Raw genomic sequence first — 144,179 nt, 5'->3', positions numbered from 1 at the left:
AGCCTGCTTCCCCGCTCTCTCTGTGCCTGCCTCTCTGCCTACTTGTGATCACTCTCTGTCAAATAAATAAATAAAATCTTTATTAAAAAAATGAAGTAGGCAAAAATGGCCTCAAAGCAACTAAAGCAGATGACAAAAATCTGAGCACACAGGTGCTTTTAAGATAGTCCATTGGGCTCTCAAAAGTACCTACTTCTTATTAAAAACACACTGACAAAACAAAAATAAAGCTAAGCATGGTTATTTTTATCCCAATTGACAATACACTAGAGACATAAATTAGTGGAAATTTGGCTTCTAGAAGTAGCACAGTGATAGCATCTAGAAATAACTGAGAGTCCATGCAGAAGTGGCAATTAAAGTAACTAGAGAAAGTAGAAACAAAACTTAAAAACAGGGGCACTTGGCTAGTTCAGTCAGTAAAGCATGTGACTTTTGATCTTCAGGTTGTTAATTTAAGCCCCAAGTTGGGTATAGAGATTACTTAAAGAAAAAAAAACAAAAACAAGAACAAAAAAACAAAACAAAAAAAAAGTAGAACAAACTTGTATGGGATCCTCTGGTTCAGGAACAGATATTTCTGTTCAACTCAACTCAAGTATCACCACAATATAGCAAATTATAATAAATTCATAAAAAATAGCCCTCACTTTTAAAACATATAAATAATGCTCAGCACCTAGTATTTTAAGACAGAAAACAAGTTACCAAGAAATAATTAAATTTTTAATATTCTGCCTAATTAGATATAAGTATTAGTTGACTCATAATTTTACTTATAACAAATACTTCATCTTGAATCAACTTTTTAATAAAAAATAATTGTTACTGGGGCACCTGGCTGGCTCAGTCAGTCAAGCAGCTGCCTTTGGCTCCCGTCACGATTCCAGACTGGGATGGAGCCTCATATCAGGCTCCCTGCTCAATGAGGAGTCTACTTCTCCCTTTCCCTCTGCTCCTTCTCACCACTCGTGCTCTCTCTCTCACTTGCTCTAAGTAAATAAATAAAAAGTTTTTAAAAATTGTTACTACAGTCATATTTCGCCAGATGACAAAAGCTCAAATTTCTAATTAAAACTCACAAAATATCTTCTGTTTTCTACCTACCATTTACATACATTATATCTTCCTTATAAAGCTATCCTCTTTTTAAATATTCACCTTAACAGAAGAAACAAATATGAATGGACAAGTGATTCATGGAACAGATTCTCAGTCCTTGCTGCACAAATCTAAGCAGGTAGTCTCAAAAGTACACTTTGGTAAATGAAGTTAAAGTATTACTGTTCTTTCTCTAACACTGCAGGCCTTAAAAAAAAAAAAAAATGTGCTGCATGTTAAGAGTTTAATTTTATCTCATAGTAATATTCAGGCCAAAGAATCCTTGTGGAAAAGAGACTGTAAAGTTAAAGGGCTGCGAGAGCATTTCTTTTTTAAAGATTTTATTTATTTAACAGACACAGAGAGAGAGAGAGAGGGAACACAAGCAAGGAGAGTGGGAGAGGGAGAAGCAGGCTTCCTACTACCCAGGGAGCAGGATGCCGGGCTCAATCCTAGGACCCTGGAGTCATGACCTCAGCCAAAGGCAGATGCTTAAGGACTGAGCCACCCAGGCACCTCTTGGCGCATTTTATCCCCCTTCTTCGCTAGTCTAAAACTTGGTGTAAGTCCAAAACTCCCTAGCCAAAATCACTGGGGCCTATGTTTTGGGAATTCAGAACTTTTCAGATTTTAGAAAGGTATTAGAGTATATGCAACATATACTGAATAATTATCCCAGGAGGGACGGGGCAGCAACTTATAAACAAAAACAAAAATAGTCCTGTAGTGAAACATGTGAATATTCATACTAAATGAGTCTGTGCTAAACTCAGGGGGGAAATATTCATTTTTCAGAGTTTTCAGATTTTGGAATTAGGAATAGAGGATTATAAGTATTATTTGCCAAGGCATAATCCTGCTATGTTAAGGAAAACATGTGTTTCTCTTTTTTTTCCCAAAATGAAACCACAAAGTTAAAAATAAGTACTTTCTCTCTGTCTTCCTCTTTTTGGAGAATTGCAGGAACTGTCTCTCACTTGTAATTAAAATTATCTGTATCATTCTTTTTGCTAATTTTTTTAAGATCATTAATCTGCTTCAAAAGAGCCATGAAGGATACCAAAACTCAGGTGGATTTGATTTGTTTAGCCAACTAAAACGCTAACAATTCAACTTGGAAAAAGGAAGAATAGGAGAATCCATAAATCTGATTAAAGGGTTCTAATGCATCCTAGGGCTCCTGGATTTGAACAGTCCCAGAACTCTGGCTCAGCTTCCCATTGTCTCAGATGTAACTCATGGTTCATTCTTCTCTTTTCCAAAAGTAACACACACCATCATTAAGGAAAATATGTAATAACCCAAGGCCAGTACAACAGAAGCAAAGTTTTGCAATCTCAATCTATTTTGCAAAATGCCTGAGTATATTACAAAATCATATATATCTATATATATATATATCTATCTATATATATATATATATATATATAATATGTAAGTAACACACACACACATATAACTGAGATACACAAAACAGTAATACTCAAACTCAGGAGGTAAATTTTTTCCAGAAACTGGCAGTTTGTTTTTCTTTAACTGCAGTAAAATGTATGTAACGTAAAACTTACCATATTAACCATGTTTACAAGTAGAATCCAGTGACATTAATTATATTTACAACATTGTGCAACTGTCACCACTAACTGTTTCCAAACTTTTCTAGGACCTCAAACAGAAACTCTAACCATTAAACAATAATGCCCCATTCTCCCCTTCTCCTAACCTCTGGTTACTCTGTCTCTATCACCTTACTTATTCTAGATATTTTATGTAAATGGAATCACACAATAGCTGCTCTTTTGTGTCTGGCTTATTTCATTTAGCATAGTATTTTCAAGGTTTATCCATATTGCAGCACATATCAAAACTTTGTTTATGGCTAAATAATATTCCATTGTGTGTATTTATTATACTCTGCTTTTCTATTCATTTGTTGATGGATATTTGGGTCATTTCTACCTTCTGGCCATTGTGAAAAATGCTGCCACAAATATGGGCATACAAGTATGTGTTATCCTGTCTTCAATTTTTTTTTTTTTGGTACATATTTAGGAGCTGATTGTTAGGTCATACGGTAATTGTCTTTAGCTTTTTGACAAACTGCCTAACTTTACAAACTGAGTTCTAAAAGCCATTTTAAACAACAAATTTAAAATTAAACCCAATTTTAAACAAAATGTACACTATGAAAACTGTTATACCATCAGCTTCACAGAAGTTGTCTGAGGAATCATCATGCTTGGTCCACTGAAGAACAGCCTTCTGTGTTTCCTCACTTCAAATAAAGAAAACAGGTACTGTTACCCTTTTCTTAAAGTTACCATTTCACGAGGAAAAAAAAAAAAAACTACCAAAAAAAAGAAAAAAATCAAACCTCAGAGATTCATCCACCGCTCCAAGTCGTTCAGCTTGTTCACATTCTTCAATGAGGTTATTGGCTTCCTCAGAATACTAAAAGGAAAAGGAGAATAAACAGATGTCCACTTATTGCATTTTAAAAGAATATCAAAATTATCTGAAGTTCCTTCATACCTAGCCCAATTTCCTTGGCTTCAAAACTTAAAAAAAAATTAAGCCCTCACATCTACCCTGAAGCTTAAAAAACAAACAAACAAACATAAAAGGCTTTGCCCCTTGTTTTTGTCGGTGAACACATTTACTATATGGTCACAAAACAGAGAATGTAGTTCTGATAAGCCATTACCAAGCTGTTCGCTAAGAAAATCTCTAAGGTTTTAGGAACATTAGGCAAGGGATCATGAGGTAATGTCCCACTTTTTTTTTGCTTTTTTCCTTAAAGTAGGCTCCATGCCCAGTGTGGAGCCCAACACAGGCTCTGAACTCATGATCCTGAGATCAAGGCCTGAGCTGAGATCAAGAGTCTGACACTTAACTGACTGAGCCATCCAGGCACCCTGGTGTCCCACTTTTTCAATGGCCTAATTGTAAGCATCAGTTTTCTCTTCCATAGATAAGTGGTTGGACCAGAAGATGTGTGTCTAGGTCAATCTCGTCTCCAAATGCCATGATTCTAAATATGCCCTGGGGCACACCAAGTCTTACAAAAAGTATTCTGACATCTTTAGGTGCTTAAAATATATTCTTTAGGGGCACCTGGGTGGCTCAGTGGGTTAAGACTCTGCTTTCTGCTCAGGTTGTGGTCTCAGGTTCCTGGGATCGAGCCCCGCATCTGGCTCTCTCTTGGTGGGGAGCCTGCTTCTCCTTCTTCCTCTGCCTGCCTCTCTGCCTACTTGTGATATCTCTCTCACTCTGTCAAATAAATAAATAAAATGGTTTAAAAAATAAACAACCACATTTCTTCTCAACATCTAAGCCTCACACACACACACACACACGTTATTCTGATAGGCAGGTATTTGGCACAGAGGAAGTGAATGTAGATCATATGATTTCACACACACTGGCCATCACCACCACAGAGCTGAAAGGTAACACTGGAAACAAAAGGCACAAACTCAATCACTCAACAAATATTTACTGAGTGTCCTTTTTGTTAGACTGACCATACTAATAATGACTGTCTAGCCTATGACACTTCTGAGGATAAAAGGGAACACTAAGATAACCGAAATGATACACTTTTTTGAAATACTTATTTACTGAATAACAGCTTTGTTTCATTACAATGGTTGACCTGTAAGACAGCTCAATTCCAACACTATTTTCAAAACTAAAATTCTCAGGGCGCCTGGGTGGCTCAGTGGTTTAAAGCATCTGCCTTCGCCTCAGGTCCCAGGGTCCTGGGATCGAGCCCCACATCAGCCTCTCTTCTCTGCAGGGAGCCTGCTTCCTCCTCTCTCTCTGCCTGTCTCTCTGCCTCCTTGTGATCTCTGTCAAATAAATAAATAAAATCTTTAAAAAAAAAAACAAACTAGGGGCGCCTGGGTGGCTCAGTGGGTTAAAGCCTCTGCCTTCGGCTCAGGTCATGATCCCAGGGTCCTGGGATCGAGCCCCGCATCGGGCTCTCTGCTCAGCAGGGAGCCTGCTTCTCCCTCTCTCTCTGCCTGCTTCTCTGCCTACTTGTGATCTCTGTCTGTCAAATTAATAAAAAAAAAAAAAAAAAAAAAAAAACAAACTAAAATTCTTTCTACATAATTAACTATTAAAGGGATATGATACATTCAACCTACTCTCAAGTGGTCTGAAAATAAGAATATGTATATACAAAATAAGAATATGTATATATACATATAGAATATGTATATGTATATACATATAGAATATGTATATAGAAAAATGAGGCAAAATATTAAAAATTAGTGAATCTGTAGAGTACACACAGTGTCTTTATACTAATCTTGCAACTCTTCTATAAACAATTAGCTTAAACTAAAAAGTCAAAAATACATATCAAAAAATGAACAGAATTTGTTCAAAAAATGATATACCTATGTACATTAAAACAAAAAATTTTTAAAACCTTATCATTATAATTATCTGAATATTAAAACATAAGTTAAACAAAACATTCTTCAGGTTCTTTTTTTATTCTTTGTTTCTATTTAAAACTTTAATTGACTTTGTTAAGTCAATATCTTAATTTTTTATCATTGGCATTTTTCTGAAGAAAAATTTTTTTCAATTTATCATTTTTAATTTTTCATAATACTGCCCATAATCTCCTTCAAAGTTAATTTTTATGCCTAGTCAATTTGAAATCATCACTACCTTCAATTAACTCTTCCCTGCATTTATACTTTTTAATTGAGAAAAATATTCTAACAGGTAAATATGTGAAAATATTTTAAACCAAATTATTTCCACAAGGTCTATTTTTTTGCCTTCAAAGAATGTTTCTTCACTAAATATTTTAAGACAAAATCCATCAAATAATTTTTTTATTATTTTAAATATTTTGCCAAATGTAGATGCTACAAAATTGTAATCCTTCTTCATTTCATTTTAGATGAGAATATAAATTTATCCAATTAAAAACAAAAGTTTCGGGGCACCTGGGTGGCTCAGTGGGTTAAAGCCTCTGCCTTCGGCTCGGGTCATGATCTCAGGGTCCTGGATTGAGCCCGCACTGGGCTCTCTGCTCAGCAGGGAGCCTGCTTCCTCCTCTCTCTCTGCCTGCCTCTCTGCCTACTTGTGATCTCTGTCAAATAAATAAATAAAATTAAAAAAAAAAAAAAACACAAGAGTTTCATCATGAAGAGACTCTTCCCACAAGAGGAGATACTCCAAAGCACAATTATAAAATTTCAGAATTAAACCTTAGAGCACCATCTGACCTTTCCCCACATTAGTATGTTTAATCCCTCCCTAGCTTTTATAGAAATAAATTTTGTTTTTGTTTACAAGCTTTGTTATAATAACTGCAATTTGATAAACCTTCAAAAGCTAAGAATTTTTCCTTTAAGCATTCCATTCATTGATACTTTGAATAATTGTTCACTGATTTTAAACATATAGCTACCAACATTTAGAGATCTCATTTATTAAAAACTGGTTAATACCACTGAAGGACTCTTGGGTTGTTTTACAAAATAGTCCTCAAAGGCTCAAACATTTATTTCTTATTTTTTATTGTTTTTTAAAGATTTTATTTATTTATTTGTTTGTTTGTTTATTTGAAAGACAGAGATTACAAGTAGGCAGAGAGGCAGGCGGAAAGAGAGTGGGGGAAACAGGCTCCCTGCCGAGCAGAGAGCCTGATGTGGGGCTCGATCCCAGGACCCTGAGATCATGACCCAAGCTGAAGGCAGAGGCTCAACCCACTGAGCCACCCAGGCTCCCAAAGGCTCAAACATTTATAAAACTGATTGATGATGGACAGCAAAGAAAGTACCCCTGTCCATGCCAAAGTAATATTTTCTTCTGTATTAGCTTTACCTCAAAAATTTTATGGCCATTAAGTGTATATATAAATACAAAAACCTGTGTGTTTTGACAATTACCACTTCTATCTTAATTGGTAAAATATCACAGCATATTTGGATGCAATTATGAATTATGCATGTATCTTATTTTTCAAGATTTTATTTTTAGGTCATCTCTACACCCAATGTGGGGCTTGAACTCACAACCCTGAGATCAAGAGTCATATGTTCTAGGGGCGCTTGGGTGGCTCAGTGGGTTAAGCCTCTGCCTTCGGCTCAGGTCATGATGTCAGGGTCCTGGGATCGAGCCCCACACTGGGCTCTCTACTTGGCAGGGAGCCTGCTTCCCTGCTCTCTCTCTGCCTGCCTCTCTGCCTACTTGTGATCTCTGTCTGTTAAATAAATAAATAAAATCTTATTGACTGAGCCAGCCAGGCGCCCCTGAATTATGTGTATATCTTAATCAACTACAAATTCATTTCTGCTCCACAGATTTATTTAGTCAGAATTGTTTTTATCAGAATTTGTATATTATTACCACAAAACAAAGTATTTTGTCCTCAGTTTTTAGCTTAAAATGAATTTATACTGGCATTAGATGTTTTCCCTCAACAGTATAAACTTTCGAAAGTTTTAATGATGTTGGCATCATTTAACTATGCTCAAAGTTCTGCTACTGGAGCCAACACATTTATAGCTATGACTTTACTCTTTGTACGTGAACAACAAAATACGGAATCAAAAAGGAGCAAAATTACTTTAGAATCTATGGTGGAAAAAGTGAACAGTGGTTGCCCCTGGGAGAAAAAGTAGAAATTGGGACAGGGTATCAAGCGACTTTCTAGGGTAATAGTAATGTTCCCTATTGTAATCGAAGCATAGATTACATAGGTACCTGCATTTAGCACAGGCACAGCTAAGTTGTGCGTCTCACTGTGTGTTAACTTTATAAAAAATACGTAGAAGCAAATATTGGACTCTGTTTAATGATATACTTCTAGTTGTGTGTGTGTGTGTGTGTGTGTGTATCTAGTTGATGATACGTTTAGGGCAATGCGTACTGATGCTTGCAATCTACTTTGAAATATATCCAGAAAATAACATCTTTTAATGGATAACTAGAAAGATAGACAGATACATATGAGATAATGTAAGTTTACAAAATGTTAATGGTAGAATCCATTACTGGGATCATCTTAAAAGGCCATCGTCACTAACTTGAAGGAGCTCCTAGGAGCCAAAGACAGAACAACTCAAACATCAAAAGGAATCGTAAGAAATGAGTACAACAGAATCTAACACATAAAATATGTCAAAATTCCTAAGTTCAAAATAACACCTAAAAATAAAAACTTTATTGTGCATCTTCAGAGGTGTTAGGGGACCAGACTCATAATTATTCTGAAAACTAGTAAAGAGAGGAAAAGAATGAAGCATTGATCCTGTCTGTCCTGTATAAACTGTATTTCAGGGCATCCAAATAGTTGACAAGAAAAGATCTTTATAGAATAATAACAGATAATAAGTATAGAAAGAACGATATAATTAGGGTATCAGCATTTTCAAAACCCTAATGAAAGAATGCAACTACGTAATAATCATCAAAGCTGCTACAACTTTCACAGAAAAAGCTAGTAGGGAACTTTATATCAGATGTATAACGAACCTAATGATCAATCTAAGAAAAAAAGAAAACCAGACATGACATGTCTTCTGATATGATGTAATAGGAAGTATACAGCAACTTACAATACATACCAGGAAATGAATCTGAAAAGCTGTAACACATAACTGTCAGTTTATAAAAAATAATGTGTTGAATGATGTAACAGGGATACAATCAACTAAAACACAATGTGAAAAATTCTTTTTTTTTTTTTTAAGATTTTATTTATTTATTTGACAGAGCGAGAGAACACAAGCATGGGGAACAGCAGAGGGAGACGGAGGAGCAGGCTCCCGGCTGAGCAGGAGCCTGATGTGGGGCTCGATCCCAGAACCCTGGGATCATGACCTGAGCTGAAGGCAGACATTTAACAACTGAGCCACCCAGGCACCCAGAATGTGGAAAATTCTATAGGATAAGGATTCATTTCCTCAACATATAAGTTTGCAAAGAAGAAAAAAGAAAAGGGAATGGAAATGGATTAAAAGAGACTGAAGAGACAGAAATATACCAGTAGTGCCAGAAACTAAGAAAGTATTGAAGAAAGAGAAAAACCACAATGATGAGAGTAGATCAAAGGGACACAGGAACAACTGAAACAGCTCCCAGTGGCCAAATTAGAATGATCTGAACAGTAAAATGAAATCACAGTAAATTATAATTCTAAGTAGAAAATAAATATCCATAAAGACTTATCTGAGAATGACTTTAAAATAATTGGGAAAGTGGAGCACAAGGTACAGACGAAACAAAATTGACCACAGACTAATAATTGCTGAAGCTGGGTGATGGGTTTTTTCTTTTATTAGTAAGTACCTATACATACCTTATAGCTTGCAGATTTAATTCCATCAGGAACTTCATCCTGAAAAAGAAAAAAAAATGCTTTTATCAGAAATTTATTCTACCTTCTGAAAAAAATTTAAGTTTCTATACTTTATGAGATTATTTTTATTTTTTTAAAGTTTATTTTATTTATTTAAGTAATCTCTACCCCGTCATGGTGCTCGAACTCATGATCGCAAGATCAAGAGTCACATGCTCTTCCAAATGAGTCAATCAGGAACCTTTATGAGATTATTTTTATTTTTTATTTTTTGAGATTATTTTTATTTTTTTTATTTATTTATTTTTTTTTTGACAGAGATCACAAGTAGGCAGAGAGGCAGGCAGAGAGAGAGGAAGGGAAGCAGGCCCCCTGCTGAGCAGAGAGCCCGATGCAGGACTCGATCCCAGGACCCTGAGATCATGACCCGAGCCGAAGGCAGCGGCTTAACCCACTGAGCCACCCAGGCGCCCTTGAGATTATTTTTAAACTGACAATAGTTAAGCAGTTTTTATATCACTCTCCTTTTTTTAAGATTTTATTTATTTATTTAACAGAGAGAGAGAGCACAAGTAGGCAGAGCAGCAGGCAGAGGAAGAGGGAGAAGCAGGCTTCCTGCCAAGCAAGGAGCCCAATGTGGGGCTCAATCCCAGGACTCTGGGATCATGACCCGAACTAAAGGCAGATGCTTAACAACTAACTGAGCCACCCAGGTGTCCCTTTATATCACCTCTTTTTTTTTTTTTTTTTGGCAGACAGATATCAAGTAGGCAGAGAGGCAGGTGGGTTGGGGGATAAGGAGGCTCCCTTAGAGCCAGATGTGGGGTCAATCCCAGGACCCTGGAGATCATGACCTGAACCAAAGGCAGAGGCTTAACCCACTGAGCCACCCAGGTGCCCCCCCCTTTATATCACTTTTTGAAAGTACACAAAAACCCAACAAATTATCATATAGGCTGCTGGTCATGTATTTTATTACTTAACAGCATGGAAATGTAAAAACAGCCATTCCTTTTGACGCCCAAATTGTCCCACACTGGCAACCAGGGGACCCACAAAGTGCTGACTTGACATCTGAATCCCTATTGATATGACCCTAGTAATCTTTAGCAACACCCTTTGTTTTCTGTTATGACAAGATACTCCAGGCTCACCTTATATATATATATATATATATATTTTTTTTTTTTAAAGATTTTATTTATTTATTTATTTATTTGAGAGATAGCATGAGTTGCAGGGAGGGGCAAAGGGAGAAGCAGATTCCCCATTGAGCAGGGAGCCAGAAGTGGGGCTCGATCCCAGACCTGGGATCATGATCTGACCTGAATGAAGATGCTTCCCCGACTGAGCCACCCAGGTGGCCCACCATGTATATTTCTTGTTCCAATCTTGGAATCAAGTATTTTTTAAGAAGCCCTAGTTCTTTTCAGAGGAGATTGGCACTGGTCTTTAGTCACATGTTGGCCACTTACCAACTATAGGACCTGTCTGTCTATCCTCAAAGTGATGCTGTGAATAGACATAATGATGCATGTACTCTGAAACTGCAGGGCCCTATTCCAGTGCTAAGTATATTTCTGAAATAGACTATACCTGCCAAAAGGGAAGGACCCACATAGAGACAATCACTTTATTATGTAACTTTCCAGATTTTGAACTAGCTCAACGTACAATTCTCTTCTTAAGACCAGATATTTAGATGGTCTCTAATTTTTTCATATCTTGCCAAATTCATAAACTAATTTTAGCAGAATTGATATCTTTACAATATTTATTACTGCTTTATGGTCATCTTTGAACATCTGTCCAATTATTTTAGTAAGTCAAAATCTTGGTGGAATTGCTAAACCAAAAGACATGTACCTTTTTTATGTTGTTGATACATTTGCTGAACTGATCTCCAAAAAGATTTAACCAGCAGAGTGCTCATTTCTTATTCACAGACTAACACTAGATTTTGTTACTCATTTTCACATTGGTCATTTAAGAATGGAGGGGAAAGAAGGTTGCTTTGACCCATTGTAAAGGTAATAAATAATTGGACTGTCAGTTTATAGAGAGATTCCAGGTTGCAAGTTCAAGCCCCACATTGGGTGTAGAGATTACTTGAAAGAAAATGTTTAGGGATGCCTGAATTTCTCAGTCAGTTAAGCACATATGACTCAGCTCAGCTCAGGTCTTGATTTCAGGGTCACGAATTCAAGCCCCGAAAAAAAATTTTTTTTTTAATTGCTTAAAAAAAAAAAAAGATGAGGGGCGCCTGGGTAACTCACTCAGTTAAGTATCTGCCTCCGGCTCTGGTTATGATCTCAGGGTTCTGGGATCAAGCCCTGCATCGTGCTCCCTGCTCAGCTCAGCAGAGAATCTGCTTCTCCTTCTCCCTCTTCCCTTATTCCCTGCTTGTGCACACTCTCTCTCTCTCTTTCTCTCTCTCTTGCTTGCTCTCTCTCTCTCAAATAAATAAAATCTTAAAAGAAAAGAAACATTTTTTTTAAAAAAGATGAGATCCAAATTTTCAATACCTGTAAAACCACTTGCCTGTTTGTTTGTTTGTTTTTTTAAGATTTTATTTATTTATTTGACAGACAGAGATCACAAGTAGGCAGAGAAGCAGGCAGAGAGAAGGAGGAAGCAGGCTCCCTGCCAAGCAGAGCCCAATGCGGGGCTCGATCCTAGGACTCTGAGATCATGACCCTAGCCAAAGGCGGAGGCTTCAACCAACTGAGCCACCCAGGAGCCCCCCACTGTTTTGACCAATATTAATAATGGCCCATTTAATGCATAAGTGCAATTAAATGCCTTTATTAAGTATGTACCATATTTTCAGCATTTTTTTTTTAAGATTTTATTCATTCACTTGACAGAGAGAGACACAGTAAGAGAGGGAACACAAATCAGGAGAGTTAGAGAGGGAGAAGCAGGCTCCCTGCTAAGCAGGGAACCTGATGCAGGGCTCGATCCCCAGACTCTGGGATCATGACCTGAGCCAAAGACAGATGCTCAGTGTCTGAGCTACCCAGCCACTCTTATTTTCATCATATTTAATATGTCATACATAAGTTATTAAACTTGAATTTCCCCAGCTAATGTTTCTGATTACTAAATATAAATGCCAGAACTCAGGAAATAAAATGAAACATTTAAACTGATGACATCACTTTAATGATATTTTCATAATAGAGGTTGTTTCACAAGCTAATTCTTGAATTTTCAAAAAGTTTATCTGTAAAGATGAGTATAACTAAACACCTGATTCTCAGGTATCTAATGACAAAATGCCCATAAATAAAATTTTTATATTTTCTTTAATTCCATACGCTAGATAGGTCTATATAGCAATATTTACACTTATAAAAATAAACCACTCAATAGTGAGCCTGACAATTCACAGACCTGTACCCCTGGGGCAAATAATACATTTTATGTTAATAAAAAAATTAAATAAAAAAAAAGAAATACAGCAACAGAATATTAAAAAATAAAATAAACCACTCAAAATTATAGCACCACTTCATACCCCTTAGGATGGCTATTATCCAGAAAACAGAAAAGAGTGAGTGTTGGTGAGGATACAGAGAATTTGGAAACATTGTACACTGCTGGTGGGAATGTAAAATGATGCAGCTACTGTGAAGACAGTATGATGTTCCCCCCCAAAATTAAAGCGAGAACTACCATATGATACAGTAATTCTAATTCTAGGTGTATACCCCAAAGAACGGAAATTAGGGACGCAAGCATATACTTCTGCACCCATATCCAGGGCAGCATTATGCACAATGGCCAAAAGATGGGAATAACCCAAAACCCAAGCAATGGGAGAATGGATAAATGAAAAGCAGATACACATACAATGCAATATTCCTCAGCCTTAAAATGAAATAAAATTCAAATATATGTTACTATGGATAAACGTTGAAATCATGTTAAGTGAAACAGGCCAGACACAAAAGGACAAATTTTGTAATAATCCCCCTTATACGAGGTACCCAGAATAATCAAATTCATAGAGACAGAAAGCAGAATAGTGGTTGCCAAGGGTAAGAGGGAGGGTGGAATAGGGAGTTACTGTTTAATCAACGTGTGGTTTCAGTTTGTGATCAGGAAGAAGTATTCTAACTGGATGGTGACTGTACTTAATGAACTTAATGAACGTGACTGTACTTGATGCCAATAAACTGTACACTTAAAAATGGTTAAAATGGTAAATTTTCTGTTATGCATATTTTATCATAATAAAGAAGAAAAATAGAAATATATGCTTTAAAGGGAAAAAAGGCTTTGTTGAAAGTGTAAAATTCTGTTTTCAGAGTAAAATGCTTTAAATTTTAATGTTCTGAGAATTCTTTTTATTTATTTATTTTTCTATTTATTTGTCAGAGAGAGAAAGAGAGCACAATCAGGAGGAGCAGTGGACAGAAGGAGAAGAGATAGGTAGAAGGAGAAGCAGGTTCCCTGCTGAGCAAGAGCCCAATATGGGACTCGATCCAGGACCCCAGATCATGATCCAAGCCAAAGGCAGACACCCAATCAACTGAGCCACTCAGGCCTCCCTGCTCTGAGAATTCTTAAGCAAAACCAGGTGTTCTGTCCAACCTCTCCCCATCCAAAGGAAACAATACACCCATGAAAAAAGGGATATTGTTTATACTTCAATTTCATTATACTATAAACACAACTTTGGGTAAGATGTAAGAAAAACAAACATCAAGCCAAAAGAACTACTAATCTCACTAGTAAATCAAAGGATTATATTTATCACAAAATTTAATTCTATTATTATGAAAGCAAAATAATTCAAAATAGGTTTTATCATTAGTAAGTTTAGGTTTTGGGTTTTGTGGGGTTTTTTGTTTTTCAAGATTTTATTTATTAGAGAGAGAGCAAAGCATATGCAGGGGGAGCAGCAGACAGAGGGAGAGAGAGAAGCAGGCTCCCTGCTGAGCAAGGAAGCCCAATATGAGACTCAATCCTAGGATCCCGGGATCATGACCTGAGCCAAAGGCAGATGCTTAACCCACTGAGCCACCCAGATGCCCGTGGTTTTTGTTTTTTCTTTTTTAAGACTGATTTATTTATTTGATGGGGGAGGGAGTTAAGGTAGAAGTAGAGAGAAAATCTCCAGTAGATCCCCTGCTGAGCATGGAGCCTGACACAGGGCTGATCCCAGCATCCTGAGATCAAGACTGAGCAAAAACCAAGAGTTTTGATGCTTAACCGACTGAGCCACCCAGGCACCCAAGTTTAGGTTTCTAATCTATAAATATTAAACAACATTATTTTTAACCTAAGGACTGAAATGTTATTTTAGTTGCATTGCGCCCTTTTTAAAAATTGCAATTATTTGAAAAACGATGTAACGGGTTTTAAAATATATGTATGGTTCTTACCGACTGACAAGGCTTGACAGCACAGTCTCTTCGCCCACACTGGTTGATATCATTCCAGAAAGGACATGGCCTCTTCAGGTTTACCTATAGGATAACAGAAAAGGTTATAAAAATAAGAACCGTGATATTATTATTGACAAGCATTGAATTAAGATGCCAGAACCTGGTCACGCTATTAGCTTCAGTTTTTCTTTTTCTTCTAGGTCCCCGTTGCCAAGTTCCAGCGATTATATCAATGTGTAACTTGGGTAAGCAAATTGGTAGATTTGATTAGAAAGATAGACCACTACTACACAAACCCTGAACAGACGGTGACTAGGAGCCAAAGTAGCTCATACCATCACCACTCAAATGATACTGTTTTTTAAGCAAGTACCAGGCCTTTGTGAACTCAGATGAGGACTACATACTCCAATGAACAGATTTTCTAAACTCTTTCTGTAGATATCTCAAGTGACTAGTTAAAATAATACAGGTCAGAATAAAGTCATGCTTCTCAAAAAAAAAACCTAATGATTTTAATTAAGTGGAGTCAATACAGTATTTTAGAAAAGTACGAATTAGCAATTTTGGTAACAGTGTAATAGTTTCTGTTCTGACTTCAATTTAACCAACAAGTTTCTAACTCCAGAGTGCAAAACTGAGTTGTTGAAATTAAAAGTATCCAATGGATGGTTTCAGAACCACATTGTTCACTCTTGTGAAATGAATTTTAAATAATGGCCACAATTTTGAAGTTCAGAAATTCCTAAGAAAATACAGCTATATATTTAAACTCTAAATATTCTTGTACAAAAAAAATAAAAATAAAAATACCTTGTAATATCTAAAGTAGTCACTTTCAAGAAGTTTTTGTAGTCTCGGGAAAAGCCTGTAGTTATTAAATTTATCGATGGTTTCAACATCACAGGTACAATCATCCAAGTAACCACTAACCTGTTACAAAGAAAATGAAATAATACATAAAAATACTTTAGGTATAACAGGGTTCTTTTTCCTCACAGGCTATGATTCAAACAACTCTTATCATCCCTCCTCCTCCTAATTGTCAGAGATGGGGTATGACAGTAATTTAATGATGCTATTGCTCTTACAAAACAATAATGCAGATTTTTACCTGAGTGATGACATTTGGGTGATGACAGATAACACGTCGGAGGATGACAGCAATATCTGAGAGCTAAGATTTTATACCAATTTACCTAGTCTCATTTGTTTTGGACTTGTTTTGGACTAATTTGGGTACTAGAAATCTCATCTACATATTTTGTTACTGCAATAACTACTTTCACTTCATATGCAAATTTGTCCTTGTTTCCTGCTAAAAATTCTCTGAGTATATAATCTTCAGTTCCTAATTTGGGGTAGTAACAAAACAAAAGTGCTTCTAACCTAGATGATTTGACTTTTCACACCTCTTTCTTTCAAGCATTAAAAGCAAAACTTCTAAGGACATAAAATAGCTACTGTTTTCCCCCTTAGATATAAATTATTACACAAAGAAATAACAGGTAGTAAGACTGCAAAGGTCAAAGTGACACATGCCAAGTAGAGACATTAGGTCACAAAAAGAAACAAGCACAAACACACACACACACACACACACACACACGAACAAGAGAAAGGGTCTGAAACTTATTTTTCCCCCTAATTCAGTTCTTTTAAATGTGTCCACTTTTTCTTTATTAAAGATTTTATTTGGGACGCCTGGGTGGCTCAGTTGGTTAAGCAGTTGCCTTTGGCTTGGGTCATGATCCCAGCGTCCTGGGATCGAGTCCCCCGTCGGGCTCCTTGCTTAGTGGGGAGCCTGCTTCTCCTTCTGCCTCTGCCTGCCTCTCTGACTGCCTGTGCTCACTCTCTCTGACAAATAAATAAATAAAATCTTTACCAAAAAAAAAAAAAAAAAAAAAAGATGTTATTTATTTATTTGTTTGTTTATTTGTTTATTTATTTATTTATTTATTTTAGAGAGAGAACACAGAGGGAGAGGGAAAAGCAGACTCCCCACTGAGCAGAGAGCCCGATGTGGGACTCCATCCCAGTACCCTAAGATCATGACCTGAGCTGAAGGCAGACACCTAAACAATAGAGCCACCGAGGTGCCCCTTAAGTAATTCATTTTTAAGGTAAAAGTCTATCTTTGAAATTCAAGTTCAAGCTACCCTCAGGGTCCCACTCAATCCCTACTGGCTTATCTGCCCCTCCTATGTGTATCCAGGACACTTCACATACTCACTACATACAAATTACCTCGCTATATTGGACTTACATATTTCACTTCCTCCCCATAGAGTTTAAACTCCTTGAAAGCAAAATCATGTTTTGTATTCCCAGTCCTTAGCACTGTACTTCTAGAAAGCATACAGAGGATGCTCAATATTTATCTGTGGAGTGGATGTATGAATGAATGTTTTGGTGAATATTGTCCACGCTCACTCTCACTCACTGGACACCGGCCCCACAATCTAATTAGGACTATGTACTATCATGTCACCTACGGTAGCTCAGTGCTACTTATGGTATTCAGTGCTCCAGACCACATAAGCCTGAGTGGCAGGAATGCACTCAGAACAAGGAAGGCAAGCGCAGAGGTAAATAACCTACTGTAAGCAACATCTTATCAATCTATACCTTAACCACAAAGGAAGCTAGAAGAAGCCCCAAACCATAAAGGAATGCAAGATGCATTCAGAGGAGAAATGGCTTATAGCCCGGAGACCTCAAAGAGAGAAGACAGGACAATGGTAGATTTAAAAATCCTCGGACCTTTACCTTAGAAATTGAGTAGGAGGCATTTCCAACTACTACAAAAGGTAGCAAGGCAGCTAAGGAGGTAGAACAAGGGTGGGGAAGTTTCCATAGATGGAGAGGCCCCAGCAAAAGAGAGACAGGAAGATACTCAGAAATTCAAGCCATGTGACTGTTCAGAGAAGCCTCCCAACAGGCAAAACCCAATCCCTTCAAAGAAGTCCGGCAGGTGTGACGCCAGGCCCAGTTCTACAAACTAGAGAACCAGGCATGTTACCAGAAAAGAGTATCTGGGAAAGACAAAGGAAGAAATCCAGTGAACAGAATCTTGGAAACAAAGCAATGTCCTAGTACCTAAACTAAGACCCGAAGTTGGGTGCTGACTTGGAACAAGGATGACCTGACATTGATGCAGCTCTGGGATGTGCAAAGGCTACTTAAATAATGGCCACACTATCTCCTAAACTCCAAGGGAATTCTGACCTGACTCTACCATAGGAACCTGAATGTGTTTAATGCCCCCTCCCCAGCTCCCTGCCACACACACAGAAAAAGTGACTGATGCATGCTAAAATTTGAGATTTTCCGCTCTAGGCCTCAGGTGGCAATCAGCTTTGAGTAGGGAACCAGATTAACAGGTCACAATTAGAAGGCCCTTGCTGAGGTATGGCAGATATAAGGACTAGGGTAGACCTAACATAACATCATCCAGTTTAAAGTCCTAGCCTCTAAAGAGCTGAAAAGCATTTGAGGGCCTTTGACGGCAACCTCCCAAGCACACAGCAATGCCCTCCTACACACTCTGAAGGAGGCAGTGTGTGACAATGGATAGCACGAAGGCCAAGGGGTCAGGCCTTCTTGGGGTTGAATCCCATCTCTGTTACTTATTAGTTACTGATCTTAACCAAGTTTTTTTTTTTTTAACCTCTCTAAGCTTCAGTTTGCTCTCTCAACACAAAATGGCAATACTAATAGTTCCCTTCTGTAAGAGTTAATATCAAGATGAAATTACAAAATAAATGGCCAGTAAGTGTTAGTATTATCACCCTACTGCTGCCTAAATCCTTCTAGGGAAAGGGATGTTACTATTCCCCAAAGCAACCCACATTTTTTTTTTTTTTTTTTGAAAGAGAGAGACAAAGAACATGCATGCATTCTAACCCATGAGTCCAGGGTGGTGGGCTGGCGGGGGGCAGATGGGTGGCACAAAGGGAGAGAGAATCTTAAGCAGGCTCTAAGCCTGGTGCAGAGCCTGATGTGGGGCTTGATCCTACGACCCTGAGATCATGACAAAAGCTGAAATCAAGAGTCAGACACCTAACCAACTAAGCGATCCAGGCACCCCTACATTTTTTTTTTTAATAAGAAAAAAAAAAAAAAAAAGGGCCCAGTTTGCAGCTAAAATTTTCCCAAAATTTTACATCTGTAGCCCCAATGGAACATAGAACTGGATAGTCAACATTTGGAGGTAGTCTCAAACAGTTTCTCCACAGACGGACTGGTTTGGACCAAATACCAAATACAAAAGGCAAGCGAAAAGAAAATAACACGGGCCTGCTTGTTCTCTATTTTCTTTGTTCACTATTTAATTTACAATGAAAGGCAAAACAAAAAACACTTTCTAAATAGTCTCCTTATGAGCAAACAACTTCTAGTCCTACCATAGACTATCATTTTTTTCCAAAGCACTGTGAAAATATATTCTTCATACTTGTATGAAATATGAAATACCTTTCAAAAGTGTTCAAAGGGGGGACACCTGGGTGGCTCAGTTGGTTAAGCACCCAACTCTTGATTTCAGTTCAGGTCATGATCTCAGGGTCCTGAGATCAAGCTCCACATCAGGCTCTGCACTCAGCTGGGAGTCTGCTTGAAGATTCTCACTCTCCCTCTCTCTCTGCCCCTCCCCTGCCTGCACATTTGCAAGTTCTCTCTCTCTGTCAAATAAATCGTTTTTTTTTTTAAGTGTTCAAAGTGTTCTTTTTTTTTTTTTTTTTTAGGAATTTTTAGTTGTATTTAATTTTATAGTGGTTTGTGACCATCAAAAAGAACATGAAAACTATTTATTGGAAGAGTTGACTGAGACACCTCTGTTACTGAAAGCACGGAAACACCAAACATTCTATACTCAGTAGTTGGCACCATTCTAAGGACATGGAAAGCTACAAGCTATTTCTGCCTTGAAGCCTTAGTCTTTAGAACTTTAAATTGTTGTTGTGACCCAAAGTGTAGCAACCAATGTGAAACGTGCTTTCCTCCACATTCTTTGTTCAAAGAGTAAGTACTCACAGTCAGTGGACATCTCTGCAGGATAACCTGTTTCAAAGAGTCCTCTGACTAAGTTTTAATCCCAGGAATATTTCCACCTACCAGGCAACATATTATGGAGTATCTCTTCCATGGCCCAGCCACTCTAACAAATAAAAACTGTTTTTTAAATTGACCTGAACAGGGCGGGTGGCTCAGAGCCTGGGTGGCTCTGTTGGTTAAATGCCTGATTCTTGGGACGCCTGGGTGGCTCAGTTGGTTGGACGACTGCCTTCGGCTCAGGTCATGATCCTGGAGTCCCCGGATCGAGTCCCGCATCGGGCTCCCAGCTCCATGGGGAGTCTGCTTCTCTCTCTGACCTTCTCCTCATTCATGCTCTCTCTCACTGTCTCTCTCTCAAGTAAATAAATAAAATCTTTAAAAAAAAAAAAAAAAAAAAAAATGCCTGATTCTTGATTTCAGCTCAGATCATTATCTCACAGTCTTGGGATTGAGCCTTAAGTTAGGCTCTGCGCTCAGTGCGGAATCTGCTTGAGATTCTCTCTCTCCCTCTTCTTCCCCTCCTGCCCTTTCCCCTCCTTCTCACTTGTGCTCGCTCTCGCTCTCTCTCTCAAATAAATAAATAAAATATTAAATAAATAAAAGAGATCTAAACAAGCCACTGGACAGGTAAATCTGTCAAAATACATGTATGAAGAGTGCATCTACAATGCACTCCAAACAAAAATGATTGATTTTAAAATAGACATTTTGAATTATCTGACCTACTTTCCTTTCATTAGCCTGATATTTACTGCACTGAAGTAAGTGGATCTGAGTGTTATCAGCACTAGCCATATTAAGATTAATAAAACATTCTGACTACATGGGAGTTTACAGACTTGTTTCTAATTAATTTAAATGAAAAACCTGTCCATACTGCCTGCATATCTAGGCTTCAATATTTCTCCTGGGGTTATTTCTATAAAATGCATCCTGGGATTCCAAGAACTGGACCTAAAGTTCTGTTACATTCCTTCTCTCTAATGGTACATAATGGGGAAAAGGAAATTTGAAACCCTGTCAAAAGCAAAACGAAAAACAGAAAAGAAAACAAGAAAGTCTGAAGAGTCTCCATTTACTTCAAGCCCATACTATTACAACAAAAAAATACAATTATTTTTGTGGTTGAAAGAAAGGGCAGGTCATGATCATAGGGTTCTTTATACAAACCACACTGACCTACACACCAAGTGTACATTTTTAAAAATTTTTAAGTAGAATGATTTAAAAAATGGGGCACTATATTTAAGGAAGACTTGTAAGTCCCAGGCAATTTATCACTTATTTGCAGCAACTAACACTGAAGCATCGTTACCGAAATAATTGACAACATACAGTGGAAATGGTTTTACTAAGACCTGATGTCAACAGACATATGCAGTAATTGACTAACTTTAAAGATTGATTTGGAGCCATCAACCCATCTGAAAGATCAATTCCAGAAAAACATGCAAATGGCTCGCTAAGCAGAGTAACTGAAAGAATATACTCCTGCTAGCACAGTGCTCACATCCTGTTTTGTAACTTCCCTAATATTCGCTGAGTACCAACTATGTACCAGGCTCAGTACCCTGGAGTATCAAGAAATAAACTAAATTTTAAAATTTTTTGTTTAGGGGCACCTGGGTGGTTCAGTGGGTTAAAGCCTCTGCCTTTGGCCCAGATCATGAACCCATGGTCATGGGATTGATCCCCGCATCGCATCAGGTTCTCTGCTTAGCAGGGAGCCTGTTTCCCTTCCTCTCTCTGTGTGCCTCTCTGCCTACCTGTGATCTCTGTCTACCAAATAAATAAATAAAATCTTTTAAAAAAATAAAATTTTGGGGGCGCCTGGGTGGCTCAGTGGATTAAGCTGCTGGCTTCGGCTCAGGTCATGATCTCAGTGTCCTGGGACCTCTGCTCAGCGGGGAGCCTGCTTCCCGCTCTGTCTCTGCCTGCCTCTCTGCCTACTTGTGATCTCTCTCTCTGTCAAATAAAATAAATAAAATCTTAAAAAAAAATAAAATAAAATTTTTAGTTTATTTCTTGATTTCTCAAAACTTATTCACAACTGGCCTCAATAAATGCTTACTGAATTTAATCTGTTTATTTGTAGAGCTTTGTACATTTTACTTCAATCACTTTGTAAGGCCAAATAACTACATGCTACTTTGGCTCCATTTAAAGTGGTATTCTGTTAACCGAACCCCTATTACCAGGCACCCATGTGATGAGGGGTGATGATGTGGTAATTCAAGGCACAAGCCGATAAGAGAGAGATTGGCAGTAGGAAGGGAGAGGACTATTAGCAAAGCAGACTCCACAGAACTTTGCTGATAATTTGGTATTGCAAAGAGAGTAAGAGATTTTAACTTTTTGTTCTAAACTTTAAGTCAAAAGTTAGTCTTTAATTTAGTGTCTAGCATTATTTACTAACTTTTTAAAAAGATTTTCTTTTTTAAGTAATCTCTGCACCCAACATAGGGTTCGAACTTACATCCCCAAGATCAAGAGTATCATCCCCTACTGCCTGAGCCAACCAGGTGTCCCTACTAACTTGCTTTTTTAAGATGTTTAAGATCTGGGCATCCCGGGGTCCTGGGGTGGACCCCCAAATTGCAGGGAGCCTGCTTCTCCCTTTCCCTCTGGCACTCCCCCTCCTTGTGCTCTTACTCTGTCCAAAAAATAAATAAAATCTTTAAAATAAAGTGCTTAGGATCTCTGCCTCTACCCAAGCTCTAAAGGACTTTATTCATTAAATTCTAAGTTCTTAAGGGCAAGGATCACACCATAGTTATTTCTGTATTCCAAACACTCAGGTCATTGTACACAGTGTTTATAAATGTTTATTGAATGAATAATTTCCACCATTCATCTCCTCTAATCTTTTCTTCCACCATCCTTTTATGTGTGTCTTTCTCGTTTCTGTACATGTCTATATCTATATGCTTGTCTCCAATTTTCTCTTCATGTCTATTCATCATTTGTCCCTTCTCCTCTTTACCCTCATCTCTTCTGTTACTGACCATAACAGAACTAAAATGTATTTTTGTTTCAATCTATTGAATCAAAACTGATGGTATCTGTTCTTAAACTGATTAAATAGACCATTTTATATTTTTCTTAAAAGTGTTTTTTAGGGGACCTGGGTGGCTCAGTTGGTTAAGCAACTTCCTTTGTCTCAGGTCATGATCCTGGAGTCCTGGGATCAAGTCCCACATTGGGCTCCCTGCTCCACGGAGAGTCTGCTTCTCCCTCTGACTTTCTCCCTTCTCATGCTCTAAAATCTTAAAAAAAAAAAAAAAAAAAAGAAACTTTTTTACCATGTGACCCTCAATTTATTATTTGGTAAAAGTTGATTCTGAAAAGATAAACAGCCACTCTTGTTCTAAAACAAAAAGAAAGGGATCTAATGGATGTCTGTGTTGGGGGAATATTCATATCTTGAAAATATTGTAAGGGTGGGGGAGCTTAAATACTAATTAGAAGAAAAAATATTAAAAAATTAAAAATTCCCCAACTTTAATCAGATATCTAAAAAGGTTATGGGGGGGTAGTGAAAGTTGAAAAGCTCAACATGTACTATTATTTCATTATCTAAAAATCTAAAATGTAGTTGAAAATGTTATATTGCACATCTTGTTTCAACACTAACTTATTTTATTTTATTTTTTAAAGACTTTATTTATTTGAGAAAGAGAGAGTGAGAGAGATCATGAGAATAGAGAAGGTCAGAGGGAGAAGCAGACTCCCCATGCAGCTGGGAGCCCAATGTGGGACTCGATCCCAGAACTTCGGGATCATGACCTGAGCCAAAAGAAGTTGCTTAACCAACTGAGCCACTCAGGTCCCCTAAAAAGCACTTTTAAGAAAAATTCCGGGATCATGACCTGAGCCAAGGGCAGTCGTTTAACCAACTGCGCCACCCAGGCGCCCCAACACTAACTTATTTTAAAATATTTTACCTTAATATTACTTATTTGTAAAAGTTGACACTTTGTGTTATGTTGTATTTGTAATATGAAGAAAAATTACCCTTCTTCCTTTTAAGTACTTGATTGTGTGTAGTTTGCAACCCCTGAAAGTAAAGGAGCTTTTCAGTCTTAGTAGTAAAGGAGCAATTTCCTTTTAACTTGTCCTACTCATGCTTGGATAACACCTCAACTCCCAAATCACTCCACAAATAGACAAAATGCAAGAATATAAAGCAGTGAAAAAGACAGTTCTTCTCCCCATAATACTGATTTATTTTTTCCTTCCATAAGATTTAAGGTTGTTTCTTTACTCTGTGAAATAGTAGCATTGCACTTACACACATAAAATGTCATTTCTGATAATAGTACAATCCACTTAAAAGGAAAAATGTGGATGCCTACCCTCAATTTTCTATAAAATGTAATTTTTATCAACATATGCCAACCAAAACGTGAATTTAAGAGTAATGATATTAAAACACAGAATACTGTAGATCCAAAAACCTCTAAATTTCTTTGAAAATTTTTCTCAAGGAACCCACATCTCTTACTAAAAAGGGAAAATGATCATAATAAGCATGTAATTAAACTTGTGCACTGAGGAGTAAGGCTCATTCTCCCGGTTCAGACCAGCCAAATGGGCGTCACGTTAAGAAAATCTCATCACATTTAGGAAAAAGAAAGGACACACAGTGCGAGGGGCCACAGGGCAAGCCGCAGCCCCAAAGACACAAGGCAGTGAGGCTTAGACACAGAAAAGCCACACCAAGTCCTTCTCCCGCCTGACAACGCGATCTGAGAGTAGCCACCCTACAAAAGCGTGTCCTGCCCAGGAAGCAGAGCGAAGGCACCCAACATAGGCACAACGTACACAGTTCCAGGTCAAGTTAGAAGTTAGGAAGACCCAGGTTTCTGCTAAAATAACAAATAGTGAGTATGCGTGCACAGTGTCCACGCCCTTCCCGGGAAGGGAAGACCAACAAAGATGCATAAACCAACTCGGTAGAAACACAACAGCGTGCACCCACACCTCTCACCCAACACCGGATCCGAAGGGCGGCTGCGTTGGGACACCGGTCCACACCAAGCCAGGCGAGCTGCAGAGGACTCAGCCCCGCAAGAGGGGACTCGTCCGGAAGGGTGGAAACTCAGGAGTCCTCCTAGCCCCTCACCTGCCGGGCTGCCCCGGACGGAGCGCAGGGGAGAGGCGGGAAGCACGGGAGCGGCCGCACGGCCGCGCACAGCCCTCACCTGGCAGAAGCACCTCTGCGCCGCCGTCTCAGGGGCCTGCTGCCCACCGTGACCCGAGCCGAGCAGCCACATGGCCCCCAGGAGGCCGATCAGGAAAGCCCAGCGGCACCCCATAGCCGCTCTGGCCGATCGCCGCCCGGCGCCTCGCGGTCCCAGCACTGGGGCGCAGGCCGCGCGTCCGCAGATGAAGCCCGAGCGGGCCGGCCCCCGGTAGCGCCCCACCTCCGGGCCGCCTCCCAGGCCCGCCCTCGACTCTCCCGCCTCTCAGCGGCAGCCACCTCCCGGCAGAGCCTGCGGACGTGCCTAGGCGCCCGCAGCGGGCCGCCCAGGGCCTCGGGTCGGCTTCCTTCCACGCGCGTGAGGCTGACGCACGAACCAGCTTCCCGGTGCGGCCCCGCCCGGCTCGCAGCGCCCGGCCCCGGCCCCGGCCCCCCGACGCCCCGCGCCTGGTGCCTCGCTTGCGGGCGGCCGCCCCAACCCCCGCGTTGGAGTCGGGGTCTTTCCCGCTGTGAGAGCGAGAGCGAGACCGAAGGGGTCTGGGTCTCCCCACAGGGCCCCGCCCCACCCCACCCCACCCCGCGCACTCCCGGCCAATCCTTCGGTATCTCAAAGCGTGGAAAGCAAACCGTATCAATTGCGCGTCCACAGTGTCCCTGGCAGTCTTAAAGCTGAAAGGGACATGAGTGGTCATGAAGACCAGGGCTGCAAAGGTAACTTACAGTTTCTAGTAGTTACATCGAAAGAGCAATAAGAAACAGGTGAAATTAATTTTAGTAATTTATTTTATTCAGCCCAATATATGTGGAACATTTCAAAATTTACTCAATAGTAAATGATTCATTAAATATTTTACATGTTGTTTTTAAGTCTAATCTGGTGTGCATTTTATGCAAACTAGCCATATTTCATAGTCAAATGTAGCGAGAGAGTGGCTACAATTGTATCCGGCAGCACAGGTGTAAACTACCCTAGCATTTCATCTCCCAACTCAAGGGAGATGACGTGAGGAAAAGGCAACCGGTCCTTTAGATTCGGAGCCATGGGTCTATTCTAAAAGCTTTTTATTTTTTTTTTTTTTTTCAAGGAGAAATTTTCAAGATGAAACTGGAAAGCTTCCCAACATCTTCCACATTAACATTTCAAATATTTCAAATTATCTTTTTTTTTTTTTTTGGTATGCCATTTTTTAAGGAACTGTCATTTAATGAAGTAGCTTGGGATATGGTACGCCCCAATTAGGTATTACTTCTGTTTTCCAGCTGAGAAAAATAAGCATAGAAAGTTTATACACCTTATTCAAAGTCACATGATATGCTAGAGGTGAGACTCAAACTCAGATATTACTTCAATGCCCATAACCGATGCTCTCCCCATCACCTGCCAAGTGGACTGACACATCATAAAATGTCATCAGCCATGATGTCACATGATATGCTAGAGGTGAGACTCAAACTCAGATATTACTCAGATATTACTTCAAATATTACTTCAATGCCCATAACCTATGCTCTCCCCATCACTCGCCAAGTGGACTGTAAAATATAAATGTAAAATGCCATCAACCATCTGAGATCCTTGTCATCAACCATCTGAAATCCTGGTGGGCCTGAGAAGCTCAGATTCTATTATCTACAACATGCCACATTTACATGTTAATCCAATCTCCCTCTTTGCCTAGGAAGTTCTTTTTCATCATGCCTGTGTACTGATCCTACTTCTCTCTCCAAGGCCAGACTCAGCTCATTCCTTCTCTCTTCTACATGGTCTTTCTGGTTTCCACTTCACCCATTTCCAGTCTCTAAATGAATTTCAAGCCAATAACTTACTCTATACCAGACTGAGCTTGATACTAGAGATAAAAAGACAAAAAGTCCCTGCATGTAGAGCGACACCCCACAAAACTTCGCATGTGATCCTTTATGACATTTCTACTTCATGTTTCTACCACTGAACTGTAATCTCTTTCAACTGTTTAAGTAGGAATTACGCCTCAAACATACCTGTGACTCGCAGTATCTTAACAAGTCTTCTCTTTGCCTGTGTTTGTAAAATGAGTATTTTTTCATATACAGCATTAATACCTAAAGAATACACTATCAAAATTGAGAGATACGAAAATGGAGAAACTAAATGAATAAAGCCTAAAGTTGCAGAAGGAAGCAATCTGAATATGAATCAGCTCTGGATTTCACCCTGATGCAATAAACCTGTAATTTGGGGGAGTTTGAAAGTATGAATGTTCCCAGGACAAAAGCTCCATTCCTCAGATTTGAATTCTTGCCCACAACAAATTTCTAGCAAACCTGTAATCAGAAACCATCACCATATAAGACAATTTAGTTTTTACTTCACTGCTTTATCAGCTTTATTGAAGTTTAATCAACTACTAAAACTGTAAGATATTTAAAGTGTGTGTCATGATGATCTGATACACAGATGCATTGTCAAAGGACCCCACCACCACCACCACTGAGTTCATTAACACATCTATCATCTCATGTATTTACCCTTTCTTCCTCTTCAGTGAGAACATTTAAATTCAACTCTCTTAGCAAATTTCAATTATACAAATAGTTACCAACTACAATCACCATATTAGACATTAGATCCTAAGAGCTTATTCATCTTATGTTTGAAGGTTTGTACCCTTTTACCAGTTTCTCCTATTCCTCCCCCAACCCCAGCCCCTGCCAACCACTCTTCTACCCTCTTTGTTTCTATAAGTTTGACTTTTTGTTTTAATTTCACATATAAGTGATACCATGCAGTATTTGCCTTTCTCTGTCTGGCTTATTTCACTAGGCATGATGCTCTCAAGGCCTATCCATGTTGTAACAAACAGCAGGACTTCCTTCTTTCTCATAACTGAATAGTAGTCCATTGTATATGTATACCATATCCCCTTTATCCCATCTATCCACTGAAGTACACTTAGGTTGTTTCCATACTTTGGCAATTGGGAATATGCTGCAATGAACATGGGAGTGCAGATATCTCTTTGAGACAATGGTTTCATATGCACCCAGAAGTGGGGTTGCTGGATCTTACTTTATTGTCTTGAGAATTATAATTTTTCCTTTCAGCTTTGTAAGGTATTTCAGAATGTGTAAAATACAGTTTTATAACACATGGCATAATACCACTGACATTTATTTCCCTGAGAATCCTTCAAGTCGGTCCTTTTTGTGGGAGTTTACTTTTCCCACCCTGCCTGCCCTGGCAATCATCTCACCTGTGTTAGGGCTTATGAAATACCTGATTAGTCATTCAGTAACTATTAAGGAGCACCCACAGGGCACACAGTTCAATCCTTGCTCTCCAAAAGTCCAGCCTCCCTTCTATTATACCTTAGCTAAACAACATTAAATTTTTTAGAGATGAACAAGGTCACAACCTTGTTATTCTAATACTAGTGATTATAACAATAACATAACTTAATTTAGTATACACAGCATTTCTTGATGGAATTCTGATTACCTGTGCAAACAACAGCTATTATTATTTTTTTTTAATGACCAAAGCAGGAAATGGCTTGTGCCCAATTTCCCAAAATGAGACATGGAGATTTCTGTAGGAAGCTTCTCAGTACCTAAACACTTTCTGGCACTGAATAGGTTGGAAGGAGATAATTTAAAGGGAAAAAAATTGCTCAAGGAAAAGGAGTTATTATGACACTCAAGAGGAAGAAAGGCTAAGTAAAAATCTAAAGGTTTGGTAGTTGGTTAGATCTATTTATCTAATTAGTATTTATTAAATGTAAATATGCATGTAATACATTGCTAGAATTTTCTCTCAAGACACTTGAGGTTATTTGAGAAAGGGAAGAAATGCCACCTAAGTGCTATCTTCACCTCTTTTCCCTCATATTCCTAGAAGAACAAGCTTCATGTAGTAGCAACTGACATATTAACTTCCCCTTAATCCCACTGTGCAGTCGGGTATCCAACTCTACCGTCCTACTCCTCTATACCTGGCCATCTTATGGTCAAATCTAATTACCACTTTCATGAGATCATGAAATCTCTGCTGCATTTTGACAATGCTTATTCCATCCTCCTTCAATTCAGTTTCCTAAATTGAAACACTCCAGATTCTCCTTACACTTCTCTAATATTATTTAACTGTCTCCTTCATCGGCTTTCCCCCAGCCTACCTCTATGATGTGGATGTTCCCCAGGATTCTATCCTCTGTCCAGTACTCTTCTTCTGTATTTGCCCCTGAAGAAAGTTGCCCAGTCTCATGATTTTAAGTACCTCCTTCCTGCCGATGACTCCTAAATCTATTTTTCTACTTCAGATCTCTCCTTCAATCTTCAAAATCCAACTGCCTATTAGACACAACTATCTGCTTTCCTTAGAACTGTTTGATCACACCACTATCCATATCTAAACACCGAGAAAGCAGGAATCCACCCTCAGTTTCTCCCTCTTTTCCTCCAGTCTATAGATTGGTTAATCTATTAGTTAACCACGTCCCACCAGTTCTTTCTTCAATTTACTCCCTTCTCTCCATCTTTATGACCTAGGACTTAGTTTCAGCGCTTACTGTCACTCACCCGATTTATTGTCACACTTTCTTTTCTTTTTTTTTTTTTTTTAAGATTTTATTTATTTACTTGACAGACAGAGATCACAAGTAGGCAGAGAGGTAGGCAGAGAGAGAGAGGAGGAAGCAGGCTCCCTGCGGAGCAGAGAGCCCGATGCAGGGCTCGATCCCAGGACCCTGACATCATGACCTGAGCCGAAGGCAGAGGCTTTAACCCACTGAGCCACCCAGGTGACCCTTGTCACATTTTCTTAAATGATCACTCAGCCTCTAGGCTTGTACCCATCAAAAAACAGCCTCCATGCTACCCTGATTTCTCAAAAATATAAATCTGACCACATCACACCTCTGTTTAAAATCTCCAATGGTCACCACTATCTGAGGAATCAAATTCAAGATTCTCAGCACAACATTCAAGGTCCCCATGATCTGGTCCAACCTATTTTTCCAGTTATGTCTCTAATACCTCTCTGCCTTATAGTCACTGAACTATTAGCAATTCCCCATATTGACCTTGTTTCCTCCCTCCATGTCTTTACAAAGTTTCCACTCCTGAAATGTTTTCTGCCCTGTCCCAAGTGGGCCGTCCTCAATTCATCCGGCTAACTCCTTTAAGATTAAGCTCAAGCAACTGCTATCTCCATGAAGTCTTCTCTAACTCCTCTGTGGTTGGATTAGGTTTCTCCTTTTTCGTTCCATAAGCTCATATAATTGTGCTTAGTACATGGAATCAAATATGAATTTATGTATTCTCCTCATTCAACAGAGGGGTAGGGAACTCACGTTAGTAGTCTCAGCTTCCTCAGCACTTAGTGTGTGAGTTTCACAAGACAACTTTTAAGTGAATTAATGAACGTGCACATAAATTAAATAATGAACTTGAAAAGATAACAGCCTGAGATGTCACAGGGCAACATGTGATTATGTTTCAAACAAAAATTATAAGCTTAAAGGCAAAGCAACCATTTTAGGCAGAAGTAAATTTGGATGGGGCAGAGGACAGAAGAGAATTGGAATTGACAAGAGAAAATTCACAAAAGATATGGATGTGGGAAAACTGATGATAAAGTAGGGGCTCAACGACCAGTTGATGGATTAGAAAAAAATAAAAGAAACTTAGCTAAATTCATTTAGAACACATTTCCAGATCAAAGTTTCCAGTCAAGAAAGAAGAGTGGCTACAAACTCAGGGACATGGCACATTTGGACAGAGCTGGAAGACATTTCCAAAATGAGGAAAAAAAAAAAAAAAGTAGATTAAGTCAAGCCCCTCCCTGTTGAATGTTAAATGCCTCCCTGATCGCTGGCAGACCACCTGTAATACTCAATTGCAAAACTGAAGACCTTATGCATACCTGCTTTCTAGTCACCACCTCATGCCTGATCCCTTCCTCTCCCATTCTACAAGGGAGTAGAGAATTATTCCAGGAATAAACAAAAGCATCAAAAACACCAGAACCGTTAGTGCCCCCCACTCATACACTCAGAATTCTTCTGCCTTTTATTTAATGACTCAGTTTATGATCAGAATACTCAGGTTAACAAGTTTGTTAAGGAAAACCTCCAACATGAAACAGACCAAAACAAACAAGAAAATAGAACTTTGAGGACACAAAGAGGGAAAAAAGGAAGACAAACAAACAGCTATAATCAATATCATCAAACACATAAGAACAGGAATCTATAAAAAGGAAAAACTAGAGAACAAGAAAGAGATCTTGGAAACTAAACATATGATACCCAAAATAAAAAGTTTTGACTGAAATATTAGAGGAAACATTGAGGAAATCTCCTAGATAGTGATATAAAAAAACAAAGAGGTAGAAATAAATGAGAGGAAATGGAAAAAATAGAGGGTTAATTCAAGTAGAGAGTCTGACTAATAAGAGCACCAGGAAGGAGAATATGAAAATAGAGAGGAAATCATCTTAGGGGTTATTCAAGAAAATGGCCAAAACTGAAGGATAGCTACTTAAATTGATAGGGAACATTGAGTGCCCAGTCTACTGGATGAAAAATGTCCCTAACAGAGGTAAAATTTTCAGAAAGAAAAACAAAATACCCGGTACTCTACAAAGAATTAAGAATCAGCAGGGTACTACAGAAGCACTGGAAGCCCTAGGATAATGGAGGAAGGCTCTCAAAATTCTGAGAATTCTTTAGCCAGCCAAGCTATTAATCAAGTCTGAGAATAGAATTAAGGTATTTTTATATATGAAGAATAATGTACATCTTTAAATCCTTTTTCAGACAATTTATGGGAGGATATGATCCAACAAAAGGAATAAACCGGAAATGAGGAGCCATGGGTATTCAGAAAGAAAAGATAGCACCAAGAGAGGAGTTAGAGAAGTTCTGAGAAGACAGGCATGCAACGTCCCTATGGCCCAGATTACAGATAGCAGAGAGGCCTAAGGAGGAGTATCACTAGGTGACCTGGAGGGATATCTGATGCAAATGACTTTATGGAAAATACTATTCAGGGGAACTTAACAATTTTATTATAAAGTTGGGGGGAAGTCATTTAAAAAAACACACACACCAAAGAACATTTTAAAAACGAGTCAACTTTTAATTCTAGGAAGTTCAAACATTTTTACAATAAAATGTACCTGTTGTAGGGTTGCCTGGGTGGTTCATTTGGTTAAGCGACTGCCTTCAGCACAGGTCACGATCCTGGGGTCCCAGGATTGAGCCCCGCATTGGGCTTCCCGCTCAGCGGGAGGCCTGCTTCTTCCTCTCCCTCTGCTGCTTCCACTGCTTGTGCTCTCTTGCTTTCTCTCCGTTAAAAATAAATAAATACATACATACATAAATAAAATCTAAAAAAAAAAAAAAAAAAAGAATTGAGGAGCAGGACCCAGGAGCAGAATAGGGTAGGGACTCCTCTTTTTCAATCTAAGTGTTGTGGTACTTTTAAAAAGAAGTCTTTACGTATTACTTTATTAAAGAAGAGTATTTCCTAGAAGCATAGGATTCTAACTTCTATCCCTATCTCAATATCTTACTTCTAAGCCGTGAATACATTCAATTATATGCATTTTGGTCGACATTTGGGGTGACAAATTTCCAAAATCTTGAGCGTTGTGGATGATGTGGGAGCAAAAATAGTTGCTACTTGCCTATCTGGTAGTTTCCCAAATTCTCTCTAGAAAAATATCAGCTCCTGTCCTATGAGCTATCTATCACTGCGTAACAGATTACCATAAAACTTAATGGCTTAAAACAGTGAACACTGATCCTTTCACAGATTTTGTGGACTAGCAATTCTGGAGCAGTTGAACTGGGTGTGTGACTCAGTCTCGCACTGTGTTGCAATCAAGACTAGGGTTTCAGTCATCTGAAGGCTTCCCTAGGGCTGGAGGCTCTCCTTCCAAGATGGCTCACTCAGACTGCTGCTGGCAGGAAGCCTTTCAGTCTCTGATAGAGAGGAGTGCAGTCTTATGGGTGCATGTAAAAAGGACACAGGGGGCTCCTGGGTGTGGGTGGCTCAGGCAGTTAAGCGTCCAACTCTTGGTCTTCGGCTCAGGTCATGATCTCATGGGTCATAGGATCCAGCCCAGAGTTGGGCTCTGCACTCAGTGGGGAGTCTGCTTGAAAGTTCTCTAGCTCTGTCCCTTCTCCATCTGTCTATGCGGGCTCTCTTCAAATAAATAAATAAATCTTAAAAAAAGAAAAAGAAAATGAAAAAGGAACAGGGCTGTTCTAGAGCAGCCATGTGAAAGATAGGAGGGTCATCTGAAGTTGGACTTTTACCAGATGGGTGACAGAAAAATAACAAGGGTCAAGGGAGTTTAAAATATTGGTGTGTTATGTGGAAACAACACACCAGTATGTGCTCATAAATATTTATTAAAATGAACCAAACCAAGCTGTCCTTTTTCTCTGCCTCATCCTCTCTACTTCTTAATGTCAGAGGTGATATATTTTGGTATCCTTGGACTAGTTTGGCCAGAATAGTTACAGCTGAGAAGGGACTGTCCCTGCTCAGTCCATCTTCCTTGTTTATTAGCTACTACAATTTTCAATTATATTTAGAAAAACATATATTTTTTTAAGAAAACAGAATATGATAGTCATGCAGTACCCATAAGATTTTTTTCCAAAGAAATTTGAAGACCTCTTTTATGTGACTTTTGGGAACTTAATTCACATAAATTTGCACTTTATCTGTATATGTAGAAATACCTATTTAAACTCAATTATCCAGGGCCACTGTATAAGATCAGATCAAATGGAATCTGTTTGGGGCCTTTGACTTAGTCTATTGGAACAACAATAAATTATACCCAGGAACAATGCTGGTAAGAGGTACAGCAATGGGGATCTGTTCTGCAAAAATCGAGGTTATTACTACCCTTAAAATAAATAATTTAAAATCAATATTTAAAACACTATTGAGTGCTTACTATGTGCCAGACATTGTGTTAATAGCTATAGGCACATATCATATTTAATACTATGATGTCCCTATCAGATAGGTACAATTATTATGCATTTTACAGAGATTTTGAGAGATTAAATAATTTGTCTGAAGCACAGAAATCTAAAAGTTCTGTCAGACTTCAAGTTCCTGACTCAATCTACCTGATCGCCTTTATCTTGTACCCCATATCTCTAGAACCCATCCTCTTCCAGTCTCATTGGCCTCCTTCTGTTCCTAGAAATGAGCCAAGCTCTTTTTCACCTCAACATCTTCGCACTTGCTCTTTCCTCTGTCTAGAAGGTTTTTCTTCACTTTGTTGCTTGGCTGGCCCCTTTGTCAGATGCCCTTCTAAATTAGTTCTCCTTACCTTACTCTATAACATCACCATGTTTTATCTCCATTACAGTATTACACTCTGAAATTATTTTTTAATCTCCCCACCAGATCATATCCTTAGTACCTCACTCACTGAATAAGTGAATAAAATAGCCTACTCCCGTTCCTGAAGGTCCTTGATAACACTATGTTATACCGATAGGCTGTGTTATCCCGATAGTTCCCTGGAACTATTTAGAGAGACTGCGCATTGCCTACTTCACTGCCATGTCAGTCAGCCGTGGTTTCTCGGGACAGCGGTGATTTAACAATATCGAGACCTCTCTGTGGACGACAGGGACAACAGCCCTCTGCTCTACCAAGTATGACCTGCAGGGGACGGTGTAGGTGGAGGCCTCCTTCGGTGCACTACGGCGCCCTAGATGAAAGGAGACACAGAGGGGGAAGAGTGGAGTGCAGAGGCGGAGCCAACCGGAAGGGGCGGGGCCGTTCACGAATCCGCGCCCCTTGGGAGGCTTTCCTCCCTCGCCCCGCCCCTTCCCCCGCCCGGGCGGCCATGGCCATTCCCGGCATCCCCTATGAGCGACGGCTTCTCATCATGGCGGACCCTAGAGATAAGGCGCTTCAGGACTACCGCAAGAAGCTACTGGAGCACAAGGAGATCGACGGCCGTCTCAAGGAGTGTGAGTGCACCTTTCTTCCCACAGAGTCCTATGCCTGGACATGCTTCTGTCTCTAACAAAGCAGAGGCCCTTAGCCGAGCCCGGCAGCCGAGCCCCAGGGATAGGGAGGCCTCGGTCCAGGGACAAGGCGCTTTGTCATCCGGCCCTGAGCTTGGGAAACACCACCTCTTCGGGCGTAGAAATGGCCCAGTCTGGTCCAGGTGACAGAGAGAACATCCCCAGATCGGAGATGGAAGTGGAAGAGGACTGGAGGAGGAGTGAGGAAGAAGTGGGCCAGGGATGTTTGCCAGACTGGGGTGCAAAGAGGGCGGCATAGTGAGTCCCGGGACCCAGAGAGGAGAGGAGACTTGGGTCAAGGAAGCTCAAGCAAGAGATGAGACTCGAGGTGCTGGCTTGTTATTGCGGTGGAGAGCCAGAGCGGAGCTTGAGAGAGGAGTCCATCGGTGGATCATAATAACCTTCGTCGTCTTTCCTCCTATTTTGAGTTGTACTCCACCAGGCATACAAGTTTCTCTCACCTCCTGAACTAAAAGGGCGCTTACATTTTTTCGTAGTGCACCTTCACTGAACAACCTGAGTGGTTTGATTTAATGGAGAAAGAACCACCTATTTCTGTAGATCACTGCTCTTGTTGACCTTATTTAGGGTGGAAAGCCATAGAGTAATAATACATGCGGGTAGCTGAAGAGGTGAGGAAGGGTCTCTTTTATCATTCGGATTTGTAGTCTCAAAGAGTGTCAATATCTGTTATTAATGTGCTTGAACAAGTATTGCCAATCAAGAAAATAAAAATTAGGTGCTTTTCCTGTAACATTTCACTTTTAAGCATGTCCCCTACAAGCGGATTATTTCTTCTTTGTGATTTCATACAGTGGATATAAAATATATGTAAAGTAAAAGAGACTGAAATAAACTTAAGTAAAGTGATGCTTAGTTACTTAAACTCACTAAGATTATTGTTTAATTAAAAATGTTCAAATTATATTATTTCAGTAAGGGAACAATTAAAAGAACTTACCAAGCAGTATGAAAAATCTGAAAATGATCTGAAGGCCTTACAAAGTGTTGGGCAGGTAGGTAATGGAGTTTGGGGTATAGGGAGTGTTGGCAATTTGGTTTTTAGTTATTGGCAAAAAATAATGCTTTTTTTTTTTCATTTCCCAGATTGTGGGTGAAGTACTTAAGCAACTAACTGAGGAAAAATGTAAGTGGATGGACTGTTAACTAGTAAAGGAAAAAAAGAGTGGATTCCCCTTCCTCCCACCATGAACTTTTGAAATGCTTATTAGTTTAATGATAATAATGAAGGTAGATGATATTCTTGGATAGACTGAGTTTTCTTTCACTTACTATCTTCTTGGAGGACAGAAATAAACCATCAATGTGGATATATATATATTTATTTTTCACTTTCTATGTTTCAATTTGTTCTTTCATTTTCTTCCTCTAGTCATTGTTAAAGCTACAAATGGACCAAGATATGTTGTGGGTTGTCGTCGACAGGTAACACTCTATCTCTGTACAATGCTTTATAATTGGTAAAAGTGCTTTCATATATGTTATTTCATTCTTGAGGTAAGCAGGTCAAGCATTATACTCATAACTCCTAAAGGTGATTTGTTCAGGTATAACACAAAACTTGAACTCAAACCATGGGCATTGACCTGGTATTCTCTATTTTCTGTACTTTTATCACATTTTCTACATACTTAGAAATCTAAGATTTTAGAACTGGAAAATATCTCAGATCATTTTATTTTATTGTCTTTTTTGAAGAGACTTAGACCTTATCAATTACTTATGTTTTATATTTAAACATTCAGAAATGTTACTCAAAGACTTTTCTGTACCTGAGTTGATTTTGTATGAGTTCATTTAGATGAGGATAGGCAAATTGAAATAACTGTAGATTTCATTTTGCTGTCCTAAAAAATGTCAACAAATGGCTTTAAGTAATTTTAGGAGGCTCAAAGTCAGTTCATGTACTATCCTATTCTTCAGGAAGTATCCTTAGAACTTTCTTATAGATTCATTGGAAGAACTTTTTCTGAGTGTTTGTCATATCATGGGTTCATGTTTGAAAACATTGATACAACATGGCCGTGGAGTGGAATTTAACCCAGGGACTAAATCTTATCCTAGTATTTTGCCTAGCATATAAGTGGGAAGACATTTTCTAAATCAAAATATTAAATGTCTAGCCTGACAAAGGAGTTCTGTGTCCTTTACAGGGCCTTCTGGATTCCAAAAGTTGGTATTTCTAAGGTACTTCATAATTGTATGAGGGCAAGAGAGTATTTGAAAAATGGAAAAGATAAGAAAAGCTAGGGTATATATTTTCTATACATGAAAATGTTGAAATAGCTTTACATTGATTTTTGTGTAGCTCTTTTCAAGTACTTCACATATTAGCAATTTTTTAAAGTTTAATCCATTATATTAAAGCTAGTATTTTTGCTTATCTCCACTTCATTTTCATTGGCACTAAATCCTAAATTTACAAAATCCTGTGAAAACTAGTAATTTGTATGATTCTGAAATTGTATTGGCAAGTAGTTTTTTAAACTCTCAAAAATAACTTAATTTTAGAAAAGTAACATCTTGAATATGAGGTGAATCTATTGGTTAGATTCTTACTCTATCCAAGTAAGTTACCCTGCCTAAATTTGCCAGTAAGTTGTTCAGTATGATTCAGTCTAATATATAATGTATTTAGCATAATATATGACACGTAGCAAAAAGCATGACTGATGATTGCTGGGTTTTTTTTTAGTTTTGGTTTTAGTATTTGATATTTTATTTTTTTAGGATTTTATTTATTTATTTGACAAAGAGATCACAAGTAGGTAGAGAGGCAGGTAAAGAGAGAGGGGGAAGCAGGCTGTCTGCTGAGCAGAGAGCCCAATGCGTGGCTCGATCCCAAGACCCTGAGATGATGACCTGAGCTGAAGGCAGAGGCTTAACCCACTGAGCCACTCAGGCACCCCCTTTTTAGCATTTTAATAAAAACCTCTAAGGGGATACAGAATGAGTGCATTTCTCCCTTATTTCCTGTAGTCAAGTAACATGTTCTTCCCCAAAGTTAGAGTTTTTAAAGTAAATCTAAAGGGCATATTACCAAAGTAACACTGTGCACCTTAAACTTAACATGATGTTATGTGCCAAATTTATTTAATAAAAAATAAATAAAAAGACTTTAAAAGAAAAATAAATAAAAGGCATACCTTTAAAATGCTTCCCTTTCCTTCCCCCAAAATGTTCACGTAGAGATTTCTGTATAAATACTTTGGTACTAATTGCCAGTCATTATATTATAGTGCCTAAATCAAAATAATGAGCAAAACTGTATCAAATAGTGAGCCTTTGAAAGTAAAATACTAATACTCATTTCTTTCTTTAAAAATAAGGCCTTTTCCACCACAAACTTTATATATTGGTGGTTTTACATTTCACACTGAGTTGCATAGTGGGCATTCTTTTGAGGGAAATGACTTTGAATTAATTACCTTTATAAGCCTTTCTGTTGGCATGTGTTTATAATCTGATATTAGTGTTCTCTCTGAAGAATGAAAATGATTATTTGGCTTCTAAATATTATGCTCTTGTTAAAGTATTTCCCCTTTTAAGTGTTATGTAACACTTTGTTTTGAAAAATTAGCTTGACAAAAGTAAGCTGAAGCCAGGAACAAGAGTTGCTTTGGATATGACTACACTAACAATCATGAGGTAGGTTTATTAGTCTATTTATTTTACTTTTATTTTCATAGAGGGAAGATTTTAGCCAAAATACATGCTTCTTGGGGGTTTGGGAGATGGGGTAACTGAGTGATGGGTATTAAGGAGGACATGTGTGGCCATGAGCACTGGGTGGTATATGCAGCGAATGATTTGTTGAACACTTCATCAAAAACTAATGATGTACTGTATGCTGGCTAATTAAACATAATAATTAAAAAAAAACACAAAATATATGCTGCTTTTTTAAAGGATTTTATTTATTTGAGAGAGAGAATGGGGGGGATGGTGAGGGCCCAGGGAGAGGGAGAAGCAGACTCCCTGCTGAGCAGGGAGGCGGAAGTAGGGCTTGATCTCAGGACTCAGATGTGACCTGAGCCAAAGGCAGGTGCTTAACTGACTGAGGCACTCAGGTGCCCCCCACCAAATATATGCTTCTTGAAATCAATGAGTATCTTGCCACTTTTTCCCTTTTACTAATTTCTAATTAATGTAAATACATTTTTATGAGATCATCTGAAGATGCTTACATAAGCAAGTCATTTATACTCTGTCTATAGGCTGAGAGAAAATACATCTTATAAAAGAAAAATACATATCTTGTCATTATAGATATTTGCCAAGAGAGGTGGATCCATTGGTCTACAACATGTCTCATGAGGACCCTGGGAATGTTTCTTATTCTGAAATTGGAGGACTATCAGAACAGATTCGGGAATTAAGAGAGGTTGGTAGTATATGCTTTGTGCTCTGATCCTTATAATAAATAGTACTGGTTTTAAGATACCCAAAGGGAAAAAGAGAATGAAAGATTACTTTGTCCAAATAGTAATTACTAAATATTATACATTTAATGTTCTCATTGAGAGATAAATAGCACTGAATTTCTAGCTATGAAAATTATAGGTATTGTTAATTTGGAGATAACTTGGTGTTGGAAAAACCCTGCTCTTTTTGTGACAAAAAGGAAAAGAAAAAGCTAATAATTGATAAAAATCTAATGCCCATGCCATTTGTGGTTTTGATTATAGGTTACTGGAGTCAGAGCTCTTTTGGGTCATGCGTAATATAGTTTTTCCCATAACCTTTTAATGTTAGCTTCCCGTCCTTAAAGTAAGTCACCTGTACCTTAACATTTTTTTTAAGATTTAAAAAAATTTTTTTTAAAGTAATTTCCACATCCAGTGTGGAACTCAAATTCACAACCCCAAGACTAAGAGTCTCATGCTGCATGGACTAAGCCAGCCAGGTGCCCCTGAACCTTAAATATTTTATTTGATAAATAAAATAATATTTGCTGCCAATCAAGAAAAATACTGGCTTAAACATTTTAAACTCTTAGGTGAAGAATCAAATGAGAATTTCTTTGCTTTCCTTGGTTCATAACACAGATGGCTTTTTAACAATTTTTTTTTTAGGTTTTTTTTTTTTTTAATTTTTTTGAGCGAGAGAGAGAGCGCACAAGCAGAGGGGAGAGGCAGAGAGAGAGGGAGAAGCAGACTCCCCACTGAGGAGGGAACCTGATCCCAGGCTCGATCCCAGGAGCTGGAGATTATAACCTGAGCCAGAGGCAGACAGTTAACCATCTGAGCCACCCAGATGTCCCAACCATTCTCTTTAAAGCAGATTTAAAGCATTTTCTTATTGGTTTCATCCTAATAGAGGATGGAAATATTTAGGAATGGATGAGAACAGTTATCATGGCTTATATCATCTGATTTAAGCACCAAGCCAGTAATTTTCAGACATTAGCATATTAAGTTTTCCAGAACTCTTATTAAAGATATAGATTCCTAGGCCCTCTGCATGATTTTGATGCAGTAGATTTGGGGTCAGGACATAGAAGTTAGCATTTAAACAAGCATTCCAGGTGATTATGGAACCAAATTGTGTTTTGTTTTGGTTTTTTTAAGATTTTATTTATTTATTTGACAGACAGAGACCACAAGTAGGCAGAGAGGCAGGCGGAGAGAGAGGGGGAAGCAGGCTGTCTGCTAAGCAGAGAGCCTGATGCGGGGCTCAATCCCAGGACCCTGAGATCATGACCCAAGCCGAAGGCAGAGGCCCAACCCACTGAGCCACTCAAGCACCCCCAAATAGTTTTTGACAGTAGTTAAGGAAGCACTAGCATCATTACAAGTAAAAGTCTATTCTTTTTTTTTTTTAAAGATTTTATTTATTTATTTGACAGACAGAGGTCACAAGTAGGAAGAGAGTCAGGCAGAAAGAGAGGAGGAAGCAGGCTCCTGGCTGAGCAGGGAGCCCAATGCGGGACTCGATCCTAGCACCTGGGATCATGACCTGAGTCGAAGGCAGAGGCTTAACCCACTGAGCCACCCAGGCGCCCCGTAAAAGTCTATTCTTACTTTGTAGTTAATGAAAGGGCAGCAGAAGAAGAACAAGTGCTTCATGAAGCTGTGAGATCTTGTCTACAGTGATTTGCTGTATCAGCCATAGCAGAAAGTCTCTGTCTCTCTTACTGTACACACACCCCCCCCCCCAAACCCACAAAACATGCACATGTACTCCTTTCTATCTGCAGACACTAAGAATATTGATTTCTTATACTTTTTGTTTATTTTAATCACACCTTATACTTTTTGTTTATTTTATTTTAATGACAGAACTGTTCAATAGAAGCTCATTTCTCAAAGTTACTGATACTAAAAAGAGTTAAATTTGGGTAGTCAAACCTTCAATTTTTCTATTCTCCAGCTTTCTTTGCTTGAATCAATCTTAGTAGGAGATTGAGAGCAGAATATATGGTTCTTTTTTTTTTTTTTTTTTAAGTTTATTTTTCTTTCATAATCTACTGTGGGCTTGAACTCACACCACCAAGATTGAGGGTCACCTGCTGTACCAACTGAGCCAGCCAGGTGCCCTGAAATATGATTCTTTTAAGGCTGCTCCAACAAAATGACAATATGAAAATTTTATATGCCTTTTCTCCTAATGGCAGTTCTAACTTACTCACTTCCCCCGTTTTATAATTATTTTGTGTTGTCCCAAATGCAAAATAATATAGGCCATTTTTGTTTTTTCTTTTTTGCTTTTTTGTTTATAGTGTGGTTTTTCATTGAGGCATAATTTACATTCAGTAAAATGCACAGATAATAAATGTACAATTCACATATGTCTTGACAAATTATATGCTTATGTAACCATCACTTCATTCAAGTGTATAGTTAGTTAAAATAGCTACAGACTTTTAAATTAGTTTTTACCTAATTAAAAAAAATGTTTTAAATCTACCTGAAGAATAACCTCTAATATAAATGGCTTTATATTATATGTACTATATATATAGCATGGAATTCTAGATCTATTATGAATTATAACATGTATATCTAACTATGCTGATACTACACTTAACGTATTTTAAAGTTTATTAAAATCTTTACCGACATTTTAAAGATTTTATTTATTTATTTGTAAGAGAGAGAGAGTGAGAGCGAGCACAGGCAGACAGAGTGGAAGGCAGAGTCAGAGGGAGAAGCAGGCTCCCTGCGGAGCAGGGAGCCCGATGTGGGACTCGATCCCAGGACGCTGGGATCATGACCTGAGCCGAAGGCAGCTGCTTAACCAACTGAGCCACCCAGGCGTCCCCTTTACCGACATTTTAAACAGTCAACTTCTTTTCTAGGTGATAGAATTGCCTCTTACAAACCCAGAATTATTCCAGCGTGTAGGAATAATACCTCCAAAAGGCTGTTTGTTATATGGACCACCAGGTTAGTGTTGAATTATGTCTGACATACTAATAAATGAATGAAGGAATGTTTTGAAAAAGTAAGGTGAAAATTTAATGTGGGCTATTCCAGCCTCCACTCTCTTCAGAGTAAGAAAGGAATACATGATGTCTGTCTGCTATTCTCTCAGGTATGCTTAGTCCTCTTTGCTTCATAGGATGTGCATCTTAACATGCTGTATGATTCTGGTGCATTGGTCCTGTGTGGTTCACAAACCTCTGGCTCTGGCCGTTTCTGAGACCCTTTCAGGGAGTCTGCAAGGTCAGACCTTACTTTGATAATACTTAGGATGTTAGTTACCATTTTCACTCTGTTGACTTCTGATGGTGCAAAAGCAGTATGGGTAAAACTTTTCATGCTATAGCACGAGTCTGTTACGTCAGTGGCATGAAATGGTACAAGTAGTCATCGTGTTATTGACTGTTCATACTTGCAGTATTTAAAAAAAAATTTGAGTTTCACTTTTAGATGTTCTTGTTGAAGCCGTAAAAATTATTTTTATTAAGTCCTGATTTTTGAATAACGTTTTATATTCTATGTGATGAGATGGAAAATACATGTAAAATACTTCTCTTTCATCCTGAATAGGATAGTTATCTCTAAGAGAAGCACTTGTACCTTGAGTTGTCAGCTGAAATTAGCTGCTTTTCATAGGATATTATTTTTACTTGAAAACATAATTTATAGACATTCTGTCATTGTCAGACTGGTTTTTGATTATTCAGATTGATTAGTCTTACCTGGCAAACATTTTTTCAAAAATGAATGTAGTTAGCCTATTATGTTAAAAACAACTGACACCATCTGTAGTCAGTGATAAAATTCGAGCTTTCAAGTGAAAATTAGGTTTTCAAAACTTATATCTGACAGCTTTTAAAAATTGTTTTGGAGAGAAAGTGCGCATGTGTAGTGAGTGGGAGGAAGGGCAGAAGGGAGGGAGAAAGAGAATCTTAAGCAGGCTTCACACTCAGCAGGGAACCTGACACTGGGCTCCAGCTCACAACCCTTAGATCATGACCTGAGCTGAAATCAAGAGTTGGACCTTAACCAACTGAGCAAGGCACCCCCATCTGAGAGCTTTCTGATGTTAATACTTTAAAGAAGAGATTGGTAATATTAATAAATGTGGCTTTTAAATATTATATAATGAAAAATGCCAACATTTGGAAGATGAACCAGTAGTTTTCCAAATAACCAATAGTTGATGTTATAATATCATGCATAGGTAAAAGATGCATTCATGACACAGGAGAGACCAGTGGATTATAATGTAACAGACTTCTGTAGTGTCTGTAAATTGGGTTTGATATATTTTTGAAGGTACGTATTCAGCATGTTTAGAATTACAAGGGATATTTTGAATAAAATTTAAAATTTTAATACTGAAAGTTGAAATGCTTTAGAATTTTAAATGGGAAAAAAAAGAATTTTAAATGGAAAGTCTCTCTAGGATTTAGCTTTCATTTTATAAAATTTACTGGCTGGAGGATAACATAAAAGGCTTTTGAAAATTTGTTTTGCTTTCCATTTAATTAGGACTTCTTTTGTCATTTTAGGCACAGGAAAAACACTCTTGGCACGAGCTGTTGCTAGCCAGCTGGATTGCAATTTCTTAAAGGTAAAGGGAAGATTCTTTTTGTAGCTGTTGAAATTAAATTTTATTTGAACTGTCTTATATTTACCTTAATGTTTTTCCTTTAATCAGGTTGTATCTAGTTCTATTGTAGACAAGTACATTGGTGAAAGTGCTCGTTTGATCAGAGAAATGTTTAATTATGCCAGGGATCATCAACCATGCATTATTTTTATGGATGAAATAGATGCCATTGGTAAGAATAACACCTTTTAAAGTTTATTTTGAACTTTTTTTGAAAGTGTTAAGAAATTTCTTAAAAATCTAAAGGAACCCCCCCTTCATCTCTAACTGCAAATTGTGTGAAATAGAAAAATGAATTGAAGGTTACTTTAAAAAAAATTCTTAAGAAAGTTTAACCAGTTTTAATTTGACTGACAAAATAAGAAATGGCATATCAAAATCAACTCTAACTTCATCAGTATAATTCTTACTATTTAATTTTTATTTTAATGTTTTTAACTCCAGATACTGTTATTCTGTAATCTTAAATGATGGTTGTAGAGGAAAAGAGTAACGCATTTGAGTTTCCATATCATTATTTTAGGTGGTCGTCGGTTTTCTGAGGGTACTTCAGCTGATAGAGAGATTCAGAGAACTTTGATGGAGGTAATATTTGGTAAAGAGGGTTTAAAAAGAAGCCACTGTGTATTAAATGAAAACACTGAATATTTGAAGGTCAAAATGTGGTTTTAGGTTTACATGAAGAACACACTTAAGGGTGCTGTGTGGCTCAGCTGGGTGAGCGTCCAACTCTTGATTTCAGCTCAAGTCATGATTTCAGGATTATGGGATCAAGGCATAAGTTGGGCTCTGTGCTCAGCGCGGAGTCTGCTTGAGATTCTTTCCCTCTGCCCTTCCCCATGCTCACATGCTTTCTCTCAAATAAATGAATAAGTCTTTAAAAAAAAAACACACTTAAGTATAAAATTTGAAAATATTGTCAGGAATAAACACATTTCTGTACCACAATCTCTAGTAAGAAAATGTCTGTTGGAAAGTAATAGGAGTAGTTATAAAATTCTATATGATATATAGGTATACTACTCCATGTATTTTGAGCACACCAGCCATTCAGATATTTAAATTGTATATTCTTCTGATCACATTCTGTGAACATGGTTTTGCACTTGTTTCATTAAAACATTTTATAAGTGGGACGCCTGGGTGGCTCAGTGGTTAAGCCTCTGCTTTCGGCTCAGGTCATGATCCCAGGGTCCTGGTATCGAGTCCTGCATCGGGCTCTCTGCTCAGCAGGGAAGCCTGCTCCCCCCTCTCTCCCTACCTGCCTCTCTGCCTACTTGTGATCTCTGTCAAATAAATAAATAAATAAAATCTTAAAAAAAAAAAAAACATTTTATAAGTTACCAACATACTAAAACTAGTGACAGTAAGTGATTTATAATTATGAATGAAGCTGCTCTAAAAATCGCTAACACTTTTCCTGAGAATAAGAGGAAACTAAATTAGTTCTGATAATTGAAGAAGATGGATGTTGTAATATTAGAATGTACATAAAGCGTTTCCCCACTCCAAATTCTATGAAAGTGATGGCAAGATCCCAAACATACTTTTCATCTTCTACAAAGCTAGGTAGCGTAAGTAATAGTGTCAAATTCCATCTCAGTAGGGGTAGTTGAAAAGGACTTTTCATAAAATATAATGATCTGCTGAGAGTATATACAGCATTTTCAAATTCTATACTCCTGGAAACCTTAAATTGAGATATTTTGAAACAACGGATGCTAGTTTTGTTGTTGTTTTTAAAGATTTTATTGTTTGTCAGAGAAAGAGAGGGAAAGAGTACAAGCAGGGGGAGCAGCAGGCAGAGAAGCAGGCTCCCCACTGAGCAAGGAGTCCAGTGCGGGGCTTGATCCTAGGACCCTGGGATGGAGTCCAGTGTGGGACTTGATCCCAGGACCCTGGGATCATGACCTTAGTCAAAGGCCCATACTTAACCGGCTGAGTCACCCAGGCAGCCCACACTGATGATAGATTTATACACATAACTGATACATTGTTAGCTCTCAGATATTTTGGAAAAGAGATAGACATATTGCTAAGCTAGGTATGTTTTAAAGAGTTTGTTGAATGCAATTAGGTTTTTAAATATTCAAGAAAACTTTAGTAATTGAAGGAAATATGCTTAGTGTTTCAGTATTTCTTTGTGTAGTGGAATTTGAAAAGATATGTAATAGATTTATTATCAGATTTGTGGAAATGTCATTGTATCTGGTTTTCTGAATGTAAATTTTATGTTTGGCATACCATAGTACTGTATATATTAGATTTTATTAGTAATGCTTTTAAAAGTAGCTATGAAAAAAAATTTGAACATTGGAAATCAGATCCAAATAGTTTAATTTTATAACACTTGACTAGATGGAAACCTTCCAATTTATTAAAACTTTTTGATATCTATAACAAGGTACATAGTTCAGTAATGTATCTTGGACTTCCAAGGTTGAAAAACCTCTACCTTTATATTAGAGAAGGAAGAGATAGTCCATCAAATGGTCATTCTGGAGATGGCATGCTCTCTGTAGACAGTATATTTCATAGTATTAGAAATATAGAAGTTGTATACTCTCTATTTTTTAATGGGATGTTTTGTAAAAATCTGTCAATGATTTTTATTTATAAATATATTAGTTACTGAATCAAATGGATGGATTTGATACTCTACATAGAGTTAAAATGATCATGGCTACAAACAGACCAGATACACTGGATCCTGCTTTGCTTCGTCCTGGAAGATTAGACAGAAAAATACGTGAGTTGAAGTTCTTCACCTGCTGTGTATTTTCTTAGTCTGTGTCCACTTCTCTTTCCCTGTCTCTTCCTTACCCCCTACTTTGTTTAAAATCAAAAAACCTGGGCGCCTGGGTGGCTCAGTGGGTTAAAGCCTCTGCCTTTGGCTCAGGTCATGATCCCAGGGTCCTGGGATGGAGCCCCGCATCAGGCTCTCTGCTCAGCAAGGAGCCTGCCTCCTCCTCTTTCTCTGCCTGCCTCTCTACTTGTGATCTCTGTCTGTCAAATAAATAAATAAAATCTTTAAAAACAAAACAAAACCAAAACCTGGCTGCAAAAGAATTTCTTAAAATTTTTTATTTTCAGATATTGACTTACCAAATGAACAAGCAAGATTAGACATATTGAAAATCCATGCAGGTCCCATTACAAAGCATGGTGAAATAGGTAAGGAAATAACCATTTTATGTATATTTACATTTCGTAAATGAAGCAGAATGCTAATAGATATCACTGATAGTCTACCAAATCTGGTTTCAAATTCAGCAAACATGGAGATCTTAAATTAGCTTATATTTATTGAGTATCTTTTGTATGTAAGGAATTCTTCAAGTGCTGGGGATATAGCAATGAACAAAACAGACAAATGCCTGCCTTACAAAACTTACATTCTTGTCAGAAAAGACAGACAAGGTCAGTAAAATGTTTAGTATATTAGATGGTGATATGTGCTATGGAAAAAAATAAAGCAAGAAAAGAGAAATAGATAATGCCAGGAGCCAGAATGAATGGATACATTTTTAAATGGAGGTGAGGCACGGGGAGCAGAAGGAAGACTTACCAAGAAGATAATTTTTAAGCAGTGACCTGAAAAGGTGAAGGAACTAGGTGTAGATAATTTGGGGGACAATGATACAGAGGGAATAGCAAGAGAAAGACTTTGAAGTAGGTGTATGGCTGGAACATTCCAGGAGTAGCAAAGATGCCAAGGTGTGTATGGCAGAGTAAATGGGACAGTGGTAGCAAGAGAAATCATAGAAGTGATGGGAATCAGATTGGATATAGCCATATTGAGGTCATTATGTAGGAACTTCTGCTTTTATTTTTTTATTTTTGTCATTGAAGGATTGTGAGCAGAGCAATGATAAAGTCTTACCTTTTGTTATTTTTAACTTTGTAGTGTCGAAAATTTTAAATGCATACAGATTGAGATAAGAGTATAACAAACTTCTAACCCTAGGTTACTCATCCCCTACCCAGCTTTAATAATTATTAACTCTTGGCCAATCTTGTTTCAACTGTAATCTCTTTCACCTCTTATCTTCCTTCTGGATTTCTAAAAAGCAAATCCCAGGCATTGTATTTTTTCATCTATAAATATTTTGAAACTGATGTTAAATAAGATCATTCTGGTTGCATCTAGGGGGCGAGGATAGAAATGAGGATTAGTTAGGATATTTTAATAATCCAGACATAAGATGGTGGTGTGGTGCAAGGCAGTACCAGAGTCTTAAAATAATGACATTCTGGACATATTTTGAAAATAGAGATGACAGGGCTTGTTAATGAATCAGATGTGGGGTTTGAGCTAAAGTGAAGAACCACGGAAGACTTAGATTTTTGAGTCATGCTAATGGAAAGATGGGGTTGTCATCGATTACAGTGGGGGAAGACTGGAAAGATTTGGTTTTAAACAGAGAATAAGGAGTTTGATTTTGAATATATTAAAGCTAAGATGTCAATTCAGTACCAAGTAAAGATGTTGATTAGTTAATCTATATGCATCAATAATTTATTTGGGGGGGTCTATTGCTGGTGATGTAATTATGGATAATAATAGCATAAAAATTTTTTTAAAGTCTTAAGATTAGGGTTGCCTGGATGGCTCAGCTGGTTACGCAGCTGCCTTCAGCTCAGGTCTTGATTCCATGGTGCTGGGATGGAGTCCTGCATCAGGCTCCCTGCTCATTGGGGAGCCTGCTTCTCCTTTCTCCGCTCTCTGTTCTTCCTGCTTGTGTGCACGCTCTCTCTGTCAAATAAATAAAATCGTTAAAAAAAAATTAAGTCTTGAGATTAGATGAGATTTCCGAGAAAGTAAATATGGATAGAGAAGAGGTTCAGCAAGTGAGCTGGGATAATTCCAATATTAAGAAGTTGAGATGAACAATCAGAGACTGAGAAGGTATAGTCACACAGTGGGGAATTAAACCAGGAGGTGGTGATGTCCTAGGTCACACAGTGGGGAATTAAACCAGGAGGTGGTGATGTCCTAGAAGGTAAATGAAGGAATTATTACAAAGAGGGGGTAATTCCCTGTTAGATGCTGACAGTGGGTCAGATAAAAAGACTTATGAGAATGGACCTTTGAATTTGCTGTGTGGAGATTATTGGTAGCCTTATCAAAGCATTTTCTTTCTTCAGATGGGTTTCAAGGAGATTGTAGGGAGAGGCTTTGAGTTCAAACATTTTTTTCAAGGAGTTTGCAGCAAAGGGAGAAGAGAAAAAAACTAGCTATAGTGGAAATGGAGATAAAGATTTGGAGGAGCTTTCTTTAAGGTGGAAGAATTTATAACTTTTTTTAATGCTAATGTGAGTGATCTAGAAGAGAGAGAGAAATTGGTGATGCACTTTCCTTGAAGAAAGGTTGGCCCTGTATATGAGCATGGACTTTGCATTTATGAGAATAGGAGGAAAGGCAGAATAAATAGTTGCTAATGATGACAGTATCTCATATATGGCAAAAACTTGTAGAATTTTTCTTCTGAATACGTTTATTTTCTCAGTGAAGTAGGAAGCAAGTTCAGAGTGAAGATGGGGAATTATTGTTAGACATTTGAGGACAGGGGAGAAATGATAAAATCGTTATCTCCAGAAGTGAGAGAGTCAGTCTAGGATAGAGGTCAGCAAACGATTGCTGTAGGCCAAATTCTATCTGCTTTCTGTTTTTGTAAGTAATGTTTTATTTTAACAGCCATTGCAAGGTGTTTATATATTGTCTGTGACTGGTTTCCCACTACAAGAGCAGAAAGTAATAGTTTTGACAGAGACCAAATGGCCTGCCTAAAATATTTACTGTTCAGCCCATTACAGAAAATTTGCTGACTCCTTGACTATGGGTCATTATACTGTTCTAGTATAATTGCCAGGCAGCTTTACAAACCCTTAGAGGCTAATGGTCCAAAAATGATTAAAATTGTTGGTTATTGCCTCTCACTAATTTCCTCATTGCTTATATGAAAATAGTTTTGAGCTGGAAAGACTAAGCTAAGCTAGGGATGCCAATTTGTAGATTTTTTCCAATACTGAGTTCTTGCTAGATACCAAATACTTTGCTAACCTTGGGAATCCCTGCTGTCAGGATGCTTACATGAACTTGAATGAAAATTAATGAATGAGTATCTGTCTAATTTCAAATACAGATTGACATACTGCAGATGGCTTGACAAAGGTGTCTCATCAGAATTACACTGTAGTAGCCCATGCTGTCTCTTATTTCTCTCCTTATTCTATATCAAGTCCATAACTGCTATTCCAAACCAATAGCTCTTTATTTCAGTTCTGTCATGTGGATAAAAAAGTCATATAACCATTACTGTTAACATAGATCTGGTACCTCACCACTTGGAGCTTGCATAGGAACCAGAAAAGCTAGCCATTTAAAATAGTTGTTTGCATAAACAATGAATCTTGAAACACTAAAAAAAAAAAAAAAATTAAATTAAGAAAAATAATTGTTGGGGTGCCTGGGTGGCACAGTAGGTACAAGCCTCTGCCTTCGGCTCAGGTTATGATCCTGGGGTTCTGGGATCGATCCCCACATCCGGCTCTCTGCTCAGCAGGGAGACTGCTTCCCTTCCTCTCTCTCTGCCTGCCTCTCTGCCTACTTGTGATCTCTGTCTGTCAAATAAATAAATAAAATCTTTAAAAAAAAGAAAAAAAATAATTGTTTAAAATATATGATTAAAATATGATGAAAAATATTTCTGATCAGTTTTGGTGTATTTTAGATTAATGCATTAAATTTGATTTTGGTTAATAGCTGGTTCTGAATATTCTAGGTTTATTCAAATCAAAGATTTGGTTACAGTTTTTATGAGTCATGGCTTCACAGATAACTCAAGTTCACATATCCATAACTGTTTCAATACATAGAAACAGGTTAAGATGCTTTCAGGTATTGATGGTATTTCTTGGTTTTAAAGTTTCAGAAGTTAAGTATTTCTGTTTAGTACTGGCTTAACAAAAGCATGGTTTTGGTTGTTAATATTATGGAGAACTTGCTAAATATTATGGAGGAATGTTAACAGATAGATACCTAGCTGATCAAATTCAGAGCAAGCTCTGCAGTTAAGTTTTCCATATGGGCATAAATCAAGAAAAGATCTATTTATTTATATATTTATTTGATTTATTTCTAATTTTTAGTATTTTTTCCTAAACAGATTATGAAGCAATTGTGAAGCTTTCAGATGGCTTTAATGGCGCAGACCTGAGAAATGTTTGTACTGAAGCAGGTATGAGTTCAAAGTGTAGTGATTTTGATTTGTTTAATTTGCTAAAAATGTGTTTGGGTTTATTCAGTAGCAGAACCTGGGCTTTGCAAGGGTATGGGTGTTTGGATTTCTGAGAATTGATTCCAAGAAGCAGGAGAGAACAGGCAAGTGAGTTGGAAAGAAGCAAAGCTATAATAAGGGTGCACTACTGAGGTAGATGCTGTAGACGGGGGGATTTGATTTGGTGAGACCTCAGAGAAACTGAATGCCTTCCAGGATTACTTGGCTGAAGTATGGAGACTGGAGCATTTATTTACCAGCTCTCATCCCCCATGAGAATTTGCCCTTGGGGATGTTAACTCCTTTATACTTACGGATGCCTTAGAGCAGAATGTGGAAAGACCTGCAGGTGATAGCATGCTGGTCCCCTGAAGTAAGTCTGGGACTGTACAGAACACTGCCATACCTCTGGCTGAAATCAGACTGGGCCAGCACCAGAAGTAATCTGCAAAATGGATAACATGTTTTCTCATACTAGTCTGTTAATAATCTTTGCAAGATTGATTTATGAATTTTCTGATCATGTAACTTGTACAAAATATAATTTTTTTTTTAAAGATTTTATTTACTTATTTGAAAAAGAGAGAGAGAGAGAGAACAGGCAGGGGAAGGGCAGAGGGAGAGGCGGGCTGAGAAAGGAGACTGACCTGGGGTTTGATCCCAAGACCCTGCGATCATGACCTGAGCCGAAGACAGACATTTAACCTACTGAGCCATCCAGGCACCTCAGATGTTACTGTTTTTTAATATATTTTCTCTGGATTGTGTGATTCTGTTTTTATTTTATTTCTGGTACCAGGTGGCTTTAAAACCATAGATTCCTTTAGTCTTTGACTTCCATACAGAATTTTAGAATTAAAAAAATTAGGGGTGCCTGTGTGGCTCATTTGGTTAAGTGACTGACTCTTGAGCTTAGCTCAGGTCCTGATCTCAAGGTTGTGAATTTATTATTGTAATAATTAAAAAATAATTTTTGTAGTAGTTTTTATAGTTACTGACTGTCATATGTTGTGGGTGAATAGTTTTTAAGTATACAGATGAGATTTCCTCTTGTTTTTATATCACCTAGAGCCTTATTTTAACATTTCTTATAAATTAGTGTTTTATTTTTTTCAGTGTTCCAAGATTCATTGTTTATGCACCACACGCAGTGCTCCATGTAATACGCGCCCTCCTTAATACCCACCACCAGGTTCACCCATCCTCCCACCCCCTTCCCCTCTAATAGATTAGTGTTTAAAGGTGTTGCTCAGACAGGCTTCTCTGTAAGAGTATCTTCCTGGGTATACTGTGACTGAGTATCTGGATCAAAAATCTGCAGGTCTAGGAACTCCCTCCATACACATCAGAAAAATCAGAATCACAAAGACTAGGCTAGGGGCACCTGGGTGGCTCGACGGGTTCAAGCCTCTGCCTTCAGCTCAGATCATGATCCCACAGTCCTGGGATCGAGCCCCACATAGGGCTTTCTGCTCAGCAAGGAGCCTGCTTCCTCCTCTCTCTCTGCCTGCCTCTCCTGCCTCACTTGTGATCTCTGTCAAATAAATAAATAAAATCTTTGAACAAAGACTAGTATACAGAAAATGTTGTGTGGTAAACTTGCATGTGGCTTTAACTACTTGGAATAACTTAGGACATTCTCTTTCCAAAATCTATACTGGACCAAATTATTATTAGAGTACTGTTTTGGTAAATTGGAATCCAAACCGAAGCAATGTCATAATCCTAAAGGTTGATATCATCAGATTATGATACTTGCTTTTTTCACTTTTTCAGTTTTATTTATTTTTATTATTTTTTAAAGATTTCATTCATTTGAGAGAGAGAGCGAGAGGGAGAGAGACAGAGCACAAGAAAGGGGAGGAAGCAAAGGCAGATGGAGAAAGAGAAGCCCACTCCCTACTGAGCTGGGAGTCCAACATGGGGCTTGATTCCCAGGATCTGAAGATGTGACCTGAGCCGAAGGCAGATGCTTAACCATCTGAACCAGACGCCCCTTTTTTCAGTTTTATTGAGAAGTAATTAACATATATGACCTCATAAGTCTGTGTACAGCATGATGCTTTGATTTACATATATTGTGTAATGATTACCACAAGAGCTCAGCTAACATTTATCTTCTCATAGAGATAGAATTAGAAAAAAGGAAAAATAGTTTCTCTTTATAATAAGAACTCTTAAGATTTACTGTTTTTCCTATATATCATATAGCAATATTAGCAGTAGTCATGTTGTACATTACATCCCTGGTACTTATTTATAACTAGAAGTTTATATCTCACATATTTTTTAAAAAGTTATTTTTATGGGGTGCCTGGCTGGCTCAGTAGGTAGAGCATGGCAACTTTTTGTCTCTAAATTGTGAGTTCAAGTCCCATGTTGCATGTTGAGCTTACACTTAACCCCCCCAAATATATATATAATTATATATAATAATATATATAATAAACATATATATAAATAAAAGAATGTGGTATTTCTAGTAAAGAGCTGTAACTTCTGTGTGGATTATCATTTTAGCTTTCTAAATTGCCTGGGACGTTCATATTTGTAGACACTGAAATTCTTTGTTTTTCTTTTTATTAGACTTTATTAGACTTCAAGCCTTTTTTGCTGACATATCTTTCTATAATTGAAAATAAACTTGATTCAGTTATAGTTGTCTTTTCCATTCAAATCCTAATATTATTGTCCTTTTTGGATTAGAATGTATCTCAGATTCAATCATTCATTAAACAATGATTTGGAAATAGTCTATGCACAGAGTTTGGAAAAATAACTTTCCTACTTTAGTTGTGGCCTTCAAAATAGGTTTTGTAACTTTACTATTAAAAGACTAGAAATTTCTATTTACCTGATTTCTGAGTACAACATAGAGTGACTATTTCAAAGATGAGTACAACATAGAGTGACTATTTCAAAATTTCTGTTTCTTAATAGAAATTTTTTTTTTAAAGATTTTATTTATTTATTTGACAGACAGAGATCACAAGTAGGCAGAGAGGCAGGCAGAGAGAGGATGGGAAGCAGGCTCCCTGCTGAGCAGAGAGCCCGATGTGGAGCTCGATCCCAGGACCTGGGATCATGACCTGATCCGAAGGCAGAGACTTAACCCCACCACATTCTTAATAGAAATTTTAAGAGGAAAGATAGAAAGTAACCTTTGAAATTTTCTATTCCACTGATGGTAAGTGAAAGTCAATATAAGCAGATCTTCAATGAAAATATTAGTAGGATTCATTTAATTAGCAGATAATGAAAACTTACTAGCTTTAGCTTATCATGAAATTAGGATTGTCACAAAATCTTGAGCCCATATCCATGATATACCTAATGTTTTAGAATACACACACACACACACACACACACACACAACTTCAGTCCTTTGTCAAGTAGTATTAGACAAGTAAATTGTCAATAGCTTGAGTTTTCCAAGTTTGTGATACTTGAATATCAAAGTCATAGAAAAATACCAGTTTGTACATTAGTCATATAAGAATATCAGTTTGTAGATAAATAAGGTAAATTTTAATATGTGAATAGTGGCATTGGTTTTTGATACAAAGCCCAGTGTTGACTTTCTTTAATTCCTATAATTCCTATTCTCTAAGCTTTTGACTTTTAATAAGGAAAGACCATCAAAATTACTGGAGGTGTTTTGTGTTTTTCCAAACCATACTTGTGTTCCCTCCTTCTAGGTAGTTGTTGTCTGTTAAGAAGCTACGGCTTAAAAATGTGTTTTGTTGATAGTTTTACTTTTGCTTTTTCAGAATGTCATTGGATACAGGGACTGTGTGGGCTAGATTTTTAATATCCAGATAGTTGTCTCGTTGATGTCTAGCTTTTGGTTTGGAAAATAATGCTCGCTGTAGTTAAGGAAATTAATTGAACAATGATGGTTGTTTTTAACAACTTAGAGCTACTGGCTCAGAAGTTGTAAATTTAGGCTTCTTCACATTTACTTTGTGGAATTACTTAGTTTTCATAAAAACACTTCTTTTTTTGGATATATAATTGAACAAATAGCATTATGTTAATTTCAGGTGTACAGCATTATTTGATACTTGTTTTTATTGTGAAATGACCACTATAATAAATCTAGTTAACATCCATCACCACATGTAGTTAAGAAGATAATTTTTTCTGGTACTGAGAACTTTTAAGATCAACTTCCAGCAATTTTCAAATATATAGTACAGGGTTTTTTTTTTTATGATTTTATTTACTTATTTGTCAGAGAGAGAGGGCACAAGCAGGGGGAGCAGCAAGCAGATGGAGAAGCAGGCTTCTTGCTCAAATCCCAGGATCAAATGAAGACTAGATCCCCAGGACCTTAGGATCATGACCTGAGCTGAAGGCAGATGCTTAACTAATGAGCCACCCAGGCATCCCTACAATACAATATTATTAAATCTAGTCATCATGCTGTATATTGCATCTCTAGGACTTATTTTATAATTGGAAGTTTGTGCCTTTTGATTGCCTTCACCCATTTTGCCCACCCTCCTTAGTTTTCTTTTGAAATCATTCACATATTTTATATAGCAGTCATGTTGTTTTATTCTCCACAGGTATGTTTGCAATTCGTGCTGATCATGATTTTGTAGTACAGGAAGACTTCATGAAAGCAGTCAGAAAAGTGGCTGATTCTAAGAAGCTAGAGTCTAAATTGGACTACAAACCTGTGTAATTTACTGGAAGGTTTTTGATGACTGCATGACAGATACTGGCTTAATGTAAAAATAAAGTTAAGGAAAATAATGTATGTATTGGCAATGATCTAATTAAAAACACATGAATAAAAGTAAGTATGAATAACATTGTAAAAATTAGTAATTCAGTAATTCTACTTTTAGATTGGTACAGAAGAAATTTGTATGTTTGTTAATGTTGCATTTATTGCAGCAAAAGTTACAAGACTATGTTAAAGCTTTTCGTATTTGCTGTGTGAGCATTTTGTAAAACATTGAAAGTAGTTTGAAATAGTACGAGAGCATTTCTTATGACTTATTTTATATCATTTGTTTTCCTCATCCTGAAAAGTTGAATAAAATCTGTTTGATTCAGTTCTCCTACACAAATTTTTGTCTTTTTTAAAAGTACATTTATTATAGTTCTTTAGGTTCTTTAGTAAGTAAACTATGTAATAACTAAAATGAATTTTATTTAGATGATAGGTTTTGAATTTTAAAACTACACCCACATTCAGTGTTCCTAAGAACATGTTGTTATACAAAGCATAGACATGTGTGTTTATATCAATAATGGAAGGTTTTATTTACTTTTTACTTACTATGATTAGGCTGTGTAATAGTTAATTGGAAAAGTACATGCACATCCATAACCTTTTTTTAGATTATGATTAAAAGTAATTGCTAACAAATGTGACTTGGTTTTCTTGATTTATGTGAGATGATTGTTCCCTTTTTAGAATGTTAAGGTCTGGACCCTCTTCCAAGAAGAAGTCACACAAAAATACACACAATTTTGCATATACTAAAATTAAAGGAGATTTATTATTTCCCAAGTTCACCCATTGACTCTGTAGGTAACTATGGATACCAAGCTAAGAGTGTCTGATGTAGGGGATGTTGATGTCAGAAATGTTCAAAGCAAAAGTTCTGTTACCTACACACAATTCTTTCTGTATCATGTGGAATTAAAGCCTTAACAGATTAAAATAGGAAATCATCATTGGGCATCAACTGAGATCTTATTAAAGGTGCTGTTTAAAAAAAACCAATTTGACCTCAGTTTAATAAACACTAAAGAATTTGTGTTAATATGACATCGATAATTACACATTCTTCAAATTAAAAACTTGACTAGCAGAGTATTGTGTGTCTTATTATAACTTTAAAAGAGAACAGTTTACATAGAGAAAATGGAGCACTCAAGCTAACCATCTAATACTCAAATTATCGAACAGTTCTTTTTCTATATATATTGCAGTGTGTTTCATAAAAATGACTATAAAAATAGGATGTTTGTCAAGTGGGTCTTGGTCAAATATCCATGTGATTCTTTTAACTTTATTCATTGTAATTAACAATTTAGTTAATGACTTTCCCACCTTTCAACTTCAGTTGTTTTGTTTTGTTTTTAAAGGATCGGTTTGGTGTAAAATTTTCAAAGTGTGGATTCTTCTGCTTCTACGTTTGGTTTTACTCATCTGTTTAAAAAAGGATAACAGTATCTCCCTCAGCCCAGAGAAAGTATCCTGTAACCCCCCCCCCCCCATTTACAATATAGTATTAACAAATTCAATTCGTTTTTAAAAGATACTGAGAGCCATGTAGTTTATTTATATATAATTATATATAATACTAACGTTTCAACATAAGCAAAGTTCAAGCAAAAGGGAGAGACCTTCCTTCAGTATGATGTATATTTTACTGAGTGAACTATCAGTTTCTTTTTCTTAGGATTTTCTACTCTCCATTGTGTCTTGAGATTTTCTAGTCATGTTCCCAAGTATTCTTAAAAGTCCAGCGTTTCAGTCTACTAAAAGGTGATGGGTGTTTCATTTTCTGCGTAGCATAACAGTTTTAAGATGACCTTTTCATTTATTACTCTTTTTTGGTTATAACCTCACCACAGATTGCGTAGGATTCTGAGGGCAGAAACTACAGTTTTCCTTTTGGATGCCAGTTTCTGGTGGCTAGATGTTTTGCCCGTTCGTATACTACAGAAGGGATTTACGTCCTTTCTGGAAAGGGCAGAGCTGGTCTGATTTGTCCCACTGCCTTTCCCAGGACCTTCAGTCCTTCCCTCCCTTCTGCCGCAGCCCCACCTCCTCCACACAGGGTGAGCTTCGGCCGAGACTCTTCCGAGGCCCCGCCCCCCCGCGTCTGCGCTCTGGCGGAGGGGCGGGGCGGTGGCGCGCTGACACCTGGCGGCCGCGGGGGGCGGGCCGAAGGCAAGCGTGGGCTGGGATTGGCTGGGGCAGTGCGGGGAGGGGAGACGGTTGTAGGGCTCTTGCTTGTGCCCGAGCCTGTGCGGCCTGAGGGGCGCGGAGACTCAGGGGGAGGGAGACGGCAGCAGCATGGCGGCCGGGTATGAGCCGCCCTACCCTCCTCTTCCCCGCTGTCGCCGCCGTCGCCGCCGGAATCGCTGGGACCGTTTAGTCTGCGTGTGTTAGTTTTAAGCCCGCTGCCCGCCCGTCAGTCCTCTGGTCCACCCGCCCTTCTTCCTTTTTCTGCCACTGGCAGCCCGAGGGTCGGGCGGGCCAGATAACTCCCACTCCCACCCCACCCACAAGCCCCGGGCCGGGACCATGGAGGACGTGAAGCTGGAGTTCCCCTCGCTCCCGCAGTGTAAAGAAGACGCTGAGGTGAGTTTGTCCGGTGACTGCCACGCACAGGCCTCCCCGTGTGGCTCCTCGGCCGCGGGGCGACCCCAGGCCCCAACCGTCGAAGTCTCCGGTTCCCCCGGAGCCCTGTTGCTTCCTGAGACAGTCCTGGGACCTCGGGGAGGAGCCTCCCGCCCAGGGGCGGTGTGCTTTGACCCTCACTCACTGCGTACCTTTTCCTCTCCTGAGACCCTGGCGGAGGGGCAGCTGGGTCTGGTCTACTTAATTAAATGGGAAGGGCAAAAGCAGTCTTTTCTCCCCGAGACTCGGCGTCCAGGACTTACTTTGAGGGAGGTTCCCCTTTTTATTGCCAAGGCAATACGAGGGTAATGTTTTAAATCTCAGTTTGAAGGATTTTTTGGTGTAATCGATTCACTTGTGGTACACATGTCCCCATATGTGAAATGGATCTGAGGCTTGAACTTTCGAAGTGTGCCTTCAAAAAGTTTAACAAAGTAGTTGTTTTGTTTGTTTGTTTGTTTGTTTGTTTGAGGCGAAGCCTTGACCTGCAGAATAAAATGTCATAAAGCTAGTACATTTGAATCTAAAAACTTCAGCCACGAAACTTTCCCTTTGGAGGGCAGTTGATACTGAGAATGAATTTCTTTGAACCTGTTCCCCTCATATCTAATTCGGGATTCTTTGTACTACTCCACCTTATTTTTTCCTTGCCTAAAGTTTGTATTGAGTCGTCCCCCCCACACTGCTACTTTAAAATAAAATGGTGTTACACTCTACTAAATTAGAGTTTTCTGAAGACTAAATTAGTAACAAGACAAGGATACTCAGTTATGCTCTAGTAGGATCCAGAAAGAGTAAAATTTTCTAGTTCTAAATATCTTAATAATTGGAAAATAAGGCTTTATTTTTAAGAAACCATTCGGTTATACCAAATATTCTTTTGAATATCTTTTGGGAGTCTTATTTTTTTTATTTGGAGGGATCCTTTACTTGTAGTCTTTCACAATTTCTTATGTTAAGGTTGGACTCTTAAATAGGAAAAATAATTGAATTTAGATTATTTTAAAAATTTATACTTTTTTCTTTGTTTAATATGGAATAATGTGAATGAGGAATATGCTTTTTGTCCTTAAATGATTCAGTGATTTCAGTCTGGAAGCGACCTTAAAAAGTAGTGTAGAGCATTCTCTCTTTAGGGGTGAAGAAATTGTAGCTCACTGAGAAGTGATATGCCAAGGTAACAGTAGTGTAAGACATAGTTGAGGGCCTTGATCTCTTGATTTCTAGTTTAAAATGTTTATAGACTTGGATTTAAGCTTTTATTGTGTATATGTCTTATTCCTTTAAAATTGTTATAAAATAATTTTATAAATATTTTATAAAATATTTTATATAGTGTTCCTCTGCAAGGACAGAAGTAATGCTTAAAGCCTAGAGATAATGAAGCATATATTATTTACTGAAAGCAACTTCATTCCTTTTTTCATAGCATTGGGTGTTAGTTTTCTTTTGGTTCCAAGTGACAAAAACCAACTCAGAATAGCTTAAGCAAAAGAGGAAGAAGTAATTAAATCCAGAAAGGTAGTGGTGCAGTTGGTCTCGGAGACTTGACTAGACTGTATCATAATGCATCAGAACTGCCTCTGCCTCTTGTTAATGCTTGTCTCTTATTTTCTCTCAGGGTTTCTGCTTTTACTCTGGTTTCTCCACAGATACAGAGATTGACTGTCAGCTTCTTCAAGGTCACACCCTTACAGAGCTTACACATTGAGGAATAATATCTCTTTGAGCTTCAATATTTAAAATCTGGAGGATTGGCTTAACCTAGGTCATGTGCCATCCTTTGGATCAATCCGTATAGCCATAAAGGGGGGAATACAATGAGGAGCCCAGTCTAGGTCATATACTTACTTCTGTGGCCAGGGGTGTGAAGTTCATCATTGGTAGCCCTCCCAACAAAACCATAGAGCATTTCCACAGAGGATGGAGGGTGCTTTCTAGGCAGACAGAACTATAAAAAACCATTAAATAGGTCGTATAGTTACTCATGATAAACTAATAAAACAGAACCTTAATTTTCTAATATCCCATGAGATAGGTAAAGTGTCAGATGGTCTTACGTAGTTATGGTGACTAGCCGGTAATAGTGTTATTCCATCTAGGAAGCATTTCATGGAAACCTAAATTACAATCCAAATCTTGTTTTAGCAAAAATAGAATTCAAGTAGAGAAATTTTAATGCATGCTCTTATGATATGATCAGTCTGTGACAGCTTGATGAATCTGTCACCTCTATAAGAGTATTACTTCTACATTTCTTGAAATACTAGTCGGGACATTCTTTTAGGATAGTCCCTGCAAAAATTTAGCTGTGTTCAGATCAGTTTGCAAAAAGATTGTCACTCCTTTGTTTAAAACTTTGCTGTGATTTCCCATTGTTTTAAGGATGAAGTTCAAAGCCTTAACATTATCTGCAGGGTGGTGTGTGGTCTGGCTTCTGTGTGCCTTTCTGACCTTATTATGAGCTACTACTCTTCCTCTTCTCTGTTTTCCTTAACCACGTTCATCTTCTCTCAGTTCCTGGAATGTTTTGGTTCCCTCCACTCTCCCACCTCCAACTAGAACCTTTGTGTTTGCCATTTCCCCCCCTGTGGCTGCCAGCACTACTCTTGCCTTCCCCTAATTAACTATTTGCTCTTGGGTTAGATCTAACTTTAGGTATCATTTCTTGAGAAAGGAGTTCCCTGATTTTGCTAACTCCTCCTGTTCCCTCTCCCACTCTCACTCCACAGAATAGTTTAATCCTCCAGGTTTATAAGTCTCTGTAGCACTTGGTACTTTATACCTAACTTGTAATAGACATCATACTGATGGTTTTGGTCAATGTCTCTTTTCCATGGTAAACTGAAATTTTCATAAGTGAGTTTATTCACCAATGTGATCCTGTCTTATTCTCACTGTTTCTTGCACTTGACACACTGTCTGGTATATACCCTAAGCTTAACAAATGTTTGTTGAATTAATGGAAGAATCTTGATTGGTTTTATTAGTGGAGTCTGGTGACAAGATTACAGTACTTTCTTTTTAAAGATTTTTTTTTTTTTTTTTTTTGACAGAGAGAAATCACAAGTAGATGGAGAGGCAGGCAGAGAGAGGGGGAAGCAGGCTCCCTGCTGAGCAGAGAGCCCGATGCAGGACTCGATCCCAGGACCTTGAGATCATGACCCGAGCCGAAGGCAGCGGCTTAACCCACTGAGCCACCCAGGCGCCCTACAGTACTTTCTTTTTAGAAGTGAAGAGCAGCTTACACTGTCAATTTTTTGAATAAATTAGCTGCATAGTTAGGGCAACTGATTTTATAATTCAGAAATTAATGTTTTTAGATAGTGAAATATAATTTATTTCAGTTGCAATTTGGCAACTTAAATGTCACTTTATTTTCTCTTTTGATTCCCATAAGACAGAATAAAAAATGGGAATTGCTTAATATTTTTGATTGAGGATCCCTTATATTTAGAATGGTGCTTTTTAAACCTGACTGTAGAGTAGAATCACCTAGGGGACTTCTTAAAAAATAACCATTCCTGGACCCTATCAGCACCTATTCTGATTTAACTGGTCTGTGATGGAGTCAGATAATTCTAGTGGCAGCCAGATTTATGAATAACTGACTTAAAAGATCTTACTTGAACGCCCTTCTGTCTCTTGTTTTTAGAGTGAAAAACTCCTTTATGTTTTGGTTGAAGCAAAATAGGGATGAGAATTAAAGGAAAGGGCTTACTATGAAGAGGGCTAAATTTTTTGGAGAAGAGAAACCCCAGTACTACTTTTTCTTTTGTGAAATGTCCCAGCTCTAGTATTGTATTCTGATGATTTTTTTTTCCTCTGAACTGCTCCTCCCATCAACTAAAATTCATAATCTATCTTGGTGTTTCTAAAGGTTGTTATGTTTCATCCAGCCTGATCCATCTGAAAATAAGAATTAAGTTTTTATTTTATCTAATGGTTACAGCCTATATTCTTTGCTGTGTTTATTTACTTATTTACTGATCTTTGAACATTTTTCTGTCCCCTAAGTGCAATTTGATAGCTCATGTAATTACATTTGTCTCAGAAGGAGGAGAGAACATGAAAGATGTTTTAAAATATATTTTTTTAAAGATTTTATTTATTTATTTGACAGAGAGAGATCACAGTAGACAGAGAGGCAGACAGAGAGAGAGAGAGGGAAGCAGGCTCCCTGCTGAGCAAAGAGAGCCCGATGCGGGACGCGATCCCAAGACTCTGAGATCATGACCTGAGCTGAAGGCAGTGGCTTAACCCACTGAGCCACCCAGGCGCCCATGAAAGATGTTTTAATATGCCATACCTTTTAGCACATATTGGTGATTGAATGATACTTATGAATTAATTTTTATCAGAAGCAGAGTGTGTTTCACAATTAGGGTTATGTTGGTTTGGTTGCTTGCTTTGGTTTGAAAAATATAGTTGGGACTGTTTGGCTAGTCATCGGGAGTTTGGGAAACAGATTCTACTAATTAAGTACAGTAGTAATTCTCAATAGATCATTGGGAATCTGCCCCATTACCACTACCATCTCTAAAGTGATGGATTTTAGCAGAAGTGTGGGCAGGCTGAGATTAAGATTGTGATATAGGCAAGACGTGGTTGTTAGAGACGGCGATCAGACAGATGAACATCTGGTAGAGCAAGACAGTGAGCATGAATGACTTAACATCTTGATCTGCTATGCTAAAGGCATTACCAGAACTGATAGACAAGACAGGATTAAGATTTGTAGGGTAGGTATCAGGGCTAGGTAAATAAAGAGGGTAGAATCTTGAGATCAAAATTTAATTCTAGCACTAGGAATAGTTTAATGAAATCTGTGAGAGAAAGCCTTTTAGATTTCAGAGGATCCATGCCTATGACAGCAAGTCTGATGCTCACAAAAGTAGGCTATGTGCTTTTTTGTCAGGTGAATAGGAGTAGTTTTTCGTTCTCTCTTGCAATACAACTTGCTTTTTACTCCTATAATATCTTCCTTAAAGAAATATAGCATACATGTTCTACTGTATACAGTCTTTTGGGAGCTCAAAATTTCTTTGAAGCCTCTTACTTCACTTAAAAATTAAAGTAAGCTTTGCATTCTATCCACGTGGTCATGTTTGTTTTAAAATGAATAAAAATAAAAATTAGTGGCCAGCCAGTGAAAACACTTTTTCTTTCTTTCTTTTTCTTTTTTAAAAAGATTTTATTTATCTATGTGACAGAGCAGGAACACGAGATGGGGGGTTTGAGGGGCAGCCTTACTGCTGTGCAGGGAGCCTGATGTGGGGCTTGATCCCAGGGCTCTGGGATCATGACCTGAGCCGAAAGCAGAGGCTTTAACCCACTGAACCACCCAGGCGCCCCAAAAGTCACATTTCTTTAATTGCTTTTCTTCTTTCTTGCAACTCTGGTAAGTTTCTTCAGGAAGATAAGACTGTCTATTAGACTAATCAGGAATCTTTAAAAAAACAAAGGGCGGGGGGAAGCACTGTATATATCCATAATGTACATCTGTCATGTGCTTATTCTGTAGCAAATACTATGCTCAATGTTAGGGGTACCATGATGAAAATGACAGAATTTTTGGCTTAAGTTCTTTAAAACTTTTTAGTGTAAAACGGTTATAACATATTGGTAAATTAAATGTGCATTCATTCATTTTGTACAAATTGATTACAGGGGCGCCTGGGTGGCTCAATGGGTTAAAGCCTCTGGCTTCAGCTCAGGTCATGATTCCAGGGTTCTGGGATCGAGCCCCACATCGGGCTCTCTGCTCAGCAGGGAGCCTGCTTCCTCTCTCTCTGTCTGCCTCTCTGCCTACTTGGGATCTCTCTCTCTGTCAAATAAACAATCTTTTTAAAAAATTTGATTACATTTTCCCCTCTATTGGCTTGGAAACTATATACTTTATTTCTGTTAATCCCTATAGGCTAATCATCATTTTATGCAGTCAGTATTTGTTTAATTTTATTTATTTGTTTTTTGGTTTGGTTTTTTTTTTTTTTTTTTTTTTTTGATGGGCAGCAGAGCAAGGTTTATTGAGTGATAGCCAAAGTGATAGTACAAAGCTCCCAAGGAGGGAGCGGACCGAAGGGGTTGCCCCAGTCAATATTTGTTTAGTACAGCTCTGTCTGCTACATAGTTCCTTCTTACATTGAGAGGCTATATAGTGTCAGTGTTTCTGGAGTCAGCTGTTTCGATTCAAAGTTAAGTTACTTAGGCTCTCTGTACCTAAAGTAGAAATGCAAAATAGAGAAAACAGTACCTTTTCTTTGAGGGGAAGCAGAGAAAGAGGGACAGTATTAAGCAGGGTCCAAATAGGCAATGAATATTACAATTTCTGTAATGGCAGTATAGTTTTATCTCTTCTTGAACTTCATATAAATGGGACATGTAAAATGGACTCTTTTGTTTATGACTTTGTGTGTGTGTGTGTGAGAGAGAGAGAGAGAGAATGGGGGAGGGGCAGAGGGAGAAAATCTACAAGCCGACTTCCCACTGAGTATGTAACCCAGGGCATTGGCTCAGGGTGCAATCTTATTATTGGTGAGACCACAACTTGAGCTGAAACCAAGAGTCAGATGCTTAACGTCTTGGCTGAACCACCCAGGCGCGCCTGTTTATGGCTTTTTTCAAGGAACAGAATATCTATGAAATCACCTATATTGTGCTTAGGAGTAGTAGTAGATTCTTTGTTGTTACTGAACACTATTTCATTGTGTGATAATTGTCATGATCTCAGGATCCTGAGATGGAGCCACTTGTAGGGTTACTTGCGCAGCAGGAAGTGTGTGTGCTTGGGGATTCTCTCCCTCTCTCCTGCTACTTTTCCCCCTGCTTATGTGCTTGCATGCTATCTCTCCCTTAAATAAACTTTTTTTAAAAGATTTTATTTATTTGAGGGGGTGAGAGAGAAAGGGAGAGAGTGAGAGCATAAGAACAGGGGGAGGGAGAAGCAGACTCCCTGCTGGGATCATGACTGGAGTGGAAGGTCATGCTTAACTGAGCTACCCAGGTGGCCCTTAATAATTTTTTTTTTAAGATTTTATTTATTTGACAGACAGAGATCACAACTAGGCAGAGAGGCAGGCAGAGAGAGAGGAGGAAGGAGGCTCCATGCTGACCAGAGAGCCTGACGTGGGGCTCTGTCCTAGGACCCTGGGATCATGACCTGAGCCGAAGGCAGAGGCTTTAACCCACTGAACCACCCAGGCGCCCCAATAATTTTTTTTAATTAAAAAAAATCTTTTGTGCCCTTTTAAAGATATCTTTGCTTTTTCCAAGGTTGTAAATGTATTCTGTGTTTTCTTCTAGAAGTTTTGTCATTTTTGCATTTGTGTTTATACGTACACACTTTTTTCCCCATTTATTCATCAAGTATGTATTGAATACCTATTATGTGACAGGCACCTGTCATCAAGTGTTGGGAATAGATGAAACAGTGAAGACAGACAAGATGTTTATGTGTGCAGAGGGTTTGGGATGGGAGTGGTGAGAGAAGTCAGGATCAGAATTCATTTTATTTACTAGACAAATATTTTCTAGATAAATATCTACTTGTTCCTGCACCGGTTGTTGAAAGACTTTTTTCCCCCCTCAATTGAATTGCCTTGTTGTCTTTGGGAAAATTAATTGGCTGCATATGTGAAGGTCTTTTGGACTCTTCTTTCCACTCCTGTGTTTGCTTTTAGTCTGGAAAAAGAAATTCTGCTTTGTGTTTGATATACTGCTATTTACCTATGTATTTCTTTACCCTTATCTTGCTTGGGATTTAGTGGGTTGCTTATTTCCGAAGTGTGGTGTCTTTAGCCAGTTTTGGAAAATTTTCAGTAATATATCTATTTTCTCTATCCTCCTTCTGGAACTTAGATTTTATGGATGTTGGACGTTTAAATTCTATCTTATATGTATATTAAGTGATCATATTTTCCGACTCTGAATTTAGGTCATTTCTTCAGTTCTGTTTTCCAGTTCACAAATTGTCTTTATTTTTTAAGATTTTATTTATTTATTTGACAGAGATCACAAGCAGGCAGAAAGGCTGGGGGGAGGTGGTGGGATGGGAAGCAGACTCCCTGCTGAGCTGTGAGCCTGCCACTGCATGGCTCCATCCCAGGACCCTGAGATCATAACCTGGGCCAAAGGCAGAGGCCCAACCCACTGAGTGGCTCAGCTGCCCCACAAATTCTCTCTTTAACTACAACCTTTCTTCTCTTTAGCCTGTTCCACCAATTTTTAATTTCATTTGTGTTTTTTCATTTCTTCATATACCATTTGGTTCTCTTTAAAAAAAATAAATTTCTTAATCCTTGCTCATACTTTTGATGCTCTCATACCTTTGATACTCTAAATGTATTGTATTTTTCATTGTCCTAATATCTGCAGCCTTTATGAATGTGATTCAGTTTGTATCTGTTTTTTATGGTGGTTCATTTCCTCTTTTTTTTTTTTTTTTTTTTTCAAATTGTGAGCTCGTTTAAACTTACCTCTGTGAATTATTTCTGATCTAGGTTTAGGGCATGCTTCTCCAGAAAGAAAATGCATTTGCTTCTCCCAAGAACCAATGGACACTATCTACCTAGGACCACCTGACATTGAATTTTCACTTGGCCTCACAAAAATAATTGAATTTTAATGCCAAAGTTGAGCAAAGGCCAGATTGTGGTTAGGAAGATCCCAACCCACTATTACCACCACATTTTGCTCAGACTCAAAGCTAAGAAAGGCAAGAGTACTCATTTCTGTGGGGATGAGGTAAATTCTCCTCCCTCCCTAATCTTCCCAGTTTATCATTCAATGAGAACGTTGCCTTTTGGATCAGCTTTTTGGTGTTGATCTTACTTCCCTCTTTGATCAGGTCCTGTGCTTTGTCTTATGTCTTACATATACGGTGTCTTTTTAAATAAGGCCATCGTAAAGATGTGGAACAGCTAGAACTCCCTTACATGGCTGATGGGAATGTAAATTGGTTTGGGAAAGCTTTTGGCAGTGTCCAATAAAGCCAAATATAGGCATACTCTGTGACTTAGGAATTCCATTGATATTTTAAAAATTAATATGTAATGTTTTATAGGGGCACCTGGATGGCTCAGTCAGCTGAGCCTCTGTCTTCAGCTCTGGTCATGATCTCAGGATCAAGACCCATATCTGGCTGCTTCTCCTTCTCTCTGATCCTTCTCCCCGCTTATGCATTCTCTCTCTCTCTCTGTCTCAAATTTTAAAAACCCAGCAACATATAATGTATTATTTGTTTCAGGGGTGCAGGTCTGTGATTCATCAGTCTTATATAATCCCCAGTGCTCATTACAACACATACCCTCCCCAGTGTCCGTGACCCTGTTACCCCTCCTCACCCCCCCTTACTTTTTTTTAAGATTTTATTTTTTTGAGTACTCTCTACACCCATTGTAGAGTAATCTCTACACCCATACAACTAACCTCACATTTGGGTGTGAGTCCAAACTCACAACCCCAAGATCAAGAGTCACATGCTCTTCCAACTGAGCCAGCCATGTGACAGACAAAATGAATGAATGTCACAGACATTAGGTTGAGTGAAAGAAGCCAAACAAAATAGTACTGTTGTGATTCCATTTATACTAAGTTCAAGATCAGGCAAAACTAATCTTTAGTCACAGCAGTCAGTGGTCACCTCTGAAGAGAGGATATTGACTGAGAAGAGGAGGGAATTTTCTGAGATGACGAAAGTTTTTTTTTTTAAGATTTTATTTTTATTTATTTGACAGAGACATAGTGGGAGAGGGAACACAAGCTGGGGGAGTGGGAGAGTGAGAAGCAGGCTCCCCACTGAGCAAGGAGCCTGATGTGGGGCTCGATCCCAGGACCCTGAGATCATGACCTGAGCTGAAGGCAGACGCTTAACAGCTGAGCCACCCAGGCACCCCTGAGATGACGAAAATCTTGATCTGGGTCGTGATTACATGGTTGTATTGCCTCTGAAAGTTTATTGAGCTCTACATTCAGATTTGGGCATTTTAACACTTCATTGTGTCTTCTTTTATATGTCAATTTTAAAAGAACAGATATACAAGGCCATGAAAGATCAGCAGGTCCTCTCCTGATATGGCTTATTGGGGGTTATAGCCTACTGATATCACATTGCCAAGATCTGTTAAAGACAAAAAAATACTTTGTTTCTTTTCTTTATTAAAAAGAAAAATTGCTGACTATATTGCAGGAGTACTATTCTGTCTTTTCTGTAGCCAAATTCAAGAGGTTTGCTGCTCAGGGTGCATTATATTGAACACAACCCAAGGAAGCAAAGAGTTTTGGGGCACCTGGGTGGCACAGTTACTTAAGTGTCTGATTCTTGATTTCGGCTTAGGTGGTGATCTCAGGGGTTTGGAGTTTGCTTAAGATTTTTTCTCTCTCCTTCTCTCTCTGCTCTATCTCTCCTCTCTCTAAAAAAAGAAAAGAAAAGAAAGCAAAGAGTTTTTATTACTTGTCACAAGGAGACAGGGAAATGGCTCTCAAAGTACTATCTGTCTCCTCTTGGGATTCATCTATGAAACATTTATTCTGTGTGCTAGGGAGCAGAGCCAGGGAGCTTGATACATTAAGGAACTTACACATTTTGTTACCTAGGCACTTGGTTTAAACTGCTCATGCTTAGTATGTCACCATGCTAGTATGTACATTGTATGGTCAAAAAATGGTGGAAAACCTCACCCTTGGGAGGAGATCTTAGTATTCTAATGAGCCAGAGGTAACTTTAGGGCAACTGGGAGGGGGGGCTTCTTTGCAGGACGTCACCTCCAAACTGGCTCAAACTGGCTCACAGAAGAGGGTATCTGGTGGAACACCTAACCGTAGCTTCTTGTTCTACAAAACAGACATGTTCTTTCCCCCTTTTTCTGCGTTTCCCCCTTTCCCCTCCTCCCTTCTGATAACTTGCAGCCCTCCGATATGAATAATTCCCCATTGCATCCTAGCTTAGATTTCTGTTACAGATGTATAACATTTCTACCTTATGTGTTAAAAATACTTTTCTGACTTGGAAAATCTAGGTGAAGGGTAAAGGGAATTCCTTGTACTATTTTTAACTTTTCTGTAATCCTAAAATTAAAAGTGAAAAGGGGTTTGTCTGATTTTTGGGGGGGGGGCAGAGGGAGAGGGAGAAAAGCAGACTCCACTGAGCGTAGAACCTGATACAGGGCTTGATCTTAATGACGCCAAGATCATGATCTGAGACAAACAAAGTTTAACACTTAACTGACTGAGGCAAGCACCCCTTCATTATTTGTTAATTTTACTTAAATTCAGTTTAGATTAGAAGAATAGATATGCAGATATACTTTTTTTTTTAAGATTTTATTTATTTGAGAGGGAGAGAGTGAGTGAGTGAGAGAGCAAGTGCACCTGAGGAGGGGGAGGGAGAAGCAGACTCCCTGCTGAGAAGGGATCCTGGGACTCTGGAATCATGACCTGAGCTGAAGGCAGACCCTTAACTAGCTGAGCCACCCAGGTGCCCCCACAAATGTACTTCTAAGCATGTCACTATATATGGTTGTAGCAATTGTCTGCATCCAGCATTCACTGGAAATTGGCTTAACAAGGCACCTATTTTCTGTGAATTATTTCAGTCACAAAGCATTTAAAATAGCATTTTGAGTTAAAATAAATTTAGTTAATGTATAGTATGTGACTAGTTTCAGGGGTAGAATTTAGTTGATTCATCAGTTGCATATAACACCCAGTGTGCATTACATCAAGTGCCCTCCTTAATGCCTGTCATCCAGTTACCCCATTCCTCCACCCATCAATCCTCAGTTCGTTCCATGTAGTCTCTTAGGGTTTGCCTCCCTCTCTGTTTTTCTTATTCTATTCTTCTATTATTCTTATCCTTCCCTTTCCCTATGTTCATCTGTTTTGTTTCTTAAATTCCACATATGAGTGAAGTCATTTGGTAGTTGTCTGTCTTTGACTGACTTACTTTGCTTAGCACGATACTTTCTAGTTCCATCCACATCACTGCAAATGGTAAGATTTCATTCTTTTTGATGGCTGAGTAATATTCCCTTATGTATACATACCATTTATTTATCCATTCGTCTGTCAGTGGACATCTGGGCTCTTCCCATATTTTGGCTATTGTGGACATTTCTTCTATAAACATTAGGGTGCATGTGCCCTTCCAATCTCTATTTTTGTATCCTTTGGATAAATACATAGTAGTGTAATTGCTGGGTTGTAATTTCTGGGTTGTCAATAGTTCTAATTGACATATAATGTTATATTTGTTTCAGGTATATTACATAGTGATTGGACAGTTCTGTACACTGCCCATTGCTCACCGTAGGTGTAGTTAACTTCTGTCACCATACAAAGTTATTCCAAATTATTGGCTATATTCCTGATGCTATACTTTTCATCCACATGACTTATTTTATTTTTATTTTTTAAAGAATGTATTTATTTATTTGAGAGAAAGACAGTGAGAGAGAGCATGAGAGGGATGAAGATCAGAGGGAGAAGCAGAAGCTCCACAGAGCTGGGAGCCCAATATGGGACTCAATCCTGGGACTCCAGGACCATGACCCGAGCCGAAGGCAGTTGCCCAACAACTGAGCCACCCAGGCACCCCCTGTGACTTATTTTATAACTGGAAGTTTGTATCCCTTAATTCTTTTCCCCTGAAAATAAAGGATTTTTTAAAAAGCTTTTCCAGTTTTAACTTTAGAAACCTCATTTCTGTTTATAATTCTAAGTTGAAAGCAACCAAGTTAGAAGCTTTTGGGATGCAGTCTGTTTACGAATGAGGACTATCTGTACTATATTTGATTCTTCTTATCAATTCACTGTGACTGCTTTCATCTTTTCCAAGTTTTTCTTTATTTTTTTAAAAAAGACTTATTATTTTGGGGAGGGAGGGGCAAAAGGAGAGGAGGAGAATCTCCAGCAGACTAGCTACCTCTCAGGGAGCCTAATGTAGGGCGTGATCCCAGGACCCTGAGACCATGACCTGGGCCAAAATAAGCCAAAATCAAGAGAGAGGTGCTCAACCGAATGTTTTCTGTCCTTTGCCATTGACATGTGCTTTATTTTCCAACTTGTTTACTTTGGTCTGCATTCCAAAGAGAGAATGAACTCTATACTTTCATAAAGTGTATCTTTAAAGGGAATCAGACTGCTAAAAGACAGATCAAGCCCAAGTGAGATATGAAAAAGACTGTTTGATAACCATTTAGTGGTTTAGATCAGGGATGGCAAATACCTATGATTTAACAGTCTTTCATCCATTACATAAACTGCTCATTGATCACAGTACTCTTCTTAAGTCTTTCCTCACACAGTGTTTTAGCTATCTGCTGCCAGTTGGTTAAAGTTGACATGAATCGCAGTAAGGCTATTTGGCATTTCTGATTTGGAGGATCAGTTTTGGGGAGAAATTTCTTAAATTAATGAGCTATTCCATTCACTGTATGAAATAACATAATCGTGATTTTGGAAGCATAGTTACTTAAAGAATACCTTAATCATTGTTTTTTTTTTTTTTCCTCCCAAGATTTTATTTATTTTAGAGAAAGAGAGAGAGTACACAAGCCAGGGGAGAGAGGCCAAGGGAGGAGGAGAAGCAGTCTCCCCACTGAGCAGGGAGCATGAGGTGGAGCTCGATCTCAGGATCCTGAGATCATGACCTGAGCTGAAGGCAGATGCTTAACCAACTGAGCCACCCAGGCGCCCCTTAATCATTGTTTCTTGTAACTTAAATTTTCAAGTGTTTGCAAAGATTTTCAAGTGTTTGCAAATCTATAGAGTATTCTTAAAGTACAATGTATTTTTTCAAAAAATCCATACACTTGTATGTCACATCTTTAACTTTTAATTGGGTAACCTTTTGTTATCTGTCATTCACTTTTATTCTTGTGTTTTCTTTCCATCGTTAAGGAATGGACCTACCCTATGAGACGAGAGATGCAGGTAAGATAATATTCAAACCACATGTATTACTATTATCATTATTAAATAACCTAATTTCACAAAGGATTTGAGAGCTGTTGGCTCATGGTCTATAGGTTCATCATTAAGTATTTTAAAAATCAAGGTTATTTAAGGTTAATCATGGATCTTAAAAAGATGAGAAATGAATTGTTGCCTTTCTTCCTTAGATTAGAATCATGGACATAGTAATATATGTATATGCTTAAAGAATCACTTTGTTTTTCCTTATCTGAAAAACTTGGTACAATATTTTATTCCTTTTAAAAACAGTTTTCTGTGAATGTCTAGTTTAGATAAGTCCAAAAGAGTTGACTATAAAGCAGATCACTCTTGAATAATTGTTCCTTTTTATGTCTGATTTCCAGTCAACTTCCATAATGAAGTCCTCCAGAAGCCTGAGTGGAATACTCCCAAAATGGAATGATAAAATGATAGTTACCCCTCATAGCAGTTTGTTTTTCTTTTGCATTTCTTACAAGTGACAGTCACTCTGCTAACCCCAGAATCAATCAGTGTCTCCTGTTCCCAGGAGTACCTTGAATTATAAAAATCTGTTTCTTTTCTCTATTAGTGAAAATTATCTTTTAAAAGTATCTGAGTACTTATGAGACATTTTACTTGGTGCTGTGGGAAATGCAAAGATGAGTAAATGTAATTTCTGCCCACAAGAAGCTGGTAGGAGAAATCAGACCTCTACATAAATAGTAACAATTTTCATAGAACTGAACTGAAAAATTACATTGTATTAATATCTAGGATATGATATAGCCCAACTAAAATCTTTCTATACTGAAATTACATAGAATAAATTTTAATCCAGTGTTTGGAAGGTATTTATTTAAAATTGTTGAAACTCTTGTCAGTAGGCAAACATTTGATACTGGTCCTTTTTAAACTTTGCAATAATACTTTTTTATTTTTTTTTTTTAAGATTTTATTTATTTATTTGACAGACAGAGATCACAAGGAGGCAGAGAGGCAGGCAGAGAGAGAGAGGAAGGGAAGCAGGCTCCCTGCTGAGCAGAGAGCCCCGATGCAGGGCTCGATCCCAGGACCCAGAGACCATGACCTGAGCTGAAGGCAGAAGCTTAACCCACTGAGCTACCCAGGCGCCTCTGCAATAATACTTTTATTAACAATAAGTAACAACAGTTCTAATCTTGTGTCTTGTGCTACTTTTGATATGGCTGAATAAGGTTTTGTGTAATTCCAAAGGGGTAATTTTCTTTATGCCTATTTTATTTCTAAACTATCGCAGAGACTGTAAGTAAAATGAGAGATTTTTATTAATATGAAGGACAGTCATATAGGGGCACCTATATGGCTCAGTCAGTTAAGCACTGGGACTCTTGATTTTCGGTCAGGTCAGAGTCTCAGTGTCATGAGACTGAGCCTCTCCTCAGGCTCTGTGTTGGCCAGGGAACCTGCTTAAGATGCTGTCTCCTTCTCACCTCTGTCTCTCTCCCCTTCTCTTTAAAAAAAAAAAAAAAAAAAAAAGACAGTCATATAATATGATAATTTTACCCAAACTGCTTCTAAAAAGCACTGTAGAAGTTCAGATTTCTGACTTTTTTTTCCCTAAAGGTTTTATTTATTTATTTGAAGAGAGAGAGAGATCACAAGTAGGCAGAGGCAGGCAGGCAGGCAGAGAGAGGAGGAAGCAAGCTCCTGGCCGAGCAGAGAGCCCGATGCAGAGAGCCCGATTCGGGGCTTGATCTCAGGACCCTGGGATCATAACCTGAGCTGAAGGCAAAGGTTTAAGCCACTGAGCCATCCAGGCGCCGCCAGATATCTTGACTTTTCAGAACTATATTTAAATTTTAAATGTCTCATTTGATATATAAAGCACATATCCATTTCTCTTCCCAGTCATTTGCTCCGTGTGGCTAGAAAATGTTCCCTAAGTTATAAGCTTTTAAAGCAGATTAGTGCCCAGCTAGCTCAGTCAGTAGAGCATGAGACTCTTAAAGCAAATTACTGTAACAATTATGAAAATACTCCACAAATCCACGTATATGGTACATAGTTTGTATAGATTTAAGTTGTTAATGGTAAATATCTCAACTTTTTTTTTTTCTTTAGGAAATTTTACCTGGATTGTTTTTGGGTCCATATTCTTCTGCTATGAAAAGCAAGGTATGAACTTAAGGTTTGGTTCATCAGGAGACTATTAACCAGCTTTTTAGGAATAAATTTTTTTTAGTAGTAAGAGTTTTGAGGGAGGGTCTATAAATATTGCATGTTACTCTGGAGTACCTACCTCTTTTGAAATATTACTGGACCAGTGATTGTCAAGTGTGTCACCACAAACCACAAATAAGTATATTTGACATTTTAGTTAATCTTTCTTTATCAAGGGTACATGTGTGTGTGCATGTGTATGCACTTTTTTGTTTTGTTTTGTTTTTAAAGATTTTATCTATTTGACAGAGATCACAAGTAGGCAGAGAAGCAGGCAGAGAGAGAGGGGGGTGGGGAGCAGGCTCCCCGCTGAGCAGAGAGCCCGATGTGGGGCTCGATCCCAGGACACTGAGATCATGACCCGAGCCGAAGGCAGAGGCCCAACCCACTGAGCCACCCAGGCACCCCAAGAAGTCAATATTCTTGAGTATGATATCTACCTACAGTAAGTTTTGTTTAAAAAAAAAACTATTGCATTTTTAACTTTGATGATTTAATTTAATGTATTTATGAGTTTTAGATGAATAGGGAGTTCTTTTTTTTTTTTAATTAATTTCTTTGAAACTGGAAGCCCTTTTGACTGTTGAGGCATATGTAGGAGTAAACCTAGTTTTGATGGCCTACAGCTAGGTTGGAAAGGGGGTGTTGGTGAAAATAAAAAGTACTAAGGAAAATACAGAGAACTATAGACTTAACTGTAACTTACTTAAGATAAACAAAAATCAAATAATGTAGTATTCACAAAATACTGGCCTTCCAGATGATTTTAGATTATTTGCCTTTTGTATTCCTACAGCATTTTAGAAATATACCTATTATACTGTTTGTCACATTAAACCACAAGTATTTGTTTACAGATCTCCTCAAAACCTCTTTCCCCTTGGGGTGCCTGTGTGGCTCAGTGAGTTAAGCCTCTGCCTTCGACTCAGGTCATGATCTCAGGGTCCTGGGATCCAGCCTGGCATTGGGCTCTCTGCTCAGCGGGGAGCCTGCTTCCCCCCACCCCCGCCCCTGCTCTCTCTGCCTGCCTCTCTGCCTACTTGTGATCTCTCTCTGTCAAATAAATAAATAAAATCTTTAAAAAAAAAAAGAAACAAACAAAACTCTTCCCCCTCAATTTTACTATGGTCTAATAATTAGACTGAGGAAAAGTTTCTGTGGCAAAATTTGATTATTTCCCACTCTGAATTACCATAGTACAGCTCATATTCCTTTTCATACCATCATCTAAAATATATATAACAATAACAAATAATAATAAAGATAAACCTTAGGGAATAAACTCGTTTTCTAATACTCATTTAGTTAAGTCTACCTTTTATTGCATTCAAATACATTTAAACTGTTACTTTGTGTGCAGTTTTTCTGTAGTTTGTAGGTATGAGATTAGGTCATAATTTGGTTTATGTAAATGAAAATCCATTGAAAATAAAAGATACTGTGTGTTATTACGTTTGAGTCCTATTTTGTTAAGGTTTGTTTTTTTTTTTACTCAGTAATAGTCTAATACGCCTTTAAAGCTTATTAAAGCAGGTTTTTATTCAAGATATACTTAACTTCACAGTATATCTTCTGTGGTTTCTCACACTAATAAAGTAGATATGAAAACAATGTATCACAGATCAAGTATAAACAAGAAGAGATGTTGAATACATTTTGGAGGTTTAATAAATGTGAATATGGAACATTGATTAAATATTAATCCTACCAAGTGCTTATCTCCCTTCTTCTAACTCAGGATGCACTCAGGAAATAAGATAATTAAACTCTATCTAATTTCTGCCAGACATAGGAAAAGTTGCTGCAAAAATTGACATTTAAAACTTGAAATCCACATTTTTAGCTCGGGCTGCTGTAATAAAACACCATAGACCAGTGGTTACAACAACTTTATCTCACAGTTGTACAAGCTGGGAAATCTTGAGATCAGGGTGCAGCTTGGTTAGATTTTGGTGAGGTCCCTCTTCTTGGCTTGGAGATGGCTGTGTTCCTGTTGCATCTTCCCATGGCAAAAGGATGAAGCTCTGATATTTCTTCCTTTTATCAGGGCACTAATTCCATCATGGGGCTTCACCTTCATGACTTCGTCTAAATCTGTCTAATTAACTCCTAAAGGCCCCATCTCCTACTACCACTATCACCTTGGGGGTTAGGGCTTCAACATGTGAATTTTAGAGAAGCACAAATGTTCAGTCCATAACAAATATAAATTACTCTTTGATTTCTCTTACAAATCATTAGTATTATTGTTATGGACTATTTAATGCAGAAAGTGGGAATTAAATGTATAGGAGTATAAGCTGGAAGTATAGAAAACCCAAGATTATGAATTCTGATTCCTCTTGACAGGATGATTTTGTTCTTTCATTTATTGAACGGATAATTATTGAACAGTTAATATATTCAAGGTACTGTTACACATAGGTATAAGAATCAGTGAACAAAGTCCTTGTTCTCATGCAATTTACATTCTAGCTATTAAATTAGCATGTCATGTTATATATATGTCATATGTTGTATATGTAACATGCTGTGTACATTATCAAGCACATTATATTCACTGAAACCTATAATCAGTTGCAAATAAAAACTTGATCTAAGACTGTCATATTAAATTGCTTTAAATGTAGAGCCAGAAAAGCCCCACAGAATATAATGCCATTTGGAGTTGCCAGTTTTAACTTCAGAAGAATTTTTAAACTGAAATGTTATTAGTCTGTGAACTGTATAAATTAATTCTGGCTTGTAGTAGAAAAAGTATGTTGGGAGAGGCATGGTGTAGTGTAGAGATTTGGGCCGTGGTATTGCTTTTAACTGTGTCAGTGATATTCAGTAATTGCTTATGCCTTATTGTAATCCCTTCTAAAAAATAAATATTGTCAATTTACATACAGTAACTGCCACTTAATGAACACTTGCCATGTGCTCAAGGCATTGCGTCAAACACCTGACATACATAATTTGTCACACCACTCAATGAAGAGGTTAGTATTTTCCCTGTTTTTACATGGTAAAACTGAGCCACAGAGCTCACATCATTAGCAGAGCTGGAATATAGAGCTTGGACTCTCATGACTCCAAGGCTCATGCCTTTAAACCACTATTTAGTATTGTTTCCGAAATAAATTATCTTTAAGGTCTCAGCAAGCTCTAAAATTATATTAAATAATCCTATTAGCCTTTTGAGGTTATGTAGTATATATTAATCTTGAATCACTGAAATATCTTGCTGATCATTTCAGGGATATTATTATAAAATTAGCTTTAATTCCCTGTACTTAAAGTTCAGATATGGTTATACTAATTCTAATGTTCAGTCCTTTATATTTTCAAACATCTGTGTTACAATAAGATGATGTTTTGTATTTTAAACTATTTCTCTCCCTGTCTCTCATTTTTTATAGCTACCTATACTACAGAAATATGGAATAACCCATATAATATGCATAAGACAAAATATTGAAGCAAACTTTGTTAAACCAAACTTTCAACAATTATTTAGGTAAGAATTATTGCTGTGATTAATTACGGGCAGCAAACGTAATGTAGTTTTCATTTTGATTGATTTTATTATAGCAGACTTCTGTACATAATGTTGAGTGTGGGTGTTTGTGGTTTTTGTTTTTGTTGTGCAGTGGGGTGCAAAGCAAAGTTTATGTGATAAGTGATAGTAGAAAACTCCTGAAGAGGAAAGACCCAAGAAGTTTGCCCTGTACATATCTGTTTTATAAGGATGGTCATATAGTATATTATCTAACAAATAAGTTTCCTTTAAATTGCAAATTAGTGATGCATATAATGCAAAATTTTAAAGATTCAAAAGCATCTACAGTATAACTGAAGACTTTCCCTATTTCTGTGCCTTAGACACTCAGTTTCCTTCTTTAGAGGCATCTACTCTTTTTGAGTATCCTCCTTGGGTTATGTTATATATATAAGCATATTCCTATAGATAAACTTTTATTTTTTACAGTGGCTTTAAAATTGTTAATATATTTTAAAGATTGCTTCATATCATTACTTAGGTGCATTGGTTTTTTAAACTTGTATAGTAATCCATTGTATGGCTATACTAAAATTTATTCAACCTGTCACCTATTGGACATTTAGATTGTTTCATCTTTTGCTAATATAGTGGCTATTCCTATATATATTGTTTAATCCGTGTGTAAATATATCAGTCAGATAAATGTGTACAAGTGGAATTGTTGGATCAAAGAACGTGAGCATTTAAAATTTTAACGGATGTTGCAGATCGCCCTCTAGTGAGTTGTATCATTTTTTATTCCTACTCTGAAGTGAATGAGACTCTTTCCTTCTTATTTCTCCAAGACAGAATTATAAAATGTTTTTAATTTTTCCCAATTTCCTAGAGTAAAAATGATGTCTTGCATAGTTCTAATTTGCCTTTCTCATTATAATGAGTGTGGTTAAGCATTTAATGGTTTTTAATGTTATTTTAACTTTATTTTAAAAATAAAGAATATGTATTACACATGGTACAAGAAAAGAATAAAAAAAAGCTATATAAATAAAGTAAGTCGCTTTCCTCTTCTAAACCCAACCATCTAGCTTCTCTCCTGGGAGGCAGCTACTATTAACCCTTAAATATCATTCTAGAGATAGAATGCATGTATGTAAATAAATGCATGTATGTTAAAACTAATAATGCACTGCCTTATTGTTTGTAAAAATGAAAGCAGCCTGAGTGTCCATCAGTATAAGACACTCGGAAGTATATTGTGTAAATGTATAATAGAATACTGTAACCATGAAAAAGAATGAAATATTTCTAAGTGTGTTGATTTGGAATAATCACTAAGATTTATTAAATTATAAAAGCAAGGTATATAGCCAAGTGTATACTCTCATTTGTGTTTAAAAATATATACAGTATATTAGGCATATATTCTTGTACATGCATAGAAAGTTTCTAGGCTAAAAGACCATAAATCTGACTGTGGTTGCTTCTGAAATGGGAAATTTAGGGTCTGGAATGCTAGTGGGACCTATTTTTTTATTGCAGATATTCTTATACTGTTTGAATTTTTTACCATGTGTACACATTTTTCAGTTAATAAAAACTTATTTTAAAAAAGGAATGTCTGTATTCTAAAATGAAATAGATTGAATGTTTTTCTTTTTTTTTTCTTTTTTATTTTTTAAGATTTTATTTATTTATTTGTCAGAGAGATAGAGAGAGTACAGGCAGGCAGAGGCAGAGGGAGAAGCAGGCTCCCCGCTAAGCAAGGAGCCCGATGTGGGACTCGATCCCAGGACGCTGGGATCATGACCTGAGCTGAAGGCAGCTGCTTAACCACTGAGCCACCCAGGCATCCCAGACTAAATGTTTTTCTAATATAGAAAAGAAATCATTGGTCTTGGAGTGCCTGGCTCAGTCAGTTAAGCATTTGTCTTGGGTTCATGTCATGATCCCAGGGTCCCATGATCAAGCCCTGCATTGGGTTCTCTGCTCAGCAGGGAGTCTGCATCTCCCTCTTCCTTTCCTCACTGCTGCTTCTCTCTCTCTCTCTCTCTCAAATAAATAAAATCTTAGAAAAAAAAATCTTGTTCTTTATAGATACTTTGGAAAATACAGAATAATGCCAAGAAGAATATAAAATCATCCTTAATACCACAACCCAGAGGAAACACTTTAGTTAACATTTTGGCATATTCCTTCTAAATCTTAACTCTATTATATGTATCTGTATTATGTCTACACACAAATAGACTTACCTATATGAAAAAAAATGCCATGATATTTTAAAATGCCATATTATACATTTCTAATTTGTCTAGAGATTTTGTTTTTAGTACCAAACTGTCCTGGGTACAGCTTTTTTATCCTAATGGAATAACCCTTTCTCCTTAGATTTGAAATATTGGCTTATAGATTGATAATTCTGCTAATAGTTTTAGTTTTGGTTTTGGTTTTAAAAATTTTATTTTTAAGTAATCTATACCCAGTGTGGGGCTCAGACTCACAACCCTGAGATCAAGAGCTGCATCTCTGTGGATTGAGCCAACCAGGTGCCCCTATGCTAATAGTTTTTGGGTTTTTTTTGGGGGGGGGGGTTCCTTTTTGTTTTGTTTTTAAAAGTACACTCCACACCCAGCATGGAGCCCAACTCAGGGCTCGAACTCACCCTGAGATCAAGATCTGAGCTGAGATCAAGAGTCATGTGCTGAACCAACTGAGCCACACAGGCACCCTGACTGCTAATAGTTTTTAACATTCAAAATGACATGCAGTATAATATTTTAGATTAACTCTGAATTACCTTTGAAAGTTGTTTTAGATTAACTCTGAATTACCATTTTTCCCCCCCTAAAGCAGTGTTTTATGTAATAGTTCAGTCTACACAGTCACTTTTGGATACAGTCATTGTCTTATTCCTTTTGGTTTTTACATTGGATTATCCTTGGATACTGATTTTCAGCTTCTCTGTGATAAACTCTGAATTTATTGAAGTTGTTACCACCTAAATGATCACTTTACTATTTAAGTGATCACTAAAGAACTGTATTTTTAAGGCAATATTGACTTTAAAAATTTTGTGACTTAATTACTGTAGTTGTATTAATAGGTGGTCTAGGATAGGTTAGAAAGGGAAGGTTTTCACAAAATAAAATAAATTAATAAAACATTATTAATGTGTTTTCCAGAGTGTAAAATTATATAGGACAGGTGGTCTCTTGGTTGATTTTACTCTGCTGAAGGTTAGTTCAGGCAATGAATGTTTGACTCATTGCTCCATTAAACTTCTATTTTGATTACCTTCTTCTCTTTTAGACTTTGGGCTTCCTCTGAAATGACCTCTGTAGCATTGTGAGGAGGGGTCAGAGGGCCACTCAAAGAAGAATCTTCTAGTCCATGGGGAAGTTAGTAGAAATAGAGTAATAATAAAGAATACAGACGCTTTTTCTCCATATTCTAGGTCTATTATGATTTAGAGGAAAGTTTCCTTCGTTCATGTGATTTTTTTTTCAGTTTTAATGAGATAGATTTTTTTAATACAAAAATATCAGAAATATTAATTTATTATTTAAGGCTTTAAATGCTGTGTATTTAAACAATATAAAATCTGTGACCCAGTTCTTGGGAATATGATACTTTGAAAGTTGTTTTCCATTATTTTCATACTTGTTGAGAAATTTTGAAGTTTTTTATACAGTTTTATCCGAATGTATGCTTATCACAAAATATTCTATTTTCAGGTATTTAGTCTTGGATATTGCAGATAATCCAGTTGAAAATATAATACGTTATTTTCCCATGGTAAGTAGTATCAAATGCTTTAATATCACTTAAATTTTATGATTTGACTTAATTATGGTTCTAAAACTTAATAATGAAACTAATTCCTTCTAATGCTGCTTTTACTTTGTTATGACTAAAAATTGTGGGATTATATTTTAAAGAATATTTATTATTATTATTATTATTATTTTTAATGCAAGACACTGAATGTTTTTACTGAGCCTTTTAGTTTATAACATGAGGTAAAAGGAAAGCCATTTCTCCTTAACCACTATTTTACATAGCTGTAGTAAAATATTTTAAACTTTAGGGAATTATAATGGATTATCTACATTAAAAGTTGGGAATTGGGTAAACAATATTTGAGTTCTTGGATTTTCCATTTGACTCTTCCCTTATAATCATGACCAGCTCTAATTAGTTACCTAAGTTTTTTCAAGGCTTTGTTTTATTGTTGCTGATGTCTTCATATCTGAAGCATTGCTATTTCAGTCAATATCTACTAATTCTGCTTCAAAAATGAGTTTTGCATTTGGTGGAATTTTGGCATCAGGCTGTCCTTTTTTCCATAAGCCCATTCTGGTTCAAACTCTAGTCAAGCCTTTTCTCCTTTACTCATAAATAAGAGTGCTTCATCCCATCCTCTGATAACTTTGCCTATTCTAACCTTAACACTTTTAAAGGCTTTGCATTTTTCTTCTTCTTTGAACTTGTTTGAAAATTAGTATCAAAAACAGTCCCATCCTGTAGTATTCCCATATACCAGCAGTGAACAACATCTCCCTTTTTGGGAAAAGGTTTTATCTCCTTTTTTAAGGAGTTATATCTCCTTTTTAAACTCATTTTAAAGTGAGCTTTATCTCCTTTTTTAAGAACAGATTTTACATATTTTGGTGGACCCTCATCCAGTCTCTCTTCAGACTTGGTTTCTTTGGGTTTATCTTCATTAAGCTTCACATTTTTTACCTGCTCAGACACTTTACTTATACTTTTGGTACTCTTGAAACGCTTACTTTCAAAAAGTGGTATAGGCTGTGACCAGATGGTCCTTGTTAGCTGTCTTGGCCACATTTTTAATGTTTCCTAATAACTTAGGTTCTGTAAGAAACATTATCTCTAATGGCCTACTCTCCACTGCAGGGGTCTCACCCAGGTCCCCAGTGCTCGGGCACCCGTCCCAACCCCCAGTATCTCATGGGTTCTTTTTCATGGCTTCCACCCTCACTCAAGGATCCCAATGAGGTTTTATTTTATTTTTTTATTTTATTATTATTTTTTAAAGATTTTATTTATTTATTTGACAGAGATCACAAGTAGGCAGAGAGGCAGGCAGAGAGAGAGAGAGGAGGAAGCAGGCTCCCTGCTGAGTAGAGAGCCTGATGCGGGACTCGATCCCAGGACCCTGAGATCATGACCTGAGCCGAAGGCAGCGGCTTAACCCATTGAGCCACCCAGGCGCCCATCCCAATGAGGTTTTAATTAGGCAGTTGTTTCCTGCCTGCCCCAGGAAATAAAGCTGATCCCCCTGCCCAAATGGGGCAGCCCGGAAGGGTGGGAGCATAAATATATTTATTATTTTTAACCTTTTTATACTCTCCAAATATTTGAGAAATCACACTTTGAATTTATTAAATTTTAGCTCCTGTATAATTTTTAAAATTTGTAATATGTGCATTTGTAGCATTTTGTAAATTCTTGAATGAAAGCAATTTTCATTAATATAAACCAAGAGGGGCACCTGGGTAGTTCAGTGAGTTAAGCCACTGCCTTTGCTCAGGTTATGATCTCAGGGTCCTGGGATCAAGACCCGCATCAGGCTCTCTGCTCAGCAGGGAGTCTGCTTTCCACCCGCCCTCATCCTGCCTACCTCTCTGCCTGCTTGTGAGCTCTGTCTGCCAAATAAATAAATAAAATCTTAAAATATATATATATATATATATATATATATATATAAATATACACACATACACACCAAGAAATGTTTTCAGTATATTTTGTTTTACCATATGTATATTGTGTATCTGATTTATGCTTGTATTAGTCCACATGTTTTATTAAAACACTGTCTTTTGCCTTCAGAGTAAAGAATTTATTGATGGAAGCTTACAGACTGGAGGTAAATATTTTCTTACTCAGTATTTATTTTTAGGGGATTATGTGTTAATGTTTTAGATAATATTTGTCCTAAATGCAGGATGTGAAAGTTGCAATTGCATATAATAGACTATTCCCAAATTTATATTTTCCCAACTAATTGTTTCATTTGGATAGGCTTTCTTAAATATCTCTATATAACTTATTTTCAAGTCAGCTTTAAAGTCTAATAAATATCCAGGTGTGGTATGTATAAAATATAAAATGTTTAAGAAAAGATTTATCTTACTGTGGTATAGTTTCAATATATTTTAGTTGCTGAATTAGATTTTTTTTTTGTCAGAATAACTATTTCTTGTCTTTCAGGAAAAGTTCTTGTCCATGGAAATGCAGGGATCTCCAGGAGGTATGAAGTTAGAGATTATCTTTCTTTCTTTAGCATTTAATTAATGAGCTGTGTTTTCTATTTTTTTTCTAAAATTTTTTCCCCCTCTTCAGTGCTGCCTTTGTTATTGCATACATTATGGAAACATTTGGAATGAAGTACAGGTAAGAAAGTACTCTGAAACCTAGCCACAGTTTAAATTCTCAGTAAAATGAAGCTTAATGGAAACAGTTTGGGAGTTTGAAGTTGATACCCTGATTTTGTCATCTATTCATCTTGATGAGGCAGGCTCTTGTATTCCATGATTAGTCTCTTAACCTTTATAGCTCATCTACCTTGAATAGATCTACTTAGGCTAATATTTTGTGGTTTTACAGAGGTAGTGCTAAATGTTATTAAAATGCCAAGGGCGTTATAGTTGGGAATAATTATGGAAAACTAATTATTTACTGCAAGAGAATTGTTTAACCCAAGTTTAAAAACTCTTAAGACACAGATGTTATTGCTTCCCTTGCTTAAAACGCTAATTTATTATATTTTCCTTTAACAGTAGTTGGATCAAAAATTATCTAGAACTTGTTTCAACTTCTATTCACAATTCATTGTGGTCTTTCTTAACCAGAATCAACTTTTCCAAGCATACTGCCTAGATAAAAAAGAGCCCCCAAACAAATACCTAGCCAATGTACAGAGTTTCCTTTTTTAGTGTATCTTGTACAAGTTAGAAGTCTTGTAATCATTGACAGCTCCTTGTCTTTCACGCTCTTCTCCCAAACTTACCCATTAACAAATCCTGTCTCCTTTATGTCTTCAAATATACCTCGAATCTCTCTCTTTCTCTTCATCATCATTTAATCCCACCTCCAGTTGTGTCTTTCTTGGATTCTAACAGTGGTTAGTGGTTTCAGGTACTCTTTCTTTTTCCAGTCTTTTTTTCCCCTCACTACTTTTAGAATGATCTTTTCAAAAGGTAAATCTGATTAAATAAATACTTTACCCCAAAAAGCTCTTAAAGGTTCCTGATCCTTAATAATTCTTATCATAGCCATGAAACTTTGCATGGTATGCCTGTGTCAACCTGTGCATCATTATACCATGTTCCCTGTTAACTCTCTTCATTTGAACTGCATTCAGCATTGGATCCATATTCTTGACACAGGCTAGACCTTCAAATGCTTGTTTAGTTTGTTTGGTTTCCTTTAAGTTGAAATTTTGATGGAAATTTTGCTTTAAAATATCAGTTATTAATATTATTTGAATACAGATGCTTTGTTTATTTAATGCTTGGTAGACTGTTTTATATAGTTTCTTTATTATTTGGTGTCTTGACAGTAATACTAGTGAAAATAGTGAAAATAGCTTCCATATATTGGGTCTTTGCTATGTGCTAGGTGCTATTCCAGGCTCTTTATCTCATTTAAGCCTCACAACAACACAAGAAAGTAGATACACTTCTTGTTTAAACAATGATAAAATTTTGAGCACGTACTATGTCATAGATGCTATACAAGGTGCTTTATACTTAAAATCACCCATCTTCATAATAACCCTCCAAAATAGGAATTATTATAAACCCCAATTTATGGACAAGAAAAATAAAGCTTAGAAAGTTGAGCAGATTCCCTTAGAACACAAGCTGGTAAATAGAGGGATGGTGATCTTTCATCTGCCCATCCTGTTGATTTTTTCACTATAGCTTGCTACCTCTCTGTAGCACAAGTTTTATGATTATGATTTCCTATTTAGGTAAATTTTTGGATAAGTTTTTATTTTAGGTAAATACTAAAAAAATTGAGATTAATTCATGAAGTAATACCGTCACCTTACTTTTCTATTTTTGTTTTCAGAGATGCATTTGCTTATGTTCAAGAAAGAAGATTTTGCATTAATCCTAATGCTGGATTTGTCCATCAACTTCAGGTAACTTCTTTGTTCCTCCTCTTTAAAGTAGTCAGAAAGGAGGATAATTAAAATCTTTTGTCTACATAATTTAATTAGAATTAATTTAAAATTAATAGAATTTAATTAAAATTAAATGAATTAATAGAATTTAATTTTTTAATTTTTTTTTTAAAAAGATTTTATTTATTTGAGAGAGAGAGATAGCAAGAGAAAGCATGAGTAGGGGGTGGGGAGAGGGAGAGAAGTAGGCTCCCTGCTTAGCCCATCCTGGTCACAGATTTGATCCCAGAATCCTGAGATCATGACCTGAGCTGAGGGCAGATGCTTAACTGAGTAAGCCACCCAGGCACCCATAGAATTTACCTTAAATACTTAAAAATTTCCATAATTTAATTTATTTTTTTCATTATTATTATTTTTTTTAAGTTTGTTTATTTTAAGTAATCTCTATACCCGACATGGGGCTCAAATTCATAATCCTGAGACTAAAAGTCTTGCACAATTCTCCCACTGAGCCAGCTAAAGCACCTCCTAATTGGAATTTTTTTATTCAAGTTTATATTTCTAGTTAAAGGTATTTTCTTTTTTGTTTTTTAAGTATTTTCTTAAAAGCTGCCATTACTGTGAAAGAGGGGTTAAAGGCACATTGTTAAATGTCAGATAAAATAATTTGATATTAGAGGAGTCCAGGATGGCGGAGGAGTTAGGAGACCCTAGTTTGATCTAGCTAAATAGCTATCAAATCATTCTGAACACCTGCAAACTCAACAGGAGATCTAAGAAAAGCTACAACTCTATAAATAGAAAAGCTACCACTTTCTGCAAGGTAGGAGGTGTGGAGAAGTGAATCTGAGAGGATATATGGGAAAATAAACCTCGAGGTGGGCAGAATCAGGAAGAGTGAGCCACAAACCATGGCTCAGTTAGGTGACTGCTTTTTAAGCAGGGGCCCAGCAAGCTGCAGATCCGGCAAGACACCCCTTCCTCTCCTGGGAGCAGTGGCACAATAGCCCACCACAGAATTCTGCAGGGTTGGGATGCTGGAAACAGGTCATGGTCTGAGATAGAAACACTTAGTCACATGGTGGGTGAACACAGAATACAGATGGAAACCAGGGAGACAGGAATGACTTATGCTTTTCTCTGAGGGCTCATTGAGTGGGGCCCCGAGCTTTTGGCTCTGGGGCCAGAGGTTGGAAGGAACCCAAAAAACTCCACCCCAAAGTTGCTAGAACTCATATAGGAATTCACCAACTTGGCAGGATATGAAATCAGCTGCATTTCTATACACTAACAATGAGACAGAAAAAAGAAATTAAGGAGTCAGTCCAGTCCTGCTTGCAATTGCACCCAAAACTATGAGATACCTAGGAATAAATCTAACCTAAGAGGCAAAGAATCTATACTCAAAACTGTAGAATACTCATGAAAAAAATTGAGAAAGACACAAAGAAATGGAAAAACGTTCCATGCTCATGGACTGGAAGAACAAATACTGTTAAAATGTCTATGCTACTTAGAGCAATCTGCACATTCAGTGCAATCCCTATCAAAATACCATCAACTTTTTTCACAGATATAGAACATATAGTCCTGAAATTTCTTTGGAACCAGAAAAGACCCCAATAGCCAAAAGAATGTTGAAAAAGAAAACCAAACATTGTGACATCACAATTCCATCCACAATTCAAGCTCTGTTACAAAGCTGTAGTCATCAAGACATTATGGTACTGGAACATAAACAAACACCTAGATCAGTGGAACAGTATAGAGAATCCAGAAATTGCCCCTCAGCTCTATGGTCAACTAATCTTCAACAAAGCAGAAAAGAATATCCAATGGAAAAAAAGTCTGTTCAACAAAATGGTGTTGGGAAAATTGGACAGCCATATGCTGAAGAATGAAACTGGACCATTTCTTACATCACACACAAAAATAGACTCAAAATGGATGAAAGACCTCAATGTGAGACAGGAATTCATCAGAGTCCTAGAGGAGAAAACAGAGAGCAACCTCTGACCTTGGCCACAGCAACTTATTACTAGACACTCTCCAAAGGCAAGGGAAACAAAAGCAAAAATGAACTATTGGGACTTCAAGATGAAAAGCTTTTGCACGGCAAAGGAAACAATTGACAAAACCAAAGACAGCTGACAGAATGGGAGACAATATTTGCAAATAACAAATCAGATAAAGGGCTAGTATCCAAAATCTGTAAAGAACTTATCAAACTTGGGCACCTGGGTGGCTCAGCTGTTAAGCTCGGCCGTTAAGCGTCTGCCTTCAGCTAGGGTTGTGATCCCCAGGGTCCTGGGACTGAGGCCCACATCAGGCTCCCTTCTCAGTGGGAAGCCTGCTTCCCCCTCTCCCCCTCCCCCATGCTTGTGTTCCTTCTCTCTCTGTGTCTCTCTCTGTCAAATAAATAAATAATAATTTTTTTTAAAAAGAACTCAGACTCAAATAATAACCCAAAGAACAAATAATCCAATTAAGAAATGGGCAGAAGACATGAGCAGACATTTCTCCAAAGAAGACATCCAAATGGCCAACAGACATATGAAAAAATGCTGAATATCACTCAGCATCAGGGAAATACAAACCAAAACCACAATGAGATATTACCACACACCAGTCAGAATGGCTAAAATCAACAAGTCAGGAAATGACAGATGTTGGTGAGGATGCGGATAAAGGGGAACCCTCCTAAACTGTTGGTGGGAATGTAAGCTGGTGCAGCCTCTCTGGAAAACAGTATGGAGGTTCTTCAAAAGTTGAAAATAGAGCTACCCTATGATCCAGCAATTGCACTCCTGGGTATTTACCCTAAAGATACAAATAGGGATCCAAACGGGCGCCTGAACCCCAGTGTTTATAGCAGCAGTGTCCACAGTAGTCAGACTATGGAAAGAGTCCAGATGCACATCAACAGATGAATGGATAAAGAAGATGTGTATACATGTACACACACACACATATAAAAGTGGAATATTATGCAGCCATCAAAATTGAAGCCTTGCCATTTACAACATGGTTGGAACTAGATGGTGTGCTAAGTGAAGTAAGTCAGAGAAAGACAGTTATCTTGATCTCATGGATATGTGGAATTTCAGAAACAAAACAGAGGATCATAGGGGAAGAAGGGGAAAAATAAAACAAGATGAAATCAGAGGGAGATAAACCATAAGAGACTCTTAATCATAGGAAACAAATTGAGGTTTGTGGGGGATGGGGTGGAGGCAATGGGGTAAATGGGTGGTGCACATTAAGGAGGGCATGTGATGTAATGAGCACTGGCTATTTTATATAAGATTGATGAATCACTAACCTCTACCTCTTAAACCAGTAATACATTATATGTTAATTAAAAAATGAAAAAAATAAATGATAGAAATTTCTTCAGTTTTTTTTGATTACACACATATAATTATATGCTATTTTATGTGTTTTATATTTACTGTGTTTCAGATTTTAAGATTTTTATTTATCTGAGAGAGAGCAAGAGTGAGAGAGAGCACAAGCAGTGGGGAAGGGTAGTGGAAGAGGCAGACTCCCTGCTGAGCAGGGAGCCTAATTCAGGGCTCAATCCCAGGACTCCAAGATTATGACCTGAACCGAAAGCAGATGCTTAACCAACAGAACCATCTAGGCACCCTATCTACCCATCCATGTTTCAACTTTTGTGGTGCAGAAGATATACTCAAAAGACAGTAAGATAAACCTGTGTGAAATATCTGATTAAACTAGTTTATTTTTTTCCAAGAAGGAAAGTTAAAAATTGAAGAATGTCCTTTATGTCTCACATTGAGACGTCAAGAACGTTATGAAATGGATTGTCTCAGGGGCCTCTGGGTGGTTCAGTTGGTTAAGTGTCTGCCTTCTGGCTCAGATGTAAAAACATTGTCTTTTTACATTTATTTTTGTATTTGAAAAAGTAATTAAAAAATGCATGTTAAAAATCCAGCAATGTATATTCAAGTCTAACTGCATAATCTTTTCATATGCATATGTACAAATATTTATACATCACAACTTCATATGATTCCATATACATAAACCTTTTAGGTTATTTCTAGCCCTTCATGATTATAAATAATATTGGGAGACGTATACTGCTCCCAAGGATGGATTTAAGCCTTTCTGGAAGATATGGGAGAAACTGAATGAAAAGGTTTGAAGGAAGTAAAATTGAGTTCAGTTTTGGTCATCTTAAGGTTGAGAGGGCGTTGGACAGTAGGCAGGTATGTAAGTCCAGAGTTCATGGAAAAGAACCATGTATCTAAGGAGTATCAGCATATAGATGCTGTCAAAAGCCCTGAGACTAGGTAAGATCACTAGGGGAGTGCAGGTAGAGATTTTCAAAACAGATTCTAATGCACTCCAACATGTAGAGGGTGGGGAAATGAGAAATTAGTAGAAGAGATTGAAAAGAATGGCCAGTGAGATAGGAAAAAAATAATCAGGGTGGCTTGTTTGGGAAGTCAAGTGAAGAAAGTGTTTGAAGAAGGAGGGAATGGGGACACCTGGGTGGCTCATTTGGTTAAACACCTGGCTTTTGATTTTGGCTCAGTTCATGATCTCATGGGTCATAAGGTTGAGCCCTATGTCAGGCTCTGCATTCAGTGGGGAGCCTGCTTGAGTTTCTCTTCCCCTACTTCCTCCCCCCACTCTCTCTTTCAAAATAAATACATAAATCTTAAAAAGAATGGGGAGTGATTCACTATATCAAAAGCTGATAATAGGTTAAAGAAGATAAGGGCTGAGAATTGACATTAGGTTAGGAACATGAGGTCATTGGTGTCCTTGACAAACATTTTATGGAAAGGGGAGGATAAACATAATTGCTCAGAGTTCAAGAGAAAATGGGAAGAGAGCAATGTAAACAGCAAGAATAGATAATTCTAGGAATTACACTTCAAAGGGAGAAACAAGTGACCATATGTGGAGAGGATGCTAGGGTTATTAAAGAGGATTTTTGTTTGTTTTCTAAAATGATAGGAAGTATAGCATACTTGCAGTTTGGACCTTTTCAAGGAGAAAAGGGAAAATTTATATTATTCCAGGATTGGATAGTTGGTCTGTTCTCTGTTGATTCTGTTATATTCATTCATTATTTCTGTGCTTTTATTTTTTTTTCTCTCCCATTGAGCTGATAGTTGGTATGTTATCTCATTCATTGTTACATTTCTTCCATGAGTCCTTTTTATTTCTTTCAACTCATTTCAGATATGCCATGCTCATTGGGCACCTGGTGGTTCAGTCAGTTAAATAATCTGCCTTTGGCTCAGGTCATGATCCCAGGGCCCTGGGATTGATTCCTACATGGGGCTCCCAGCTCAGCGGGAGTCAGCTTCTCCCCCTACCCCTCCCCCCTGCTCCTGCATGCTCACTCTCTCTCTCTCTCTCTCTTACTCTCAATAAATAAAATCTTAAAAAAAAAAAAAAGAAAGAAAGAAATGCCCTGTTCATTGATTTCATGGAGAATTAATCATTTTCATCTGCTTCTTGGTACAGTTTTGACACTGTTCTTAATGTGACTTGGTTGTAAAGTTGCTTTTTTCCCCTTGTGATATCTTTATGCTAAAACCTACAATGATTCCTTTTTGATTATTGGTCATCTTTGAACTGGAAGTATTCTTTTTAGAACAGCTATTTGCCCAAAAATAGAATGGTGGGAGACAACCTGGATAGTGGTTGGGGAAGGCAGATAGCTTTAATTTCCCACTTGTTTTGGAAGTCTTTCTCACCAGCACTTTTCTCTCGTGGTTTAACTCAATGAGTAAGAAGCAGAGTCTCTTAGGTCTCACATTTTTCTTGTTGGTATTGGTAAACAGCATGCACATTAAAACTGCCCAGGGGACAGACAGGACACCTGGATGGCTCAGTTGGTTAAGCGACTGTCTTCAGCTCAGGTCATGATCCTGGAGTTGGGGCTCGAGTCAAGCCCACTTCTCCCTCTGACCCTCCCACTTCTCTTGCTCATTCTCTCTTTCACACACTCTCTCTCAAATAAATAAAGTCTTTAAAAGAAAAAAAAAACAAACTGCCTAGGGGAACCTAACCTAAACCAATTAAATGACAATCACTAGGGGTGGGACTTGAACCAAATATGTATATTTTTAAAATATACATATAGGTGAGTGACGCCTGGGTGGCTCAGTCATTAAGCTGCCTGCCTTCAGCTTGGGCTCGGCGGGGAGCCTGCTTCTCTCTCCGCCTCTGCCTGCTTGTGTGCTCTCTCTTTCTCTGACAAATAAATAGGTGAAATCTTTAAAAAGAAAAAAAAAAAAAATTCCTCGGGTGTTCCTCAGGTATGGCCAGGCTTGATAATTACTGGTTTAGTTTTTATTTTTAGCTAAGATCAGATACTTGACTCCATACAACCCAGTTTTGCGTCCATCTTACTATACTACACCCTGCTAGTAAAAGTGGTATGTGTGGGCCTTCACATTTCCCTTAACAGCCCTTGCTCATCCCCACATTGCCCACTTGTAGTTCCTATAATACTGTGCAAGGGCTTGTTAGTTTTATCTTAGATCCACCATCTTATTTTGGAGTGCTTTGAAGTGTACCCATTCTGCCTAATTTCTGCAGTCCGGCATCTTGTGTGCCTACCTTGGTCTGGTTCCATTTAAAGATAATTCTTTTTTATTGTGAAATATAATACACATACAGAAAATTCATGGAATGTAAATAAACATTCATGTAACCACCACCAATCAGGTCAAGAAATTGAACATATGCCAGGGTCCCAAAAGCCCTTGTGTTACCCCTTCCTAACCTCCAACACTCTTTCTCCTTTTGTAAAGGTAACCATTATTCTGACCAATTTGTAATCACTAATTTTCATTCTTCTCATAGTCAAGGTAATGGATATTTCCTTCTTTCATCAGATAAGGAGTTCTCTATTTTTTCTTCTCAGAAAGGGGAGAGGGACAGAAATCCCTTTATTCTTCCATCTTTGGAAGTAGAGGACTTAATTTTAAAGAATTAGAAAACCAAATATATATTTAAATCCATTAGATGCTTTATAGTACTCTCATTTTAAAAATATTTTACAACTGTATAAAATCTTTACTGAATTTTATTTCATTTTATTTTTACAATTATTTTAAGAGATTGCCTATTTGGGTTGTTGGGGTGTGTGTGTTTTAACAGAGGAAATAGAGATCATATACCTAACACCCCAGTGGCAGAGAACAGATACTGCCTATCAGTTTAGTATATGATACCCTAGTTCAAGCTGATAACCTGACTTGATTTATAGTTTCTTCAGTACATGTGAAAGTATGAGATAGGAATTTTATTTTTTTAAGAGATAGGAATTTTAAACTTCCATTTCTTCTTTATAAAAATATTTGAGAGGAATGGGAAGAGTGGCAGAGGGGGAAGGAGAGGGACAAGCAGACTGTACTGATGTGGGGCTCTATCCCACAAACCTGAGATCATGTCCTGAGGTGAAACCAAGAGTCCACTGCTTAATGGAATGAGCCACCCAAGTACCCCTAAACTTGCATTTCTCTTACAACAGTATGGCACCAGATATTTCAGTATAAACTAATACCAAAATATACACATTAATCACTCTTTTGGGTACCCAAGAATTTAAATGTACATTCAAGTTAACTAAATCTTTTTCAGGAATATGAAGCCATCTACCTAGCAAAATTAACAATACAGATGATGTCACCACTCCAGATAGAAAGGTCATTATCTGTTCATTCTGGACCCACAGGTAAGGATATTTGTCATTTTGGAGAAGGTTGGACAGAAATGATGATGATATGAAGTAGAAAGCACTTTTGCTCTTTACAAGTTATACTGAACAGTTTAAATTGTTTAGAAAACTTTGGGCAGATTATTGAATTTCACACAAGATAACTGCAAATTAATTTTATAAAGAATATGTGTATATTATATTGAGCTTCTGCTGTGTGTACAACATTGTAGCTGGCTAATAGAATATGTTAGCTGGAAGATCAAACTTCTACTTGGTTTAGTTTAAGTCTTTAAGTAGTATAACTGCTGTAAAGATTAATATAAAAGGGCCTCTAAATACACTCAGGTGATCTTAATAAAAATAAAAGCTGTTTAATAAATAAAAGTGTGTTTCAGGTTAAGTTGGGTGACTAATGTGAACTACCCATTTTTCTCGTCATATTTGAACCCCTTCTCCCTTTCTTCCTTATGTCAGAGTACTCGCTTCCCCTCCCCACAAAAAGAGTATTTTCAAAGTTAATGATCCAGGCATAGTCTCAAAATCTTCTATCTTCCTTTTCTAAGACCTTGCTACACTTGCTTGTCTCTTTTCTTTTTTACGGAATCTCATTCTATTTCAGGTCCATATTGACCTCCTATCCATACTCTTACTTGGTCTGTTCTATACATTGTAGCCTGATTTATTTTCATAAAAGATAATTCTGATGTATTTTTCCTGTACAAAATCCTTCATTGGTTTAATTCCTACAGAAGAAAACACAGAGCATCATAGTGTAAGGTGTTTCTGATCTTGGTATCTCTCAGTGTTCCTCTTTATATAGGCACTCCAGAAAACTGAACTAATGGTTTCATTTGTGTCCTTTCTCCAAGAATGCATAGCATTCAGTGTCTCTGCCCTTAAAAACTTAGTTTACATGTTATGCCTTCAACAGAAATGATGATTAACAATCTTCCTCCAATCCCTAGTTATTTGAAATTCCTAGAAAACTTTACTTTTACCTTTTCACTTTATTCCATTGTCTTGATACCATATAGCCCCCCCTTTTTTTAATTAACAGTGAAATGTTAGTTTCATGTTAGAATCCACTCTCTGAATTAACATTATTATCGTGATTTAGCACAACCTTTCGGGCACAACTTTAAGTCTGTGCCATTGTTAGGCAGATAATATGGCAGATCTTTTGCCAGTTTAGTTGTTCCCTCAAGTTTTCCTTCACTGAGACTCAGATTTTTTTGTTGTAACTATTGGTCTTATAGTGATACCTTTGATTCTATGTGAGAAATTTCTGTACTAGCAGACTGTGATGTAACGAGTAGATAAAATCTCTTCTTTATCTGCTGCATGCCATCTTTTCTCCCAGCTCTAGACTTTTTGGTCATAAAACCACAGCTTCAGTGGAGAAGTATTTTCAGCAGTGTCTATGAAAGCAAAAAGACAATTATATCTACAAAATAAAATTGTGCAAATACAAAATTAATCTCTTAAATTTTGTCATAGGTTTATGGTAGCTAAAAATTTATGGTAACCAAACATATGGGTACCATTATCTCTCTAACAATTCTGTTTTCAAACTGTTTTAAGAATGATTGTTATTTATAATACCTAAGACATAGTTAATTCTCAAGAGGGGAAATACATCCCATAATGAAGATAAAAGCTGTTTAGTAATTTATAACAAAAGATTTTATTAATATTTTACTAAAAATTCAGTCATGGAATTCTCATAGTGCGTATACATAGTAACGCTGAAAATGAATTTTTACTAGCTATAATGTTCTAACAAATGAGTTTAAGTTCCCATTATATGTTATATTTGTGCAATAATTTTTAGGCAGTTTGAAGAGAACACATGAAGAAGAAGATGATTTTGGAACCATGCAAGTGGCGACTGCACAGAATGGCTGACTCGAGCAACATTAGAGAGGATGTGAATTTCTATTTGGGAAGGAGGAAATACTAGAGACAATAATAATGTAAAATGGTAAAAACACAAGTCTTTTTTTTTTTTTTAATTGTATGTTGCTTCCAGGCGTGTTTCTCTGCAACTTGTTGAGCAACATTTTAAGAAGATGTTGGACTTCTGCAATAGATGGCACTGATGGTTTTACTCCTTTCTTCTTTTTCTTTTCCTTTTCTTTTTCTTTTCTTTCTTTCTTTTTTTTTTTTTTTTTTTTTTTTACACTTTACAGTTTTATTATAAACCAAGAATTTTGGACTTGCAAAGAGGTATTATTGCAATAATGCACTTTTCATACTTGAAATTTATTTGTAGGATATAAAGTTATTACTTTAAACAAAATGCAAGTTAGGGGGGATTTGTTTATAAAATCTGGGTAATTTATAACGAGAATTTCCTAAAGTTTGCTAATTCATTTTGTGTTCTATATATTACATTTTAAAAATAATTTTACAGTTCACTTTTATGATGGAAACATTAACAAATGCAGGAATCTGCCACATTTGTTTTAGTGTAATTTAGTAGCTTCATTACCCTTTTATTTTTTTTTAACTTAATACCTTATTAATAATCTTTGAATCATGACATTAGCTAACTCTTACTTTAACATGATCCAAGTATTGCTTCCATTCCTCTTCCTAATTTGTTTATTCTATAGAAAAAAAAAGTTTAATGAACAAAGGAAGACGTTTTGCTTGGTAATACTAAAAAACTAGGAGTTTGACTTTTGGGTCACTTTCCTTTTTTCTTTAAAAGCCAAATGTTGGGTTTGTTCTTTCTAGAGTTGTTTAGCCCATTTTTTCTTTGTCCAAAATAGTTCTGAGTAACCAATGTAGCATTGTTTCTAAATGAAGCCCAAAAAAGAAAAGTGCCTTGCATCAATAAAAAAATAAATCTACACCTTTAAATTAGTATGTAGAACAGTACAACATTTTTAACATTTTTCTGTAATTTCTTTTTCTTCTTAACTCTAAGTTAAAACAGAGGTTTAAAGAAACCTCAGTAAATTATTTGGAATATGAAACATTTACTTCTTCATTTTATGTTGTCTTAATGATTCTGTGAGGTTGTTCTGGCTCAGCAGCTTTTCTTTGAAGATGCATTTATTGGGGAAAGTGGTCTGTATTTAAAATTAGTGTTTTAATTCTTCACGTTGAGTTAATCCAAATTTCCCCCATAATTTGCATTAGCAAAGTCACTTTATGGATCCTTAATTCTCCATATTTTTATTTATACATATAAAGATTGTTCTAAGAAAAACATTTTTGCTATTTTAAGTATGCCACGAGGAAGGAGAGGAGTGTTTTTAACTTTTTATAGTTGATTTAGGGTAGCACAAACAAAACTCGTTTATATCTCACTTTTCTCAGTCCTCTCTTGAGGTGCTTTACTGATGGGAATGGTTTTCCATACGTTCCCTTGGTACCAATAGGTACTATGCAAGGTAACCCATTACAAGAAGTTACTTCTTTGCTTTTTTCCCTGCAATGTAATATAATACAGTTAAGAGCTTTTTTTTTTTTTTTAAATCCAGCGTAACAGGAGATTGGAAATTAAAATTGCTTTATTGAGTTAATTCCTGTTGACCCAGATGGTATTCCTCTTCTGATTCCCTTCCCCTATTTTACTACCCTGAAAACAGCCTATTATTAATCCCATTGTAGTCTTGTATTCTGTTGTGTAATTAGGTCATTTGGTGTGGTAGTCTAGTAGAGTCAAGATTTGCATTGTGTTCAGAAAATCCACTTGGCAAAGTGCCAGATGCAATCTAGTATCTATGATGCTTCTTCATTTGGCAGAAACTCGGCTTAAGAGAATCTTTGTTATAGTACATTTAGGTTTTAAAATGAGGGAGTTAAGATTTTAAAAATTAGTTTCTTAAGTACACATATCCTCTCTAGTAGTTGGGCCAAAAATACAGATTTGGTCATTTATTAATTTAAAGCTGGTAATCTTCCACTTTGTCTAACCACTGTAATTTTTATGTTGCCACTGAAGTGCCTGCCCAGCACTGTATATTAAAGACTGTCTCTTGAACACTAAGAAAAGGGACTATCATCTTCTTGAGTACAGTACTAATGGGGACAAAACATGAAGTTTATTCTTTTTTCATGTAAGAATACTCCAAGTTTGTTTTACCTTGGATCCATTCTTCCACCTAATATTCAGCCAGTTCTGGTAGCTCTTCTAATCTTTCTTCTGTTTGGTTCCATTTCTGAAATCCTTTTATTTCTACAAATGTTTTGTGATAGTTACATATAATACATTTAACCAATCATGATTTTCTAAAACGTTTAAATAATGTATGAGTGATATAGCACCCAATTTTAAATATGTAATCTGGGCAAGAATTTAAGCTGAAATTACAGCAAAACAGGAAAACTTCTTTACTGTCCCACTTTAAAAGTATGAAACAAATATTGAAAATATTCAAACTAGAATGACAGAATTCTTTCTAATTTTAGTTAATGTTAATTTCTTATCCATTGGGTGTTTATACAGCAGTTACTTTTATTTGTCTCTGTGGTGGAAATGTTAAACTGGGATAGCTTCTGCTACCAGTTCTCAAGTGTTTAACTTTTAAAGCAGAATATTTGTTTTGGGGGGCGGAGTTGTGCTTCATCTGAGTTTAGAAGTAATGTCAGAAAATGTTAAGCATGTCCTTTTAAAGAGAATATAAGGTTTCTAATTGTCTTATTACCATGGTAATTCAAGTGAATTAGAAGTATTTAACTGCAATCTTGAATTATAAAGTTGGGATGCATATATATGTGTCTATGTGTATATGTATATATATCGATATATATATAAATATATATATCGATATATATACATATATCAGGATCTCAACTTGATGTAAAGTAAATGAGCAGTTACCTGGCGGATTTTTTTTTTAAATAACTGGTTTAACCCATATCCATAACAAACTTAGCTTCACTTCAGTATTTACTTTATCTTTGTCCATTCAACAATGCTCCAATATGGAAATGATAGGAAATAGCTGAGAATTACTAAAAGATTTTATTTTATTTTTATTGATTAGAAAGTTTCTAGAATCTTTGAATGCTGGATTTTTTTGTCTTACCCATCCATGGCAGCTAAAAAAAAAAAAAAAATCAAAATATTCAGGTTTACATGTTAGCTCTCTCATAGGGAGTTGCCATACCTCACAGTTCAAAGTGTATTCTATAGATCAGTAACATTATACTGACATGTAATTGCAATTTACTATGCAGCAAAAATGATTCAAGAAAAATAACCTACAGTGTCTATTTACCTTTGTATAGGCAATTGCTTAAGTTACCCTGCTTTTAACATTTGTACTTGGATAAAATGCTTATGTATGTATAGGAATGTCACAGTGCAAGATGCTGCTAGCCCAGGCACAAAGTATTAAAATTATTTTGTGAAGACTGGTGGTTGTATTAAAACTGTTGTGCCATTATACCTCAAAAAGATTGAAATGCTCATTTATACTGCTTATGCCTCAGAATTTCTTTAGATTGTTGTCTTTTTATGTAAAAGTAACCCAGTTTTACTACCTCAGATAAAGAAGGATGAATGAACATGGGACTTGGGGAAGCACTTAAGCACACACACACTCACAGACACACAAGTAATGGTCAGTACTCCAGGCAAGGTCTGCATTTTAACTTAAGAATATTTCTGAGGATTAGCTGAGCAGATTTGGAGTTGGAAGTAAGGGAATTCATGTCTGAAGCAAAGGGAATATAATATAGGTCATTCATAGAGCAGCTTCTAGCCCATTAAAAAAAATACTTATTGCTTTTACAGTACTATCTTCCTTGTCAGCCTACCTACATACTACTTTTCATCAAATCCACGATGCTATCACTACACTATTATTTTACATACCACTAAAACGCAAAATATTGTTGAATAAACTGGCGAGCCATTGATCATAAAATGCATCCTGATTTCTAAAATGTTAGTGTAAAATGTGCATCTTAAGAGTCAGGGAAATATAAATATACAAAATATGTGAGGCATGATAAAAATCACAACTGTCACTTCAACCTTTTCAAAAGCAAATAATGCTTTAAAATGAGAATAGTTTATGTATTATGAAATGTTTTATGCTTTTTTTCTGTACTCAAGTTTACTCAGTATGGTTTAGAAAATTTTAAACATACTCTGGCTAATAACTAAAGCTAAATATAGATCACCATTTTGCTCAGTGACACAACTTTTATTACTATACTTTATGACTATTTCCTCTGGGAAAGATTTAAGAGAAGACCTTAAGGGCACTGAAGGGATTTATTTAAATAAGAATCCTGTTTTTATTTCAAATTGTTCAGAAATAAGAAAGATAAAGCATTTAATTTTGCCTTCTATTAGGCTTACTTTTTTTTAACATGGGTTTTAATTACCAGAATATACCTAAGAAAGCTACTGTCATGCTAAGGTTGTAGGACTCCTACAAAGACAAAACGGGCTGAAAAGCAGGTTTGTTGATTTCACTAGGGAAAGATCCCTTCATATGCATAGGTTGTAAGCAGGGAGGTGGTGCACCCTCTACTGGTGAAGGGTTTTTGTTGTTTTAGAAAGCTTAACTTTAGCTTACTCCAAGGGGAGAAATCCTAAATGCAGTTGAGGTAGGTGTCAATCAGAGGGATAAAAAGTGGTTGGTCTTTACCTTCCCAGTTAATTTTACAAAGAGTACACAAAACCGAAATCTTATGAACCAGGATGTGACCTAATAGTTCAATAGAAGACTCAAGAAAAAGACATTAGAATTCTAACAAAAAACTTCACTGTATGAACAGGTTTAATGTAACATGGAATGCAAAAGATTAGAACCATTAACAAAATATTGAATTCTTCAACTTACAAAAATAATTAAAATAAATAAAATCAAAACAAGATAGTGACCAGAATAGTACCATGACAATCACAGTAAATAGAAAAGCTTCCATCAGCATTTTAAGGATGTAACAATTGCAGTATGATACATATTTAAATATTCCACTCAGTTTTGTCATTTATTTTTCATAAAAATGTTACTCAGAAGAAAGGCTTCAGACATCGATGAAAAGATGAGAAATCAGGTTCGAAATACTTAATACATCAAGATTTGTTAATTTACTGTTAAAAAGTACCTTATACTTGCTCTTAGGTATTTTAAACAAATAAATAATTATATTTCACATATGACAGGTGGTACCTTATCTGCATAAGAATTATATAAACTTTTAGATGTACACATTTTATAATTTTCATTTCTACTTTAAAAGGCTGTCCAAGTTGTTTACCAGTATAGTAAAAGGATTAACAATTGTTGGAAAAAAAAAAAAAAACAATTGTTGGACTTCACTACGTTTAGTTATATCTTATCCAATTTCACATGATATATGGGAAAAAAGTATTCATTTTATGAGTGTTATAACAGCCTTATTCATGGTATGCCTTTTTTTTTTAATGAGCAGTACAGATAGCAGACACATAACTCCTTACTACCTATACTCTAACTACAAAGAAATGAAGCCAAACTTTAGAAAAATACAATGCAAGAAAAGATTCAAGTTAAAAATATATTCCTTTGGTTAAAAATCATCCCCTTTATAATATTCATTTGTAATCTAAACTCACAGCATATCCCACCAGCCCAAAGTAATCTTCTAAATGTCATTACATTTGTTGTATTACCATGTTTTTTTTCAATCCAGAATTTATGGAGGTCACTGGGTTGCAGCAACAAAGTATTTTAACTCTAGGAAGAGTATTGCCTTGTTGCGTTAGCTCCTTTGACAAATGTCTTTCTTACTTTACAAATGTCTTTTTTACTTTAGAAACCTCCGACACATGTAGTTTTCTTCAGATACTGTATATCCAAACTTTTTATAGAAACCAACATTTTGTGGTAGACATTCAAGGGTAATCTTATAGCAGTTCAGTTTCTTGCTTAGCAAAGTAAGGGTTGATAATAACCTGAAATTCAAAAGGTGTGGGGAAGCATAGAGCATTTGTTAATAAAAATGCATTTGAGTAACTCAATATGAATGAATGAAATTATATAAATAAAACAAGTTTATATTAGAAACAGGTTTAGTACATGACCTTTCTCACTATATTCATTTAAATATTCAAACTGTAAGGGGAAAAGCATTTAATTCACCCAAAGCATTTCACTGTTTCAAATATACTTTACCTAGTAATCTCTAGCCCATTAATAAATACGACAAAATACTAAGGTCTCCCTAAACCATCTCTAAAAATAGGTTTAAGATTAAATGTTAACACTGAAGACTGTCAATCTTTTAAAAAAATATGGCCAAAATTAAAAATTTTTTTCCTAAATCTGTTCAAACTACTTAGGAACAATCAAAATTCCCACATGTAATGAGTAAATAGCGTTGTTCTTTATCATTTTAAAGCCAGTATTTGTGAAAGGATTATCACATAAATTAGTATGAAATAGAAACAAAGCAAAAATATACATTTTCCAAATCCTTAAAAAATCCAAACCCAGTATAAGAATGTGATTCTAGGGACACCTGGATGGCTCAGTGTGGTAACCATCTGTCTTAGCACAGGTTATGATCTCAGGGTCCTGGGATAGAGACCTACTTTAGGTTCCCTGCTCAGCGGGGAGTCTTCTCCTCCCTCCCACCGCCTGCTCTCTCCCTCTTTCTCTCTCTCAAATAAATTAAATCTTAAAAAATATATATATATATATAGGTATATATATGTATGATTTTAACTGCCTTAGGAAAAAAAAGTAGAAAAGAGCTACAAAGTTTGGTTGGAGAGTTCTCTCATGTTTGCATACACTGAAAAGTAGTATCATTTTGAAGAAAGCACATCTTGGCTGAGGTTATGAAATTATAAAAGATAAGACAGAAGTGGACTTCTAGAAGCTGGTCTGTTTTGTTTACTGATATATCCCAAATACCTTGAATAATACCTGGCACATAGCAGGACTTAATATTTATTGAGTGAGTTCTTTAAAACTCAGAAGAGATGGTATTAAGAAGCAAGTTCTAGCTTATAAAATAGGCAATAAATCTATGAAACAAATATATTTTAAGGGATTTAGATAAATGCATAAGGGATTATACAGGAAAGGTGTATATGTTTAGTATATGTTTCTAACACTTACAAGACTGAGAACATTTCCTATTTCTAAATATGACTGGGAAACTGGGATGAATCACTTGACTTAGCCAAAAGTTTGTTTTCTACTAGTAGGAGAATGGGTATTATGCTTAGCGAAATAAGTCAATCAGAGAAAGACAATTATCATATGACCTCTCTGATATGAGGAATTTGAGAGGCAGGGCCGGGGTTCTTGGGCGGTAGGGAGGGAAAAAAAATTAAACAAGATGGGACTGGGGAGGGAGACAAACCATAAGAGACTGTTAATCTCAGGAAACAAATGGAGGGTTACTGGGGGGTGGGGAGGGAAGGATAAGGTGGCTAGGTTATGGACACTGGGGAGGGTATGTGCTATGGTGAGTGCTATGAATTGCGTAAGACTGATGAGTCACACACCTGTACCCTTGAAGCAAATAATACATTATATGTTAAAAAAAAAAGTTAATAAAAATGTTAGTCAATAAAACAGTATACTTCGAATTTCTAAAATTCATGATAAAACGTAAAAATATTTTATTAAATTTACTTTAAGCTACAGAATGAGCCTAATTAATGACACCTAAGAAGGACTTCAAATAGGACAACATTTTTTAACAAATACCTGAGCAAGACACTATTAAGGGAAACAGAAAAAGGAGCTAACCAGGGATACCTTGTTTCTGCCTACTTACAGTTTGCCAAGCTGCTTTCCTCTGCATTCATCACTAACAACAACATCTTCTACTCTTCCTCTCTGAAAATATAATGTTTTAAAGGACTAGGCATTTTTAACTAATTCAGCAAGTGACATAATTCACTGATGTTTTGTAAACAAACTTCAAAAACCAAATTGCAAGCCTTTTTTACTTACTATAGAGGAAATACAATGAATCAATTTATGGCCTAATCTTGTTTTGTCTATATTCTAAATCTTCCCAACCCACTGTTTTAAAGCGGATTTCAGAATCCATATCACCAAAATGTAATCTTGTCATGTTCATACTACATCACCTTATTCCTTGCATAATAGCAGTTTCTTTCAAACATCCAAATACAATTTATTAATTTCTAGTAAAAACCCACCAAATTCATACTTCACAGAAGTATTTTGTTTTATAACATTTTTTCTCTAGCTTTATTATAAAAATACCATATATAATATACATAACATACAAAATACATGTTAATCAACTGTTTATGTTGTTGGTAACGCTTCCAGTCAACAGGCTATTAGTAGTTTTGGGAGTCAAGTTACATGCAAATTTTTGACTTCAAGAAGTGGGAGGGGTGTCAGCGTCCTTAACTCCCATGTTGTTCAAGGGTCAATTATATAATATTTTGAACCTTTAACTGCTTGGAGACTGCTAAAAATTTGTGTTGATCTATATACAAAGTATTGTTATTGTTCTTTTTTAAATAACACAGGTATTCTAATCATTACTGCCAAATTTTATGATGCTGACTTGGTTTCTCTAGGACTATACCATCTGACACTTTGCAGAATAATTTTTTGCAAACAATTCAGATTATTAATATTTTCTTCCTCTTAACTTCAGAACATAATGGGAAAATGTTACTAAGTGATTTCTAATAAGCAGAGTTTTTTTCAGGGCAATATAGCTTTCATTTTACAATGAAATGCAGTAAGAAAATAAGATTGGTTTAATGGAAACTCAAAGTTGGTTTTGCTAGAAAACACGTGTTCATTTTATTCGTAAGTGTTAAGGTGAACACATACCTTAGCACAGGAATGGATGAATTTATGTTCTATTATCAGAGTTGCTGTAGCAACAATTTGTCCTAAAGTCACATCTTCTACAACTGTAACATAATAATCTCCAGATTTCTTCATGTGCTCAAAAGATTCTGTGGAAATTGGAAAAGCGTTATGTGGTAGACATTAAAGTTTAGTAGGTACCATAAAAATACTATATTTAGCTTATTTCATTAGTGAATATTTGAAGCTATTTCATCATGTGATTTATACTTTGTTTCTAAAGAAAGTATTAGAAATGATCAAGTGGTTGAAACATCAGTAAATCATCAATGGGAATATGGTCTATACATTTTAAAAATCTCCCAAAGTACAACTATTAACAGCTATTTCAGATGAACAGCACTTATAATACAAATAAAGTGTAGATGTTGCCACTTCTGTGACTAATGAAGACTTTTAATATCTTCATAACTTACTTTAAGTCAATTTCTTTAACCTTTACACTCGATAGTTGAATAGAACAAAACTGCAAATTTTAGTAAGAATGTTTACATGGCTCCATTCTGTAATTTTTCAGTTTCTGCCTTCAAAATATTTTGATAAAATAGTTTTCAGCTTTCCCTTTGTGTCCTGAAGTGTTTAATGACTACATGACTTGCTTTTTTTAAGAAACAGTCTGTTTTGCATGTTTTGAAAGCACCTGTGTACTAGGTAAAAAATGTCTCCATTTCTAAGTAATCTTCTCAAAGTCACATGGCAAATAGGAGCAAAGATGGAATACTTTCCTCTCAAATTGATTTTCAGTACTCATATTGCCAAAATAATAATGATATGCATTCAAAGAAGAATTCATGAATAAAAGCAGCCTAATATTCTCACATACTGTTTATTTCCATAGTCTTGTTCTAGATAGGATTCTGGAGGGGGAAAGAAGATATAAATTCAATGAAGGAAAACAGTGATAATCAGAAAATGGTGATTTTCATCTTGGGAGGGTCAGATAAGAGTACAAAACAAAATTATCTAGTGAAGGAAATGAAGAAATTTACCTAGTGAAGGAAATGAAATTATAGAAAACAGGAGGATAGTGTTAGAGCAATGGATAGAATCAGGAAGGTTCTAGTCTTTTCCTTACCAATTACTACCTGTGATCTTAAGTCATTTGACCTCTCTGGATTTCCATTTTCTCATGTATAAAAAAAGGGGACTGAACTATAAATTTGAAGATAACTGTTGATCTTAAAATTCAATATAGACAAATTAAATTTAGAACATAATTTCTTACCCTTTATTATTTGGTGATGAAATTTCCATGAATAACCTAACCACATAAAAAAATACTACAATATAAACAATCTCAAGAGCTGCCACCTAGAAAATTATCTAAAAGTCAGGTATTTTGGGGGCACCTGGGTGGCTCAGTGGGTTAAGCCTCTGCCTTCAGCTCGGGTCATGGTCTCAGGGTCCTGGGATTGAGCCCCGCATCAGGCTGTCTGCTCAGCAGGGAGTCTGCTTCCTCCTCTCTCTCTCTCTCTCTGCCTGCCCACCTCTCTGCTACTCATGATCTCTCTCTCTGTCAAATAAATAAAACCTTTTAAAAAAAAAAAAAAAGGTATTTTGTAAAACAGGGTAATTACTACAATTGGATTCTAGAATAGGTTAGTCACATTAAACATTTAAATAATAGCTAGTTGTTATAGGAATAATTTCCAGCTATTTGAACAAAACACACGCAGACACTTTGGAGCACAGCTCCAAATGAAAAATGTGTTTCCCTTTATTTTTCATTCAGGAAAAGAGGGTGTAATACTTACTCATAAATTGTTCAGGGTTGACAACACCAGTCTCTGTCAGTTGACCTAGTACCTTAAAAAAACCTAGTTTTGAAAAACATTTCAGATCATTAGAAGACCAAATAAAAGACCTATCAAAAGAAGCAGTGTGTGAAGCTGGTGGGATTATGGGCACTTAACGTTTTCAAAACTTTCTGTGATCATTTTAAAATTAATTTTATTTAAAAAGATTAAACTTTCTTTTCTAAAATCACTACATAAAACAATAATAGGTTCTATCAATGTTTTTGCCTGTGTAAGATTTTTGGAAGAGTACAGACCTTAATGATTCAATATTTATAAAACAAGCAGGTATATTTTTCAATGTAATTTGCATTAAATTTAATGCAGGGAATGCCAAACTTTCCCAAATACATGCTTTGGCGCAAGATTATCATTATGACCAAATATAATATTTTTAAGATAAAATATAAATAACACTGAGACTAATTTTTAAAGATTCCTGTTAATTTCATTAATGTTAAATTAAATGTGAACATTTTAGAACTTTGATAATCTAGATTCCTATACACTCAATAATTAGCTTGACCAAAATTAGTTTCTTTAAATTTCCTACCAAAAAGAAAACTAAAAAGTTGATTTTATTACAAAAATGAAAAAGTTGATTTTTTATTAAATTCATTAAATTTAAAGAAATCATTTGGAGAATTTAGACATTAAAAAAAGAAATATAAAATATATGTAAACAAAACCTTTGCAACTTATTCGAGGCATATATCTCCACCCTCATTCCCCATCCAGCTTCTTAGAGAAGATTTTTCCTTATGTGCCATTATAGATGATAATTTTACCTTTATGAAAAGTCTTTTCGGATTCTTAATGAGGAAGCAATGTTGTTGTACTTAAGTCATTTGAAATATGTTGCAGTAATACCTGGTCTTAGCCCTGATAGATACATATTAGAATTGTGTGACTTTAAAAATTAAATACAAATGGGGCACCTGGCTAGCTCAGTTGGTGGAGGATGCCACTTGATCTTGGGGTCATGAGTTTGAGCCCTACACTAGGTGTAGAGCCTACTTCTAAATAAAATCTTAAAAAAAAATTAAGTACAAATAAATAATTCAAAAGTCAAACTTATTTTTTAAAATTAGCACCATCATGTTTCTGGAGAAAACAGAATGCCAATTACAGTTGACCCTTGAATAACACAGGTTTCAACTGTATGGGTCCACTTATACACAGATTTTTTTCAATAAAAACCTTATAGTACTGTAAATAAGTTTTTCTTATGATTTTAGTAACATTCTCTTCTCTAGCTTACTTTAAGAATACATTATATAACACATATATGAGTTCATCAACTATTTCTATTACTGCCAAGGCTTCCAGTCAAAAGTAAGCAATTAGTTAGTGTTTAGCAAATCAAAATTTATACACAGATTTTTCAAATGCACACGAGTCAGTGCCCTAACCCCCATGTTGTCAAAGACCAACTGTGTAATTCTAACCAGGATATGTAAATGGAATCCCTACCTCTATTTAAGTCAGCAGTACAAAGGGGCCTCAAGACCAAACCTTCTCCAGGATGTGTTGGGGAAATGGCTGGAGAAAATGTAGCTGTATTCTGGCTCCAGTCCACTTCTTTGAGTAGACTTGGGTCAAACATAGGAGTTTCATCAGGTTTCATCTTTGCAGTAAGGTCTAAAATAAGAATTTTAAATGGTAAGGTATTTTAATATGGAATTAGGATCAGTGAGAAATTCTTTACTTAATAAAAATATGCAAGCTCTTTTATCCTGAATCTAACATAAATGCCACAACCACAAATAGAAAACTCATGGTAAACATCAGATAGTAAACAAGTGACTATAAGTTTTAAACTTTAAAACCGCATTTTCTAGCAAGTATTTTAAAACTTTTCCTGGAGCACCTGGGTAGCTCAGTGCTTAGGCAAACAACTCTTAGTTTTTGCTTGGGTCATGATCTCAAGGGTTGGGCTCTGCGCTGGGCTGAGTCTGCTGGAGATTCTCTCCCTTCATCTGACCCTCCTCACGCTGACATGCATGCTCTGAAATAAATGAATAAAATCTTAAAAATACATATTTCCTGTGGGTTGGTGTAGCATAGCACTGTGAATAGCTCACTTTCCATGAGATTTTACTTTCTTTTCATTATTGGATTTTATTACTGGGCTAAGAAATTATTTGTTGGTGGTCTTACCACTAAGACTTACTGGGTATGTTTCTTGTCTTTTTTTTGTACAAACCATGAACAGAAGGTAACTGATGAACAGGCTTAAATTAACTCTACATTCATTGTAATATTTGGTCTTAGCTATGACAGATTCATATTAAAGTTATCTGTTGGATTTTGTTTTCACATCAGATTTTCTAGAAATCTATAATGTAAGTTTATCATCTGCAGCTTAAGAATAGCCAATGTTTTTCATGCTGTTTTAAAAGGATCAGTTATGGTACTGTCCTCCTCTGAACACTCAGAAATGGGCAGATTCTTACTAAGTGTAGTCTAATAAAAAATAGATTAAATAACAAATATAATGATAGACTAAAGCATAAAAATGGGGGCAGTGGCATGTCTGTGGAACACAGTGTTGTTAGAATAGGGTCTCCCTAACCGTTAAGAGACTGTAAAGCAACCTCTAACTTCCATTTCTATCTCTTTACCCAGTTAAAGAAACTATTCTATTTGATACTTGCTTCTAGAACTTTGAAACAAGGACTTTAAAGATATATATCCATAATATTACCATAAAATAAAGAAACAGGAAAAAATTAAAAGTGCATTTAATGACGATTTTCCCAATAACCCCACTCCCGTTATGTTCCCTATTTCCTAAGTCACAATATGCATAAAGGCAATTTTTCTCTTAACTTTTCCTTAAAGCTTGATTCAACTCCTGCCTGTGGAACCCTGTGGAACCTATAGGTAATGCTACACTGTATTAGAGGCTTTGGGGAGGTAACGTGGTGTAATAATATAAGTTAACATTTGTTCGGCTCTTCGGATGAATCAGGCATTGTTCAAAGAACTTTTACCCACTAATTCATTTACTTCAACAATCTTACAGGATAGGGATGATTATTATCGCCATTTTAACAGACGAGGAAATGCAGGCAACACATGGTAAGTAACCTGCCCAAGATCACAAAATTAGTAGAGCCATATTTAAACCCAAGACATAAAAAAACATGTGCTCTGGAGTCAAGCTGGTGTTCAAATATCAAATGCAATTATGGCTCATGTCAGCTCTGACAATCTGTTTTCTCATTTGTAAAATGGAGATAAAATTATTAGAAGGATTAAATGATTTATTATATATAGCACTTAATAGTGCCTAGCACACTGCAAGTGCTCAATGAAATATATTTTAGTTAGCAAATAACTAAAAATTCATGTTTATACATTTTTGTTAATATTTTTCATCTTTAATTCATGAGTCAGGTACTGTGCTAGGTACAAGGACTACAAAAAGGACAACAGATTATATGTTTATGTTAAACTGAAACATTCTTGGATAGGAAAGAAAAAAAGTAATCATAGTTAATATGTAGAATACCAAGGGGCTTTTTCCCCACCTCAAAAAGGACTTAAATGGGTTATGCCATAAACACTATTCCTGGCCCTAAGGTTAATAAGGAAATAAATTCTAATGATTAACAATCATTCATATCAAAGTTAACAAGCTTACAGTCCACTTGAAACATTTTTTACAGGTTAACTTTAATGCATGCACTTTACTGTTTGTCCCTGCTAATTGGATCCTGAGGCTTTTGGGTTTATTCTCATCTCAAAGATGAGATGAGTAACATTGTAACAACATTGTTTTTTGGGTATGCAGATAAACAGGCTAAATATTTATTAACAAAGTAAAGCGTAAATATTAAATACAGAAGCCAGAGTGTGTTAAAAAATTTACTTCTTCAGGGCGACACACTAAACAGTTTGATGATCATTTTATTTAACATACAGTTGTAACCATGAAATTTAAGGAACTCGAAAGGGAATTTAGGTGAACATTAGAATAATTTCAAGTTAACTAGATTACTTTTTCCTATAAAGCTGCCCAAGTTTACAATAAAATACAGCCTAGAAAACAAACAAAATGCAGTTAATAATTTCCAAGAGAGAAAGGAGAATTAGGATTCTAATTAGGAGAATTAGGATTATGAAGCCTTTAACTAATGAATTTTAGACAGTAAATGCTAATATTTTCCTATGCTTTTCTTTAACAAGATGGTCCTATTCCATGAATAATCATAAAAATAAATAATAGTGGCTGCAATTTATGGAGTGCTTTGTATTTGTTAACTTATAAAAATACAAAAAATAAAAATACAATGAAAGGTCTACCATTATTATCCCCATTTTACAGACCAGGAAGCAGGCACAATAATTTGCTCAAGATAACAGGGCCAAGAAGGAATAGAGTTAGGATTCAAAACCAGGCAACAGATCCAGCTTCAAGGGCGCTGGAACCCTGCAGTTACCCAGGGCCCCACAGTTGGTTTTACTCTCTGCTGCCACTGCCTTGAAATTCTTTTTTTTTTTTTTTTTTTTTAAAGATTTTATCCATTTATCAGAGGGGGGGGGGGAGAGTGAGCACAGGCAGACAGAATGGCAAGCAGAGGCAGGGGGAGAAGCAGGCTCCCTGCTGAGCAAGGAGCCCAATTTGGGACTCGATCCCAGGACACTGGAATCATGACCCGAGCCGAAGGCAGCTGCTTAACCAACTGAGCCACCCAGGCGTCCCTGCCTTGAAATTCTTAATTTTTCAACAAAGAGCCCTCCATTTCCTCCATATCAAAATACAATAAACAAAGCATTCTGAAAAGAAATAAGAATCCATTAACCAGGCAACCAGAAATTAAAATGTTTTTATGACCTAATTTACAAAACAAAGCCATACTTAAAGTTACTCTCCTTTATCTTACTCCTTCCCCATTTAGTAAAATTCTGCTGATGCCCAATAAAATATGCTGGGAAAGTTAAACCCTACAGGATGTGATCTGATACCAAATTTCAAAAGATTTTAGAAAGGAATGAAATAGATAAATTTGGTTTACAAAAGAAATATTTTAGCATCTTAGGGTGCCCACAGTACTGCAAAACTTGGAAATTCCAGTAAATAGAATTGCAGCTGTCTGAGGCTGAATCTTGTCATTATCACTGGGGTGACTGATTTTCAAAAGTAAACCCTAGGGACACCTGGATGGCTCAGTTCGTCAAGCATCTGCCTTAGGCTCAGGTCATGATCCCAGAGCCCATGATCTTGGTGCTCCCTGATCAGCGGGGAGTCTGCTTCTCCCTCTCACAGTTCCCCTGCTTGTGCTCTCTGTCAAATAAAATCTTTTTTTTTTTTTAAAGATTTTATTTTATTTATTTGACAGAGATCACAAGCAGGCAGAGAGGCAGGCAGAGAGAGAGAGGTGGGAGCAGGCTCCCTGCTGAGCAGAAAGCCTGACGTGGGACTGGATCCCAGGACCCTGAGATCATGACCTGAGCCGAAGGCAGAGGCTTAACCCACTGAGCCACCCAGGTGCCCCAAATAAATAAAATAAAATCTTAAAACAAAAATTTTCAGAACTTTTCCAATTTAATTGCCAAGTTAGCATGCATTTACAAGGTCCATATATGCCTAACAGCCCAATAAATTCCTAGTGAATCAATAACAAATGGCATAAGACTTACTTAAAAGCCACATTTCAGAAAATTCAAAAGAAGAAAGATTCCCAGATTGCCACAAGTGAGATCACAAAAACCATACACCAAACTCATTTTTACTAGGATCATCATGTTTTCATTCAGTTCACTATTCTTTGGACACAATTTCAACAATTCCCAGCTTCTACAGCACACTAAAATATAAAGTGTATTTGCGAGGAGGTGCTGCTAGAAACAAGCAACTGAGAGCAACAAGTAATAACAGACACTGGGAATGAAGATCTTTAAAGTTGATATAAAAAATTTAAAAGCATGGGGCACGTGGGTGGCTCAGGTCATGATCTCAGGGTCCTGGGATTGAGCCTCGCATCATATCCGGCTCTCTGCTCAGCTGGGAGCCTGCTTCCCTTCCTTTCTCTCTGCCTGCCTCTCTGCTACTTGTGATATTTGTCAAATAAATAAAATCTTTTAAAAATTTTTTAAAAAATTAAAAGCATAATCCAAGGCCAAGTGTAAGGTGCTTAGCATATTTCAAGAGCCACGGGGCCATCACAACATTACTTCAGTATATGAATGGGGGAAAGTTTGCTGTTTGAGACTTTAGTGTTTGTCTACATAAATTTCATAACAGTTTCAATAATAATTCGATTAAATTTTTAATCGAAAAAATATTTTATTCGCTGATATTTTTTAACAGGCCTGGCCATATTATTATTAAGTTATGCAATTATACGTCACTTGAAAATTTTAAAAACTATTTTCTGATCGTTTTGATCCCTATAATCTGGCATTATTCCCAGACTACCGATTAGGAAACAAGCATGTGGAGCCCCAAGGTAACACAGCAAACAAGTGAACTGGGACTAGAATCCTATCTTGTTTTCCCATCTTGAACTCTAAAATACAATACTCAATAGACACCAATCTTTACATCATCCTACCAAATAGGTAGCTCTAATTTGAAGAAATGTCAGCGAATCTGCCTAAACAGAACTGATCTAAATGATTTCTAGAGACCCATTCTAAGATTTGTTCATTAGTGTATAACCTAACAAAACTAATTCCATAATCGCCCGTTTCCATTTTGTGTGAATTTTAAAAGTTGGGTGTACATAGACATCAGCTCCCCTTACATGGGAAATCATAGTGCTCAGTGTGCCTAGGGGTACAAGCCCCGGGAAAAGAGACAAAGGATGTCCTTCCTTCCCGCAGTGAAAGCCCCCGTTAGTCAGTGCAGGACGTGGTCTTTGGAGCAGGAGCAGTCTTCAAGCCGCTCCCGACCTCCGTGGGTGCACCTCGGAAAGGAACGGCTAAAAGGGGGGTTCGGGGCATTTGTGCCCGTTGAAAACCGATGACGGCAGAGACTAAGCAACTGTCTCCATCCTCCACGCTGAAGCCTGCTGAGTAAGAGTTAGTTTCGACCCCAGTCCCTGCTCCCGTACCCCTGTACAGCTGGACGCCTGGACCCCTGGCCCTCAGCCCTAACCTCTCTCTGCTCCAGGCGCGTGTCCGCTCAAGTTGCTCGGAACCGCGCTCTACAACCACATGTGCACCCACCTGGCCAAGCTAAATGCGCGGCTCCCGGAAAAAACACCTCCCACCCGGGCCTAGCTCGCCTCCCCCCGGGCGCGGCAGGCACAGTCACACCTGTTTGATAAATGTGCAGGCAGGCCCACGACGGCCCCCAGGACACCCGGCGCGGCCCCGCTCTCGCTCCCCAGCCCCCAGCCTCCCTCACCCGTGGAGGCCTCGCGGTCGGCGCTCCTCTCCAGGCCCGTCGGACTCTCACCCACCCGGGTACACAGTACCGGATCCGGATCCGGCTTCAGCGCCAGCCCCACCTCCTCCGCCACCTCCCGAGCCACGGTCGCCGTCGCGGCCGCCGCTGCGAGAGCCGCGACCAGGACGTGGCAGCGCCAACGCCTCCGCCCCACCCCGGGCCGCTGACGCACGGCCGCGCGCAGGCGGGCGGGGGCGCTCCGGGGGCGAGGGGCGGGCCGGGGCGGGGCCTGAGGCAAGCTCTCGCACGTGGGGCGCGGCGAGGACGGCCCCCGCGAGGACTCCGCCTCCCGGCGGCGCGGGGCTGCACCCCGGCGGCCTCCTCTCCGCCTTCCCGCGGCGTCCGGCTCTCCGCTTCTGTGGAAATAACTCGGCGGACGAGTCAGCGAAGCGGAGTCAGTGCTGAGACTGTGCGCCTCTTTCATTTTCGGAAGCCGGAGGTTCGGCCACTTGCCCTCCTCGGTAGCCCCTTGTGGCCCCTTCTTTTAATAGTCCGTTTAATGAGGACTTCAGCGACTCACCCGCAGCTGGAAGTTCCGCATCCCCAGTTTTCTGAGTCACGTCCTTGAAACGGGGCCGCTACGCTCTTTCAAGTCCTTTTTGGATGAACCATAGGGTTGAGGCACGGGTTCTCAGCTGTGGCGGGTTTGCCTCTCAGGGGACAATTGGCAATGTCTGGAGCTTTCTCAGCCTCCTGTCTGTGGGAGGGGTGTCCCTGGCGTCTGTCCACAGGAGAGGGGACGGGTGGGGAGAGACCAGGGACGCTGTGAAACATCTTGAAATACACAGAACAGGGCCCCACAACAACGTTTCAGCCTGGTCTGAAATGTCAGACCTGCTGAGGTGGAGAAAACCTGTGTTAGGACAAGAAAAAAATGACTTTTCTCTGAGCTTCCATTTCCAACACAGGTGTCCTCATTTTACAGATGGGGAAACCGAGATCCAGAGATGTTAAGTAATTTACCAAAGTCACGTAGCTTAGTAGCTCCCGTTCTTGTCTTAGACCGTAAGTTTTCAACTTACTGGAATTGCAAAGTATTTTATTCTTAATACTGTTCGAAGAACACCATATATATCGTCTGCCAGGAATTATATTTTCTGCTTATTTGTGAGATTTAAATTTCAGTTGACACTTTTACTGGTTCATGCACTCTCACACCATCAAACATTAGTGAGGCTGATGGCATCCACATTTCTGTATCCATCCCTCCTTTTACCCCTTTGCATAGGAAAGAATGTATAAGATATAAAAAGAAATAAACACAAATGTTAAACACACAGCTTTGTTTCTTTACCACAGTCTGGCCCTATGTTTTCAATGAGTTTCTTCTGAGCGACAGAATCCTGTAAATTTTATAAGTTAGCAAAAACTGAAGCAATCAATTATAAAATTTATCATAGAGCACAGTTCTAAGAGATACCCAAAAGATCTCCTGCATTTAGACGTATCTCTCCTTTTTCTTTTGGACCAAAGGAACGCAATTTCTCCTTTTTTAGCGCCCTCCTTTTTTGCGTGTTGGTGTACATGCAGTGAGGATCCAAGGTAGCCAGGTGACAATCTCAGTGTCTAGTTTAATGGAATCATAGATGTGTTTTCTAGTCATTTTTACTTACTTTTTAATTGAGATATAAATCACATATAACATTGTATTAGTTTTAGATTTATAACGTGATTTGATATACTTATTTTGCAAGGTGATTATTTCAGTAAGTTTAATTAACATCCCTCAGCACACATAGTTATGAATTTTTTTCTTGTGATGAGAACTTTTAACATTTACTCGCTTCATAATTTTCAAGTATACAGTACAGTATTGTTACCTGTACTCACCATGCATCATCCAAGACTAATTTAACTTATAACTGGAAGTTTGTGCCTTTTGACCCCTTCACTGATTTTGCTCCACACCCACCAACTCTGTAACCACTAATTTGTTGTCTTTACCTATGATTTTTTTTTAATTCAGCATAGAAGTGAGATCATACAGTATCTGTCTTTCTCTGCTTATTTCACTTACTGTAATGTATTAAAGCTCCATCCAAGTTGTAAATGACAGGATTTCCTTTTTAGTGGCTGAATAATATTCCACTGTTTGTGTGTTTGTGTGTGTGTGTATACACAAACTTCTTTATCCACTCATCTAACGGTGGACACTTAAGTTGTTTCATGTCTTAGCTATTGTTAGTAATGCTGCTATGAACATGTAGGTGTGTATATCCTTTCTGGATAGTGGTTAAATTTTTTTTTATAAGTATGCAGACGTGGAATTGCAGACCATATGATAGTTTCTCTTTCAAAATTTTTGAGGAACATGTTTTTTGTTTTTGTTTTATGTTGCTTAGAACAGTTTTTTTTTTAAGTTTTAATTTTAATTCCAGTTTTCCAGTTAGTTAACATACAGTGTTGTATTAATGTAAGGTGTACAATATAGTGATTCTATACATTGCTCAGGGAACATCATAATAAGTGTACTGGTAGTCCCCATCACCTATTTCATCCATCTCTCCACCCACCTCCCCTCTGATAACCATCAGTTTGTTCTCTATAGTTAAGAGTCTGTTTTTTTAGTTTGTCTCCTCCATATCTTAGCTATTGTAAACAATGTTGTAATGAGCATGTGGGTACATGTATCTTTTCAAATTAGTGTTTTTGTATTCTTTGGGTAAATACCCAGTAATGTGATTGCTGGATAGTAGGGTAGTTGTATTTTTAATTCTTTGAGGAACTTCCGTACTGTTTTCCACAGTGGCTGTACAGTTTGCATTCCTACTAGGAGTACAAAAGGGTTCCTTCTTCACCACATCCTTGCCAACACCTGTTGTTTTGTTTTACTGATTTTAGCCATTCTGAAATGTGAGGTGATATCCCTTGTAGTTTTGATTTGCATTTACCTAATGGTTCAGTAATGATGAGCACCTTTTTATGTGAAGTTTGGTTATCTATATGTCTTTTTTGGAAGAATGTCTTCATGTCTGCAGCCCATTTTTTTAAAAAAGATTTTATTTATTTATTTGACACAGAGAGAGAGAGAGATCATAAGTAGACAGAGAGGCAGAGAGAGAGGAGGAAGCCGGCTCCCTGATGAGCAGAGAGCCCGACGTGGGACTTGATCCCAAGACCCTGAGATCATGACCTGAGCCGAAGGCAGAGGCTTAACCCACTGAGCCACCCAGGTGCCCCGCAGCCCATTTTTTAATTATATGTTTTTGGGGAGGGGTGTTGAATTGTGTAAGTTTTTAATATATTTTGGATTCTAGCCCTTTATCAGGTATGTCATTTACAGATATCTTTTCCCATTCAGTAGGTTGCCTCTTAGTTTTGTTGATTGCTTCCTCCACGGTGCAGAAGTTTATTTTAATGTATTCCCAGTGGTTTATTTTTGCTTTTGTTTCCCTTGCCTCAGGGAACCTATCTGTAAGGGCCTACTTAGCCAGAGCGAGCCATTTTGTTGTTTATGTAGTAAACTTAGATTGAACCTGCCCCTTTCCCCCAAGAGAAAAGCTTTTAGAAACAGAACTGGTGAAATATGACTGACCAGCCCCTGATAGCAGAACCCACATACAAGGATGTGTCCGGCCAGCTGGAAACGTCCAATCAGTAAAAGCGCACGTATTACCTCCCTACTTGCCAAGGATGAGCCAGGCCAGGTGGAAACGTCCAATCAAGGGAAATCGCACGTATTACCCACCAAGGAGTGTGAGCTTCGCCTTTTGGACACCAGACAAAGGTGCCAATTCTAGCCAAGGCCATAGGCTGAATTAGAAGACTATCATGGGGTAGAATGTAATTCAATGGCCACCTGTGTGTGGCCAGGCTCAACCACATGGCCTTTACTCTATAAAAGTTAGTCTGTGAGACTGGGAGGGGTCACCTCTTTGCAAGAGATGGCCTGGCCGGTCAGTTTGATTCTCGATGCTTGGCGCGAAATAAAGCTTTGCTTGACCTTCGCTTTGTATCAGTCTCATCCTTTTGTCACGGACCCTTTCACTATCTAGAAAAAAGCTGGTAAGGCTAGTATCAAAATTATTACTGCCTGTGTTCTCGTCCAGAATTTTTATGGTTTCAGGTTTCACATTTAGGTCTTTAGTCTATCTGGAATTTATTTCTGCGTATGGTGTAAGAAAGTGGTTTAGTTTCTTTCTTTTGTATATTGCTGTCCAATTTTCCCAACATCATTTGTTGAAGAGACTGTCTTTCCCATTGGATATTCTTTCCTGCTTTGTCAGAGATTAATTGACCATATAACTGTGGGTTTATTGGGGCACCTGGATGGCTCAGTCGGTTAAGTGGCTGCCTTCAGCTCAGGTCATGATCCCAGGGTTTTCTGATTGAGCTCCACATCAGGATCCCTGCTCAGCAGGGAGCCTGCTTCTCCTTCTCCCTCTGCCTGTACTGCCTGTACTTGTACTTACTTTTGTGCTCTCTCAAATAAATAAATAAAATCTTTAAAAAAGAGAGAATGAAAAGCACACAATTAAAAAAAATTGTGGGTTTATTTCTGGGTTTTCTGTTCTGGTCCATTGATCTATATGTCTATTTTTTGTACTAGTACCATACTGTTTTGATTACTATACCTTTGTAATATAACTTGAAGTCTGGAATTGTGATGACTCCAGCTTTGTTTTTCTTTTTCAAGGTTACTTTGGCTATTCAAGGTCTTTTGGGTTTCCATATAAATTTTAGGATTGTTATAGTTCTGTGACAAATGATGTTAGTATTTTGACAGCGATTGCATTAAATGTATACATTGTTTGGGGTATTATGGACTTTTTTTTATTTAAATATTTTATTTATTTGACAGAGAGAGATCACAAGTAGGCAGAGAGGCAGGCAGAGAGAGAGAGAGAGAGGGAAGCAGGCTCCCTGCTGAGCAGAGAGCCCGACACGGGACTCGATCCCAGGACCCTGAGATCATGACCTGAGCCAAAGGCAGCGGCTTAACCCACTGAGCTACCCAGGTGCCCCAAGGGTATTATGGATATTTTAACAATATTTGTTCTTCCGTAAGCTTGGAATGACTTTCTGTTGGTTTGTATTTTCCATTTCTTTCATCAGTGTTTTATAGTTTTCAGAATACAGGTCTTTCACTGCTTTGATTAAGTTTATTCCTTTATATCTTATTGTTTTTGGTACAATTATAAATGGGATTGTTTTCATAATTTCACTCTCTGCTGGTTCATTATTGCTATATAGGAAAACGGATTTCTATACATTAATTTTGTACCTTGCCGCTTTGCTGAATTCATTTATTAGTTCTAGCAGTTTTTTGGTGGAGTAGTTTGGGTTTTCTATACATAGTGTCATGTCATCTACAAACAGTGGAAGTTCTACTTCTTCCTTACTGGTTTGGATGCCTTTTATTTCTTTTTGTTGTGTTGTTTCTGTGGCTAGGATTTCTAGTACTATTTTGAATAAAAGTGGTGAGAGTGGACATCCCTGTCTTGCTCCCGATCATAGGAGAAAAGCGCTCCGTTCTTCCCCATTATGGATGATGTTAGCTGTGGGTTTTTCATAGATGGCCTTTATACCAGCAGTTGGGTGGCTCCGTTGGTTAAGGGGCTGCCTCCAAGCGGGTCACGATTCCAGGTCCTGGGATCAAGCCCCACATCAGACTTTCTGCTCAGTGGGGAGCCTACTTCTCCCAATTTCCCTCTGCCTCTCCCTCTGCTTGTGTGCGCTCTCACACTCTCTGTGTCAAATAAATAAATAAAATCTGTTTAAAAATTGCTTTTATTGTATTGAAAGTATGTTCTCTCTAAACCTCCTTTGTTAAGGATTTTTTTTAATCATGAATGAATGTTGTAGTTTGTCGGAAGCTTTTGCTGCATCTATTGAAATGATCATATGGTTTTTATCCTTTCTCTTATTGATGTAATAATGTATCACATTGATTGATGTGCAAATATTGAACTATCCTTGCATCCCAGGAGTAAATCTAACTTGATTGTGCTGAAAGGTTTTTTTTTTTAATGTGTTGTTGAATTTGGTTTTATAGCATTTTGTTGAGCATATTTGCATCTTTGTTCATCAGAGATACTGTCCTGTAGTTCTCTCTCTCTCTCTTTTCGGTGGTTTCTTTTTCTGGTTTTGGAATCAGGATAATGCTGGCCTCATGGAATAAATTTGGAACTTTTCCTTTCTTTTCTATTTTTTGGAATAGTTTGAGAAGAATAGTTATTAACTATCCTTTAAATGTTTTGTAGATTTCACCTGGGAAGCTATCCGTTCCTGGACTTTTGTTTGGTGTTTTTTGATTACTGATTCAATTTCTTTGTTGGTAATTGGTCTGTTCAAATTTTCTATTTCTTCCTGATTCTGTCTTGGGAGGTTATATGTTTCTAGGAATTTATTGATTTCTTCTAGGTTGTCCAATTTGTTGGCATATAGTCTTCTGTAATATTTTCGTATAATTACTTTTAGTTCTGTTGTGTAGTTCTTTCTCCTCTCTCATTTGTGATTTTATTTATTTCAGTACTTTGTCTTTTTTCTTGATAGGTCTGGGTAGAGGTTTATCCATTTTATTGATTTTTTAAAAAATATTTTATTTATTTAAGAGAAAGAGCATGAGTGGGAGGAAGAAAAGTTCAAGCAGACTCTGTATTGAGTGTGGAGCCTCACACTCAGGGCTTGATACCACAACCCCAAGATCACTACCTGAGCTGAAACCAAGAGTTGGACAGACTCTTGAGCAACAGCATAACCGAGGAGCTCCTTTATTGATTTCTTTTTTTTTTTTTTTAAAGAAACAGCTTCTGGTTTCATTGATCTGTCCTATTGTCTTTTTAGCTTCTATTTCATTTATTTCTGTTTTAATCCTTATTGTCTCCTTCTTTCTCCTGGTTCTGGGTTTTCTTTGTTGTTCTTTTTAGCTTTTTATGTGTAAAGTTAGTTGTTTATTTGGATTTTTCCTGCTTCTTGAGGTAGGATGGTATTGCTATGAACTTTCCTCTTAGAACTGCATCCCAAGGTTTTTGACCGGTTGTATTTTCATTTTTATTTGTTGCCATGTATTTTTTAATTTCTTTTTTTAAATTTTTGGTTGGCTAATTTATTGTTTAGTAGCATGTTATTTAGCTTCCATGTATTTGTGGTCTTCCAGATATTTTCTTGTTATTGACTTCTAGCCATTGTGGTCAGAAAAGATGCATGATATGACTTCAGTCTTTTTTAATTTATTGAGGCTTGTTTTGTAAGCTAATATGTGATCTTTTCTGGAGGACTTGTGTACTTGAAAAGAATATGTATTCATCTGATTTAGGATAGAATGTTCTGAATACATCTGTTAAGTCTATCTGGTCCAATGTGTCATTCAAAGCCATTGTTTCCTTGTTGATTTTCTATTTAGATGATCTGTCCATTGATGTGAGCAGGTTGTTAAAGTCCCCTGCTATTATTGTATTCTTCTTGATTAGTTCCTTTATGTTAGTTATTAACTGTTTTATGTATTTGGGTATTCCTATGTTGGGTGTAAAATATTTATAATTGTTATATCTTCCTTTTGGATTGTCATCTTTATTATTATATAGTATCCTTTGTCTCTTGGTACAGTCTTTGTTTTTTTTTGTTTTTTTTTTTTTAATTTTTATTTATTTATCAGAGAGAGAGAGGGGAAGAGAGCGAGCACAGGCAGGCAGAGAGGCAGGCAGAGGCAGAGGGAGAAGCAGGCTCCCTGCTGAGCAAAGAGCCCGATGTGGGACTCGATCCCAGTATGCTAGGATCATGACCTGAGCTGAAGGCAGCTGCTTTACCAACTGAGCCACCCAGGTGTCCCCAGTCTTTGTTTTAAAGTCTAGTTTATTCAATATAAGTATTGGTACACTGGCTTTCTTTTGATATCCATTTGCATGATAGATATTTCTCCATTCTGTCAATTTCAATCTGCCTGTGTCTTTAGGTCTAAAGTAAGCCTTTTGTAGGCAGCATATGCTGCCTTGTTTTATCCTTTTGTTTTATTCATTTGTTACCCTATGTCTTTTGATTGGAACATTTAGTCCATTTATATTCAAAGTAATTATTGATAGATACATATTTATTGCTATTTTATTACTTGTTTTTTGGTTGTTTCTGAAGATTTTCTCATCCTTTCTTATCTTTCTCTCTTTCTTGGTTTGCTGGGGTTTTTTAGTGATATATTTGGATTTCTTTCACTTTATTCTTTGCATACATATTACTGGCTTTTGATATATGGTTACCATTAAGTTTGTATATAACTTCTTCTCAATATAGCAGTCTATATTAAGTTGAAGGTCATTTAAGTTTGAACCCATTCAATATTCCTCCCCACATTTAGATATATGGTATCATATTTTACATCCTTCTATTTTATGAGTTCCTTGATTGGTATTGTACAAAAATATTCATTTTTACTGCTTTTGTTTTATCTTCATACTGTTACTTTTGGTGTATCCTTTCCACTTGAAGAGTCCTCTTTAATATTTCTTGCAGGGCTGGTTTAATGGTCATGAATATCTTTACTTTTTGTTTGTCTAGAGAACTCTTTATCTCTCCTTTGATTCTGAATAATAGCCTCACTGGATATAGTATTCTTGGCTGCAGATATTTTTTTCAGCACTTTGAGTATATCATGCCACTCTCTTGTGACTTAGAAAGTGTCTGCTTTAAAATCTCCTGATAGACTTTGGGTTCCCTATATGTAACTATCTTCTTTTGTCTATCTGCTTTAGTAATTTTTTTCTTTATCACTGTATTTTCTATTTTAATTATAATATGTCTTAGGGTAGATCTGCTTTTGTTGATTTTGTTGAGGGTTCTATGTGCCTCTTGGATCTGGATATTTATTTCCTTCCCTATATTAGAACAGTTTTCAGCTGTTATTTATTCAAACAAATTTTCTGTCCCCTTTTCTCTCTCTCTCCTTCTTCTGGGACTCCTGTAATGTGAATGTTATTATGTTTGATAGAGTCACTGAGTTCCCTAAGTCTGTTCTCTCTCTCTCTCTCTTTTTAAAGATTTTATTTATTGGACAGAGAGATCACAAATAGGAAGAGCAGCAGGCAGAGAGAGAGGAAGGAAGCAGGCTCCCCACTGAGCAGAGAGCCCAATGCAGGGCTCGATCCCAGGACGCTGAGATCGTGACCCCCCAATGCAGGGCTCAATCCCAGGACGCTGAGATCGTGACCTGAACCAAATGCAGAGGCTTAACCTACTGAGCCACCCAGGTACCCCCCTAAGTCTATTCTCATTCTGCATAATTCTTTTTTCTTTCTTTTATTCACCTTGATTACTGACCATTACTCTGTTTTCTAGTTCATTAATTCCTTCTTCTGCTTCTTTCATCCTGCTGTTCATCCTATCAACATGTTTCTCATTTCATTTATTGAGCCCTTATTGCTGCTTTGTTATTCCTTATTCTGTGTTAAGGGTCTCTGTCATATCTTCCATCCTTTTCTTAAGTCTGGGTGACTATGTTATGATCGTTGCTTTAATTTCTCCATCAGGCATATTACTTATATCTGTTTCACTTAGACTCCAGCTGTGGCTTTTTTCTCTTCTTTCATTTGGGATTAATTCCTCTGTTTTTTCATTTTGTCTAAGTCTCTATGCCTGCATCTCTGTGTTAGGAAAGTCAGGTACTTCTCCATATTTTTTAAAAAGATTTTATTGAGAGAGAGAGAGAGAGAGAGAGCATGCACACATGTACATTCATATGAGTTGGAGGAAGGACAGAGGGAGAAGCAAATTCCCTCCTGAGCAGGGAGCCTTACACAGGGCTCAATCCCAGAACCCTGAGACCATGACCTGAACTGAAGGTAGACACCCAACTGCCTGAGCCGTCCAGATGCCCCAATATTTCTCCTGTTCTTAAGAGTAACAACCTTGGGGCGCCTGGGTGGCTCAGTGGTTTAAAGCCTCTGCCTTTGGCTTGGGTCATGATCTCAGGGTCCTGGGATTGAGCCCCATATCAGGCTCTCTGCTCGGTGGAGAGCCTGCTTCCCCCCTCTCTCTCTGCCTGCCTCTCTGCCTACTTGTGATCTCTGTCTGTAAATAAATAAATAAAATCTTAAAAAAAAAAAAAAGAGCAACAACCTTATGATAAAGTGGCCCTATCGTGTCCCACCATGTGGTGTACCCTGTTCCCCAGGGCCTGGTGCTCCAGGGTGTCTTCTGAGTGTCTCCAATGTGTGCTGTGTGTGCTCTACTATTGTTGCTGGCCATTTTTTTTCTTAAGGCTAGTCACTGGGAGAGGCTCTCTGCCTATTGTGGGCAGTGTTTGGTCCCTGGCCTCAAAGTGCAAGTTTTAACTGGGTGAGCTCTTGTCTGCTTGTGAACTGGGACCAGCTGCTAGAACTGAGGCCCTGGAAAACCAAGGTTGGAAGATGGAGTTTGGGCCAGTCTTCTGGACAAGGGGGCCTACCTTGCTGTGACTGAGGTAAGCATGATTGGGAAGGGCAGTTACACCAGAGCCTTGGGGGACTGGGCTTGGTGTAGCAAGTTAGGTAGTGAGTGTTGATGCTCTACTGGTTCCCCCAGATGGCCCCATGCTTATGCTGAGGGGTGAGGGACAGAAATGGCACCTGCCTTGGCCTTTTTCCCAGAGGGGTATCTCCATGATTGCTGCCTCTCTGGCACACCAAAAAGAGCAAATAACCTCCTCATTATGTGCCTTAGGCACTCTTCAGATTGCTGTTTCCATGCTGTATGTCACAGGCTGCTTTTCCTGCCTTCTCTCCAAGAGCAGCCCAATGCCTGAGTCTCTCCCAGAACCAAGCATGCTGACCTTGACAACTCTAGGCTTTAACCACGACCAGTTGCACAAAATTCAGCCCCTCTCACTTTCCAAACCAATTGCTGTGGGGAACCATCTTCTCCATGCATGCCCCTGTGTATTAATCTGTCTCTCCCCGCTTCTCCACAAGAGTGGCTCCCTCCCCATCACAGCAGCCATGATCCATTTCGCCCCAGACTATCTCCGTACTTCCTACCTCTTCTCTACCTTTACTTGTGAGGTTTGTTGTGCCAGTCTTCAGGTTGATTTCTAGGGTGTTTAGGATGATTTGGTAGTTATCCAGTTGTATTTGTGAGACAAGGTGAACCTAGGGTCTTCCTACTCTACTGCCATCTTTGCTCAACCCTCTATTGCTGACTGACAGTACACAAGGGTCCCCATGTCTCCACATCCTCACCAATACATGTTATCTTTTTTTTTTTTAATAATAACCATTCTAACAGGTTGAGAGGGTAACTCATTATGATTTTGATTTGTATTTCCCTGATGTTTAGTGATGTTGAGTACCTTTTTATGTGTATATTGGCCATCTATATGTCTTTTTAGCAAAATGTCTATTCTTCTGATCATTTTTTTAAAAAGATTTTATTTATTTATTTATTTGACACACAGAGAGTGCACACTCAAACAGAGGAAGTGGCAGGCAGAGGGAGAGGGAGAAGCAGGCTCCGTGCAGAGCAGGGGAAGCCCAATATGGGATTCAATCACCGGCCTCCAAAGTCATGACCTAAGCCAATGGCAGTGGCCTAACGAACTGAGCCACCCAGGTGCCCCTTTCTGATCATTTTTAATCATATTGTTTTTTTGCTATCAATTTTATGAATTCTTTTTTTAAAAAGATTTTATTTGAGAGAGAGTGAGAGACAGAGAGAGATCATGAGCAGGGGGGAAGGGTAGAGGAAGAAACAGATTCTCTGCTGAGCAGAGAGGCCAATGTTAGGACTTGATCTCAGGACCCTGGGATAATGACCTGAGTGGAAGGCAGATGCTTAACCAGTTGAGCCACCAGGCACCTAAGTTTATTTATCTTGGATATTAGCCCTTGACTAAACACATGATTTGAAAATATCTACTTTATTTCTGTGAAAAATGCCCTTGGACTTTTGATAGGGATGGCATTGAATCTGTAGATTACTTTGGGTAAAAGAGATGCTTTAACAATATTAATTCTTCTAGTCCATGAGCATGGAGTACCTTTCCATTTATTGTGACTTCTTCATTTTATTTCATCAATGTCTTACAGTTTCCAGTGTATGTCTTTTACCTCCTTAGTTAAATATATTCCTAGGTATTTTATTTCTTCAAAGCAATTGTAAATAGAACTTTATTTTTAATTTCTCTTTTAGGTAGTTTGTTACTAATGTATAGAAACACAATTGGTTTTTGTATATTGATTTGGTATCCTGCAACTTTACTGAATTTGTTTATTCTAAGTTTTTTGGTGAAGTTTTTAGGGTTTTCTATATATAGTATCTTGCCATCTATATACAGAGACAGTTTATGTCTTTGTTTCTGATTTGGATGCCCTTTATTACTTTGTTTTGCGTAATTGCCCTAGTTAACTCCCAGTACTATTTTTTAAAGATTTTTATTTATTCATTCATTCAGTCATTCATTCATTCATTTTAGAGAGAGAGGAGAGCAAGAACAGGGGAGGAACAGAAGCTTATTTTGTGGTCTAACATCTGATCTATCCTGGAGATTGTCCCATGCATGCTTAAGAAAAATGTGTATTCTGCTTTTAAATGGAATATTCTGTAAATGTTTGTCAAGTCCACCTGATTTAACATGTTATGTCCAATGTTTCTTTATTGATTTTCTGCCTGGATGATCTATCCAATGATGACAATTAAGTATTAAAGTCCCCTACTATTCTTGTATTGTTGTTTATTTCTCCCTTTAGGTCTATTAATACTAGCCTTGTATATTTAGGTGTTTCTAGGTTGGGTACATGTAAATTTACAAATGTTATATCATCTTATTGGATTGACCCCTTTATCATTATATAGTGAACTTCTTTGTCTCTTGTAATAAGTTTGCCTTAAAGTCCATTTTTTCTGATATAAGTAGAGCTACTTCAGCTTTAATTTGGTTTCCATTTGCATGAACTATCTTTTCCCATTCCCTTAGTCTGTGTGTGTCCTTAAAGGCAGCATATTGTTGGGTCATATATATTTTTTAAAAATCTATTCAGAAGGGGTGGGGGGTGGGAGGTTGGGGGAACCAGGTGGTGGGTATTGGAGAGGGCACGGATTGCATAGAGCACTGGGTGTGGTGCAAAAACAATGAATACTGTTACGCTGAAAATAAATTTAAAAAAAAATCTATTCAGCCACTCTGTATCTTTTGATTGGAGAATTTAATCCATTTACCTTTTTAAAAGATTTATTTATTTATTTTAGAGAGCAAGGGCACAGGGGAGAGGACAAGGGAGAGAGAGAATCTCAAGCAGGCTCCCCACTGAGCACAGAGCCCAATGCGGGGCTCAATTTCATTACCCCAAGATCATTACCTGAGCCAGAACCATGAGTCAGGCACTTAGCCAACTGATCCACCCAGGCACCCCTAGTCTATTTATATTTAAAGTAATTATTGATAGGTATGGGCTTACTGACATTTTGTTCATTGTTTTCTAGTTCCTTTTTCTTTTGCTTTCTTCCTTTGTGATTGGATAATTTTCTATAGTGGTGTACTTAGATTTTTTTCTTTATCTTTTCTGCATCTAGTGTAGATTTCCCTTTTGATTACAGTAAGGTTTACATAAAGCATCTTATATTTGTAACAGTCTATTTCAAGTTGTTAACAACTAAAGTCCAAACTCATTCTAAAGAAGTGCCCTTTCTTTTGGGCTTCTTTTTTTTTTTCTTTAGAGTTTATTTATTTGACAGAGAGTGAGAGAAGGAGAGAGAGCACAAGTGGGGGGAGCAGCAGAGGGAGAGGGGGAAGCAGGCTCCCTGCTGAGCAGGGAGCCCGATGCGGGACTCGATCCCAGGATCCTGAGATCATGACCTGAGCCAAAGGCAGAGGCTTAACCCACTGAGCCACCCAGGTGCCCCAAGTCCAAACTCATTCTAAAGCTCTACATTTTTACTGCCCCACCCCTGTTTTATGTTTTTGATTTAACAATTTACACCTTTTTATCTGTGTATCCATTAGCAAATTATTGTAGTTGTAGCTATTTTTTTACTACTTTTATATTTTAACTGTCACACTAGATTATTGGTAGTTTAATCACCTACCACTGTTGCAACATTAGATTATTCTGAATTTAACTATGTATTTACCTTTACCAGTGAAATTTATACTGTCATATGTTTTCCCATTACTAATTAGTCTCTTTTCATTTCATCTTAAAGAAATTCCTTTAACATTTCTTTTAAGTGCAGTGTAGTGGTGCTAAACTCCAGTTTTTGCTTGTCTGGAAAATTCCTTTTTTTTTTTTTTTTTTTTTTAAGATTATTTATTGGGATACCTGGGTGGCTCAGTTGGTTAAGCATCTGACTTTGGCTCAGATCATAATCCCAAGGTTCTGGGTTGGAGTCTGTGTTGGGTTCCTTGCTTCATGGGGAGCTTGCTTTTCCCTCTGCCTGCTTCTCCCCCTGCTTGTGCTCTCTCTCTCACTTTCTCTGACAAGTAAACAGAATCTTTAAAAGAAAATTTATTTATTTGAGAGAGAAAGAATATATCATGATACTCCTTTCTGACCCACAAAGTTTTTCTTGAAAAAAATCTGATAGTCTTTTTTTTTTTTAAGATTTATTTATTTATTTTAGAGAGTAAGAGAGAGTGAGAGTGAGAGAGAGAGAGAGTGTGAGAGAGCTCGAGTGAAAGGGGTAGAGGGAGAAGGAGAGAGACTCTCAAGCAGAGTCCGCACTGAATGCAGAACCTGGTTCGGGGCTTGATTTCACAACCCTGAAATCACAACCTGAACTGAAACCAAGAGTCAGACACTTAACTGACTGTATCACCCAGGTGCCCTTTATTGGTCATTTTCTGGGGGTTTCCTTATACATAACAAGTTTTCTCCTGCTATTTTTTTATTCTCTCCTTGTCTTTAACTTTTGATAACTTAATTATAGTTTGTCTTGGTGTGGGTTTTTTTGGATTCATTTTCTTTGGAATTTTCTGAATCTGGATGTCTGTATCCTTCCAAGGTTAGGAAAGTTTTCAGCCATTATTTCTTTAAAAAAAAAAATCTCTGCCCCTTTATCTTTCTTCTCCTTCTGGGATCCCTAAAATGTAAATATTGGGCCTCTTGATGTTGTCCCATTATCCCTTGAGCTATCTTTCTTCTTTTTCATTTTTTTCTCTTTTTGTTTCTCTTGGAGGAACTGCTCTGTTCCTGAATTCTCCTACCCTGTCTTAGAGTTTGATGATTTTCTTATACTTCCTCTGCTGTTAAAACCTTTTGTTGAGTGTCTTAGTTCAATTATTGAATTTTTCAGCTCTTTTATTTCTATTTGGTATTTTCTTTTTTTCCCCCTCTCTTTTTTTAGAAGATTTTATTTATTTATTTGACAGAGAGAGACAGTGAGAGGAAACACAAGCAGTGGGGGATTTGGAGAGGGAGAGACAGGCTTCCCACTAAGGAGGGAGCCCAGTGCAGGGCTTGATCCCCAAACCCTGGGATCATGACCTGAGATGAAGATGAAGGCAGACGCTTAACAACTGAGCCACCAAGGCACCTCTGTTTGGTATTTTCCTATGTTTTCTGTCTCTTTGATGTAATTCTCACTTTATTAATGCATTTTTTCCTGACCTCAGCAAGCATCTTTATGACCATTTTTTTTAAAACTCTGTCAGGTAAATCACTTCTATTTCATTAAGGTCTTTTTCTGAGGTTTTATCTTGTTCTTTTATTTGGAACATGTTCCTCCATTCAGTTTTCTTGACTCTGTTGACTCGCATTAGATATAACAGTGAGCTTTCTCATTCTTGAAGGAATAGTCTCATTTAGGTGATGAACCTTATTATTCATTCCTGAGCTCCTCATGGTTTACTCTCAAAGCTTTGTGATTGTCCACATGGTCTTTTATGTTCTTACTGATTTCCAGTAATTGAGGGTGTGCCTGTATTTGTCAGTGTCCCAAAGGGAAGGATCTCAGTCAGCACTAAATGCAGACTAATTAGAAGCCACACACTCAGGGAACGTTTTCCTTTCTTTTTAAAATTTTTAGTCTAGGGAGCCTACATGGCTCAGAGGGTTAAGCCTCTGCCTTCGGTTCAGGTCGTGATCTCAGGGTCCTGGGATCGAGTCCCGTGTCAGGTTCTCTGCTCAGTGGGGGCCCTGCTTCCCTCTCTCTCTCTCTCTCTCTGTCTGCCTCTCTGCCTACTTGTGATCTCTCTCTCTCTGTATCAAATAAATAAATAAATAAAATCTTTAAAACAAAAAAACCCCAAAAAACAAAAAAAAATTTTTAAATAAAAAAATTTGAGTCTCAGATAAAGTATAGAAACCCTCATAGTTATAAAAGTGTGTAATCATTGATCAGAACTGATTAGTCTTTCATACACACACATTACCCCTTGCCATATCTCATTCATCCATCGACGAGTTCTCACTTATCCATGGTCACCTTTATACACACACACACACACACACACACGTGCACACACATGCACACACATTGCTAACTCTTACTATTTTAATTTAATTTTCCTTCTCAGAACTACAAAAATTGTGCATCAGGTAGCCTGGAAGGCCTCTGATGCTTAGATCTGGATATTTTCATCCTTGATCCACTTCCTTTTAAATCAAGCATAAAGATTTTGTTCACTTGTCAGAGAGAGTGAGAGAGAGAGCACACGCAGGGAGAGCAGCAGACAGAAGCATGTAAATATACTTCCTTCAACGGAAGACTGGAAGATGTGTATTTCTGTGTGTTGCCTCTGCACATCCAACCCTGGGGGGGCAGGCAGTTAAGAACTGTTTGTTTGCTACCATCCCACTGAGTCCATGAAAACAAGCCCCACTGGCCACTAGTGCCAGGTTTCAAGAGATATGTCCTCTACGTGGCAGCTACAAAAACCAGGGTGGCAGACATGTTCATAAACTGCTTTCTCAAAGACAGTGGCAATCTAGAATGAGGCAAAGAGAAAGCACAAAGATGGTGCCTGCTGGTCTTCCTGGTTTCTGGAGGGGATGGCAATTTGTGCCTAGACAGGTATTAAAGTAAGAGCCTGCCCCTCAGGCCACAGCTATTAAGATAAGCTAATAGGCCTCTTCATTAAAAGATTGTTTCGGGGCACCTGGGTGGCTCAGTGGGCTAAGCCTCTGTCTTCGGCTCAGGTCATGGTCTCAGGGTCCTGGGATCAAGCCCCGCAGCAGGGTCTCTGCTCGTCAGTCAGGGAGCCTGCATCTCCCTCTCTCTCTGTTTGCCTCTCTGCTTACTTGTGATCTCTGTCTGTCAAATAAATAAATAAAATCTAAAAATAAAATAAAATAAAAGATTGTTTCAATCTGCTGCATCTGTGCTGTGCAGTGGAGGGATACCTGGTTAAGAACTGTTTTTCTCTTTGTTACAGTCCTATGGTACCCACAAATATAAGCCCCATTAAGGGGCTTCATCTGGGCAGTAAATCCAAAAACTGGGGCATCAAACATGTGAACGAGCTCCTTTCTGGGAGACATTGATGACCTGGAGTGAGGCAGAGAGAGAACAGGAAGATACACCTACACCAGAACTGTATTAAATGAGAAGCCTACCCCTCAAGCCGAAACTTTTAAGGTAAGGAAATAGTTTCTTTTGTGAAAAGACTGGGCTTGTTTCAGTCTGCTTCCTCTGCACTGGGCCCTGTGGAAGCAAGCCATAGTGAGACGCCAGAAATCTTTTAAGAACTGTCTATTAGTTCACCAAAGACTGTGGATCTTATAGATGCAAGTCCCATTGGCTTTCAAAGGTAGATGCTTTGGGAATCCACTTCTCAGATGGAAGTCTTAAGAGTTGCTGTACCAGCCATGGGGTCCAAACCCTTCATTCCTCAGAGAGAAGCTGTGAGTTGTGAGTTCCCTCCCAGTTGTGTGTCACTGTGCCAGGATTGAGGTTTATGGTGAGATTGTATGTGAGGCTTTCCTACTCACTTCTGTGTGGGTTTTTTCTCATTTTCCTGATGTGTAAGAGTCACTCAACTACTTTGTGGATTTCTTTCAGAGGGAGTTGTCCTTTAATAGCTAAACATTCAGTGTGTCTGTTAAAGAGGTGAGTTCAGGATTCTCCTGTGGACTCTTATAAGAAATTCTGCATCGACAGTGTTTTTGATAGCACAGATAATGCTATTATGTGGGAAAACATGGCTATCAGTGATTGACTTGAGAAATGATTCAGGAATGTTGATCTCATCGAGAGTTTTAAGAGTAACTTAACCAATTTATTTCATTCATATATTCCTCATAATGTTTGCACAAGAATTTTGTATTACAGTCTATATCTAATTAAGTATAAATGACTGTTTTGCTAGGTATGAAATTGAGCTTCCAAGTGATTATAAAGGGTGTGTTATAGTTTTTAATTGGCCATCTTGTTTCTTTTTTTGTGGCACCTTAACTAATGATTTGTCTTACAGTGGATATATCTTAAGATTTGATGAAATATGGTACATACCTTAAACATGTTAATAAATTATTTCATTTGATCCTTATATTAATACTGGAAGATAAGATAGACATTATTTTTTACATAAGGCAAGTGAATCTCAGGTAATTTCATTTTCTTATAGGTGAGGCTGTATTGTGTTTTTTTTTTTTAAAGATTTTATTTATTTATTTGACAGAGAGAAATCACAAGTAGGCAGAGAGGCAGGCAGAGAGAGAGAGAGAGAGAGGAGGAAGCAGGCTCTCTGCTGAGCAGAGAGCCCGATGCGGGACTCGATCCCGGGACCCCGAGATCATGACCTGAGCCGAAGGCAGCGGCTTAACCCACTGAGCCACCCAGGTGCCCTGAGGCTGTATTGTGTTTTATAGACTTTTGAACTCAACCTAATAAAATGGTTCAGTAACTTGATTTTTATAATGTTAAGCTACAAAATTATAGCATTTTTACTATTGCAGAGATCATGTAACATAATGATACTTTCTTGAAAGTGTGATGTTATAAATGGAAGATGACTGGTGGTTAAGCATAGGGAGATTTATGTGTGAAGTTAGGGAATACTCAGATATGGGAGAAATTCCTGGAAAGGAAACAAAGGATCAAACCTATAAGAAATGTGGTGGTATGGAAAATAATCTAATTGCAGTGCATTTATGGCATTTGCTATCATGTTATAGTAACAACATATATCTTGTTGTTTAGATCTTCAAAGGTGGCTCATTTTCACCTAGATTTTATGCCTTCACATTCTATAGTTGCCCATAGTCAACAACAGTTCTTGCTTCCAAGAAAAAGTCAGGTTCTTGCTTCCAAGCTAAAGAAACCAACTGTGGAAGGATTGATCATTAGTTTACAAATCAGTGAGAAGGTTGGAGAACAAACAAGGCTCAAAACATGAGAAAGGCCAAGAGGATCTAGGCAGTCCAGAACACCTAGCTGCCCAGAGTCTGGGGAAACCAGTATTTTGATCTTCTCGTTTCCTCCTGTCAAGAGTCATACATTGTTGAATTTCCAAATTTAGATCCTTGGCAGCCAGAAGTAGTACATGTACACTTGATTATTAAGGATTATGCCATATATATTTTGTTTAAATATGATTGAGTAGAACATTTAAAATGTACATTTAATAAGGCCGTTTTTAGCTATAAGGAATTGTTTTATTATTATTATGTTGGGTCCCCCAATAATGGGTTCGTGATTAAAGGAGTGAGACTGATATAAAACGAAGGTCAAGCAAAGCTTTATTTTGCACCAAGCATCAAGAATCAAACCGACCGTCAAACAGACCCGTCAGGGCCGCCCCTTACAGAGAGGACAACCCCTCTCTGTTTCACAGACTAGCTTTTATAGAGCAAAGGCCATGTGGTTAGGCCTGGCCATGCACAGGTGGCCAATGAAGTTGTAACAGACAGAGAAAGCTGCACAGCCATCCTAGGTGACCAATTGAATTACAATTTACCCTTGTATACATTTGAACCAGCCTATCACCTTGGTCAGAATTGGCACCCAAAAGGTGCCCAAAGGGCAGGGCCCATACTCCTTGGTAGCTAGGAGACAGTATGTGCCCCCACTGATTGAATACCTCTACCTGGCCTGACCCCCCCTTGTATTTGGGCTTTTTTTTTTTTTTTTTAACCTGGGACTGGTTTCCAGGACTTGTTTTTTTTTTTTTTTTTTTTTTTTTTTAAGATTTTATTTATTTATTTGACAGAGAGAGATCACAAATAGGCAGAGAGGCAGGCAGAGAGAGAGGAGGAAGCAGGCTCCCTGCTGAGCAGAGAGCCTGATGTGGGACTCGATCCCAGGACCCTGAGATCATGACCTGAGCTGAAGGCAGCGGCTTAACCCACTGAGCCACCAGGTGCCCTCCAGGACTTGTTTTTAAGTAAGTTCCCCTGGTGGGGGGCAGGGGGGGGGGGGAGTGTCAATTTAAGTTTAAGTTTTACTGCATAAACAACAAAATGGCAATTCAACGGGGGTGGGGCTGCTCTGGCTAAATAGGCCCTTACAATTACTTTTCTTTTAAAGAGTGCTATTAAGTACTGGAAAACCTGAAAAACGTTTCTAGAACTACAGTGTTCATCCTGCTACGGGCATGGTCATTTTATTAATTCCTTCCTTGCTTAAAGTTAAAATTTACCGAGGTATTTCCACTCCCCCCAACGCTTACTCCAAAACTAAATCAATTTTATTGTGAAATACAATACATTTCACCTTACTTGCTGGAGTTCACTTATAAAACCAGGTATGGCTATGGGTGGCAGAGGAATTTTTACAAATTCCTCAGTTATACCATTCTCCATCCAGTGTGACTTGACTTCCATCTCTGAATTCAGTCTTGAGGTGGCTACCATATAGCTTATCTACATATTTACTTATGTTTTGCTTAGTGCAAAGGTAATGAATGAATATTTTAAAATATGTAACATTATGGAAATACAGAACAAAGAATGATCAGTCCCCATAATCCTACCCTCAGGGATAATTACTACTAACAGTTTGGTAGACCTTAAACCAGACTGCCTGGTTTCCATTTCAGGTGGCCACCCTAGATGAGTTATTGAGCTTCCCACTGCTGCAGCTTCCTCTTTCCAGAGTAATAGTACTGATCTGTAAGGTTTCACATTAATAAGAAGTGTTCATCAGGTTTACTAACATATCGTAAGTGCTTGATAAATGCTAATTTGTGTACTTGTGTTAGTCAAGTTAGACTAGATTGTATTGCAATAACAAATAATCTACCCAAATCTCAGTGGCTTAACATAACAAAAATTTATTTCTTGCTAATGCTGGGTTTCTTAAACAGATTGGCAGGGTATTTTCTCCATGCAGTCACTCACAGGCCCATGGTAGTGGAGGTTCTACCATGTTGTAGATACGCTTTGCAATACGTGGGGCTTTTAGTCACCACAGCAATGAAAAGAGACTATAAAATCACACTGGATTTTTTTACTGCCTCAGCCTATAATTGACATACCCCACTTCCACTTATAATTTACTAGTCAAAACTAGTAGTCATAGCCCTGCCCTGCTTCAGGTAATTTGTGGACATGTGGAATGTGGAGCGTAGAATATTTGGTAAGTGGTACTACCTCTGTCAAGTCCACTTTTTTTCTCCCTAGTATGGTAGGTTATCCAAATTGTGTTGTAATTTTTTATTAACATATAATGTAACATATAATTATTATATGTAATTATATAATTAACATATAATGTTTTAGGGGTACAGGTCTGTGATTCATCAGTCTTAGAAAATTCACAGCATTCACCATAGTACATACCCTCACCAATGTCCATCACCCTGCTACCCCCACCTCCCACTCCCCCACTACCCCGGCAACCCTCAGTTTGTTTCCCGAGATTAAGAGTCTCTTATGGTTTGTCTATCTCTCTGGTTTTATCTTCATTTTTTCCTCCCTTCCCCTCTGATCCTCTGTCTTATTCCTCAAATTCCTCATATCAGTGAGATCATATGATAATGTCTTTCTCTGATTGACTTATTTTGGTTAGCATAATAACCTCTACTTCCATCCCCGTCATTGCAAATGGCAAGATTTGGGTTTTTTTTTACAGCTGCATAATATTCCTTTGTGTGTATACACACACAGACACACACACACACACATTTTATATATATACCACATCTTCTTTATCCATTCATCGGTTGATGGACATCTAGACTATTTCCATAGTTTGGCTATTGTGGACAGTGCTGCTATAAACATTGGGGTGCACGTGCCCCCTCAGACCACTACATTTGTATCTTTGGGGTAAATGCCCAGTAGTGCAACTGCTGGGTCATAGGGTAGTTCTATTTTCAACTTTTTGAGGAACCTCCATAATGTTTTCCAGAGTGGTTGCACCAGCTTGCATTCCCACCAACAGTGTAGGAGGGTTCCTCTTTCTCTACATCCTCATCAATATCTGTCATTTCCTGACTTGTTAATTTTAGCCATTCTGACTGATGTGAGGTGGTATTTCACTCTGGTTTTGATTTGTATTTCCTTGATACCAAGTAATGTTGAGCAGTTTTTCATGTGTTTGTTGGCCATTTGGATGTCTTCTTTGCAGAAATGTCTGTTCATGTCTTCAGCCCATTTCTTGATTGGTTTATTTGTTCTTTGGTTTTGAGTTTGATAAGCCTTGATAGATTTTGGATACTAGCCCTTTATCTGATATGTGATTTAGAAATGTCTTCTCCCATTTTGTCTGTTGTCTTTTGGTTTTGTTGACTGTTTCCTTTGCTGTGCAAAAGCTTTTGATCTTGATGAAGTCACAATAGTTCATTTTTGCCCTTGCTTCCTTTGCCATTAGCGATGTTTTAGGAAAAAGTTGCTGTGGCTTAGGTCGAAGAGGTTGCTCCCTGTGTTCTTTTCAAGGATTTTGATGGATTTCTGCGTCACATTGAGGTCTTTCATCCATTTTGAGTCTATTTTTGTGCATGGTGTAAGGAAATGGTCCAGTTTTATTCTTCTGCATGTGGCTGTCCAATTTTCCCAACACCATTTGTTGAAGAGACTGTCTTTTTTCCATTGGACATTCTTTACTGCTTTGTCAAAGATAAGTTGGCCATAGAGTTGAGGGTCCATTTGTGGGCTCTCTATTCTGTTACATTGATCTATGTGTCTGTTTTTGTGCCAGTACCATACTGTCTTGATGATTACAATTTTCTAATAGAGCTTGAAGTTGAGAATTGTAATGCCACCATCTTTTGTTTTGTTTTGTTTTTTCAATACTCCTATGGCTATTCAGGGTCTTTTCTGGTTCCATACAAATTTTAGGATTATTTGTTCCATTTCTTTGAGAAAAATTGATGGTATTTTGATAGAGATTGCATTAAATGTGTAGATTGCTTTAGTAGCATTGACATTTTCATAATATTTGTTCTTCCAGTCCATGAGCATGGAATATTTTTCTATTTCTCTGTGTCTTCCTCAATTTCTTTCATGAGTATTCTGTATTTATCCAAGTACAGATTCTTTGTCTCTTTAATTAGATTTATTCCTAGGTATCTTATAGTTTTGGGTGCAATTGTAAATGGGATTGACTGCTTAATTTCTCTTTCCTCTATCTTATTATTGGTGTATAGAAATGCAACTGATTTCTGTGCATTTATTTCATATCCTGACACTTTACTGAATTCCTGTATGTGTTCTAGCAGTTTTGGGGTTGAGTCTTTTGGGTTTTCCACATAAAATATCATATCATCTGCAAAGAGTGAGAGTTTGACTACTTCTTTGCTGATTCGGATGCCTTTTATTTCTTTTTGTGGTCTGATTGCTGAGGCTAGGACTTCTGTTATATGTTGAATAGCAGTGGTCGTAGTGGACATCCCTGCCATGTTCCTGACTTTAGGGGAAAAGCTCTCAGTTTTTTCCCATTGAAAATTATATTTGCTGTGTGTTTTTCATAGATGGCTTTTATGATATTGAGGTATGTACCCTCCATCCCTACACTTTGAAGAGTTTTGATCAAGAAAAGATGTTGTACTTTGTCAAATGCTTTTTCTGCATCTGTCATCTATTGAGAGTATCATATGGTTCTTGTTATTTCTTTTATTAACATATTGTATCACACTGATTGATTTGCAGATTTTGAACCAACCTTGTAGTCAGGAATAAATCCCACTTGGTCATGGTGAATCATCTTTTTTTTTTTTAAATTTTTTATTTTTTTCATGTAACACAAAAACTTTATTACCAACAAAGGGATACATGAATTAGGATGAATTTTGCCCACAGTAAATTCACAAATACTGGTGAATAATCTTTTTAATATACTGTTGGATCCTATTGGCTAGTATTTTGGTGAGAATTTTTGCATCCATTTCATCAGGGATATTGGTCTGTAATTCTCTTTTTTGATGGGGTCTTTGTGTGGCTTTGGGATCAAGGTAATGCTTGCCTCATAAAATGAGTTAGGAAGTTTTCCTTCCATTTTGATTTTTTGGAATGGTTTCAGGAGACTAGGTATTAATTCTTCCTTAAATGTTGGTAGAATTCCCCTGGGAAGCCATCTGGCCCTGGGTTCTTCTTTGTTGGGAGATTTTTGGTTACTGCTTCAATTTCCTTACTGGTTTGGGTTTGTTCAGTTTTTCTATTTCTTCCTGGTTCAGTTTTGGTAGTTTATACGTCTCTAGGAATGCATCCATTTCTTCCAGATTGTCTAATTTGCTAGCATCTAGTTGCTCATAATATGTTCTTATGATTGTTTTTATTTCTTTGGTGTTGGTTGTGATCTCTCTTTCATTCATCATTTTATTAATTTTGGTCCTTTCTCTTTTCTTTTTGGTAAGTCTGGCCAGGGTTTTAACAATTTATTAATTCTTTCAAAGAATAAGCTCCTTGTTTTGTCAAACTTTTCTACTGTTCTTTTGGTTTCTTCATTGTTCTTCATTGATTTCTGGTCTGATCTTTATTATTTCTCTTTTCCTGCTGGGTTTAGGCTTTTTTTGCTGCTCTTTGTCCAGCTCCTTTAGGTGTAGGGTTAAGTTATGTATTTGAGACCTTTCCTTTTCTTGAGAAAGCCTTATATTGCTATATACTTTCCTCTCAGGATCACATTTGCTGCATCCCAAGATTTTGAGCAGTTGTGTGTACATTTTCATTTGTTTCCATAAATTTTTAAAATTTGTCATTAATTTCCTGGTTGACCCATTCATTCTTTAGTAGGATGCTCTTTAGCCTCCATGTATTTGAGTTCTTTCCAACTCAGTTGGAATTCAGTTTGAGTTTTAAAGCATTGTGGTCTGAAAATACACAGGGAATGATCCCAAAAGATTGGGATCTGATTTGTGACCCAGGATGTGATCTATTCTGGAGAATATTCCTTGTACACTAGAGAAGAATGTATATTCTGTTGCTTTGGGATGGAATGTTCTGAATATATCCATGATGTCCATCTGGTCCAGTTTGTCATTTAAAGCTTTTATTTCCTTATTGATCTTTTGCTTAGATGATCTGTCCATTTCAGTGAGGGGAGTGTTAAAGTCTCCTACTATTATTGCATTATTGTAATGTGTTTCTTTGATTCTCTTATTAATTGGCTTATGTAATTGGCTGCTCCTATGTTAGGGGCATAGATAACATTGTTAGATCTTCTTGTTGGGCAGACTCTCTCTTTCTTCCTCATCTCTTATTTTAGTCTTTGGTTTAAAATCTAACTTGTCTGACATAAGGATTGCCACCCCAACTTTCTTTTGATGTCCATTAGCATGGTAAGTTGTTTTCCACCCCCTCGCTTTAAATCTGGAGGTGTCTTTGGCTCTAAAAATGAGTCTCTTACAGACAGCATATCAATGGGTCTTGCCTTTTTTTAATCCATTCTTTTACCCTGGTTCTTTGATTAAGGAATTTAGCCCATTTACATTAAGGGTAACTATTGAAAGATATGAATTTAGTCTCATTATATTGCCTATAAGGTGACTGTTACTGTATATTATCTCTATTCCTTTCTGGTCTGTTACTTTCAGGCTTTCTTTTTGCTTAGAGGACCCTTTTCAATATTTCCTGTAGGGCTTGTTTGGTGTTTGCAAATTCTTTTAGTTTTTGTTTGTCCTGGAAGTTTTTTTATCTCTCCTTCTATTTTCAGTGACAGCCTAGCTGGATATCGTATTCCTGCATGTTTTTCTCATTTAGTGCCATTATGCCAACCCTTTCTGGCCTTCCCAGTCTCTGTGGATGGGTTTGATCCCAATCTAATATTTTTACTGTTGGAGGTTACAGACCTTGTGTCCTGAGTTGCTTTCAGGATTTTCCCATTGTTTCTGAGACTTTTAAGTTTTACTGTTAGATGATGGGTGTTGTCCTATTTTTATTGATTTTCGGGGGGGGGGCATTCTCTGTGCCTCTTGGATTTTGATGCCTGTTCCCTTCTACAAATTCAGGAAGTTCTCCGCTGTAATTTGCTCCAATATACCTTCTGCACCTCTCTTTTTCTTCTTCTTTTGGGATCCCAATTATTCTAATACTGTTTCATCTTTCAGTATCACTTATCTCTTGAATTCTCGTCCTCGTGATCCAGTAGTTGTTTATATATCTTTTTCTCAGCTTCTTTATTCTACATCAGTTGGTCTTCTATATCACTAATTCTCTTTTCTGTCTCATTTATCCTAGCAGTAAGAGCCTCCATTTTTGATAGCACCTCATTAATAGCTTTTTAAATTTCAACTTGGTTAGATTTAGTTCTTTTATTTCTCCAGAAAAGGACTCTCTAGTGTCTTTTATGCTTTTTTAAAGCCCAGCTAGTACCTTTATAATCTCATTCTGAACTTTAGTTTTGACATCTTACTAATGTTTGTATTGATAGATCCCTGGCAATTGGTACTTGTTCTTTTTCTTTTGAGGTGAGTTTTTCTGTTTTGTCATTTTATCCAGAGAAGAATAGATGATTGAGAGAACAAAATGCTAAAATGGTAACAATATCCCCCCAAAATATACACTAAACAAATCAGGAGAGACCTGCAACTGTGGGAGTTGGGGGAGGGGAGAAAGGAAATAGAGAAAAAGAATATGATCAGGCTGGTGAATAGAACAGAGCCACACACTAGATTTTGGGTGTATTTTGGTCTGTTAGAAGGAATTGCCTCTCAAATTCTTAAAGAAATAAAATATATATACATATTATATATATATGATATATATCATATATATGTGTGTGTGGATAAATTTAGTGAAGGGATAGAATATGACTGTGAAGATGAAAGTTAAAAAAGATTTTAAAAAAGGAATTGATAAGAAGTTGGTTGAAAAAAGAAAGAAAAGAAAAGGCAGAGTATATGATCAGGCGGAAGACTAGAACAAAGCCATACACTAGGTTTAGGATATATTTTGGTCTGTTAGAGAAACTGTATCCCAAAATTTTAAAGAAAGAGAGAAAGAAAGGAAGGAAGAAATATATATATATATATATATATATATATATATATATATATATATATGTTTAAATAAAATGGTTAGATAGAATATGACTATAAAAATGAAAATTAGGGCACCTGGTGGCACAGTGGGTTGGGCCTCTGCCTTCTGCTCAGGTCATGATCCCGGGGTCCTGGGATCGAGCCCCACATCGGGCTCTCTGCTCAGCGGGGAGCCTGCTTACCCCTCTCTCTCTGCCTATCTCTCTGCCTACTTGTGTCTGTCTCTTTCTCTCTGTCAAATAAATAAATAAAATCTTTAAAAAAATTTTTTTTTAAATTAAAAAAAGAAAATCAAAAAAGATTTTTAAAAAGGTATTGATAAGATGTTGCTTAAAATAGGAAGGGGGAAAAGTTAAAAAGAAGGAAAATTTTAAAAATTTAACTTTGAAAGATTAAAGAATCATAGGAAAAAAGCCATGAATTCTATGTGCTGTATTCCTTTAATACTGGAGTTTTGCAGTTCTCAGTGATGGGTAAACTTGGTCTTGGTTGGATGTTCTTGCTGATCTTCTGGGGGAGGGCCCTGTTGGAGTGATTCTCAAATGGCTTTGCCCAAGGTGGAATTGAACCATCCTTGCCAGGGGCCATGCTAATCTGCTAGGTTTTGCTCTCGGTAGCTTTTGTTCCCTGAAAGCTTTCCATATAGCTTTGGAGGATGAGAATGAAAATGGCAGCCTCCCAATCTCTTGCCCTGAAGGAGCTGAGTGCTTGGGACCCTCCTCTTCAGTGAGCCCTCAGAGAAAAGCAGTCAATCACGCCTATCTCCCTGGTCTTCAGCGGAACTCTGCTCACCCAGAGTATTTCTGTCTCCTGCACCTGACCCCATTTGAGTTTCAAACCCAGCAGATTCTTGCAGCATGCTCCTGTGCCGCTCCTCCCCATGGAGGAAGTGGGAGGTTTCCTTTACCTGCCACTTTTGGTGTTCTTGCTTGAAGAGTAGTGGTCTAGCTGTGCTGCAGATCACAGTTTATGATAACCCCGAGCTGAGAGCCCACTTGTCCACTCTGGCTTTGCACCTGGCTTCCCCACTCCTATACCTGGGAGCTCTGCTACACTCAGGCACCCTCAGTCTTTCTGTGACCCTGAGAGTCCTGAGACCACACTGTCCCAGCAAGGGTTCTACCCCCTTCTTAGCCACTGAGCAACATCCCTCCGCAGAGCAGATTTCTATAAGTTCTGATTTTGTGCTCCACTGCTCTATCACTTGCTTGTAGTTGACTGACAAAGGCTCCCGCCTCCCACCTCCCCACAGTCGCAGTCTATCTTCCTGTATATCACCTTGGATTTACTTCTCCACACGTCCTACCTTCCAGAATGTGGTCACTTTTCTGTTCATAGAATTGCTGCTGTTCTTTTCTTTGATCTCCTGTTGAGTTTATAGGTGTTCAGAATGGTTTAATAACTCTCTAGCTGAATTCCAACCAGATGAAATTGAGGTCTCCTACTCCTCTGACATCTTGCTCCTCCACCCACCCCCCAATTTTTTCTTAAATGTGCTGAAGATATTTTTTCTCTTTTTTAAAGATTTGATCCATTCATTTGACAGAGACAGCAAGAGAGGAAACACAAGCAGGGGGAGGGGGAGAGGGAGCAGCAGGCTTCCCACTAAGCAGGAAGCCCAATGCAGGGCTTGAACCCAGGACCCTGGGACCATGATCTGAGCGGAGGGCAGAGCTTAATGACTGAGCCATCCAGGTGCTCCCCTGGGTTGTAATTTTTATTTTTTTTAAGCTTATTGTATCATGGACATCTCCCCGTATTATTACATATTAATTCATTTATTGACTATTTTTGTTAAAGATTTTGTATATTTATTTGAGAGAAAGAACCAGTAAGCATGAGTTGTGAGGAGGGGCAGAGGGAAAGGCAGACTCCTCACTGAGCAGGGAACCCATTGTGGGGCTCGATCCCAGGACCCCAAGATCACGGCTTGAGCTGAAGGCAGATGCCCAACCAACTAAACTACTCATGTACCCCTTACTGACCATTTATTAAGTCCTTCTGTGCATTAGACCTTATTGTGCATACTAGGATATACCAGTTAAGAAAATATTTGGTAGTCCCTGCCTTCTATGTAACTTATTAGATTGCAAACAGATAAGAAATAAAATATGTTTTTGAGTGTAATATGTTAGAAGGTAATAAATTTTATGGTAAGAAAAAAGAAAGGAAAGAGGCAGAGGGAGTACAGCTTTAAATAGAATGGTCATGGAAGGCCTTTGTGAGGTGATTGGAGCTAAATCCTGAAATGTATGAGAAATATCTTGTGAATATTTTTACAGGGAGAACATTCCCAAAATAAAGCTATTAGTGTGGCTTGATGATATGAACATGAAGATATGTTTTCCTATTTTTTATATGTTTAAAAGTTTCCATGAAAATAAATAAAAATGAAAATTAAAACTAGTTATAAACTGACATCCAGATTTTATATCAGCATTTTGGAAAAGAAAAATAATATAAGGAATTTAATAAGTATTCTCAATTTCTTTTAAAAAAAAAAAAGGTTTTACCAATTTACCTCC

General features: G+C 37.4%; 4 protein-coding genes across 9 annotated transcripts in view; 2 read left to right on the top strand and 2 right to left on the bottom strand.

Moving 5' to 3' along the window:
• Positions 1 to 25,635, bottom strand: part of ERO1A (endoplasmic reticulum oxidoreductase 1 alpha) — a 47,785-nt gene extending 22,150 nt beyond the window's left edge. Inside the window, exons 1-6 of the mRNA XM_082735171.1 lie at positions 25,092 to 25,635; positions 15,646 to 15,765; positions 14,830 to 14,913; positions 9,437 to 9,475; positions 3,476 to 3,552; positions 3,303 to 3,376 (exon numbers count right to left, since the gene is read on the bottom strand). Of these exons, the coding sequence (XP_082591297.1) occupies positions 3,303 to 3,376; positions 3,476 to 3,552; positions 9,437 to 9,475; positions 14,830 to 14,913; positions 15,646 to 15,765; positions 25,092 to 25,205 (508 nt within the window). The 5' untranslated portion in view covers positions 25,206 to 25,635. The remainder of the gene's footprint in view (positions 1 to 3,302; positions 3,377 to 3,475; positions 3,553 to 9,436; positions 9,476 to 14,829; positions 14,914 to 15,645; positions 15,766 to 25,091) is intronic.
• A 9,292-nt stretch (positions 25,636 to 34,927) lies between these two features.
• Positions 34,928 to 56,584, top strand: PSMC6 (proteasome 26S subunit, ATPase 6). Of its 2 annotated transcripts, XM_082736536.1 has the most exons (14): positions 34,931 to 35,082; positions 36,076 to 36,155; positions 36,247 to 36,286; positions 36,533 to 36,585; positions 38,741 to 38,808; positions 39,430 to 39,544; positions 42,461 to 42,548; positions 44,123 to 44,184; positions 44,272 to 44,395; positions 44,747 to 44,808; positions 46,852 to 46,972; positions 47,317 to 47,397; positions 51,393 to 51,464; positions 56,075 to 56,584. In XM_082736536.1, the coding sequence occupies exons 1-14, from the start codon at positions 34,956 to 34,958 to the stop codon at positions 56,191 to 56,193; spliced, it is 1,212 nt and encodes a 403-aa protein (XP_082592662.1). In that variant the 5' UTR covers positions 34,931 to 34,955; the 3' UTR covers positions 56,194 to 56,584. The 2 variants fall into 2 exon arrangements, with proteins under 2 accessions (XP_082592661.1, XP_082592662.1); XM_082736535.1 differs by lacking the exon at positions 36,076 to 36,155 and having other exon boundaries at positions 34,928 to 35,082.
• A 1,807-nt stretch (positions 56,585 to 58,391) lies between these two features.
• STYX (serine/threonine/tyrosine interacting protein) lies at positions 58,392 to 99,784 on the top strand. Of its 2 annotated transcripts, XM_082735189.1 has the most exons (11): positions 58,392 to 58,836; positions 72,775 to 72,807; positions 74,911 to 74,964; positions 78,414 to 78,511; positions 82,231 to 82,291; positions 84,353 to 84,389; positions 84,734 to 84,773; positions 84,866 to 84,916; positions 86,600 to 86,672; positions 94,293 to 94,386; positions 96,203 to 99,784. In XM_082735189.1, exons 1-11 carry the CDS (start codon positions 58,780 to 58,782, stop codon positions 96,274 to 96,276), a joined length of 672 nt encoding a protein of 223 aa, XP_082591315.1. In that variant the 5' UTR covers positions 58,392 to 58,779; the 3' UTR covers positions 96,277 to 99,784. The 2 variants fall into 2 exon arrangements, with proteins under 2 accessions (XP_082591315.1, XP_082591316.1); XM_082735190.1 differs by lacking the exon at positions 84,866 to 84,916.
• A 1,318-nt stretch (positions 99,785 to 101,102) lies between these two features.
• GNPNAT1 (glucosamine-phosphate N-acetyltransferase 1) lies at positions 101,103 to 114,581 on the bottom strand. 4 transcript variants are annotated; one of them, XM_082735197.1, is made up of 6 exons: positions 114,360 to 114,581; positions 108,473 to 108,640; positions 106,958 to 107,020; positions 105,165 to 105,292; positions 104,119 to 104,180; positions 101,103 to 102,280 (listed from the first exon to the last, which is right to left on the bottom strand). In XM_082735197.1, the coding sequence occupies exons 2-6, from the start codon at positions 108,624 to 108,626 to the stop codon at positions 102,133 to 102,135; spliced, it is 555 nt and encodes a 184-aa protein (XP_082591323.1). In that variant the 5' UTR covers positions 108,627 to 108,640; positions 114,360 to 114,581; the 3' UTR covers positions 101,103 to 102,132. The 4 variants fall into 4 exon arrangements, with proteins under 4 accessions (XP_082591323.1, XP_082591320.1, XP_082591322.1 ...); XM_082735194.1 differs by having other exon boundaries at positions 114,415 to 114,567; XM_082735196.1 differs by having other exon boundaries at positions 114,463 to 114,567.
• Between the last annotated feature and the right edge of the window lie 29,598 nt (positions 114,582 to 144,179).

This window comes from Mustela nivalis (genome assembly GCF_964662115.1).
Source record: "Mustela nivalis genome assembly, chromosome: 6".
In the NCBI taxonomy this organism is placed as follows: domain Eukaryota; kingdom Metazoa; phylum Chordata; class Mammalia; order Carnivora; family Mustelidae; genus Mustela; species Mustela nivalis.
This window is presented reverse-complemented; position numbering and strand designations above follow the sequence as displayed.

Coding starts and splice junctions, on each gene's coding strand:
- PSMC6 (XM_082736536.1), top strand. CDS start 34,956: ATGGCCATTCCCGGCATCCCCTATGAGCGACGGCTTCTCATCATGGCG. Junction 36,287..36,532: donor GCAACTAACTGAGGAAAAAT/GTAAGTGGATGG, acceptor TTCTTCCTCTAG/TCATTGTTAAAGCTACAAAT. Junction 38,809..39,429: donor ACTACACTAACAATCATGAG/GTAGGTTTATTA, acceptor TTGTCATTATAG/ATATTTGCCAAGAGAGGTGG.
- STYX (XM_082735189.1), top strand. CDS start 58,780: ATGGAGGACGTGAAGCTGGAGTTCCCCTCGCTCCCGCAGTGTAAAGAA. Junction 58,837..72,774: donor AGTGTAAAGAAGACGCTGAG/GTGAGTTTGTCC, acceptor TCCATCGTTAAG/GAATGGACCTACCCTATGAG. Junction 84,917..86,599: donor ACATTTGGAATGAAGTACAG/GTAAGAAAGTAC, acceptor TTTTGTTTTCAG/AGATGCATTTGCTTATGTTC.
- GNPNAT1 (XM_082735197.1), bottom strand. CDS start 108,626: ATGAAACCTGATGAAACTCCTATGTTTGACCCAAGTCTACTCAAAGAA. Junction 105,293..106,957: donor CAACCCTGAACAATTTATGA/GTAAGTATTACA, acceptor CAATTTCCACAG/AATCTTTTGAGCACATGAAG. Junction 102,281..104,118: donor GGAAAGCAGCTTGGCAAACT/GTAAGTAGGCAG, acceptor TTTGAATTTCAG/GTTATTATCAACCCTTACTT.